The sequence below is a fragment of the Erinaceus europaeus genome, chromosome 20 (genome assembly GCF_950295315.1).
Source record: "Erinaceus europaeus chromosome 20, mEriEur2.1, whole genome shotgun sequence".
In the NCBI taxonomy this organism is placed as follows: Eukaryota; Metazoa; Chordata; class Mammalia; order Eulipotyphla; family Erinaceidae; genus Erinaceus; species Erinaceus europaeus.
Window position 1 is genome coordinate 15,212,147 of NC_080181.1, and position 123,196 is coordinate 15,335,342.

At 41.9% G+C, this 123,196-nt stretch overlaps 4 protein-coding genes and 1 long non-coding RNA gene across 10 annotated transcripts in view; 4 read left to right on the forward strand and 1 right to left on the reverse strand.

The window, feature by feature from the left end:
• Positions 1–11,656, forward strand: part of MPZL2 (myelin protein zero like 2) — an 18,008-nt gene extending 6,352 nt beyond the window's left edge. Inside the window, exons 4-6 of the mRNA XM_007523618.3 lie at positions 842–989; positions 6,866–6,941; positions 9,782–11,656. Coding sequence (XP_007523680.1) covers positions 842–989; positions 6,866–6,929 — 212 coding nt within the window. The 3' untranslated portion in view covers positions 6,930–6,941; positions 9,782–11,656. The remainder of the gene's footprint in view (positions 1–841; positions 990–6,865; positions 6,942–9,781) is intronic.
• Positions 11,657–14,768: 3,112 nt separating this feature from the next.
• On the forward strand, positions 14,769–41,893 carry MPZL3 (myelin protein zero like 3). 3 transcript variants are annotated; one of them, XM_016188401.2, is made up of 6 exons: positions 14,769–14,976; positions 30,951–31,117; positions 35,177–35,387; positions 37,033–37,198; positions 38,750–38,813; positions 41,592–41,893. In XM_016188401.2, the coding sequence occupies exons 1-6, from the start codon at positions 14,784–14,786 to the stop codon at positions 41,616–41,618; spliced, it is 828 nt and encodes a 275-aa protein (XP_016043887.2). In that variant the 5' UTR covers positions 14,769–14,783; the 3' UTR covers positions 41,619–41,893. The 3 variants fall into 3 exon arrangements, with proteins under 3 accessions (XP_016043887.2, XP_060035971.1, XP_060035972.1); XM_060179988.1 differs by lacking the exon at positions 14,769–14,976 and adding an exon at positions 15,161–15,324; XM_060179989.1 differs by lacking the exon at positions 14,769–14,976 and adding an exon at positions 24,988–25,075.
• Positions 30,278–37,137, reverse strand: LOC132534991 (uncharacterized). The gene is made up of 3 exons (XR_009546761.1): positions 37,002–37,137; positions 35,564–35,656; positions 30,278–30,601 (listed from the first exon to the last, which is right to left on the reverse strand). It is a non-coding gene; the product is annotated as an uncharacterized LOC132534991 (long non-coding RNA).
• Positions 41,641–88,573, forward strand: JAML (junction adhesion molecule like). Of its 4 annotated transcripts, XM_060179985.1 has the most exons (11): positions 45,550–45,698; positions 49,069–49,187; positions 53,134–53,196; positions 56,138–56,292; positions 59,878–60,103; positions 70,627–70,739; positions 73,251–73,485; positions 78,374–78,503; positions 81,149–81,200; positions 82,921–83,007; positions 88,080–88,573. In XM_060179985.1, the coding sequence occupies exons 3-11, from the start codon at positions 53,154–53,156 to the stop codon at positions 88,170–88,172; spliced, it is 1,134 nt and encodes a 377-aa protein (XP_060035968.1). In that variant the 5' UTR covers positions 45,550–45,698; positions 49,069–49,187; positions 53,134–53,153; the 3' UTR covers positions 88,173–88,573. The 4 variants fall into 4 exon arrangements, with proteins under 4 accessions (XP_060035967.1, XP_060035968.1, XP_060035966.1 ...); XM_060179984.1 differs by lacking the exons at positions 45,550–45,698; positions 49,069–49,187 and adding an exon at positions 41,641–41,778; XM_060179983.1 differs by lacking the exon at positions 49,069–49,187.
• A 10,811-nt stretch (positions 88,574–99,384) lies between these two features.
• Positions 99,385–112,012, forward strand: SCN2B (sodium voltage-gated channel beta subunit 2). The gene is made up of 4 exons (XM_007523619.3): positions 99,385–99,675; positions 108,226–108,392; positions 108,684–108,894; positions 109,792–112,012. Exons 1-4 carry the CDS (start codon positions 99,606–99,608, stop codon positions 109,989–109,991), a joined length of 648 nt encoding a protein of 215 aa, XP_007523681.1. The 5' UTR covers positions 99,385–99,605; the 3' UTR covers positions 109,992–112,012.
• The last annotated feature ends 11,184 nt before the right edge of the window (positions 112,013–123,196 follow it).

Below are 123,196 nucleotides of genomic sequence, written 5' to 3' on the forward strand. Positions count from 1 at the left end.
TGTCTGTTGGATACTGTCCATATGTCATCCTTTTATATGACATCCTTTATATTTAATATTTAAAAAAAAGTATTATCTTTACTGGGTAGAGACAGCCAGAAATTGAGAAGGAAGGGGGAAATAAAGAAGGAGATAGACAGTATGCAGTAAATTATTGATTTATTTGCCTGTCTTCCTATGAATTCCTTGAAGGTAATGACTTTTTTGTTGTTGTTGTTTGTTTTGTGTTTCCATCACAGTGCCTGGAACACTGTAGAGAATAAACTTATGAATGATGAATGACTGACTGCATGAAGGAGAGAGATAGTTGGCTGAGGGATTTGACTAGGTCAGCAATAACCTTAACTCACTAGGTAGTTCAACCAGCCTAGTGATTTTCAAAAAGTTCGCATGCAGCAGAATTACCTGGAGGACATGTTAAAACAGATTGCTGGGCCCCACCTGCAATTCAGTGGATCTGGGGTGGGGCCTGATTATTTGCATTTCAAGTTCTTAAGTACTGTTCATTTTTCTCCTTAGCTTGAAAACCACTGAAGTAGTCTGTATGGCTGGTTTTCTTAGTGCTATTTAAGAGTTTATGGGCAGAGGGTAGATAGCATAATGATTATGAAAACAGACTCTCATGCCTGAGGCTCCGAAGTCCCAGGTTCAATCTCCTGCACCACCATAAACCAGAACTGAACAGTGCTCTGGTAAAAAAAAAAAAAAAAAAAGTTTACAAGGTACTGTGCTAGAAAAAAGGAAGATCCCACTTAATGATACAAATACTTCCTATTATCTCTTTATATTTCATCATAGTCCTCCTCTTCTTAGAAATTCTAATTTGATCTTTTCCTTCCAGCACGCTTCTCTGAGGTCCATTTCCTGGCTCTAATAATTGGCTCGGCTAGTGCACTGATGATCATAATAGTCATTGCGGTGGTCCTCTTCCAGCATTTCCAGAAAAAACGCTGGGCTGAAAGAGCTCATAAAGTGGTGGAGATAAAATCGTAAGGCTGGGCAGTTCTGGGAAAGTCTTGTAACGCCTTTTTATGCTCACTTTCGATATTTTACCAGTGGGGCTAAAATGATTATTGAACATGTGTTCTTCCATTTGAATAAGTCTTATATATAAATAATCCAGATTCATTGGGCCAATGAATTAGGATGTGAATAACTTTACAGAAGGCTTTTCAATTTTACGTTAAGATTCAATAGTAGGGGACCAGGCGGTGGCGCACCTGGTTAAGTACTCATATTATGGTGCACAAGGACCCAGGTTCAAGCCCCTGGTCCCCACCTGTAGGGGGGAAAGCTTCACAAGTGGTGAAGCAGGGCTGCAGGTGTCTCTCTGTCTCTTTCCCTCTCTATCTCCCCCTCCTCTCTCGATTTTTGGTTGTCTCTATCCAATAAAAAAAAAAATTGAATAGTAGGTGTAGGGGCTGGCGGTCCGTGAACGGACATAGTAAGAAGCACAAGGACCCACGCAAGGATCCTGGTTTGAGCCCTTGGATCTTCATCTGTGTGTATGTGGGGGGAAACTGGGGATTGCTTCACAAGCAGTGAAGCAGGTCTTCAGGTGTCTACCTTTCTCCCTCTCTATCTTCCCCTCCACTCTCAATTTCTCTCTGTCCTATCCAATAAAATGGAAAAAATGGTCACCAGGAGCAGTGGATTCATAGTGTTGGCAACGAGCCCAGCGATAACCTGGGAAGCAAATAATAAAATTAAATAAAAATTAAAAAAAAAAGTGGTCCGGGAGATGGCGAAGTGATAAAGGTTTGGACTCACAAGCATGAGGTCCTCAGTTCGATCCCCGGCAGCATATATGCCAGAGTGATGTCTGGTTCTTTCTCTCTCCTCCTATCTTTCTCATAAGTAAATAAAATCTTAAATTTTTTTTTTTAAAGATTCATTGGTAGAGTGATCCGGGAGGTGGCATAGTGGCTAAGGCACTAGACGCTCAAACATGAGGTCCTGAGTTCAATCCCCAGCAGCACATGTACCAGATTAATGTCTGGTTCTTTCTGTCCTCCTATCTTTCTAATAAATAATCTTAAAAAAATAGATTCAGGGAGTTGGGCGGTAGCGCAGTGGGTTAAGTGCACGTGGTGCAAAGCGCAAGGACCGGCATAAAGATCCCGGTTCAAGCCCCCAGCTCTCCACCTGCAGGGGAGTCGCTTCACAAGCAGTGAAGCAGGTCTGCAGGTGTCTATCTTTCTCTCCCCCTCTGTCTTCCCCTCCTCTCTCCATTTCTCTCTATCCTATCCAACAACGACGACATCAATAACAACAATAATAACTACAACAATAGAACAATAAGGGCAACAAAAGGGAATAAATAAATAAATATAAAAAATTTAAAAAAATAGATTCAATGGTAGACTTTCCTGACTGTGTAGGACTTTATATCACAAGAATATGCTATGTCAAACTTTTCTAGAATGTTCCTTAATGAAGAATATCCCTTTTTTAAAAAATGTATTTTTATTTATTTCATTATTGGATAGAGAAAGAGAGAAATTGAGAGGAGAGGGGGTGATAGCAAGGGAGAAAGACAGAGAGACACCTGAAACCCTGCTTCTCCACTCAGGAAGCTTTCCCCCTGCAGGTGGGGTCCAGGGTCTTGAACCTGGGTCCTTGCACACTATAATGTGTACATTTAACCGGGTGTGCCACCAGGTTATATATATAGAGAGAGACAGCCAGAAATCAAGGAGGGTGGCAGGGAGAGAAACTGAGAGACACCTGCAACACTGCTTCACTTGCAAAGCTTTCCCCATAAGGTGGGGTCCAGGGGCTTGAACCCAGGTCCTTGAGCACTGTGATATGTGCACTCAATCAGGTGCACCACTACTCAGCCCCTGCCTCAATATATTTTTCAGATCAAATCTACATGTTAAATATGGACACATGGTGTGATGATGTGTAACTACCATGTTTCACCATCCTCCAAATAAACTGATACTGTTGTGTGGTCTGGGAGGTGGCACAGTGGATAGGGCTTTGGTCTCTTAAGCATGAGGTCCTAAGTTCAGTCCCCAGCAGCACATGTACCAGAGTGATGTCTAGTTCTTTCTCTCTCCTATCATTTCTCATGAATAAATAAATAAAAAAAATCTAAAAAAAAAAAGAAACTGATACTGTTTAGCTATTACTTCCAAATTTCCCCTCTATCTGCTTCTGACCATCATTTTTTTTTTTTTTTAGATTTACTTATTTGTTTTTTTTTTTTTTTTTTTTTATTAACAAAACCATAGGGTAGGAGGGGTACAACTCCACACAATTCCCACCGCCCAATCTCCATATCCCACCCCCTCCCCCGATAGCTTTCCCATTCTCTATCCCTCTGGGAGATTTACTTATTTGTTAATGCGAGGGAGAGAGAACCAGAGAATCACTCACTCAGGCAAATGTGATGCCAGGGGTTAGACTGGAAACCGCATGCTTGAGAGTCCAAGATTTTATCTACTGCACCAGTTCCCAGGTCCCAGCAATCTTTTTGTTTTTATAGATGTAGCTATTCTAACATTTCACACAAATTTCACATAATGTAACTTTTAACATCTGGCTTTTTTTTTTTGACTCAGTATAATGCTTTCAATCTTCATCCATATTATAGCATGTAGTCATTCCTTTTAGTAGTGGCATACTATACTTTTTAAAATATTTATTTATTCCCTTTTGTTGCCCTTGTTGTTTTATTGTTGTAGTTTTTATTGTTGTTGTTACTGATGTTGTTGTTGGATAGGACAGAGAGAAATGGAGAGAGGAGGCGAAGACAGAGGGGAGGAGAGAAAGACAGACACCTATAGACCTGCTTCACCGCCTGTGAAGCGACTCCCCTGCAGGTGGGGAGCCGGGGGCTTGAACTGGAATCCTTCCGCTGGTCCTTGCGCTTTGCGCCACATGCGCTTAACCCAAGGCGCCACTGCCCGACTCCCGGGCATACTATTTTTTCTTCACTCAATTGATGAACTTTTAAGTTTCTGATTTTCCCCCCCTACCTGACTTACTGCTGGGGTTCAGTGCCTACATGACAAATCTGCCACTCCCCTGGCCTGGTCCTTCCTTCTTTTCTTGCTCTTATTTTTCTTTCCTTCTTTGCCTTGTCTTTCTTTTTTAATAGAGACAGAGAAATTGAGAGGGAGGGGTGAGAAAGAACAGCTGTAGCACTACTTCACCTATCATGAAACTTGCTGCATACAGGTGGGGGCCAAGACCCTGAACCTGGGTCACTGTGCACTGTAATGTGTGTGCTCCATCAGATGAGCCACCATTTGGTCCCTATTTTTTGCTCATTTTTAAGACTATTCTGACCCGGCCTACTATAAATATTCACCTATAAGCTTCTGTGTGAATATATGTCTTCAGTTCTCCTGGGGTTACCTAGAATTCTGTGAAACTACTAGAACATACAGGAACTCTATGTTTGAACTTCCCCCAAAACAACAGCACCATTTTATAACTCTACCAATAATGTATGAGGGTTCCAGTTTATGCGATTTAGAAAAAAAATTATTATTTTTTTTATTGGGCAGGACAGACAGAAAGTGAAGGAGGAGGAGAGATAGAGAGGGAGAGAGGCAGAGAGACACCTGCAGTCCTGCTTCACCACTCGTGAAGCATCTCCCTTGCAGGTGGGGACGGGGGCTTGAACCTGGGACCCTTGTGCATGGTGACATATGCACTCTACCAGGTGTGCCACCACCTAGCCCCTATTCAACCTTTTAGAAAGAAATTTACCTATTTATTATGAGAGAGAGGAGAGTGGTCCAGGAGGTGGCACAGTGATAAAGCTTTGGATTCTCAAGCATGAGGTCCCCAGTTCAATCCCCGGCAGCACACATGCCAGAGTGATATCTGGTTCTTTCTCTCTCCTATCTTTCTCATACAAAAAAAAAAAAAAAAAGAAAAAGAATGAGAGAGAGGGACCAGAGCATCATTTTGGCATATGCAATGCCAGGAATTGAACTCAGGACCTCTTATCTGAAAGTCCAATGCTCCGTCAACTGCAAAAGGCTGCTGATTTATTCATATTCATATTCTAAACAACACTGTTTTCGGTCCTTTTGATTATAGTTGTATACTGGGCGTGAAGTGGTGTATTACTGAGGTTAGAAAGGAGGGGGAAACGGGGAGAGAAAGATAGACACCTGCAGACCTGCGTCACCGCTTGTGAAGTGACCCCCCTGCAGGTGGGGAGCCGGGGGCTGTAACTCAGATCCTTATGCTAGTCCTTAACCTGCTGTGCTACCACCCGACTCAAATTTGCATTTTTTAACAGCTAATGATGTTCAGCATCTTTTTATGAATTTACTGGCTACTGTTCATATATTTAGAGATAGATAAGTCTATTCAAACATTTAGTCCATTTTAAAAATGGGCTTTTAAAAATTTGTTGAATTATAAGAGTTATCTATTACTAAGCAGTATTCATATTGTTTACGTGGATAAATGACTTACAAATTTCCCCCCATTTTATGGGTTGGCTTTTCACTTTATTGATAGTGTGCTTTGAAGCACATACATTTTTGTTTTTGATGTAGTTCAACTTTGTTGCCTCGTTGCCTGTGTTACAGGTGGATGTCTAAGAAACCACTGCTTAGTCCACTGTCATGACAATTTATGCCTGTGCTTTCTGCTAAGAATTTTATAGGTGTAGTTCTTACTTTCAGTCTCAATTTTTGTACAAAGATAAAACAAGTAGGGACCCAAATTCATTCTTTTGTAGTTGCAGCTTTTCAATGGTCCTAGCACCATTTGTTTCTTTTCCTTAAGAAATATTTATTGAAGTAAATAGAACTTATTTTTTATATTTATTTCATTTATTCCCTTTTGTTGCCCTTGTTTTATTGTTTTAGTGATTATTGTTGTTGATGTCATCGTTGTTGGATAGGAACGATAGGACAGAGAGAAATGAAGAGAGGAGGGGAAGAGAGAGAGGGGGAGAGAAAGACAGACACCTGAAGACCTGCTTCACCGCCTGTGAAAGGACTCCTCTACAGGTGGGGAGCCGGGATCCTTATGCTGGTCCATTAACGCTTTGCGCCACGTGCACTTAGCCCGCAGCGCTACCACCTGACTCCCACAAATAGAACTGATTTTAGGAAGCCTTATAAACCCAACTCTGGGGTTCTGACTAGGATAAAAAGATAAGCAATAAATATTACTTCTAGGACAACACAAACCTTTTATTTTTCTTTTAATAATGAGAATTAGAAGTAGGATACTAGGGCAGGGGAAGATAGCCTAATGGTTCTGCAGAGTCTCTCGTGTCTGAGGCCAAAGTCTCAGGTTCAATCCCTTGCACCACCATAAGCCAGAGCTGAGTAGTGCTCTGGTTAAAAAAAAAAAAAGGGAGTCGGGCGGTAGCGTAGTGGGTTAAGCGCACGAGCCACCCAGCTACCCACCTACAGGGGCATCGCTTCACAGGCAGTGAAGCCAGTCTGTAGGTGTCTTATCTTTCTCTCCCTCTGTCTATCTTCCCCTCCTCTCTCCATTTCTCTCTGTCTTATCCAACAGCGACAACAATAATAACTACAACAATAAAACAACTAGGGCAACAAAAGGGAATAAATAAATTTAAAAAAGTGGAATACTAGTGGTAAATGAAAGTATCTCATCTCTGAACTTGTCAAATTATATTTCTTTTTACAAATATTCTGAGATGTGTTTCGGTTTAGATATCCAGGGTCATGTGGAGGTATGAATAGTTGTAGTTAGTAGTTTGGGTACGTAGTGGGTTAGCCCCATGACACTTGGATATATTCTCAGTCTTATATAATTCATCCTAAAATATGAGGGGAGGAATACCTGAAGCTTTGTAGAATTTATTCCCTTTGTCTCTTATTTACCTGACTCTAGTTTTTATTTTTGGTTACAGAAAAGAAGAGGAAAAGCTCAACCAAGAAAAAAGGATTTCTATCTATTTAGAGGACACAGACTAACATTCTTTAATGGTAAGGTCCATCAACATAGATTGATTTTCATTATTATCTTGCCTGTCCCTACTGTGGATATCTCAGATTACATTAAAAGAGCATTAGGTGTATCTTTTATGAAATTAAAATAACTTGATCAGGGATACAAAAGTCTCCTATTAGTATAATGAATGGCTTCCCCATTGAGTGTATTTTGTGCAAAAGATTAGGAAGCTAGACCCTATTACTACAAAACGAAAGAACACTAAGATTAGTTGAGACTCTAAAGTTATGTTTATCACTACTAAGGATAATAACTTAACTTTTTAATTTTTTTGCCTCCAGTTGCTGGGCCTTAGTGCAGCACTTCTAGCGGCCTTTCTTCCTCTCTCTCTTTTTTCCATTTGATAATTAAGAGGAGAGGGATGATAGAGAGGAAGAGAAAGATAGGCACCCGCAGACCTGCTTCACCACTTGTGAAGCATCCTCTCTGCAGGTGGGGAGCCGGAGGTTCAAACTCAGGTCCTTGCACGTGTCCTTCTGCATAGTTCTATGCATGCTTAACTGGGTGGATGTGCCACTGCCCAGCTCCCATAAATTAACTTTAAATATAATATATCTGTATTTTTCTTTATTTCCTCTCAGGACTTCACTGTTTTTGTTTGTTTTCTGTTTTTGATTATATAAATAAGTAATATTGTTTTAAAATGTATATATATGGAATATCTAGGGTTAAAAGATCAGCAATTTGCTTTACAACATTCATCCCCAAAGTACGTAGTTAAGAAGGCAAAAATGCTTTAAAATTAGGTGATGAATTCTATATTTTATTTTCTCACTTTTTCTGTATGTTTGGTTTTATTTATAATGAAAAGGTAGGAGGAGCGAGAGAGAAGGAATGTATGTGTGTGAGTGAATTACAGACCAAGTATCTGTGCAATGTAGAGCCTGTGAATTAAGAGTACTGATTTTGAAAACTATTTTCAAACTATTAAATGTATTAAATTTTTTTAAAAAGATCTATATTTGAAAAGATGTTTTATTTTATTTTAATGAGAAAGAGATACAGAAAGATCAGAGCACTGTTCAGCTCTGGCTTATAGTGGGCCTGGAGACTGAACTTGAGACCTCAGAGTCCCAGGCATCCCGGGAGTACCCATTTATTGGGGAAACTGACGATCCTTCCAAGCCGACTGAATCCACATGGATCCCAGTCACTTTCAAAGCCAGCAACAAGCAGACATCAGGCTCAACCTGACGCTGTTGACTGGCTATGGAAGAAGGGCAAACGCTAGAAGAAGAAAGTCCCAGGCATGAAAGAAAGTCTTTTGCATAACTGTTATGCTATCTCCCCAGCCCTTAAAAAAAGAACTATTTTTAAATAGGGATGTAATCAGGTCCAGGGGTAGATAGCATAATGATTATGCAAAGAGACTCTCATGCCTAAGGCTCCAAAGTCCGAGGTTCAATCCCCTGCACCACAATAAACCAGAGCTGAGCAGTGCTCTGGTTAAAAAAGAGAGAGAGAGATAATCAGGAAATGCAAACTTCTTTTATAAATTAGGAAGAGAACACACACTTTTTTTTTTTTTTTTTTACCTCCAGGGTTATTGCTGGGGCTGGATGCCTGCACTAGGAATCCACTGCTCCTGGCAGCCATTTTTTTCCATTTTGTTGCCATTATTGTCGTTATTGTTATTGTTGCCATTAATGTTGTTGTTGTTGGATAGGTCAGAGAGAAGTGGAGAGAGGAGGGGAGACAAAGATAAACACCTAAAGACCTGCTTCACCGCCTGTGAAGTGACACCCCCCCCCACACACACACACCCCGCTGATGGGGAGTCAAGGGCTTGAACGGGGATCCTTACACCGGTCCTTGTGCTTCGAGCCATGTTCGCCTAACCCATTGTGCTGCCGCCTGACCCCCGAGAACAAACACTTTTAAGAATATTTTTCAGGGGAGTCGGGCTGTAGCGCAGCGGTTTAAGCGCACGTGGCGCAAAGCACAAAGGACCGGCGTAAGGATCCCTGTTCGAGCCCTGGCTCCCCACCTGCAGGGGAGTCCCTTCACAGGCGGTGAAGCAGGTCTGCAGGTGCATATTTTTCTCTCCCCCTGTCTTCCCTTCCTCTCTCCATTTCCTTCTGTCCTATCTAACGATGACATCAATAATAATAACAACAACAACAACAACAAAACAAGGGCAACAAAAGGGAAAGTAAATAAATATTATTTAAAAAAATTATTTTCCATCACTTTTTTTTTCCCACCAGATCACTACTCAACTCTGGCTTTTGGTAGTGTTGGGGATTGAACTCAGGACCTCAGAGATTCAGGCATTAAAGTCTTTTATATAGCCATTATGCTGCTCCCCAGCTCTAGCTGACCCTTAGTTGGCTTTGCTAAAACTATAATATAGTGGTTATGGGAGAAGAGGGTGGTCACAAGAACTTTGGTGACAGGTAGAGTTATTCAGATACATGAGTAAATATGAAACTATACCCCTGAAATCTTAATGATTTTATTTTATTTAAAGTTTTATTCATTTATTTTACTTTTAATGAGAGATACAGAGAGAGACAGAAACAAAGGCCAGAGAACTGCTTAACTTTGGCTTATGGTGGTGCTGGCGATTAAATTTGGGACTGTGGAACCTCAGGCATGAGAATCTTTTGTATTACCACTATGCTATCTCCCCAGCTCTTAATGGTTTTATAAGCAATGTTAATAATAATAAAAATCTTTTAAAATAAAAAAAGAATGATCATTATGCTGTCTCCCCAGACCCTTTTCTTCATAAACTGAGAACAGATCTAGTAACATATATTCATAATGCCAGGTATTTTCGAATGTATTATCCGTTTAATCTCTTGTATTTCAGGAAGCTGAAGAGTTCCAAGAACCTTACAATGAAGAGTTCCAAGAACCTTACAATAAGTTGAAGTTAATGGGAGCTTTCCTTTAGCTTTTCCAGTTGTTACCTGCCTTCCAGCCAGCTCTACGATACATGGCCATCTACATAAGCAACATCCTCTGGAACCAGCCAAGGGCCCTTCTTGAGCAGAGAACACTAGACTCAGATAACAGCCTATCACCAAAGCTTTATTCAATTTTAGAGTGCAAATATTTCTGAGATGTTCACTAGTTTCTGTATGCAAGAAACTACATTTTTTGCCCTTAAACACTCCTCGTGGATTGTGACTTGTGTACACGTACGTCTATTGGCACCAAATGGGATAAAGACCAACTTGTTTAACCTGTTATTTCTTTAGAGCAACACTCTTGCTACTACAGTTAATGTGTTCACTTTATACTTTCAATTAAAAGGCAAGCTAATTCTCCTAGCTGCTTTTAACTGATCAACAGAACATTCTGAAATCAAATGATTAAACAAACAGCAGTTTGATTTTATGACTCTCCTTAAGCACAAAACATATCTTATTTGTTGAACTTCTTCCAATATCCTAGATAATAGTTTTTTTTTTTTTTTTGTCAATCCAAAGTTTACAATAGCATAAGTCTAAATCAGAGCCACTAGAAAAAGCTACATCAGTGCTAGTAGGTTCACAAGTGACATCATCTCAGGACAGATTGCTTGTTGCTTTTTTTTTTCTTTTTTCATTGTAAAATGATCAATGATGGAGAGCCCTCATGAACAATGAGTAATTGCTTAGGTGATTGCGGTCTTACCCCAACTCAGTGATCTATAACAATAGCAACAGCTCTAGTCTATGCCCTGAAGTTATTATACTTGTAGACTGGAATTATTAACCAGTTATAAAGAAGAACTCTGAAATAGTAATTATTAGGAACTTAAAAAATTTAGGACTGGTGAGAAAAATCAACCCTAAATGATTTAGTTTTGTAAAGTGCTATACAAATCTCTGAGAACTGGAAGAGGTTATTTAAATGGACTATTTTATTATTAGTTTTTCACTTTCAGGTACTTGTTTATTTCAGGGGAGGGAAGATTTGCCATGGGGGCAGAGAAAAATCAAAACTAACAGAATGAACCCAACTTTATTCTTGTTTCCCTTAAACCAATAGTAGGTGGAACAAACTTTGGAACTTGGCAGTGGAAATAAGAGTGCTTTCTGTTTAGTTTCTCAGTCTCTTTTCTAACTTAACTTACAGTATCATTTATTTGAAGAATAGAAAACAAAAACAATTGGATTATCCTCCCACACCTCCAATCTTTACAGCTTAGTACTTCAGTTTTCATTGACTGGGATGAAGATGATATTTTAATAAACCAGAATTTTTAGACAGATTATCTGAATGTAAAGACCTTAAACTTTTCTAAATTCCCAATACTTTGAATAACAGTGCAATTTGTATATGAACCTTGATTCTGAAATTCACTCTGTACTAGTCTAATTTTGCCTTTCATATGGCTTAAAAAAGTAAAATTCCAAAACACAATTTGAGAATTAATTAACAGTTGAAGTCTATCTTACCTTTAGTTCAGTTTTAATTCTTTTCATAATTCAACTTTTAAAAATGTAGTAACTGGAAATTTCTTCAAACAATGGCCTGGATGATGTTCCCTAAATATAATGAAGAAGTATTAAAAACTCATGGGAAATCTTTCCAGCAAAACTTGCAGCTTGTGTCTTGACTAAAGATTCCTGGGTTAATATGCTCTGTTCAATATTTCTTCCTAAAGAGAATTTTTGTATTGTAATTTATTTTTATTGTGCTTGAACACTATACTATGTAAATAAACTTGAGTAATAAAGAACTGTCAGGTATATAACTTGATCATATATAAAGTAAATATTTACACAGCAGAAAACAGATGGGTATATATTTTATCTTCACTGACAAATTTTAGTAGAGTTAGCCTAGAAGTCAATAACTATAGGATTGAATTCTACTAGTTTAGATAAACCTATATAGATTTCCACAGAATTTCACATTGAATCAGATACCTGGGGATTTGGCCCAACAAACTCCTTAGTTTGGGGGCTCTTGCAAAGGAACAGTTTCATTTATTCCACTCAGTACTCTTACATGACCTTTATTTTATTTTTTTAAATTTATTATTATTTATTGGATAGAGACAGCCAGAAATTGAGAGGGAAGGGTTGATAGAGAAAAGGGAAAGAAAGACACCTGCAGCCCTGCACTTGTGTAGCTTTCCCCCTGCAGGTGAGGACCGGGGCTTGAACCTGATATATAACTTCTTTTTTTAAAGATTTTACTTATTTATGAGAAGGATAGGAAGAGAGAGAAAGAACCAGACATCACTCTGGCACACGTGCTGCCGGGGATCCAACTCGGGATCTCATGCTTGAGAGTCCAAAATTTCACCACTGCGCCACCTCCCGGACCATGGCCTATAACTTTCTATCAGGTGCACCACTACCCAGCCCCCTTTAGTTTATTTTTGAAGCTTTTATTTATTAGCACAAAACAGGGAGAGAGTAAGAGAGAGAGAATCATATTTTTCTGGCACAAGGGATGCTGAGGAATGGACTTGGGACCACATAGTGCTCTTCCTTTTTTTTATTTGTGATTTTTATTTTTTATTTGTGATTATTTTTATTTGTGATTAATAGTGGGTTACAAGATTGTAAGATTAAAGTGTATAGTTCCACACCACACCCACCACAAAGTTCTGTGTCTGCAGGTTCCCACCTCCAAAAAATAACCACCAAAGTTTTTACAAAGACTTAGAAAGTTTGCTTGCCTTTTTTTTTTCCCCTATAAGTTCATGTGCATCAGTTTTCACATATGAGTGAATCATCCAGTAGTTAGTTGTCTTTCATCTCTACTTATTTTGCTAAGCATAGTTACCTCCAGTTCCATCCATTGTCCCAAAGGACACAAAATACATCTTTTTTGATTGCAGAGTTGTGTTCCATGGAAGTCATTTGCTTAAAAAGTCTTTATTTATAGGGGCAAACTGCAGCGCTGTTCCTGCATATGTGAAGCAGGGGATCAAATCCAAGCTCCAGTCCTCACCCTAATGCAAGTCTTGTGTTTTATTGCTGAGCCACCTCCCTGGCCACTGGATGACTCTTATTAGAGAAAAACACCAGCTTTCAGATTTTTTTTTTTTCTTTTTAATTATTTTTTAAAAACATTTACTTATTTCCTTTAGTTGCCCTTGTTGTTTTATTGTTGTGGTTGCTGTAGGGTAGGACAGAGAGAAATGAAGAGAGGAAGGGAAGACAGATAGGGGGAGAGAAAGATGAGACACCTGCAGACCTGTTTCATCACTTGTGAAGTGATGCCCCTGCAGGTGGGGAGCTGGGGTTTTGAACTGGGATCCTTATGCTGGTCCTTGGGCTTTGCACCACGTGCAGGTAACCTGCTGCGCTACTGCCGGGCTCCCCACACTGTTGCTGTCACTGAGGCTTCACTATTCCGGAGGGGGCAGGGGCGGAGAGACAGAAGGCTTGTGACACAGATTTCAATACCGAAGCTTCTAATAGGGTGGGTTGGGCTCAACCTAGACTGCATGGATGGCAAAGCAGGTGCACTATACAGGTAAGCTATTTTGTTAGTCTTAATATGTATATATTCTTTTTGATCTTTTAGGTTCCTCTGAACTCTAAATTCATAGAACTGTATTTTGGGAGGTTTTTTTTCTTTTTTGTCATTGATGTTAGATAGGACAGAGAAATGGAGAGAAGAGGGGAAGGGGGGGAGAAAGACAGACACCTGCAGACCTGCTTCATTGCTTGGGAAGCGACTCCCCTGTAGGTGGGGAGCCGAGGTCTCAAACAGGGATCCTTACGCCGGACCTTGTGCTTTGCACCACGGGCGCTTATCCCGCTGCGCCACCGCCCGGCCCCCTTGGCAGTGTTCTTCTAGCATTTGCCCTTCTTCCGTAGCCAGTCAACAGCGTCAGGTTGAGCCTGATGTAAAGTTTCGAGACCTCCTTTGAATCTGGAGAGGTGGCAGTCGTTGACTATGTGGGTCATAGTCTGTCTGGAGCCGCAGGGGCAGTTCAGGTCGTCTCTGGCCCCCCAGCGATGGAACATAGCGGCGCACCGGCCATGGCCTGTTCGATAGCGATTGAGGAGGGCCCGATCATAACGTGCTAGGTCAAAGCCGGGTTGACGCTTGCAGGGCCCGATCATAACGTGCTAGGTCAAAGCCGGGTTGACGCTTGCAGGGATCTGTGATGAGGTGTTTGTTCTTTGCCTCAGCTGACTGCCAACTCTGTTTCCAAGAGTCTGGAACAGAGAAGTTCGGTGTAGGCGTAGGGGACCAGATTGGGTGACAAGACGTCAAGCGTTGGACAGGGTGGGCGATGATATCCGCGTAGATTGGCAGGTCCGGTCGAGCGTAGACGTGGGAAATGAACTTAGATGATGCCGCATCCCGACGAATATCTGGCGGGGCGATGTTGCTAAGAAATGGCAGCCATGGAACCGGGGTGAAACGGATGGTTCCAGAAATTATCCTCATGGAGGAATATAATTTGGAATCGACCAAGTGGACATGGGGGCTACGGAACCATACTGGGGCACAGTATTCTGCAGTGGAATAGCATAATGCCAGAGATGATGATAATCTATGAGAAGTAAAACCCAAATCAAACAAACATGAAAACCTGGAACAGATAGGCCCAAGACTTCTTAGTCCTGCATAATTCCATTAAGAAGCCTGAAATCGTTAAAGTCTGTGTCTTACTGGACTTTTTTCTTTTCTTTCTACCAGAACACTGCTCAGCTCTGGCTTATAGCGGTGTGGGGGATTGAACCTGGGACTTGAGAGCCTCAGGCATGAAAGTCTCTTTGCATAACCACTATGCTATACCCCCACCCGTCTTACTGGATTTTTATGCAAAAGGTTATCATCAGCACCTAGGGGAGTGTTTATCAGCGTAAGCAAACTCAGGTGTGATTCTGGAATGACGCCACGTTCCTATGGCAACCAGGGCTCGTCATTTTAGGCCTTCTCTCGCCCTCCCGCCCTTCCGTCACTTCCGGCGTCACCTGTGTGACGGGATCGGTAAACAAGGTGTGCAGCACCTGAGAGCTGTCGGGATGCAGCCGAGCGGAGCGGCCGGGGGCCGTGGTTGCACTCTGCTCCCACTGCTGACTGTCTTATGTTTCCAGGGTGAGTGCGGGCCCACTGCGGTTCCCTATTTCCGGCCGGGCGGTGCGGGGTGGCTAGGAAGCGGTCGCTTTTCCGGTTCCGGGTGGGGGGTCTCCGGAAAGCCCCCACAGAGCCTCTGGGAAAGAAGGAAGTGGGTAGGTGTGGTGTCCTTGTGTCGCCACCCACTGAAAGCAGTTGGGGTCTTGTCTGCTTTCCCCCGAGCCCCTGAGGAGCTGACCCCCGTGTGGGGCTGGGATTGCTTTCTGGCCATGGCGCGCTCGGCAGAGCTGCAGGGCTCCGGTCGTGAGGACACCTGGTGCTGCCTGGCGACGGGCTCATCAGTGGTTGACTTCGCTGTGATTTTTGTGGGCAAGTCAGGGCTGGGGAGACAGCATCATAGTTTTGCAAAAAGCTTCTCATGCCTGACGCACCAAAGATCCCGGGTTCAATCCCCAGCATCACCATAAGCCAGAGCTGAGCAGTGCTCAGATAAGAAAAAAAAAAAAAAAAAAAAAGCAAAGTCCAGTGTTTAATTCGGTTTGTTCCAGGAATTTTTGGAGAAAGAAAATGATGACTGTTGGTAATTCCTTTTTTTAATTGTAGGGACTGTCAGGGTCCATTCCATAAGACGCTTTATCAGACACAAGAGAAGGCATTCTCTGTTTTCATACAAGAGACACTTTGTTGGAAAAGAAGCATTTACTTTAGGGCCAGGTGGTAGTGCATCTGGTGAAGCGCGCACATTACAGTGCACCAGGACCTGGGTTCAAGCCCCTGGTCCCCACCTGCAGGAAGCAAGCTTCACGAGTGGTAAAGCAGGTCTGCAGTTGTCTCTTTCTTTTCCCCTCTCTATCTCCTCCTCCTCTCTCAACTTCTCTTTGTATCTATCCAATAATAAAAATAAGTAATATTTTTTAAGAAGAAAAAAGAAACATTTACTTTTGCATTTATTTTTTAATCTAGCATAGTTCTTCAGGACTTTGTGTCTGTGCTGTTCTGAAGCTCTTGGTGAACTTTCTTTATGCTTTTTTTTTTCCTCCCCAGATAAGAGGGTGAGAGACAGAGAGGCAGACACAGAGAGAAAGAGAGATAACTCAGCACTGCTCCACACCCTCACACCATGAAGCATCCCCTTTGTGTGGTGACCCGGTTCTCCAACTAAGTCTCGCTGCATGGTAAAGTGTACTCTATCAGTTTTCTTAACTTTTTAAAAAAGTTTTTTTTTTTTTTTATTATTTATTAATGAGAAAGGTGGGAGAAGAGAAAGAATCACATCACTGTGGCACATGTGCTGTTGGGGATTGAACTCAGGACCTCATTCTTGAGAGTTCAGTACTTTATCCACGGAGCCACCTCCCGGACCACTCTTAAGAACTTTTTTAATTCAAGAAAACATACCAATCCTGTTGAGATTTTGACCTGTTAATTAATGTCAGTGGTATTCACACTATGACATATTCTTTCTTTCTTTTTTTTTTCTTCCACCAGGGTTATCACTGGGGCTCAACAGCTGCATGTCTTGGATGTTCCCAGTAGGCTGACTGGCTTCCTTCCCCTCCCTTCACCCTTCCCTCCCTTCCTTTCATTCATTCTTTTTTCTTTTTCCTGAGAGAGAGAGAGAGAAAGAGAGAGGGAGAAGAGAAAGAGATGGAGGAGAAATACCTGCAGCAGTGCCCCACCACTCCTGAAGCTTCCCCACAAGGACCAGGGACTTGAGCTATAGTCCTGGTACATGGTAACGTGTGCACACTATCCAGCCCCAATATGACATTCTGTTAAAAGACGGGCTTAAATTTGTTTCATGGAATTTCAGTTTTTTAAATAGAGACAGAGAAATTGAGAAAGAAGGGGAAAATCGAGAGGTGGGAAAGGTAGACATGCAGAACTGCTGCACTGTTTGTGAAGTTTGCCACCCTGCAGATGGGGACTGGGGAGCTTGAACCTGGATCCTTGCACACTGTAGCATGTGCACTCTACCGGGTTTGCCACCATCCAGTTCCTCTTTCCTGGAAATTTAAAATCACCTAAGTTTTTAGGCTAATGTAAAATCACCTTCATTTTAAATATTTATATTTATTTTTGTACTCGGCAGGCTGAGTTTCTCGCTGAGCGAGAGAAACTAATAATTACCTTCATTTTAAAGTACAATTATTTCCTGGAGGGGGGAGAGTTTTCCTGGGAAATCACACATTAGAACTAGCATTAGAGTGAATTGTTAACTTTATAAAATTTCCCCTGAAGTTAGTGGAAGTTTATGAAGGGGACTTTTGATATAAAGATTTTAGTTGTTCTAGATTTGAGCAGGTAAAGCCGGCAAGTTTCAATTTAGTTGGTGACTAATGTTTATGATAATAGCACACTCCCTGAACCCTCCCTGCTGTTTGTGTCATCATAGGTATCCAGTTTTTCAGCTAAACTCTTTTGCAATATAACATTTAGGTTGATCCATGCTCACTCCAAATAATCTGAGTTTCCTCTTTTTTAATTTTTATTTATTTAATATTGGATATAGACAGAAAAATTGAGAGGGAAGGGGGGATAGAGAGAGGGAAAGAGACAGAGACACCTGTAATGCTGCATCACCACTTGCGAAGCTTTCCCCCACTGGCTGGGGACCAGGGGCTTGCACCCCAGTCCTTGCACACTGTAATGCATGCACTTAACCAGGTGCGCCACCACCTGGCCCACTCCCACCACCACCCCCTTTTTTTTTTTTTTTTTTTTTTACCAGAGTACTGCTCTGCTCTGGTTTATGGTGATGTAGGGAATTGAATCTGGGACCTTGGAATCTCAGGCATTTGTTTGTATAATCATTATGCTATCTCCCTCCCCCTTAGTTTCCTCTCTATCTCTTTTACACATAGGAAGCATTAAAATATTGTCTATTTGAATGCTTCCTATTGAGCAAAAAGTTTTAGAAATGATGTTTTCTTAAACTTGATGTCATTTTGTATTCAAAGGCATCAATCAAAGCCAGCAGATCAAAGAAAATTTGGTTTTATGATCTCTAGTTACTGACTAGATTTTTACCTTATAAAAAATAGCTGCTTTATGCTTTATTAAGATACAATTCACTTACTTAGAGTATAAAATTCAGTGTGCCTTTTCTGTATATTCACAGAATCTTGGGATTACTTCAGTTTTAGAACTTTTTCATCACCCCAAAAAAGGAGCTCTATACGCATTCATAGTCATTCTGCTTTCCTCCCAGTCCCTGGCAAATAAATACCAGTTTAGTTTTTATTGCTATGGATTTGCCTTTTCTGCATATTTCACAGAAATGGAATCATATAGTATGTATTCCTTTGTTATTAGCTTATATTGCTTAGCATGTTTTTAAGGTTCATCAACTTTTGGGATGTCTTACTTTTGTTTTGAATCTGCTAGGTAGCAGGCTTTGGTTTCATATCAGTGTTTGCCTTTCTTCTTTAAAGATAGGACCCAGTAAATTATTAGCTTGTTTGAATTCTCCCTGAATTATAAATATGGTCATACCAAATAATTTGTTTAAGTGTGTAGACATAGTAAATTAGTGTGGAGGAGATAGCATAATGGTTATGCAAACAGACTCTCAGGTCTGGGGCTCTGAGGTCCCAGGTTCAATCCCCCACACCACCATAAGCCAGAGTTGAGCAGTGCTCTGGTAAAAAAAAAAAAAATCAAATCTAAGTAAAAACTATATATATGTGTCGTAGATTAGGTGGCCTATATTTTTTACACCTTTTCCATTTAGGTGTGTAATAATATAAGTCAGAAGTTAGCAGACCTTTTTTAATTTTAGTTTTTTAAAAAAGTATTCCCTTTGTTGTCCTTGTTGTTGTCTTATTGTTGTAGTTATTATTGATGTCGTTTTTTTTTTTTTGGATAGGACAGAGAGAAATGGAGAGAGAAGGAGAAGTCAGAGGGGGAGAGAAGCAACTTCCCTGCAGGTAGGGAGCTGGGGCTAGAACCAGTATCCTTATGCTTTGTGCCATGTGCACTTAACCTGCTGCGCTACCGCCCGACTCCCTAATTTTAATTTTTTAATACTCATTTATTGGAGGGTGATGGCCAGAAACTGAGAAGGGAGATAGAGAGGGAGAGACAGAGAGACACCTGCAGCCCTACTTCACCACTCACGAAGCTTTCCCCCTGCAGGTGGGGACAGAGGCTTGAACCTAGGTCCTTGTGCACTGTAACGTGTGCTCAACCGTGTGTGCCACCACTCAGCCCCCCTTTTTTTTCTTTTAAATGCCACTAGAACTATTGCTTGGGCTCGGTGCCTGCATTATGAATCCACTGCTCCTGTTGACCATTTCTTTTTCTTCCTCTTTCTTCTTCCTTTTTTTCTCTCACTCTTTCTATTTTTATTTGATATGAAAGAGGGAAATTAAGAGGGGAGGGGGAGGTAGAGAGAGAGAAAGAAAACCCCTGCAGACCTGATTCACCATTTGTGTAGTGTCCCCCTTGCAGGTGGGGAGTTGGGGCTTGAGCCCAAGTCCTTGTGCACAGTAATGTGTGTACTCAACTGGGTGCACCACTGCCTAGTCCCCAAGGTTAGCAGGTTTGTAGTTTGGTAAATTTGGTTCACAAAATTGGGATTTTTGTCATATTTTTTCCATGAAACATAATTACTTATGTTTACATGTAATTTTTAAGATAATTTTTTGCTTATTATTATGACTTTCTTTTAAAAATTTCTCTATAAAATAAAAATATCAACAAGACAATAGGATAAGGGGTACAATTACACACAGTTCCCACTACTAGAGTTCTGTATCCCATCCCCTCCCCTGAAAGCTTTCCTATTCTTTATCTCTCTGGGAGCATGGACCCAGGATCATTATGGGGTGCAGAAGGTGGAAGGTCTGGCTTCTGTAATTGCTTCCCCGCTGAACATGGGCATTGGCAGGTCGATCCATACTCCCAGCCTGTTTCTATCTTTTCCTAGTGGGGTGGGGGTCTGGAGAGGTGGGATTCCAGGGTACATTGGTGAGGTTGACTGCCCAGGGTAGTCAGGTTGGCGTTATGGGAGCATCTGCAACTTGGTGGCTAAAAAAGCATTAAGATATAAAGCAGGACAAATAGTTTAATAGTCTGGAACATAAAGGCAAGAATATAGCAGGTGAGATTTGGGGTCTCCAATTTGGAGAAAAGCTAGTAGGTCTTTTTTTAGGTATAGTCCTAAAAAGTCCCTAAGGGGCCTGTGGCTTTACTAATTTTTGCCTGAACCCTACAGCTAACATGCAAGTAGACCAAAGGTATTGTCTGGGGAGATGGTGTCAGAGTTGGATATTATGACTATTTCTTTTTCTTTTTTTTTGCCTCCAGGGTTATTGATGGGGCTCAGTGCCTGCACTAGGAATCCACTGCTCCTAGAGGCCATTTTTCCCCATTTTGCTGCCCTTGTTGTTTATCATCATTCTTGTTATTATTGTTGTTGTTATTGATGTCATTGTTGTTGGACAGGACAGGGAGAAATGGAGAGAGGAGGGGAAGACAGAGGGGGGAGAGAAAGACAGATACCTGCAGACCTGCTTTACCGCCTGTGAAGCGACTCCCCTGCAGGTGGGGAGCCGGGGGCTCAAACTGGGATCCTAACTGGTCTTCGTGCTTTGTGCCACGTGCGTTTAACCTGCTGCACTACCGCTCGACTCCCACTGTTTCTTTTTTTAAAAGACAGAGGAAGATGGAGAAAGAACAAAAGCCTCATTATGTGATGCCAGGGATCACACTCAGACCCTCATGGCCTTGAGTTTAACTCTGTAGGCACTGTACCTCCTCTTTGGCTGCTATTATGTTTCTGTAGTTGGCCACTTTTACTTGACAAGAATGTTTTTTTTATTCAAGTGAAAATATAAGTATCCTTAAGCACATTAGACCTAAGATGAAAATTTCTGAGTGAATATAACATTGGACTGGTTCTATTCCTTCCCTTCCCTTCCCTTCCCTTCCCTTCCCTTCCCTTCCCTTCCCTTCCCTTCCCTTCCCTTCCCTTCCCTTCCCTTCCCTTCCCTTCCCTTCCCTTCCCTTCCTTTCCCTTCCTTCCGTCTATCTTGCCTTCTTTTCTTCCTTCCTTTCTCTCTTCCTCTTTCTCTTCCTCCCTCCCTCTTTTCTTCCCTTCCTCCTTCTCTTTCCTTCTTTCATGGAAGAGACAAATTCTTTTAAAACACTTTACATTTCAGCATGCTATATGTTGAGAAAAGTGCATATGTCTTAAATGTATAGCTCTGTAAATTTTCAGAAACTGAGCACCAAATCAGGATGTAAGAACAATACCGGGACTTCTAGATTTCCTCTGTGCTTCTCTTCAGTCTCCACACCAACAGGGACATTCTATGGATATTAATTTACTTTACTATAACTGTACATTTTTGTTATTGTGTAGGACCTCACACATACAAGATTTCACCACTTCTGGCTGTTTTTTTGTCTAAAAACACTGGTGACTGTCCTGTGCCATAGCACCTCATAGCTGTTGCTGGGGCTTGAACCTGTATTGTGTGCATGGTAAGACATGTACCCTACCTCATGAACTATCTCTATGGCCCTGTAACTATACATTTAAGAACCTGCTTACCCTGTGCTTAGATTTCAGGAAAGTGACTTTAAATACTGATAACTTTGTGGCAAAATCATGCTCTTGAATATGGAGTTCAAATACTTTCAAGGCAGAAGTTGGGAAGTAGGGATGTTTATTCATGGTATACCATTTTAGTAACCAAATTTTGTTCTGGAATGAATCTGGTTTTAAGAAATGCACTGGGGGACCAGGTGATAGCGCAGTGGGTTAAGCGCACATGGCCTGAAATCTCAAGGGCCGGTACAAGGATCCCAGTTTGAACCCCAGGCTCCCCACCTGCAGGGAGGTTGCTTCACAAGTGGTGAAGCAGGTTTGCAGGTGTCTATCTTTCTCTCCCCCATCTTTCCGTCCTCTCTCGATTTCTCTCTGTCCTATCCAACAACAATGACAGCAATAACAACAGTAAACAACAAGGGCAACAAAAGGGAAAAAATAGCCCCTCGGAGCAATGGATTTGTAGTACCCAGCAATAACCCTGGAGGCAAAACTTAAAAAAAAAAAAAAAAGAAAGAAAAAGAAATGCACTGGGGGGCGGGAGGTAGCGCAATAGGTTAAGCACACAGTGTGAAGCGCAAGGACTGGCCTAAGGATCCCGGTTCGAGTCCCTGGCTCCCCATCTGCAGGGGAGTTGCTTCACAAGTGGTGAAGTAGGTATACAGGTGTCTAACTTTCTCTTCCCTTCTCTGTTTTCCCCTCCTCTCTCAGTTTTTCTCTGTCCTATCCAACAACATCAACAGTAGTGGCAACAATAACAATAACAAATGGGGAAAAATGGCTGCCAGGAGCAGTGTGGATTGTAGTGCAGGCACTGAGCCCAGTGGTAACCCTATAGGCCAAAAAAAAAAAAAAGAAAGAAAGAAAGAAAGAAAGAAAAATGCACTAGAGACCACGGAAACACATGGGGGGGGTTATTGCCACCAGGCCAGGTTTTTTTTTTTTTTTTTTACCAGAATACTGCATTGTTCAGTGCTGGATTATGGTGGTGCAGGGAATTGAACCTGGCATGTTGGAGTCTCAGGCGTGAGAGTCAGTTTGCATAACCATTATGATATGTAGATCACCCCAGGCCAGGGTATTTGTTGAGGTATCGCACCTGTAGGATTCTATTGTTCCTGGTGTATGCCCCCCTCTTTCTTAGATAGAGGAGAGAGACAGAGAATGAAAGAGACAACATTACTACTCCACCACTTGTGAAACTTCCCCTGTGCAGCCTCTGTGGTGTCCAGGGGCTCGAACTCAGGTCCTTATGCTTGGTAAAGTGTGTGCTGTAGCAGACAAACCATCTCCTGGCCCCACAAGGTTAATTTTTTTTTTTTTTTAAGAAGATTTAATGAAAGGGAGTGAGAAGAATTCCAGTTGTTGAGAGGAAAATAAATAAGGCATGAAAGCATTAATCAACTTTCCTGGCAGGTCTTCTGAAATCGACTTTAGCTGTTTTAGCTTAAATCACAGGTTGACCCCAAACATTATCTCTGGTCAGGATGATGATGTGCTGGAGTCAGCTCATACTGACTTTCAAGAGCTGATTGTATACTTCTTATTCTAACTCAGCATTCAGCTTACCTTTGTAACTTGCAATTAGTTATGGTCTAAGTATCTATCATAGACATTAGCAAACCCTATATATACTTTTTAAAAAACTGTTTATCAGCACACCCCTGGATATAATGATTGATTAAGCCTCTCTGATTACCTCCCAGAGTTGGGAATAGGATTAATTGTAAGTTATTCTTAGTTTGCTCTGCTCCCAACCAATCTATTCATGTACCACCCTTTTTTTTGTTCTCCATTCTCTGCCCCCCCCCCCCAAATAAAAGCTTACCCTATAGACAGAGTCTTCCTGGCTCTCTTCCTCTGACTTTGACATAGGTTTGACCCATGGGAGGTATTGGCAAGAGCTTGGAGGATAGAAAGAGAAAGAAATCAGAATATATTTTCCCTTTCCCTCCATGTTTTAGTATCAACATATTTCTTGCTGCTCTCTCCCTGTCTTTGTGTGATGGTTTATCATGGCTACTTCTCTCTGTGACCACAATTCCTGTCAGATGGCCCATAGAGCTCTTAAATGTCTCTGGTAACAGCATTTCCTTCTTTTGCCTCTTCAGATCTAGGTATGAGTGGTCAAGACTTTGTGCATTTGTTGACTTCGTTGATCCTAAGAAAAGTCCCTTTGAAAAGTGGTTCATGCACTTTTAAAAAATCTGCTAATTATACCTCCTATTTCCTGTTTGGGACATGACAGCATATCTTCCCCAATGCTTATGTGGTACATTGGAACGGGTAACTAAGCAAAGAATATCTAGACATTGTTAGGAACGGAGTTAAAGGGAATGAAACTGGATTGACAATAATCAGAAGCTCTCTACCTTGAGTTTGAGGTCCTGTGGTGGAAAATATATCAAATACTATTTGGACACTAAGGGCTATTAGTGACCAGCTCTACAGTCTACTAGCAGTTATTGAATCTATAAAGGTAGATAGAATTTTCTTTTCTTTTCTTTTTTTTTTTTTTTTTTGCCTCCAGGGTTATTGCTGGGGCTCAGTGCCTGCACCACAAATCTACTGCTCCTGGAGGCCTTTTTTTTTCCCCTTTTGTGGCCTTTGTTTTTGTAGCCTTGTTGTGGTTATTATTGTTGTTGTTGATGTCATTCGTTGTTGGATAGGACAGAGAAATGGAGAGAGGAATGGAAGACAGAGAAGGGGAGAGAAAGACACCTGCAGACCTGCTTCACCACCTGTGAAGCGACTTCCCTTTGCGCCACGTGCACTTAACCAGGGTCTCAAATAAGCTTTACCACCAAGTCACCTACCAGCCCCAATTTATTTATTTTTTAGAGGGAGAGCAAAGCATCATTCTACTGTTCTTGGAGTTCTCCTTGTTGTTGTCATGTAGTGTAAGGAATAAACCTGGAGCTTCATACATGCTCGTGTTCTACAACTGAGTCACCTTGGTCCCTTGAAAGTAACCTTTTCGGGAGTTGGGTGGTAGTGCAGTGGGTTAAGGGGTTAAGCGCAGGTGGCACAAAGTGCAAGGACTGGCATAAGGACCCCGGTTTGAGCCCCAGCTCCCCACCTGCAGGGGAATCGCTTCACAAGCGGTGAAGCAGGTCTGCAGGTGTCTTTCTCTCCTCTCTCCATTTCTGTCTGTTCTATCCAACAATGACAACAGCAATAACTACAACAATAAAAAACAAGGGCAACAAAAAAGAGTAAATAAATAAATATTAAAAAAAAAGAAAATAAACTTTTCAGGTAAGCTTTCATTAGCCAGTCCCTGCTCCCCTACCATGGCAGGTGCACTTATTATTAGCTACTCTCTTCATAATACTCCTCATAGTACTTCATAGCACTATCCATCATAATACTCAGTTTGTAATTAATGCATTTTGTCTTGTGATTATTTGATTAATGTATCAAACTTGTGCTGTGTTGTAAGCTGCATTTATTTTGCTCCTATTTTATTCCAAAATCAGAGGGCAACACTATAAACACACCCTTGAAGAATGAATAAGCGAGAGAATATTGTCATGAAAGCCTTGGAACAGAAAAGGTCAAGGAGTAAGTACTGCTTTAGAAGGATCCAGAAAAACAGGATAGAGAACCTGCCTATTGAAATTTTTGTCCCTTGGATTTGGCAACTTAAAGACATGATGCTTCTGTCCAGAAGTATTAGTGGGGTCTGGAGTGTTTTGTAGAGGTTCAGAAGTGGATTGGATGGGAGGAAATGGAAATGACAGGTGTAGACTATGCGTTCAGGAACTTAGAAAAGAGAGGGTAGTAGTTGGCAATGTAAAGTAATACAGGCCAAGGAGAGATCATTATCATTTTGTGTTTCTTTGCTGTTGTTTGTTTTTAAGGATATGAGAGCCTTATGAGTATTTGGAGGCTGAGAGGAGAGAGAGAGACCACTTTTGAAAAGGAGAGGTTGAAGGTAGTCAAGAGAGTTTTTCTAGGGTGGGGTTAGTTAGCATAATGGGATGGGGGTAGGTAGCATAATGCTTATGCAGAGAAACCCTCATTCTTTTTTTTTTTTAATATTTATTTTATTTATTTATTCCCTTTTGTTGCCCTTGTTGTTTTATTGTTGTAGTTATTATTGTTGTTGTCGTTGTTGGATAGGACAGAGAGAAATGGAGAGAGGAGGGGAAGACAGAGAGGAGGAGAGAAAGATAGACACCTGCAGACCTGCTTCACCGCCTGTGAAGCGACTCCCCTGCAGGTGGGGAGCTGGGGTTCGAACCGGGATCCTTATGCCGGTCCTCGTGCTTTGCGCCACCTGCGCTTAACCTGCTGCGCTACAGCCCGACTCCCTTTTTTAATTTTTTTTTTAATATTTATTTTATTTATTTATTCCCTTTTGTTGCCCTTGTTGTTTTATTGTTGTAGTTATTATTGTTGTTGTCGTTGTTGGATAGGACAGAGAGAAATGGAGAGAGGAGGGGAGAAACCCTCATTCTTGAGGCTCCAAAGTCTCAGGTTCAATCCTCCAGGACTAAAGCCAGAGCTGAGCAGCGTTCTGGTTTAAAAAAAAAAAAATTCTGTTTGAACAAAGAGGGTAGGAATTCAGCACAGAGCAGAAGGGATTGGCCTTGCATAGGAAAAGACATACCATACCTTTCAGATTGAACGTTAGCACGGGTTATGGAACAGGAGGTTACGTGGCTTGGTAGTTTATCAGCTAGCCTGAAGTATTTTTTAAAAGGATTTTTTAAACGTCAACTTTATGTGTTTTTATATTTTTATTTGATAGAGACAGAGAGAAATTGAGGAGGGAGGAGGAGCTAGGGAGAGAGACAGACAGCTGAAACCCTGCTTCACCACTACTGAAGCTTTCCCCCTCCAGATGGGGACCAGGGAGTTGAACCTGGGGCCTTGTGTACTGTAATGTGTGCGCTTAACCAGGTACACCACAAGGCCTCAAGTATTTTGAAGGAGAGTAGGTATTGTCTACTGAGAATGGGCTTGGAGGTTGTGTAGAAATAAAGGAGAATGGCAAAAACTTGAGGAATCAGAATAAGGAGCTGACCAGAGCATCACTTTAGCATATGCAGTGGTGGAAATCGAACCTGGGACTTCATACTGTCAAGCCCTCAATCATCCAGTTGAGCCACCTCTTCATCCTTTTGTTACCTTGTATAATCTTACTAGTTTCTCACAAAGATCCTATTAAGTAGGCCTTGCTATTATTTGTTTACTAAGTGAGGAAATTGAAACCTGAACAAAACAGGTAACTTCGATCGTACACTTACAGGACTAGGAATCAATCCATACTTTATATTCCCTCAATTGTGCTGGAAAAATAGATTACAGGGTAAAGTGTCTGCCTTGCTGTGTGTGACCTTCGTTTAAATTCCAGTATAACACAGGAGGTACTGTGGCACTGTGTTACCTCTCCTTGCTCTTGTCTAAAAGAAAAGAAGGGGTCAGGAGTGGTGAAATTTTGATTGAGCAGGTTGAGACTCAAACAAAACAAACAAAAATATATTTTGATTATATATAGCAATATTAGGATAAAGGAATGTAATACAGGGAGAGTATTAACTTTTCATTTTCACCTTCTAGTTTTTAGAGCCTGGATCTTGAGTGATGGGTAAGGTGTGTTAGAAGTGAGAAATTAAGAAATGTTTTTTCAAGAAGAGGAATGATATTCGCAAAGGTATAGGATGAAAGATAAGTTTAGTAAAGTTAGGGAGGATATTATGGATGAAGCAGGAACAATTCTGATCTTTGGGATAGATCAAGTTCATACTAGAGCTCTGAGCTACATCTTGACCTCCTCCTTTCAAGAGAAATGTGAATAGACTAGATTGTCTAGTAAGGACTAGGAAAATGATTCAAAGTAGGCAGAGTAAAGGCAGTGGAATTGATGACTCATAACTGTGAGGAAAGGCTGAGTGTGTAGGCAGGACTAAAGAGAACAATAATGGCTATAAAATGAACATGCATTGAACGCTTACTCTGGGTTAGGTTTTATCCAGTGTTATCTATATTTTCATTCATGTATTCAAATTTTATCTTTTTCTAAGATAGATATTATTATGCTCACTCAGGTAAGGAATTAAAGAAATAACTTGCTAAAACCATAGGTGACATGGCTGGACTTTATCCTCTGCTGCTACTATAGGGATTTGCTGGTTTTCAGATGACGTGTGGGCTACCTCTCTATTGAATGAAACTTTGCTGCTCTGTTTGCCTTTGGCCTGCCAAAAAAGTCATGGCTTATTGAAGTAAAGAAGGAAGCAGTCAAAACAAACAGCAGGCCTTACTTTCCTGAGAAGGCTACCTTAGCAGACGATCAATTTTAACTCACTGTTCTCAGAAAGTAGAGGGGATTGGTTCTCTCTCTCTCTCTCTCCTTTCCCCTAGAGCACTCAGCTCTGGTTTCTGGTGGTAAGGGAGATTGAATGTAGACTTCTTTGTTGTTGTTATTGGTTGTCTCTTTGGGGGTGTGGTGGAGTGTCAGAGTTGGATTGTGGGGTGACTTTTGGAAAGATTAAGTCTCTAGAGACTTAACAATGATATCTTTTTTTTTTTTTTTTTTTTACATTTCAGAATGTATTATAGTATTATGTTTCCCTCTTCATGGTCTACTTCTTTTTTTTTTAATTATTTTTTCTCCCAAATCATTTGATTGGGGAAATAAAGGTTTACAGCATACTTGTTGGCATGTGGATACAGTTTCTTATTGCCACATGACAGTTATATGTACACCACTTCATACCACCAACCCAAGTCCTTGGGGCCTCACTACAGTGCTAGGTATCTGATATCCTCTTCCGTCCTCCCATTTCCCTCTCATTTAGAATCCTTTGCTTTGCTGCAGTGTACCACACTTAGTCCAAGCTTCATCTTATATTTTCCTTTCCTCTTCTTGCTTCTCAAGTACCATGGCTTCTAATGGATGTGTGATTCATTAACCAGCTTTTGGAAGTGGGGGGCGGGGAGCTGGGTAGAACCATGGAACAGTTTTATTATTGTTTTCCCCTCCTAGGTCCTTGTACTTGTGTAATAGTGTTTCACTGTTCATGTAACCTTACCTGTGTGTGGTGCCCCTGTTGAGTGATGGGGCCTTGAGTCTGAGTCCTCACACATGGAAAATAATGCACTTTTCTTGATTAGCTATCTCCCAGTCCCTTTTAATAAACTTTAAAAAACTTTTCCATTCTTATTTCCTGTTCTCATTTTGTTAATGGTTAAGGCTTCAGGTTATAGCCATGCTGTACTTGGGAGTAAGTTCCCTAGACCCATAGCTGTTACATTCCCAAAATGTATCTATGTCAGGGGAATGTTTTTCTAGTCTCTTTTGGGATGACCCACTTGTTTGTATTTCTTTTTTTTTTTTTTAGATTTTATTTATTTATGGGAAAGATAGGAGGAGAGAGAAAGAACCAGACATCATTCTGGCACATGTGCTGCCGGGGATCGAACCTGGGACCTCATGCTTGAGATTCCAAAGCTCTATCACTGCGTCACCTCCTGGACCACCCACTTGTTTGTATTTACCACAAATGTGAATTTGGAAAAAAGCTGGTATGACCAGGTTTAAATTTATTTTTCTTTTTTTTGTACAGCTCTGCCCATGTGCATGAGTGATTTCTTTACTCTGGGCTGCTTTTTCATTCAGATAGTAAAGCAGAGAGGAGACACAGAGCGAGAAGACTAGAACTTCCTCCAGTACCATAGCACCTCCTATGTGGTGCTGGGGTTTGAACTTGAGTTGTACACGTGAGATATCTTTCCATCCTTAGGTTTAAGTTTTTTGTTTTTCTAGGGCCGGGTATGGTGCACCTGGATGAGTATTCATGCTACAATGCACAAGGACCCAGGTTCAAGCCTCTAGTTAGCCCCTGCAGGAGGAAAGCTTCATGAGTGGTGAAGCAGTGCTGCAGGAGTCTCTCTCTCCCTCTCTGTCTCCCCTTTCCTCTCAATTTCTGGCTGTCTCTATCCAATAAATAAAGATAATATTTTTTCCACCAGGGTTATCACAGAGGCTCTGCCTGTATGTTGAATACACTGCTTTTGGTGGCCATTTTCCCTTCTCTTTCCTTCTTTCTTCCTTCCTTCCTTCCTTCCTTCCTTCCTTCCTTCCTTCCTTCCTTCCTTCCTTTCTTTCTTTTTTATTTAATAAGACATACAGAAGGGAGTCGGGCTGTAGCGCAGCGGGTTAAGCGCAGGCGGCGCAAAGCACAAGGACCGGCATAAGGATCCTGGTTCGAACCCCGGCTCCCCACCTGCAGGGGAGTCACTTCACAGGCGGTGAAGCGGGTCTGCAGGTGTCTATCTTTCTCTCCCCCTCTCTGTCTTCCCCTCCCTCTCTCCATTTCTCTCTGTCCTATCCAACAACGACAACAACAATAATAACTACAACAATAAAACAACAAGGGCAACAAAAGGGAATAAATAAATAAATAAATAAAGACATACAGAAATTGAGAAGGGAGAGGGAGAAAGATAGAGAGACCAAAAGAGAGATACCTGCAGACCTGCTTCATTGCTTGTGAAGCTTCCCCCCCTTGCAGTTGAGGACTGAGTGTGTCTTTTAGAACCTGGATCCTCATGCATTATAATGTGTGCACTCAACCAAGTATATACCACTGCTTGGTTCCCCTCCGGTATAAGATTTTTACCTGAGGATTCAGTCTATGACTTAGTATTATAGTTGATAAAAATGCTATTTATTAATTCAGATATCTACTACTTGTTCTTTTGGATTTTCCTGAGAAGATATGTATGACATTGATTTTTCTTTTTTAATTTTTATTTATAAAATGGAAATATTGACAAGACTATAGGATAAGAAGGGTACATTTCCACACAATGCTCACCCCCAGAGGTCCATATCCAATCCCCTCCCTTGATAGCTTTCCTATTCTTTATCTCTCTGGGAGTATGGACTCAGGGTCATTATGGGATGCAGAAGGTGGAAGGTCTGGCTTCTGTAATTGCTTCTCTGCAGAACATGGTCATTGACAGGTTGATCCATACTCCCAGCCCTAGTGGGGCAGGGATCTGGGAAGGCACATGGTAGGGTCATCTGCCCAGGAAAGTCAGGTAGGCATCATGGTATCATCTGGAACCTGGTGGCTTAGAAAGAGTTAAGATAAAAAGCAGAACAAATTGTTGACTAATCAGTTATTGACTAGTCTTTTCTTGCACCTGACATCTGATATGCAAGTGGACCCAGGTTATTGTCTGGGAGGTGGTGTCATAGTTGGAAAAAGGACTAGAAAGCTGGATCAGGGAAGAGAGTAGCTCCCAAATATGGGGAAAGTATATAAATATTGTTAACTGTAAATCCCATCGGTTTGATCTGCACCGATATTTTTAACGAGAGCTCTAAAAAAATTTGTATAGGATTTCTAAATTGTTCACTCACATCTGTATAGTCTGATCAAATGAATACATTGGAAATGTTTGGGCTCACTTTGATTAGGTGCTTACATCGTCCATTCCTTGGAGATTAAAGTGGATGCCCATGTCCGGGGTTATGTTGGAGAAAAGATCAAATTGAGATGCACCTTCAAGTCATCTTCATCTGTCACTGACAAACTCACCATAGATTGGACGTATCGACCTCCCAGCAGTAGTCGCACAGAATCGGTAAGTGTAGGTTTTTTTTTTTAGATAATTAATTAAATCAAGAAGGAAGGGGGATATAGAGAGGGAGAAAGAAAGAGAGACACCTGCTGCATTGTTTCACCATTCATGAAGATTCCACTTGTAGGAGGGGACTGGGGGCTCGAATCTGGGTGGGTTGTTGCACACTGTAATGTGTGTGCTTAACCTGTTGTACCACTACCTTGCCCTAAGTGTAGACTTCTAAGGAAATTACTTTGGTTAGCAGCTCTGGAGTCTTTTTAATCCAAGTTGCAGGCACATCTTAGGTCTTCTCATTTTAGAACCAAAGATGCCCTTCTGTTTAATAGAAGAAAGTGAACTTCCTACCTCTGTGATATTCATTTGGTCATGTGGGACTTTCCTTTTCTTGTCTAGCCAGGGTCTCACTCATGCATGATTTTGCTACTTTCAGGCTGACTTTTCCATTGAGAAAGGCAGGGAATGAGAGGTGAGTCACGAGCACTGGAGTTTCCCCAGGTGCCATTACATCTCCTATATGGTACTGAAGTGAGGCTTGAACCTGAGTTGTATGCATAGTAAGATACTTGCCTAATGGACTTTTTCTTTTTTGTTGTAAACATTTTGCAAATAAACTATTGGGGAAAAAATGTGTCAGAAGCTCAGGAAAGGTGGTCTCCCACATTTTGCTTCTCGTTTCATTTTTTGCATGCCTTCATTTTCAGATTTAATGTACTAATAAGGGTACTCAAGAACAAATCTATCGGTCCCAGTCAGAGTAGACATCCTTTCTCTTAAAGCTGGTTTCCTGTTGTATGAAGTTGTCTCAGTGGGTGTATCTGTATTTGTACTCTGTAGATTTATCTTGGCATCCTTTCCAAGTGTCTAAACATCTGCATTGATTTATATAGCTCCCTCTGGAGGAAATGACACCTTGTGTTAATGACAGATACTGTTGGTGACAGATGGTCTTACAATCTCAGAAGCTATATATTTTAGTCACACATATAGGACATGTTTATGGTTCAAATGGATGTCTGATTGAAGATTGCCCTGCTATGTAAAAATAATTGATCTGTTGTTTTCACCAGTACACTTAGCTCAAGATAGATTCTATTGTGAATGTGAATTTCATAGCTACATTTAAGATTATATTTTTGAGAATGTTCTCAACTTGCTTATCCTGTTCCTATCAGTAGGAAAAAAAAAAAAAGCTTTCTCTTGGACTTTAATGTATAAGCTTTAAATTTGTTTTAGGAGTCACCCCTGAATGCCACCTAGCTTACTGTGCTGGCTTCTTCAGTGAAGAAAGCTCCACTGTATTGAAGTTCCTTTCTCTTCTGACTTAAAATAGTTCACTTTATCTGAGTGGTCAGGAGAATGTGGCTGACCTTATTTGGCTCTGCTTCCTTGACTAAAAGTAGGACAGAGCAAGCAGTAGGGATCTTCCTAGATCAGAAACTTTAAATGCAAACAGTATTTTGAATATGATGTTGTTCTTTGAAGGGTGATTAGAAAATTGGCAAATTCACCTGAGTTAAAGTTCGTGGACCTTTAAAATCATATAATATGATGTCACAGCTACAAGGTTGATCAGGATTCTGACAGATGAATTAGAAAGAATTTAAGTATCAATTTACATGGAACTTACAGGTTGGATTAATCTTGAAGATACAAAGCAGACTTTGTTCTGTCATCAAGGAGTTTCAGACCTTTTTCTGTTGATGCCAGTAATCAGTGCTAGGCATTCTTTTTATTTTGCTTCCAGGGTTATTGCTGGGTCTTAGTGTCTGCACTACAAATCCACTGCTCCTAGAGGCCATTTTTCCCATTTTGTTGCCCTTGTTGTTGTTACTGTTATTATTGCTGTTGTTGTTGGGTAGGAAAGAAAGAAACTGAGAGAAGAGGGGAAAAAAAGAGATAGACACCTGCAGACCTGCTTCACTTCTTGTGAAGCGACACCCCTGCAGGTCAGGAGCAGAGGACTCGAACTGGGATTCTTACTCTGGTCCTTGTACTTTGTGCCATGTGCACTTAACCTGCTGCGCTACCACCTGCCCTGTCCCCCACTCCCCCCATGCTAGGCATTCTTTACTTCCTCTTTGGAAAAGTCATCACACATACTATTTGTTCTTAATATTCATTTTACATACTAGACTGTAAACTCCATGAGGGCAGAAGCAGTGCCTATTTGCCCCTCTCTTCTCCCCCCACCCCCCCGCGTAGTTACTACACACAGTGTTGAATGAGTACATGAACATATGAGCCAATAAATGGTTCTCAGGGTATTGTCAAATTGGGTAAGTTGAAGATTGTCAAGGCCTGGGTTTTGAAGTGGGGAGATGACCAAGTAAGCAAAGAAGAAGTCTTCAGTATTTCTTAAGAGACAAAGATCATACTATGTGACAGTTCCTGCTCAACCTGCTAACATAATTATGTACTTTTGGTGATGAAGTTTCTGATCACCAATCTGAATCATTTTCTTCCTCCCTCCTTTCCTCCCTCCCTCCCTCCCTTCCTCCCTTCATTTCTTCCTTCCTTTCTAGCATGTTATTGAGGGCTTAATGGTTCACAGTACAGTTGTTGACATATGCATACAAACTCTCATCTCCTCATGATGTCTGCAGAACACTCTCATCCCCAACATAGGTCTATTTCCACCGTCATGTACCAGGACCTCAGCACCCTCTCCACCCCCTTCCCTTCTTTCCCCAGACTCTTCCTTTATTGCAATATAAAGCAGCATTTTTAAAATTCAGCATTTCTTCACTGGTCACTGCTCATGTATTTGACTTGGATTACCAAAAGAGATAACTTGACGGTTTTGAGAATAAGCAATAATCTCCCTTTTCCCACTTAGCTGTGTGCCTTTGAACAACTCTCTGTCTCTCTCTCTCTTTTTCTCTGTTGCTAGCCTTGTTTCCCTTTCTGTAAATTTAGAATAAGTCTATGAGCCACTCATTGTTGTCAGGAGATCCAAATGAGTAAATGTATAGAGGTCATTTGCAAACTACAAAGTGCTATACGAATGTTAGACTGCTTTAGAATGAGGTTTCTCAACTTTTGTAGTTAGCATTCTGGGCCAGAATGTATTTCTTTGTTGTGGGGAGATAGCCTGTACACTGTAGAACTTTTAACAGTATTCAACCCACAAGCTACCACCCCTTCTGCCTCTGCTCCAATTGTGACAACCAAATATGCCTCTAGATAGTTCTCCCTGGAGTGCAAAATCATTTGCAATTGAGAACTATGACTTTAGAATATTAGGGACAAATCAGATGAGGTTTGAAAGTTAGGATCCCAGGATTCTTTTATCAAGCCTTTTCTGAGAAATGTTTTTGATCTATCTTTTAAACTATAGAATGGAGGTGAACAAATCATAAAAAAAATTCAGGGAGTCAGATGGTAGTGCAGTGGGTTAAGCACAGATGGTACAAAGTACACAGACTGGTGTAAGGATCCCAGTTCGATCCCCTGGCTCCCCACCTGCAGGGGAATCGCTTCACAGGTGGTGAAGCAGGTCTGCCGGTGTCTGTCTTTCTCTCCCCCTCTCTGTCTTCCCCTCCTCTCTTGATTTCTCTCTGTCCTATCCAACAATGACAGCAATAAAAACAATAATAACCACAACAACGATAAAACTACCAGGACAACAAAAGGGAAAAAAAATAGCCTCCAGGAGCAGTGGATTCATAGTGCAGGCACCAAGCCCCAGTAATAACCCTGGAGGCAAAAAAAAAAAAAAAATCAACTGAGAAAACCCACTATACATCTATTTTTATTTATTTTATTGTCTTTATTTATTAATAGAGCAGCCAGAAATTGAGAGGAAGAGGGAGATAGGGAGACAGACAGAGAGACAGAGAGACACCTACAGCACTGCTTCATCACTTGTGAAGCTTTCCCACTGCAGGTGGGGATCAGGAGCTTAAACCCAGGTCCTTAACATATTACAACATGTACACTCATCCAGGTATGCTACCACCTGCCCCCGTCTATTTTTATTTTTGACCAACTTAGCTTTATATTTTCATTGTATTTTCCCATATTAACTTTTTTTTTTTCCTCATGATGTTACTTTCTTAGATTTTTCATTATCAGTCATTCCAGTACCCAACCACAGCAGGCACATTTCGGGATCGAGTTTCCTGGGTTGGAGATGTATACAGAGGGGACGCTTCCATAAGCATAAGCAACCCTACCATAAAGGACAATGGGACATTCAGTTGTGCTGTGAAGAATCCCCCAGATGTGCACCATAATATCCCTGTGACAGAGCTAACAGTCACAGAAAGGGGTAAGCTAACTGCCACTAACCTTCCTTTGTGGTGTTCTGTGACCACATGATACTTTCTGCAGAGATCAGTCATAAGCAAAACTATCTAGCCTTATACGCCACTTAGGTGTTGGGACATTCTGCCATCCTAGATGATCTATTTACACAAATTACTTATCTTTATTTTGTGTACTTACTTTTTTCTTTAAATATTGTTATAGTTTCTCCATCAACCTTAATAAATTTTAACTTCAGGTGGCCAGAAATCTTGTGTACTATATAGCAAATACCTGGAAAAAAAAAAGAGAGTTTGTGTGAAATTGAAGTGATTCTGGTTTCCCTAATAGGTTCATAGTCTTAGTGGTATGACAGTGCACAGTGTTTGTTTTTCTTTTTCTTTTTTCTTTTTTTTTTTTGCCTCCAGAGTTATTGCTGGGGCTTGGTGCCTGCACCATGAATCCACTGCTCCTGGAGGCCATTTTTCCCCCTTTTGTTGCCCTTGTTGTTGTAGCCTTGTTGTGCTTATTATTATTGTTGTTGTTCGTTGTTGGATAGGACAGAGAAATGGAGAGAGGAGGGGAAGACGGGGAAAGAAAGACAAACACCTGCAGACCTGCTTCACTGCCTGTGAAGCGACTCCCCTGCAGGTGGGGAGCTGGGGGCTCGAACTGGGATCCTTACGCAGGTCCTTGTGCTTTGCACCACGTGTACTACTGCCTGACTCCCTCTCTTTCTTTTTTCCTTCCTTCCTTCATTCCTTTTTTTTTTTTTTTTTCCCCCTCAGAGCACTACTCAACTCTGGCTTATGGTGGTGTGGGGGATTGCACCTGGGACTTGAGACCCTCAAACATGAGAATCTTTGCATACTATTATGCTGTCTACCTCCTTCTGACATAGTGTTCTTGATGCATCTTGAAAGGATATCCCTCTAATGTTGGGAAGAAAACATTTTATGTTCTAAAGAGCAACAGGTTTCTTTTGGTGTAAAATAGGTTAGATACTAACATTTTTTCTACATCATTTCCTGGTAACTGAGTGGGCATTTTAATCCTCATCCAGACTTAGGAATGGGCTGCCTTATGGTTCATTATATATGACTTATTTCTCAGTTCCATCTTTTCTCTTTCAGCGTATTCTTTCTTGTTTCAGTTTCATATCTTCTTTTTAAAAAATCTTTTATTTTTATATTTATTTATTCTCCCTTTTGTTGCCCATGTTTTTATTATTATTTTTGTTGTTATTGTTGGATAGGACAGGGAGAAATGAAAAGAGGAGGGGAAGACAGAGAGGGGAGAGAAAGAGAGACACCTGCAGACCTGTCATATCTTCTTTTTAAGACAGCAACTTAGTGGATTTCCTGGAAAGAAGATTGAACAGGTGGCTACCAATGTGTTAATATTATCTAGTGGGATGTGGGCACACTTTTAATAGTCTTTGTACTTCTGTGTATTTTAAACTGTCTCCAGTGTTTATTCTTTTTATAGTCAAAAGAAATCTAAGAGAAAATAGAACCAGGGAGGCTTCTCAGTGGTAATGTGCATGTGTGATATTTGGATTCCACCTTTAGTAACTTATTTAAAAGAAATACAAGAGCAAAGTTAAAATCATGTCGGAAGAATACATTTTTTCATGTACCTTTCTTTTGCCTTTTCTCTTCCCTCTTTAGGTTTTGGCACCATGCTTTCCTCTGTGGCTCTTCTTTCCATCCTTGTCTTCATACCCTCAGCTGTGGTAGTTGTTTTATTGTTGGTGAGAATGGGACGGAAATCTGTAGGACTGAAGAAGAGGAGCAAGTCTGCCTATAAGAAGTCATCTATTGAGGTTTCAGATGAGTAAGTCCGGCTAGAGCCCTGGACTGGGCACCCATTTCCTTTCAGAGCCCGGGTTTGTGAAAAGTACTCAGCCCCTGCAGCCAAGACTTCCTTTCTTCAAAGTCAGGCTCAGTTCTGGTGAATTTATTTCTGAAGAGGATATTTCTGCAAAGCAGTCCTAGAAGGGAAGTTGAAAGTGAGGACTGTTGACATTAATTTAGAGAGAGAGATGGAGGGGCTGATAGTCTGACTGGAAAACTGATTGTATAGTGCTTTGGATCTGAGTACATATTCTGAAGTGGATGTCCCATTCCTTAAAATTTTTTTTTCTGTTGTCACCAGGATTTTACTTCTCAAAGCTGACTTTATTCAGATAGAAAGAGACAAAGATGGAGTCGGGCGGTAGTGCAGTGGGTTAAGCGCAGATGGCGCAAAGCGCACAGACCAGCAGAAGGATCCCGGTTGGAGCCCCCAGCTCCCCACCTGCAGGGAAGTCATTTCACAGGTGGTGAAGCAAATCTGCAGGTGTCTATCTTTCTCTCCCCATCTCTGTCTTCCCCTCCTCTGTCCTATCAAAAAAGAAAAAAAGACAATGAAGAAAAAAAAAACCAAAAAGAAAAGAAAGAGAAACAAAGATAGAAACAGAGGGAATAATACCATAGCACCAAAACTTCCTCTAGTGTAGTGGAGACTTGGGTTATGTGTGTAACAAAATAGGAGCACTATTTAGATAATCTATTTTGTTGGTCCTCACCTTTTAAAATTAACAGGATATTCTAACAAGTCAGCTATTCCCACCCTCGCCTTGTTTTTTTGCTCTGAGCTATTGCTTCCTAATGGAAAATTCATGGGCAATACGGGAGATTTAAAAAGTAACTCTGGAGGGTTAAAACAATTTTAATAAGTAAGATCCATTCTTGGTCAGCAGATGTTCTGAAGGGGTTAATTGGATCAAGGTTATGCAAAACATTTATCAAATATCATTTTCCCTATGGTAGTCATTAATCACTATTTTCCCTGGGAACAAATTAAAAAAATAGTAACTAAGGCTTGGAGATAGCTCACCTAGTAGAGTGCACACTTTAGCATGCCCAGGAACCTAGGTTTGAGTCCCCTGACACCACACAGGACTATTACACACAATACCAGAGAATGCTTCATGAATGATAAAGTGGTACTGTGATGTATTGTCTCTACTCTCTCTGAGATTATAAAGGGAAAAAAGTATCAGCTTCAGACATGACTGCTGCTTAGTACATTTCTGAATGAATGTCTGTGACTAGCTTTGATTTATTGAGCACCTTCTAAGTGCCAGGCTCTTGTACATGTTTTACAAGTATTTGCTTTCTGTTTACTCATAGCCACTATCCTTTAAGTGTAGGTGGTAGGTAATACCAGCATTTTATAGATGAGGAAACAGACTCTTGGGGCTTAGGTAATGTGCCTAAACACCCTGCTAGCAAGTGGCAGAACTGGAATGTAAAGCCAGACCTGTCTGACTTCCATACTTATGCTGAACTGCTCTACTCTAAGGATGGTGATGTCTCAGATCTGTTTGTCCTCTTTTTACAGCACCGATCAGGAAGAGGGGAGTGACTGCATGGCAAGACTTTGTGTGCGCTGTGCCGAGTGCCTGGTAAGCCCACACCATTTCTCCTGATCTCTGTTCCTGCTTTGCCTTCAGAGGAGGGGCAGATGCACATCCACAGTGAGATGTGAACAAAAGTCTTAACCTAAAGCATTTTGCTTTCAGGGGACTCCTGCCACTTCTAACTATTATTTTATTTTCTGTCTCATGGGCATAGAGCAGTGTCCTTAGTATAGAGGAGGAGACTGCATTGAGTTGCTAATGGACAGAGAACATTCTGATAAAGAAGTGTCCCATGTCACTGAGGTCATACTAGGAGGACCCTCACCCAGAAGTCCTGAATTTAGCTTTCTTGCTGTGTCTTAGTCCCCCCCCCCCGAGATTTAGAGTGAATTAACTATTGAGATGATGCCTTCATCAATAAGAAATATTCATGTATGTGTGTGTTGGGGGGCAGGCAGTGGCGCACCTGGGTAAGCGCACTAAGTACTATGCTTAAGGGCCTGGGTTTGTGTCCCTGCTCCTCACCTGCAACAGGGATACTTCACAAGCTGTGAAGCAGATCTGCAGGAGTCTTTCTCTCTCCATCCATTTATTTCTGTCCTGTTGATTAAAATGATGGCTAAAAAAAAAACACAACAGACCTTCAGGACCAGTGGATTCATAGTGCTGACACTAAACCCCAGCGACTGGAGGCAAAATACATATATCCATGTGGAAGGTATAAGTCTTGATTTAAATTTCCAAACTCTTTTACCCTTCTTGTTTTGAGAAATTACTTGGACTAATAGGCTTAGTGGACTACCCTATGATTCCAGGAGGTAGAAAGATTCACTGATGTGGTGCAGTTGGAAATAGGTCAGAAGCAGTTTACAAGGGGTTGGGTGGTAGCGCACCGGGTTAAGCGAACATCATGTGAAGCGCAAGGACTGGTGTAAGGATTCCAGTTCAAGCCCCTGGGTCCCCACCTGCAGGGGAGCTGCTTCACAGTGGTAAAGCAGGTCTGCAGGTGTCTGTCTTTCTTTCCCCCTCTGTCTTCCCCTCCTCTCTCCATTTCTCTCTGTCCTATCCAGTAACAACAATAATAGCCACAACAATGTTAAACAACAAGGGCAACAAAAGGGGGGAAAATGGCCTTCAGGAGCAGTGAATTTGTGGTGCAGGCACTGAGCCCCAGCAATAACCCTGGAGGCAAAAATAATAATAAAAAGTGTAGATAACAAACCATGTAGCTATTGTAGAGGAGCATTCCAGCAGAGGAAATGGCAGGGGTAAAGACTCTGAGGAGAAACTAAAATCTGCATGTTTTAGGGACAGTGGGGAGACCAGCATGGCACAAATGAAACAAGGAAGGCAAAGAATTGTATTTGTTGAAGTCAGAAATTGAGAGATGTATCTAATAGAACACTATTGATAAGTGGAAGGATCTTGACACTTTTTTTTTTAAACTTTTTTTCCCCCATTTTGTTGCCTTTGTTGTTGTTATTGTTATTGTTGCCATTGATGTTGTTGTATAGGACAGAGAGAAATCAAGAGAGGAGATAGAGAGGGAGAGAAAGATACTTGCAGACTTACTTCACCACCTGTGAAGCACCCCCCTGCAGGTGGGGAGCCGGGCGCTTGAACCGGGATTCCAGAATCTAGTGAATAGATGGAAATGTGGAAATGTTAGCCATAGATAAAGGCAGGGGGACACATCCATAAGAAAAGTAAGGAAGACCAAATGGTATAAATGTAAGTATGAAAATGGGAGCTTGTGGAAATTACCCCTTGACTACACCACTGTTCTAAGTGCTGAGAGAGATCAAGGTTATCAGCTGAGAATGAGATGAGAAAGATGTACTAGAAATCTGAAGAAAGAGAAGAAGGTACAACATAGTCATCTAGAAGAACAGGAGAAGGAATGGACTAGAGAAATTCAATATTCCATTGTGAGATGACTCACTTGAGGCTAGCAGTAATGTGTTTGAATAATACAAACAAGAATAGTGGCAATAGTAGCTAATCTTGAATAGACACAAAGTTCCAGACATAGTACTAAGTGATTTTTGTACATTGTCTGATTCAGTTCTCATAGCTTGTCTATGAGATTCAAATATTTTTCTTTCCTTAGATATTTGTCTTTATTTTTAAATTTATTTATTTATTTATTTTCCCTTTTGTTGCCCTTGTTTTTTTTTTTATTGTTTTTGTAATTGATGTTGTTGTTAGGACAGAGAGAAATGGAGAGAGGAGGGGAAGACAGAGAGGGGAAGAGAAAGACACCTGCAGGCCTGCTTCACCACCTGTGAAGCAACTCCCCTGCAGATGAGGAGCCGGGGGCTCAAACCGGGATCCTTAAGCCGGTCCTTGCGCTTTGCACCATGTGCACTTAACCCACTGCACTACCACCCGGCTCCCCATGAGGTATATTTTTTTGATCCAGTTTTATAGATAAGGAAACTGAGGCTTAGAGAAGTTAACTAACTACTCAATTCATAAAGCTGGCAAGAAATAGAGCTGGGTTTGAAACTCAGAGTTATACTACCTCCTTACCTAAACTATTAGTTACAATTCTGTAGACCTATACCTTTCAATGTGTGGGGATGTTTTAAAAAAATATTCACCAAGGAAAAGGGAACCTACAGGATTTCAAAGCAGAAGTCAACCCATTAGACACCTAATATATTAAAGTCCTGTGATGCCTCTTGGGTATTTTGGTGCATTGAGTTGGTGCAGTTGTCCTGCTGATGTCCCATTTTAAACACCCTAATGTGTGGTGTGTAGCTAAATTCAGACCTGCATTCTACTCTACGTGAACCACAACTCCTGTTCTTTCCCCTTTAGGATTCAGACTATGAAGAGACATATTGATGAAGGCTGAGTGACACAAGAAGAATCACCTAATGACAGAAAACAGCCTTTTCCACTAGAGCCAAGGTCTCTGGGAGAAGTGGAGTCGGCCTGGACAAGAGTGGTGGAGGAGTCTGAGGTCACCAGTAAAGACTTTGGAAGTCATTTATTTATTGAAGAAGTGTTCCTTTTGTATTTATAAACTGTTCAGTAATTCCCAGAATAGACTCATAATTACCCCATCTGGATAACTTATATTCTCAATTGAATGAAGGAATTCTTTTCCTGAATAGAAAGATCGTTTTTGTTTTGTCTTTGCTCTTGCATATATTACATGATTTCTTCCAATTATTTGAGGGAGAATTCTAAATATTGGCCACATTGCTGATGCCAAACTATTTTTTAATGAACTGGAACTTGTTAATTTCCTGCTATGCAACAACCATAATGTATTTTTGGATAAGTGTTCTTTGTTTTGTGCTCCATTAGCAGTTTCAGCTGTGACTGATAGTATATGCTTATTGATTTAATCATCTCATCTGGGTGACTTGGAGTTAGTAATTCTAATTTTCTTAAAAGTTGGTAGGCCCAGTAGTTAACAGTTTACTGTGACATTACTGTGACATAGTTTTAAGTATATTAAAGTGTCATCAATTTCCAGTAGAGGGGAGAAATAGTAAGAATTTTCTTATGTCTTGTTAGGTGTAACTTTTTCAATTTAAACTTGAGTTTACAGATGTATTACTTTTTAACTTTTCAGATCAGAAGAAAAACTTCAAAAACTTTGTGGTGGGATATATAAAATATTTTAGCAAATATTTGCAATGAAATCCATTTTTAACCTGTGTCATTCTTCAAAAAAATTTTTTTGACCTCTAAAATGTACCAAATAAGAGTTTCTTGCAAAACATTTGCGATAAGGAACTAGGGTTTTACATAACATATACTTCTCCATTTTTTTTTTTTTTTGGTACCTTACATCAGCTTCCCCCATTTTCTTACAGCCTTTTACCTAAAATTTTAATTTACGTGTTTAACATGTTAGGAAGGATTAACACTCATCCTCTGTTCACTTCTTGATTATGAGACCAAAAAATGACTCCTTTTTCCATTCTTTGTTTTCTCAGCAGGATAGGTAAGCTCTTAAAAATGCATTTATTTATTTATTTATTTATTTACACCAGAGATAGAAGGAGAGGGACATCCAGAGCATCACTCTGGTACATGTGATGCTGGGGATCAAACTCAAGACCTCATGTTCCAACACTTTAGTAATCATGTCACTTTCTTTATTGTGTGTGCTTAACCAGGTGCACCACCGCCTGGCCTCACCATGTCACTTTCTGATCCATAGATAGTTGCTTTCTGTGATTTTTCACCAGGCAGCTCTGGAGATTTCTATCTTATAGTACTACACAATGTATATCTTGTAAAAATAAACTTAGAACTTTTGCCAATATGTACTTTAAAAATTTAGGTTGTTCTGTCTCAGAGATGTGGTTTGGCCTCCTTTTTTTAATGTGGCCCATATATTAGGGAATCTGGTTAGTTAACAGATTATGATTTCCCTCTGATCATGTGAGAAAGTAGAAGAGCAACAAGGGGCTGGCAATTTATCTTGTCAGTGGTTAAACCTTGCAGTCATGGCCTACTTGTTAAGTATGTGATTGTCTGGGGCCAATCTAGTGGGGCCGTTTCTGACATCTTAACACAGTAAAAGATAATAGCTTGAGCAATGGGAGTAAATAATTAGGGTTCTAGGAGACTGAAGATAAAGATCTAATTGTGAGGCAGACTTTTTGTGGATCCTCATTTCTATGAGAAAGATAGTCTTATGGGAACCCAGTGAAAACCACATCCCATTAAATGAGGAACCAGTTTTGACTAGGTTTTCTTGTAAATTCCTTTCAAGCATATTATGAGGATTAATCCAGTGTGGTGTGCTTTAGGTAAATGGTGCTGAATGGGTACTCAGTGATGTTATTCTGTAGTCCTGACCATGATTTGAACCAGTTGCCTTGTTTTTTGTTTGCTTGTTGTTGTTGATCTTGTTTTTTCCCCCTGTATTTTAAATGACTGGACAGTAGAGTCCTTCTTGGTGTGAGAGTGAATTGATCAGTTAACTGTTCATGACTTTATTGTTACATCATAGCCAGACAGATGTTAATAGTTTTCTTCTTTCTCCTTTTTTATGAGGCCTGGATTGCAGTTTTTTTTTTTCTTCTTCAAAGAAAAACAAAGATGTTTTTGGATACCTACCTTCTTTAAGGATGGAAGGAAGATTAAAAAAAAATTAACCTACTCTTTTAATATCGTCTAAGGTGCTACTCTCTTCCTTTTTGCTCCTCCATGAGTCCTTATCACACAATATGGCCACAGCCTTTTCTAGAAAGGAATTTTCACTTTGAAAGCTTCAGAAGAAGTAAATAAACCTTTCATATTTTTTCTTTGACACTAAAGTCTTTACCTGTGGTTCCAGTTACCTTATGAGTTACATGTATTGTGTTCTCAATTCTGTTACCAAATGTGAACTGAGACAATAAATGTTCATGTTTCATAGGCTTTGCTACCCCAGATTTCTCAGACTGTTTTCAGCTGCTTCCAATTTAGGCACAGGTGCTTTAAGAGAGAACTTTGCATATACCTGATTTAAAAAAAAAATTTTTTTTTATCCTTTAATTGTGGAGGCCAAATCTGGAATCTGAATGTACTATTGTGCCACTTTCTTCTGGTCCCACAGTGAGACTGTTAGAAGACCTGGAGGGAAAAAGCCAAGACTTATCAGTTAATGCTAGAACTCAAAACTTGACTTCCAGGAGAGGCAGCTCCATTCCTTTCACCAGAGCGTCACTCTATTAGGCTGTTAACTGCTGCATTTTATTTATTTATTTATTTTTTGAAAGAGAGTGTGTGCAATTGGTTCATGTGCACAGACATTGTAATTTTTGAGATCTTTGCCAAATTATAGCTAATAAACTTTTTTGCACTTTCTGGTTACTATTTGGTCTATATCTACAAATAAGATGAGTGCTGTCATGTGAAAGAGTGTGGGATGGCTTGTGGTTTGCAGCCATAAGTTGCCATTCATCTCTGAGCTGTACCCCAGCAGAACCTGCATAGATATAGTGGTGTGCTGGAGCCAGCTCACACAGCAAAACTGACTGTTACATTTTTAGGGATTCTGCAAACCAATTGTTAAATTAGTGGTCTGGAATAGGCCATAATGGGCGGATTTACCTAAATTGCTGGCTTGTTAGAACGCTTATTGGTATCACAGTTCTTAGTCCTTGAGGAGAGTAAGCATTCAGCCACTTTTTGGGTGATACATGACAAGTTTCCCAAACCAAACATACAAATATGTAGGCCAAGTTAGTCCAGCCCAGATTGAAGGTATTCAACCTTGAGCTCTGAGAACATTTGTTAAAGTGATGACTTATGAGCAAAGTACAACTTAAAGTGAAGAATCCTGTGGCATTTACTTAGAATTTCCAAGTCACCAAGAGTTTTTTGGTGGAATAAATCTTTATCTGTATTCTGGAGGTGCTATTACCACACATACAGAAGAAATGGACATTTTTAGGTGGTGAGTTGGAAGATTGGGTATTTATATTTGGAAATGGGTTGGGTGATTGCTTGGCTATTTAAAAGAAAATACTGCTACATATGAAACAGAACAAAATGTTTTCTGTTAGTCTTGAGTTTATTGTGTTTTGCTTGCATGAGTCTGGTTTCTTAGCAATAGTTTGCTGGATGCTAGTCAAGACTTCACTCTCAAAGAATTTATATTCTAGAAAGGGGGACCCTGCCTTTGGGTATAGGATAGGATACTCTCCTCAGTAAACTAAGTTTATTAGCTTTCTTTAGAATCAAAATGTTAATTACTAATTTGAGTAGTGAGCCAGATGACTGAAACAAGAACCTTGATTTTGTGGTTCTTCTTTGTGTCTCTGAGGCCACTTCAGAAGCACGCATGTACTTGATTTGCTGAGTCTAATCTGCAGTGCTGGCAGAGGCCTCCTCAGGAACCTCTTCAGTTCAACTAGGGAACTGCACTATTGTGGGAGATCAGTATACTGCTTCTCCTGGGTCTACTCAGTGTGGGTAAGCAATTACTTTGTCTTTCTTAAGCAGTGATTTGAACTTTTCTCAGAAGAAAGCTATTTCTGAATGGTTTAATTAAAGGCAGTTTTTTTTTTGTTTTTTTTTTTGAATTGTGAGGTCAGTTGGCAGAACTCTCAGCTTCTGCATGAGGACTGCTACAAGGTCACTCAGTGGGCACAGCTTTCCTGCCAATAGAGCAGAGCAACTTGGGTTAAGATCCTCAGTCAAAAGAGGATTAGGATTTGCTCTTAGTAAAGGAATAGATGGTACTGATAATTTGTTTAGCTTTTAATTGCCTGTACTTTAGGCAAAACTTGTGAGCAGCCTTTGAACTCACAGCAGGAGTCATCTTCACTCTTTCTATTCTTCCAGCCCTAGACAGACCAGTGTTTTAATATTGAGAAGTCAAGAATTAAAACCTGCCAAGAAAGCTAGGTTTTGACTGTATTTGTCATACTCTGCATAGAACTGGTCTTAGGAAAGCCCATCTAACCTGATCTGAACAAAGGAGCAAAAGTAGTGACTTTATGGCTTTCTTCAAATAAAGACTGATATAAACTGTTGCAAGGAGCTATATAACCCACCAGTCTGCCTTAAATGGTGCGGAAAGTGGGGGGAATAAGGATGCATTTTTAGAGGTTTGTGCTTCAGAGTGGTTCCATGGACCCAGGCACTTAAAAATATTTGAGGGCCAAGAGTTATATGTAAATTGAACAATCTTAGCATTATAGGCAGAGTAGGCTGTAGAGTAAGGTCAGGCTGTGCAGTTGTCTGCTCAATTTGTCCTTATGAGGGGAAAATATTTCCACTGAGAAACAGCACCCCTTCCTTATTTTGTCTTATAATATTTAGCCACTTGTGCATTTTGTATGGTAATCTCATTGTTACAAGTCTCCTAAAATTTTTTTTCAGCCATATTGTGCCAAGGTTGACACTTACATACTACTAACTATAGGAAAGTTCATGCAGATATAAGCTTCCAGGAATGGTAGAATTATTTGCTATAAGCTACATGGTAAAAGAGGCATGAGCTCAGAGATGATAAACATTTGAGCAACATAGGAGATTGCGTACCACGCACATTTATCTCAAGAATATCTGAGGAGATAAATCAGTATCTGGCCAGAATTTGAAACTTACATAGATTCTATTATTAAGGTACATAAAGTATATCTAAATGTTATAGCTGGTTAAAAAATACTATATTTTTAATGAGAGAGAAAGAGAATTTTGTTGTTCACATATATAAATTTATATATGTATATATTTGGTAGATATTTCTCAATGTTTGCTTTCTATTGGCTTGTCAGAAAAGTCATGACATATTGCATAGAAAAATAAGTCATGACTTTTCTGGCAACCCTATAAGTAGGAAATTTAAACTCAGTATTCTGATAAAGGACTCTTCTAGGTGTTATTGAACTTTGTGACAAGTAGCTGCTGAACTGTCACCCTTTTCTGTTTTGACACTGGAGATGCAGTGCTAACACGACTCTTGGTCTCATGGAGCTTATAGTCTTATGGGGCTAGGGGAGCAAGGCTTTAATCAAATGAGTATAAACAGAGAATTAGGAATTGTTACAGATGCTGTAAAGGAAAGATAAATTTTACTATTCAAACAGTGGTTCTGGAATTTGACCTGGGATTAGTGGTGCAAGAGTGGTTTTCCTGAGGAAATGATGCTTAACTTGAGATCTGAAAGATGAACAGATGTTAGTTAACTAGAAGAGCTTTTAGCCAGGGGTAGCATATTAAGATTGTTGTGACAAATGAATTTCAGAGAAATGTTACTGCTTTGCTGCCTTTTATAGACACAGAGGAGCAGTGTGGTGCAGTGGGGGATAGATTTTGAGACAGTTTCTGGGTTTGGGTCCTTGCTTTGCCACTTGCTGTATGTTCATAGGCAAGTCACTTTCTCCATATGTGCCTTAATTTCTTTACCTGTAAAATGTTATGTTTATTGTGAGGATTATATATGTGAAAAATTATGACAGTATTGATATAATATCAAAAACCTCTGGATTATTGTCCATCTACCAGTTTTCAACATGGTGATATATTAATGAAGGGAGAAATAGCCAATTAGTAAATGTTTGTGATGAGGCTCAAGGAGATTGGATGATTTTCTAAAGATGTTTAAATTAATGGAAAGTCTGACCTGGAAAGAGAATTTTAAAAATTAATGTATATTTTTCTTATTAAATCACTGTCTTGCTATTCATTCACAGAATTCTAATGGAGCATTTAAGTCATCAGGACTCAAAATGGGTATTCATTTGATTGCTTATACATTTCTTAGAATTTGAGTATGATTTGGATGTGTGTCTATGTGACTTGAGTTTGGTGACTAGATTCGGAATCTTTTGGTGGGGAGGTGGTGCTTCTAGTTTCCTATGGATAGAGAAGATCAATGACAGGATATCTAAGTTGATTTCAATTTTCTGGTCAGATTGGCACCTATGAACATATTTTCAGATATACTGTGTACTTTATGAGTGCAGTAGTGCAGACAGATGTAGAATACCCATATAACACCACGTACAATGGTCCTGTCCTTGAGAATGTAGAGTTAGTAAGGTTTCATGTAAGACATGTGAATAAATTACTGCTAGGGGAAATGTATGAGAGCCACTGGCTGAGCAGAGGAGGGAGCACAACCAACCCCGTGGAGAAGAATTCATCTAGAACACAAGAGGGGTCTCATGTCCCCGACAGGATAAATTAAAGCTCTGATATCCTGTAAGTGAAGTCCTTCATGGTCCTCATTCTTTTATGTATGGGGTCAGGTGGGCATCATAGAACAGAAACAGTATTATGACAATATATAGAGAGATCTGTTTTTTTATTATTATCTTTATTTATTTATTGAATAGAAGCAGCCAGGAATTGAGAGTAATGGGGGGATAGAGAGGAAGAGACAGAGAGACACCTGTAGTCCTGCTTTACCACTCATGAAGCTTTCCCCCTACAGGTGGGGACTGGTGGCTTAAACCTGGGTCCTTGCGCATTGTAACACATGTGCTCAACCAGGTGTGCCACCACCTGGCCTCCAAGATCTGTATTTTTATGACACATTAATGGGAAATTTAATATGATTCTTGGTATATCTGACTCACTGTAATTATTATATATATTGTTATAATGGAATTAAAAAATATTGAAGAAGTTTCCAGTTTAGTCTGACTCATCAATTAGCATTCTTATAATGTTAGATTATCAGAACCCAAAAATCTCTTCTAAAGCCACAAACTCTTATCTGACTTTTAGGTTGTAGATAATAGGATTTTGTGCAGTTATGGTTTCTATTTTTCAAAACACTGCTATCTGCATGATCATATTTGATCCTTGCCTTATTATCCCCATGTTATAGGCAAGGAAACTGAAGTCCAGCAAACTGACTTTTCTGCATAAGAGATACATAGGGTAGGACCTCTTTGAGCAGATTGGTCCTGATTTCCCAGATGGAGGATTGTGTTGATTAGAATACAGGTAAGCGGGAGTCAGGCGGTAGCTCAGCGGGTTAAGCGGACGTGGTGTGAAGTTCAGGGACTGGCGTAAGGATCCTGGTTCAAGCCCCCAGCTCCCCAACTGCAGGGGAGTCGCTCCACAGGCGGTGAAACAGGTCTATAGGTATCTATCTTTCTCTCGCTCTCTCTGTCTTCGCCTCCTTTCTCCATTTCTCTCTGTCCTATCCAGCAATGACAACACTAACAACAACAACAATAATAACTACAACAACAGTAAAAACAAGGGCAACAGAAGGGAAAATAAATAAAAATTTAAAAACTAAAAAAAAAAAGAATACAGGTAAGGAATCTTCTAGGAAGTCTTTTGAAAATTTTTATTTGATGGCTAGAAATTGAGGGGGCTAGGAGAGATAGAGGGGGAGAGAGGCACCTGAGCACTTGCTTCACTGCTGGTGAAACATATCCCCTGCAGGTGGGAAGTAGGGGCTCAACCTTGGGTCCTTGCCCATGGTAACATGTGTGCTCAACTGAGTGTATCACCATCCAGCCCCTGGTAATCATTTGTTTAGTAGATTAAAATGGCTTCCATATATGCTGGACTTACCCACCAGAGCCCAGTAGGATACTGTGATGTTAATTTTCTAAATTGAGACACCCCCCCAGACAATTTTCCAGGTAGAGTTCCTGTGACAATATATTAGTAAAATAGGGAATAATGGCTAAGTGATACTGGGAGTATGTGAGAACTCAAGGTTGAATGACTTCTATCTCCTTGGAGACAGGGTTCTTCTATTTCATTAAGAAATAGTGAAATATTGTGTAGAACAGTAAACCCTTTCCCAACAGCTGGTAGATATAGTGAAATTAATACCACAGAGAAAATAGAGACATTTGAAAAATACTTTAATATGAGCTGGGATATTGTGCAGTGGATAAAACATTGAACTCTCTAGCGGGTCAGGTGGTAGTGTAGCGGGTTAAGTGCACATGGCACAAAGCACAAGGACCTGGTTCAAGCCTCTGGCTCCCCACTTGCAGCGGGGTCACTTCACAAGTGGTGAAGCAGGTCTGCAGGTGTCTATTTTTCTCTCCCCCTCTGTCTTCCCCCCTCTTCATTTCTCTCTGTCCTATCCAACAACAATAACAACAATAATAATAACCGCAACAACGATAAAAGAACAAGGGCAACAAAAGGGAAAAAATGAGCTGTCAGGAGCAGTGGGTTCATGGTGCAGACACCGAGCCCCAGTGATAACTCAGGAGGCAAAAACAAACAAACAAACAAAAAACCCCCCCAAAAAAACCATTGAACTCTCAAGCATGAGATCCTGAGTTCCTGGAATCATATGTGCTAGAGTACATTCTTTTTTTTTTTAATTTAATTTTTTATTTATAAAAAGGAACATTGGGGGTTGAGCGATAGCGCAGCAGGCTAAGTGCATGTGGCGCAAAGTACAAGGACCGGTGTAAGGATCCCGGTTTGAGCCCCCTCACCTGCAGGGCAGTCGCTTCACAGGCAGTGAAGCAGGTCTGCAGGTGTCTGTCTTTCTCTTCCCCTCTCTGTTTTCCTCTCCTCTCTCCATTTCTCTCTGTCCGATCCAATAATGAACGACATCAACAATAACAATAATAACCACAACAAGGCTACAACAACAAGGGCAACAAAAGGGGGGAAAATGGCTTCCAGGAGCAGTGGATTCATGGTGCAGGCACTGAGCCCCAGCAATAACCCTGGAGGCAAATAAATAAATAAATAAATAAATAAAAACATTGACTAAACCATAGGACAAGAGGGGTACAATTTCACACAATTCCCACCACCAGAACTCTGTATCCCATCCCCTCCCCTGATAGCTTTCCTAGTCTTCTTTAACCCTCTGGTAGTATGGACCCAAGGTCATTGTGGGATGCAGAAGGTGGAAGGTCTGGCTTCTGTAATTGCTTCCCTGCTGAACATGGGCATTGACAGGTTGATCCATACTCCCAGCCTGTCTTTCTCTTTTCCTTGTGGGGAGGGGCTTTGAGGAGGCGGAGCTCCAGGACACATTGATGGGGTTGTCTGTCCAGGGAAGTCTGGCCAGCATCATGCTAGCATCTGGAACCTGGTGGTTGAAAATAGAGTTAACATAGAAAGCCAAAAAAATTGTTGACCAATCATGGACCTAAAGGCTGGAATAGTGCAGGTGAAGAGTTTGGGGGTTGGCCTCCATTTTATAAATAGCTAGTGGGCATATTTTAGTTAAATTCCAAAGGGCCTGTGGCTATACTAGTGTTTTTCTTTTTCTTTTTTTTTTTCCTGAGCCTGAAATCTGATGTGCAGGTGGATCCTAATTATTTTCTGGGGAGGTGATGTCATGGCTGGCAGAAGGACCAGAAAGCTGGATCAGGGCAGAGAGTAGCTCCCAAATATGGGAAAGGTATTGTTGACTATAAACCCCATCAATTTGATGTGATCTTGGGCCCATACTCAGCTTAGGAGCCTATGTGACCTCTGCAACCCTGTAGGTCTGAGCTCACATTCTGTGGTCATAAGTAGGAGCGTTCTAAACTGCCCCAATATCAGGACCCATTTTCCTCAGGTGTAGCATAGAGTATATTGTCCAGCTTCCCTTCAGAGGATGGAACATTCTCTACCATTGTTGATCCAAGTTGAGGGCAAGGTCCTAGGGGCCCACAAAGGGGTCTATTTTGTTGTTCCTGATAGGAATGACCGATAACAATGGAGAGAGGGATTTATTCAAGGTCTAGGCCCATCATGTCTGTTTGGGAATCTCAGGACTCCCCGAATAGGGCCCCAGCTGATGGGGTTACACTCTTCCCCCTCCCCTCATTTCTCCATCAAATTAATTAATTAAAAAGAATAATAGCTTTGTCCATGCACAGCCCAATTCTTATTCTACTCTACTTGTATATTTTCTTGTGTGCATGTTCTATGTATCATTCATATTTAAATGTGAATTTATTTAAAGAGATAGGTAATTTTTTTATTTAATATTCTGTAATCCCCTGATTTTTTTAAAAAAAATTATTTACAAAATGGAAACACTGACAAGACCATAGTATAAGAGGGCTACAGTTCCACACAGTTCCCACCACCGGAACTCCATATCCCATTCCCTCCCCTGATAGCTTTCCTATTCTTTAACCCTCTGGGAATGTGGACCTAGGGTCATTGTGGGATGCAGAAGGTGGAAGGTCTGGCTTCTGTAATTGCTTCCTCGCTGAACATGGGCATTGACAGGTCAGTCCATACTCCCAGCCTGTCTCTTTCTTTCCCCAGTGGGGTAATTCCCCTGATTTTTTATAAGATTAATTTGTTTCTTCTAGTTAGATACAGAGAAAGAGAGGGGGGTGGAGAGAGGGAACACCACTTAGCACTGTCTTATATTGGTGTTGGAGACTAATTAAACCTGGGACTCTGGGACAGCAGGCATGCAAGTCTGGTGTGCTACTACTGTATAGCTCTCTGTCCCTCTACCTCCATTTTTACTGAGAAGTAATTGATATTACTGTATAAGTTTCAGGTATGCAACATGATGGTTTGATTTACATACATTGTGAAATGATGTTCTGAATAGTTTGTAATTTTTTTGTTAATATGAAATTGCAGGTTGTAGTGTCTAGTTTGATCATCACAAAAGTATCCTGCAAATTATTTGCCTTTTTTCCTCTTGAAAAGCAATTTTCATTTGGTCTTCTTCTATAGCCTGAAGCAGTCCCCAAAAGAGATGTTCCAAACACCCCCTTTGCTTTGTTCTGTCATAGCACTTAACTTGCATTTGGCATTTTCTCCTCCTCCTCCTTTCATCTACCTGCTTCATGTAAACTGCATGTGAGTGGGACCTTTCTTGTTCAGCACTGTATCTCGGTACCACAGAGACTGGCCTGTGGAAGTAACCTCTTAATTGTCTGTTAAATGAATGAACTTCCTTGAGATATCTTTCTGATTTTTTTCCCTTTATCTTAAGATTGAAGTACTGAGAGAAGCATGTTTTGCCCACTGAAACTCATTCTGATGCCAGTGTTACTGGGTAAGTAGAAACCAAGAGATCAAGAGAGGGGTGTTGATTTCTTTTAAGTTTCATCCATTTTTTTTGAAGCCGGTTTTTAATATTTTCATTTTTCTTTGGTTTGTTGAAAATGAAAACCTTGAACTTCATAGTTTTGCTAAAGCAACTGTTTTTGAAGCCACGTAGTAGACTCGTTCTTGGAGAGCATGATCTTCCTCTGTTTCTGTTATAAACAAAATGTCTTTGGTCCTTATGGGTATTCTAGGATCTTCTTTTGTCACAGAAAGAAAATTTCATTCTGGTGCTCCTGTACCTTAAATTCTATTTTTAAAACCACAGTTACTCTCAGGGCAGGAAATGAAATGAGAATCTCAGAATCCTTGAATTGTTTTTTAAAAATATATTATTTATTTATTTACTTATGAGAGGAATAGGAAGGGGGGAGAGAGAGAGAGAAAAGAGGAGAAGAGAGGAGAGGAGAGGAGAGGAGAGGAGAGGAGAGGAGAGGAGAGGAGAGGAACCAGACACCACTCTGGTACATATGCTATGCTACTGGGGATCAAACTCAGGACTTCATGCTTGAGATTCCAATGCTTCATCTACTGCGCCTGCTCCCGTACTACAGAATCCCTTAATTGTTTGGTGCCTTACACCAGTGTTTTTGCAATTCCTTCAATACACTGAGCTTTTTTCCCTTTTTATTATTGGGTAGTTTCTTTTTCCTGGAATCATCCTCCTCTTCTTCTCCTCCTCCTCCTCCTTCTCTTTATTGGGGGATTAATGGTTTACAATCAACAGTATATTTTCTGACTTCTTAGATCAGACTGGAGTCTCCTGTTCAAGACTTACTTAAGTGCCCACAACTGCTATTTATTACTCAGCTTCATCTTTTTCTTTTGGGTCCCCTCTTGTATTTCTCTGTCTCATGGATCGAGCTTTGTAGGAATAAAAATTAAATGCTTTGCTCTCATAGCCTTTTATTTTTCTTTTCATTATTAATTTTTGAACTGTGGAAAGTAGCCTAAACACTGAGTCAGCAAAGAACACAAAGAGTTGCTTTTATTCTAATTCCAAACAACATAGCATATGCAAACATGCACACATGCACATTCACACACACACACACACACACTCACTCACACACTTTTCCTCTCTCTCTCATGGGTACACACATTTGAAAGTCATATGTAGTTGAGATCCCCCCCGCCATGAAAGCACGTTTTAATGACCTCTAGTATCTAGATGTATCCCTAGAGGCCTATAAAAGAGCCTATATGATTTTACCATTTTATCCAAGAAAAAATAATAATCCAACCTCTGGATGTAGTGAATTAGTGGCATCATGGGTTCTGGACTTTATGGAGAAGTTTTTGCAGAATGTCTCATTTTTTAAAACCATTTTTCTTCCTACAAATATTATATTCTGGATATGTTTCTCTTTGCTTTGGTTTCTGCTTTTTCTTTCCTGTAAGCTGTCCTACATGCATTAAGTTAAATTAGCTTCTTGTATCTTATAACAATACAGAAAGTCACTTAGTTCTTCCCTACAAGAAAATTCCAAATTATTTTTTGGAGCTAATTTTGATTTCTTGAAAACAGTTCCTTCCAAAGGTTTAAAGTTCATGTTGTCTATGTTGCCTCCCCACTGTGTGTGCCTGCTGTTGGGCAGGAAGTTAATGCTTTTCTCTCAGAGCAACAGCTTAGATGAAAAGACGGGCACATTTTCTTTTTCTTTTTCTTTTTTTTAAAGATTATTTATTTATTTATTAATGAGAAACATAGGAGAGAGAAAGAGCCAGACATCACTCTGGTACACGTGTTGCTGGGGATTGAACTTAGGACCCCATGCTTGAGAGTTTGGTGCTTTATCCACTGCGCCACCTCCGGACCACAAGACCAGCACATTTTCTGTTAATTCCCATATGCCTTCACTTGGCTGTCCTTTGATGTGATCTGACAAGCCTCTAAATACATCTTTCTTGTTGTCTTTTGGCACAGAGCATATCTTGTGTAAACAGAACTATCCACATAGTAATTTTCTCTTTAAGTGAAAGGAGAAATTGACTTACTATGTACAGATGATGGAATGGTACCATGTGTGCAATCAACCAGAAACCGAAAAGGCAGGGTTGATGGCAAAGCTGAAGGGAGAGAGGCTGGAACTAGAAGAAAGCAGCCACAGGAGGGAAAGCTGTGCTCTGTACTGGCCTAATTATAAGGTTCTGTACCATAGCCATAACCAGCTACTGAATTCAGAGCTAAAGCTATTATGAAGGAATTTAAAAAGGAAGTAGATGAAGAAATACCTGTGAATTGACTTTTTGAATAAGAAACTGCTGGGAAAGAGCAAGAAATAATCTCATTTATTATTTGTGGGAGTCCAAATTTATGGCCTGAAAAGAATGGTTTTTAAATTTTTTAAATCTTTATTTATTGAATAGAGACAGCCAGAAATTGAGAGGAAGGGGAGATAGAGAGGGAGAGAGACAGAGAGATACCTGCAGTCCTGCTTCACCCCTCGTGAAGCTTTCCCCCTGTAGGTGGGGACTGGGTGCTTGAACCTGGGTCCTTGTGCACTGTAACATGCACTCAGTCAGGTGCGCCACCACCCAGCCCCATGAAAAGAATGATTTTAAGGTTTCTCGTTTTTCTTTAGAAAGGTGTTGGGGCCTGGGGTTAAGTCTGGAAAAGTGGAAGGGAGTAGCTAGGAGGAAGGAACCAATTAGCATTTATGCAGTGCAGAGATAGCAGAACCCACCGAACTGAGCCATGTGGGTAACTTGAGAGTATTTCTCTTTACCCCTGGGACAGCCATGCTAGCTCAAATGAGGTTCTCTGAATACTTTGCCTATGTTGGGTCATCTGGGAAGAGAAGGTCTATAGTCCTAGATGACTAATGTTAATTTTTGCTGTTGAGAGTATTTGTCTACATGTTATTTCCTCTTGCATTTGACTTCTACAGATTGTTCTTTGGGCCTGAATGACTTGATTGTCTCCTCTCGTGAGTTAACAGTTCATGCGGGTGATTCAGCCTTGATGGGATGTGTTTTCCAGAGTACAGAAGAGAAACATGTGATCAAAGTTGACTGGATGGTCTCATCAGGAGAACACATCAAGGTAATGGGGAAACACTGTATAGTAGAAACCCCTGGCTAGTAGTGTCAGGGCAGTATAGGAAGAGGGGAAGTCAGCTCATCAGGGCACCAAGAGGTAGTGTTGCAAGAGCTTGGGCTCTGCTGTTTGTTAGAACTGGGCCTCCTGCTAGTTTGTTTTCTTTGTTATGAGCCAGTCAGATTTCTCAACCTCCTGATTTCAGTTTCCCTATAGATGACTGTGCTAATATGAATCCTTCACTTTTAGGTAATTGGAAATGAATGGGAGACATGCAGACAAGCATAGACAGGTGGGGGGGGGGGAGAGAGCAGAGAGCACATTGCTCTAGATAGCCTCTTACAAAATATGTTTCAAGCTATCAGGGGAGGGGATGGGATACAGAGTTCTGGTGGTGGGAACTGTGTGGCATTGTACCCCTCTTATCCTGTGTTTTTTGTCAGTGTTTCCTTTTTATAAATAAAATTTAAAAATATAGGTTTCAGGGGCTGGGTGGTGGTGTACTGATTGAGCACATGTATTACAGTGCGTGAGGACTCAAGCCCCTGGTCCCCACCTGCAGCAGGAGAACTTCATAAGTGGTGAAGCAGTGCTGCAGGTCTCTCTCTCTCTCTTTTTCTTTCTCTCCTTCCTTTCAACTTTTGGCTGTCTCTATCCAATAAATAAGTAAAGACAATAAAATATTTTTAAAATGTGTTGTCACAGTAACAAGGGACAGATTCTTCCAGCATTCTGGTTTCCACTTATGTCCTGGGGAATTATCTCTCCTTCACAGCTGCTTGACGTGTTGGGATAGCAGATGAATTATGACTGAGTGAAGTTTGTTTTCAGTACAGTGCTACTAGCAATAAGACACCAACATTTGCAAATGTACTTCAGAGCACATCATCTTTATAACACTATTCTCTCAGAAGTTTATTACATGTTATAATTTCTAGAGGGATGTGCCCATGGCATAAGTAGAAATAAGAATACTCTAGGATTCCCCCCTGAACCTGGAAATCATTCCTTGTTGATGATGCTACCTGACTTAGGAATGTTGTTATTTTTGGAGCCAAGACAGAAAACAGTGACAGCAGGAGATGGCTTGCAGAAATAATGAGTTGAATCCCCAGAGCAATCTTCAAAGTAATCAGGTGTTACACTGTACCTAAGAGAGTAAGAAACAAAGGTGCACAGCCTATATTTTTCTTGTTGTCTTTATAAAAGATAAGCCACAGACACACCTGGGTAAGTGCATACATTACCATGCACAATGAGCTGGGTTGGAGCTCCCACTCCCCACTTGCAGGGGGATGTTTCATGAATGGTAAAGTAGGTACTGCAGGTGTCTCTCTGTCTCTCTTCCTATCTCCCCCCTCCTTCTCAATTTCTCTCTGTCCTATAAAATAATGGTGAAAAAAAAAAGGAAAAATGATTTCTGGGAATGGTGGATTCATGGTACAGGCACCGAGCCCCCAGTGATAAATCTGGTGGCAATAAACAAACAAATATAAAACCATGATCCCTGCACAGTCACAGTATTGTATAATTGTAATTATTATAATTACTTGGAACTTTATAATTTGTTAAAACTAAGTGTGTACCAAGTTCTTATTTAATAATTCATTATTTAAAATTTTTATTTATTATTATTTTTTTAAGCCAGAGCACTGTTCAGTTCTGGCTTATGGTGTTGCGGGGGATTGAACCTTTTTTTTTTTTTATTTTTATGGAGATGGATACTAGAGCATTGCTCTTTGTAGAACTCTAACTTATGGTGATATAGGAGATTGAATCTGGAAATTCTGCCTCAGGCATGAAAGTCTGGTGTGCGAGCATTGCATATCTCTTTGGCCAACCAAGTACTTTAAAAAGAAGAGACCCATCATTCATTTGTTCCTTTGTTCATTTGTCTGTCCTTCTGTCTGTCTGTATGCCTGTCTATGCCTGGCTGGCTGGCTGGCTGGCTGGCTGTAAAGTTTCATTCTCTTATGAGAGAATCAAGCATTGCTCTGGCATATATGGCACAAGGGATTGAACTCAAGACCCCACACTTGAAGATACTGTGCTCTAGCACTGAGATGCCACATTGACTGCATGTTTTAAAATTTAAACACTTCTAGGGTTAGGAAGAAAGAGAACTCACCAGGCAAGATATATACATTGGCATGCATGCCTCAGGTTCTCTACTTAGCATCATGCTGGACTACTACAGTACCAGGGGAAGAAACTTTGGTACTGAGCTATGTATTCCTCTCTTTCTGTCTGAATAAGTTGACCTTGAATGGTGAAATTGGGTATATATATGAGGTTCTGGACACATACACACATACACATTTTTCTGTGTGGTAATATAGAAAGGTTTGCTTTTAATTTTATTTACAGAGAGAATGAGAGAGAGATGGGGGAGAGAGAGAGATCGAGAGATCATAGATATAGCTCTGCTTCTGGCATTTGCACTACAGAGGACTGAACCTTCCACCGCTGGCACCAAGTATTTATTTATTTATTTATTTATTTTTAATTTTTTATTTAAGAAAGGATTAATGAACAAAACCATAAGGTAGGAGGGGTACAACTCCACACAATTCCCATCACCCAATCTCCATAACCCATCCCCTCCCATGATAGCTTTCCCATTCTCTAGCCCTCTGGGAGCATGGACCCAGGGTCATTGAGGGCTGCAGAAGGTAGAAGGTCTGGCTTCTGTAATTGCTTCCCCGCTGAACATGGGCGTTGACTGGTCGGTCCATACTCCCAGTCTGCCTCTCTCTTTCCCTAGTTAGGTGTGTCTCTGGGGAAGCTGAGCTCCAGGACACATTGGTGGGGTCTTCAATCCAGGGAAGTCTGGCCAGCATCCTGGTGGCATCTGGAACCTGGTGATTGAAAAGAGAGTTAACATACGAAGCCAAACAATTTGTTGAACAATCATGGATCCCAAGCTTGGAATAGTGGAGAGGAAGTGTTAGGGAGGTACTCACTGCAAACTCTAGTGTACTTCTGCTTTCAGGTATATATTTTGCAGTAGTTTATGGATACGTGTGCACATAAGCTCTCTCTCACAGAAACTGGTGTATATCTAGGTTATGGGACTTTGTTAGAAAGTGAACCACCTGAGATGAAATTAGAGTGTACTATAAAAGGAAAGGTATCACCCGAGTAATGAAGTTGAAGGGTTGTCATTCCACACATGAAGTCTCTGGACACAGTCTGAGGTGAAGCATGTTGAGGTGGCAATCGTTGCATTGGTTAGGTTGTGATCGGCGGATGCAATATTATTTGGTATGGTTTGGGAGAGGCATACGGGAAAGTGGGCCCTATCCAATGGTTCCAGGACTGGGGGAAGTAGGGACTCTATAGTGGAGATGTGAGGTTCCTGCTGTCTTAGGGTTCAAAAAGACAATCGATAGTTAATGTTATCATCACATTGTTTGGTAATTGGGTTAACTTTGAAAAGTCCTTTTGTTATGGTTTGCTGTACAGTATCCAGTATCTTGTATATAGCTGTGCTAGGCACCAAGTATTTTTAAAAGAACACGGTCTTTTAAATCCAGACTTCCAGATCTATTGACTTCTTAACCCCGACCCCCATGTTGTGTTTTACTACAGGATGACTATGTGCTGTACTATTATTCTGGTGTCAGCGTGCCTGTGGGGCGCTTCTTGGATCGTGTGAGCTTGGTGGGGAACATTTCACGGAGGGATGGTTCCCTCCTGCTCCAAAATGTGAAAGAGACTGACCAGGGAAACTACACCTGTGAGATCCGCCTGGAAATGGAAAGCATGGTGTTGAAAAAAATAGTGGTGCTACATGTCCTACCAGAGGAGCCCAAAGGTACATTAATTCCTGCTGACTTGGAGAAGGGCACAGGGACAAGCGATAAGTGGGCCAAAGGGGGGAAGGAACTGCTTTTGTTGGACAAATGCTACCTTTCTGCTTAGGGATTTATCACAGATTGAGTTCTCAGTAAATGGTGTTCTTTAAATAAAAATAATGACATTTATTTTAAGCATTTCATCCTCATGAAAACGCTATGAAGGAAGTCTTGTTCTTTTCATTTGACAGGTCAATGAGGTAACTGAAGTTAGAGAAGTTTAAGTCACTTGGCTGTCTGGGCCACGTTTTTATTGAATGGTGTAATAATACGTGAACTTCTCTCTAATAACAGAGTTCATGGACTTTATACCCTGAGACTTCCCACTAGTTAATCACATTGGTGTCCCATCCATATTTTATATGTAACTATTTTAAATGCTCTGGAATAGGGCATAAAATAATTATAAGCAAATTTTAACTTTTTTTGTACCTTGTTTTCCAGTTTGTAGGTAGAGTGAGCAGCTTTAGTAGGTTAATTAAAATTATTAATAATTCATTAATAACACTTTGTCATGTGTGCAACCCAGTTTCAGTGTTTTGTTCTCTTTTATTCTGCCTCTCTACCAAAAGAAGAACAGAGAAAAGAAGAAATAACAAATAACAAGTTTACTAGTGATTTATAGAATTATAATATTATAGGGGTTCCATACAATACCCACCACCTTCCCAGCAATAACCATCATAGCTCTCTCAAAGTCTTAGAAATATGTTGGCTACTTTTTTTTATTTTGCAAGTTCAGGTGTTTCAATTCTCTATATTCCACATATGAACAAAAATATCCAGTAGTTGTCTTCCAGTTCATTGCTTACTTCCCTAAGCATAATTATATCCAGTTCCATCCATCTTCTCCTAGAGGATACAGTATCATCTTTTTAATTGTAGAGTAATATTTCATGCAGTTGATATCCTATAACTTTTTTAAAAAATTTATTTCTTTATTGGGGAATTAATGTTTTACATTCAACAGTAAATACAATAGTTTGTACATGAATAACATTCCCCAGTTTCCCATTTAACAATACGACCCCCACTATGTCATTTATCATCCTTCATGGATCTGTATTCTCCCCTCCCACCCATCCCAGAGTCTTTTACTTTGGTGCAATATGCCAATTCCATTTCAGGTTCTACTTGTGTTTTCTTTTCTGATCTTGTATTTCAACTTCTGCCTGAGAGTGAGATCATCCCATATTCATCCTTCTGTTTCTGACTTATTTCACTCAACATGATTTTTTCAAGGTCCATCCAAGATCGGCTGAAAACGGTGAAGTCACCGTTTTTTACAGCTGAGTAGTATTCCATTGTGTATATACACCACAACTTGCTTAGCCACTCATCTGTTGCTGGACACCTGGGTTGCTTCCAGGTTTTGGCTATTACAAATTGTGCTGCCAAGAACATATGTGTACACAGATCTTTTTGGATGGATGTGTTGGGTTCCTTAGGATATAACCCCTGGAGAGGAATTGCAGGGTCATAGGGTAGGTCAATTTCTAGCCTTCTAAGAGTTTTCCAGACTGTTCTCCATAGAGGTTGGACCAATTGACATTCCCACCAGCAGTGCAGGAGGGTTCCTTTGACCCCACACCCTCTCCAGCATTTGCTGTTGTTATCTTTTCTGATGTATGACATTCTCACAGGAGTGAAGTGATATCTCATTGTTGTCTTGATTTGCATTTCTCTGACAATCAGAGACTTGGAGCATTTTTTCATGTGTTTCTCGGCCTTTTGGATCTCTTCTGTGGTGAATATTCTGTCCAAGTCCTCCCCCCATTTTTGGATGGGGTTGTCTTGTTGTTGAGTCTGGCAAGCTCTTTATATATGTTGTTTATTAAATTTTTGTCTGATGTATGACATGTAAAGATCTTCTCCCATTCTGTGAGGGGTCTCTTGGTTTGGGTAGTGGTTTCTTATGCTGTGAAGAAGCTTTTTAATTTGATGTAGTCCCATAGGTTTATGCTTGCCTTAGTCTTCTTTGTAATTGGATTCGTTTCATTGAAAATGTCTTTAAAATTTATGCAGAAAAGAGTTCTGCCAATATTTTCCTCTAAGTATTTGATAGTTTGTGGTCTAACATCCAAGTCCTTGATCCACTTGGAATTTACTTTTGTATTCGGTGAAATATAGTGATTCAGTTTCATTCTTCTGCATGTTTCAACCCATTGTTTCCAACACCATTTGTTGAAGAGATTCTGCTTTCCCCATTGAATAGTCTGGGCACCTTTGTCAAAGATTAGATGTCCATAGGTGTGGGGCCTCATTTCTGGGCTCTCAATTCTATTCCACTGGTCAGTGTGTCTATTCCTGTTCCAGTACCAAGCAGTTTGAGATCTGGGAGTATGATGCCTCCAGTTCTGTTCTTTTTTCTCAAGATTGTTTTGGCAATTCTAGGTCTTTTCTGGTTCCAGATAAACATTTGTAGCATTTGTTCTATTCTCCTAAAAAATGTGCTTGGGATCTTGATGGGGATAGCATTAAATTTCTAGATGGCTCTGGGTAATATATTCATTTTGATGATGTTAATTCTTCCAACCCATGAACATGGAATATCTTTCCACTTCTTTGTGTCTTTTTCAATTTCTTTGAGTAGTGACTCATAATTTTCAGTATACAAGTCTTTCACTTCTTTGGTTAGGTTTACTCCTAGATATTTTATAGTTTTTGTTGCTATAGTAAAAGGAATTGATTTCTGGATTTCAAGTTCTTCTAGCTTAGTGTTTGCATAGAGGAATGCCACTGACTTTTGAATGTTAATTTTGTAGCCTGACACCTTACTGTATTTCCTGATGATTTCCAAAAGTTTCTTGCTGGATTCCTTAGGTTTTTCTGTGTATACTATCATGTCATCTGCAAACAGGGAGAGTTTGACTTCTTCTCTTCCAATCTGTACCCCTTTAATTCCTTGGTCCTGCCTGATTGCTATGGCAAGAACTCCCAACACTATGTTAAATAGTAATGGTGATAGGGGGCAGTCCTGTCTAGTACCTGATCTGAGGGAAAATGCTTCCAGTTTTTCACCATTGAGTATGATGTTGGCTGTAGGTTTGCTATATATAGACTCCACTATCTTGAGGAATTTTCCATCTATTCCCATTTTTTGTAGTGTTTTGATCATAAAGGGATGTTGTATTTTGTCAAAGGCTTTCTCTGAATCTATTGATATGACCATGTGGTTTTTGTTCTTGCTTTTGTTGATGTGGTGGATCACATTGATTGATTTACATATATTAAACCAACCTTGCATGCCTAGGATAAACCCCACTTGGTCATGATGAACAATCTTTTTGATATACTGCTGTATCCGGTTGGCTAGAATTTTGTTCAATATTTTCGCATCTATGTTCATCAGAGATATTGGTCTGTAGTTTTCTTTTTTGGTTGTGTCCCTGTCTGCTTTTGGTATCAGGATGATGTTGGCTTCATAGAAGCTGGCAGGAAGTATTCCAGTGTCTTCAATCTTCTGGAAGACTTTTAAAAGTAGAGGTATTAGTTCTTCTTTGAAAGTTTTGTAGAATTCATTTGTAAAACCATCTGGTCCAGGACTTTTATTTTTGGGGATATTTTTGATAACTGTTTCTATTTCATTAGCTGTGGTGGGCCTGTTCATGTTATCCACTTCCTCTTAGTTTTGGAAGTTGGTAGGTATCTAGGAAATCGTCCATTTCTTCCAGGTTCTCTAGCTTGGTGGCATATAGTTGTTCATAGAAGCCTCGCATGATATGTTGAATTTCTGCAGTGTCTGTTGTGATATCTCCTCTTTCATTTACTATCTGATTTATTTGGGTCTTCTCCCTTTTTTGTTTTTTGAGTCTGGCTAAAGGTTTGTCGATTTTGTTCACTCTTTCGAAGAACCAACATTTACTTTCATTGATCTTTTGTATGGTTTTCCTATTCTCAATGTTATTTATTTCTGCCCTAACTTTAGTGATTTCTGTCCTTCTGGTTTCTTTAGGGTTCCTTTGTTGTTCTTCTTCTAGGTCTTTAAGATGTGCAATCAGGCTGTTTATTTGTGCTTTTTCTTGTTTCCTAATGTGTGCTTGTATAGCTATTAACTTCCCTCTTAGGACTGCTTATCTGTGTCCCCAATATTTTGATAGCTTGTGTCTTCATTTTCATTGAAGTCTCGAAACATTTATTTTCTTCCTTGATTTCCTCTTTGACCCAGAAGTTGTTAAGAAGTGTACTGTTGAGCTTCCACATTTTGGGACTGTTACTAATCTTTTGTTGATTGTTAAGTGTTAGTTTAATTCCACTGTGGTCTGAGAAGATGCTTGGGATGATTTCAATGCTCTTGAATTGGCTGATGCTGTCTTTGTGGCCTAATATATGGTCTGTCCTTGAGCATGACCCATGTGGATTTGAGTAAAATGTATATTCCAGTTTCTTGGGATGAATGACTCTGAAAATGTCCAATCATTCTTGTTTATCTATCTCTTCATTTAGCTCCCTTATGTCTTTATTGATTTTCTTCCTGGATGATCTGTCAAGTTGAGAGAGTGGGGTGTTGAAGTCCCCTACTATGATTGTGTTACTGTTAATATATTGCTGTAGCTCTTTCAGTAGAAGTTTGATGTATTTAGATGGCTTCTCATTGGGTGCATAGATGTTAATAATTGTTAAGTCCTCTTGATTGACTGATCCTCTGAGCATTAAGTAGTGTCCATTCCTATCTTTTTTAATCTTATCTATTTTAAAGTCTATCATGTCAGAGATGAGAATAGCTGCTCCTGCCCTTTATTGTGGGCCATTGGCTTGTATGATAGTTTTCCATCCTTTTACTTTGTGTCTGTGTTTGTCTTGTTGAGTTAGGTGGGTTTCCTGTAGACAGCATATTGTTGGGTTGTGTTTTCTGATCCATCTTCCTACTCTGTGTCTTTTAATAGGTGAATTCAGGCCATTGACATTTATTGATATCAAAGATTGAAGATATTTTAACGCCATTCTTGTAGAGTTTTAGAGTGTTTTGATATATGTCCTATTTGTGGTGGTCTGGTTGTTTATAGAAGACCTTTCAGAACTTCTTTCAGGGCAGGCTTGGTGATGGTTGATTCCTTCAACTGTTGCTTGTCTGAGAAGGTTTTGATGCCTCCATCTAGTCTGAATGACAGTCTAGCAGGATATAGTATTCTTGGTTGAAAGCCTTTCTCATTGAGCACTCGATAGATATCTTGCCATTCTCTTCTGGCCTGTAGTGTTTGTATGGAGAAGTCTGCTGCTAATCTATGGGTTTTCCATTGTAGGTGACTCTTTGTTTTTCTCTTGAAGCCTTGAGGATCCTTTCTTTATCCTTATTCCTTTCCATTCTAAGTATGATATGTCTTGGTGTCTTTAGGTCTGGGTTAATTCTGTTTGGGACCCTCTGGGCTTCTTGAATTTTTATGTCTTTGATGTCGTCTAGACTAGAGAAGTTTTCAGCTGCTATGGCCTGGAAAATGCTTTCTTCCTCTCCTCTTTCTTCCGCTGGTATGCCAATAATGCATATAGTGTTTCTTTTGAAGTCATCCCATAGGACTCTGTTGTTGTTTTCAGCATCTCTTAATCTCTTACTTCTTTTTTAGTTGTCTCTAATTCATCCTCAATCTTGCTAATTCTGTCTTCAGCCTCATAGATTCTATTCTCTCTGCCCTCTACTGTTTTCTGGAGATTATCTATTTTGTTGCCCTGCTCTGATACTGTTTTAGCTTGTTCAGCTAGTTGCATTCTTAGCTCAGCGATTTCAGCTTTCAGCTCTCTAATAACCATGAGATAATTAGTATTTTCTTCCATATTCTCATTTGTTGTTCCTGCATTTCTGATTACAATTTTTTCAAATTCTTTACTCACTCCTGTTATTATTTCCTTAGCTAATGTTTGGATGTTGAACTCGTAATTTTGTGCTTCACCCTCTGGAGGACTTTCAGCTGGACTCTTGTCCTGGTTCGATTCTCCAATATTTTTTCTTGTTGTTTTAACCATTTTATATATTATGTTATGTGTTCCCTTTATCAGTACTTTTCAAATTATTGATCACTATTGCCTGGATTGTCTTGTGTCTAAGTAAGTTAATTAAAGGGTTCACAGTGGTGGAAGTTAACAGTGATTTCAATCCCTGAGTTGGAGCTCAGTAGTTTAAAAGCCTCTTTCTTTTTTTTTTCCTTCCCTGTAGGCTATGGGAGCCTGAGGGCTTTTAAACTATCAATAGGCTTCTTAGCTTAATCACTGACTCCTGACCAAGAGATAAAGCAGGGTGTGGCAGAGATAAACCAGTGGTTATGCAAAGAGACTTTCACAGCCCCTCAGCTATGCCACTGAGGTATAGGTCTTCTGAGTTTCCTGGTTAGATCTCTGTCCCCTGGTGTCCCTCCCTGTTGCTGCTCCAGATTCTGAGGGTAGTAGCAATGGAGACTCAGAGTTGCACTTGGTGAGTCTCTGGGGAGTCCTCTCCTCCCTTAAGCTCTCCCCTTGTTGGTGGAGCACACTGGAGGTGGTGTCTCAACTGCTGAACTGCTGAACTGTTAGCAGTCACTTAATCTCTCCTTAGGCCCCTCTCTCCTCTCTGTCACCAGCCACGCGTGTTTGTACTCACGGGTGATTTACTGGGTTCCTGTGGTCATTCTAGTCCTGTCTTGTTTCGGTCCCGGGTGGTCTCCTTTGGTATTCCTAGTTGATCCGGGAGAGGAGAGGAGAGGAGAGGAGAGGAGAGGAGAGGAGAGGAGAGGAGAGGAGAGGAGAGGAGAGAAAGCGATCTGCTGCTCGTAGCTCCGCCTCCGGAAGTCAAATCCGATATCCTATAACTTTTTAATTTAATTTTTTATTTATAAAAAGGAAACATTGACTAAACCATAGGATAAGAGGGGTACAACTTCTCATAATTCCCACCACCAGAACTCTGTATCCCATCCCCTCCCCTGATAGCTTTCCTATTCTTCTTTAATCCTCTGGAAGTATGGACCCAAGGCCATTGTGAGATGCAGAAGGTGGAAGGTCTGGCTTCTATAATTGCTTCCCCCCTGAACATAGGCATTGACAGGTTGATCCATACTCCTAATCTGTCTTTCTCTTTCCCTAGTGGGGAAGGACTCTGGGGAAGTGGAGTGCCAGAACACATTGGTGGAGTTGTCTGTCCAGGGAAGTCTGGTTAGCATCATGCTAGCATCTGGAACCTGGTGGTTGAAAATAGAGTTAACATAGAAAGCCAAACAAATTGTTGACCAATCATGGACCTAAACGCTGGAATAGTGCAGATGAAGAGTTGGGGGGGGCTCCATTTTGTAGATAGCTAGTAGGCATATTTTAGTTAAATTCCAAAGGCCCTGTGGCTATACTAGTGTTTTTTGTTGTTGTTATTGTTGTTGTTTTCCTGCATCTGAAATCTGATATGCAGGTGGATCCTAATTATTGTCTGGGGAGGTGATGTCATGGCTGGCAGAAGTATAGTTTTTTTCATCCAGTCAAATAGATTATTATTTTTTTATTTGATAGTACAGAGAAAAATTGAGAGGATAGGGGAAGATAGAAAGAGAAGGATAGAAACCTAGAGGGGCTGGGAAGTAGCACACATGATATAAAGGGCAAGGACTGGTGCAAGGATCCCTGTTTGAGCCCCCAGCTTCCCACCTGTGGGGGAGGGGGAATCAGTTCACAAGTCATGAAGCAGGTATACAGGTATCTGTCTTTCTATCCCCGTCTATCTTCCCCATCTCTCTCAGTTTCCCTCTGTCCTACCCAATGAAATGGGGGAAAAAAGGCCTCCGGGGCAGTGGATTCATAGTGCAGGCGCCAAACTCTAGTGATAACCCTTGAGGCAAAAAGAAAAAAAAAAGATAGACACTGTAGCCCTGCTACAGTGCCCTGCTACTTTGCTGTTCATGAAGCTTCCTTGCTGCAAGTCAGGAGTAGGAGCTCAAACCCAGGTCTTTGTGCATGGTAATAGGTGTGCTCAATTGGGTGCACCACCACCTAGCCTGTAGATTAAAATTTAAAGATACGTTTACCTAGTTTTTAAAAGTTTAGTTATATTCATGAGTGTAAGAGACAACTGTTTAACTCTGACATATGGTGGTGCCAGGAGTTGAATCTGAGTCTTCTGGAACCTCAAACATGAGAGTCTGGTGTGCTATCACTGGCATTATTGCCCTGACTTATATTTACTAATTTTGTGAGAGGAGAAGGAGGAAAAGGAAGAAGAGGTGATAGAAGGAGATGGAAGGAAGGAAGGGAGGAAGGAGCCAGAATACTAATTTACCGTATGTGGGTCTAGGGATTGAACTGAGGGCCTTCATAGCTGCTAGATTGATGGTTTGAAATGCTCTGCAGTGTCCTCAAGGCTGAAGGAGCCTCATAGGCTACTCAGTATGATAACAAGTCAGGGGGTCTACAATAGAAGTCCTTTTCCTTTGTCCTGTTTTAGTCATTGGGCTGTCAGGTAAGATTTTGTTTGAAGAAACAATTTTACTGTTTTCAAAAGTTTAAATGTGAGTTAAGTAGTCACGTTCTTAAATAGTATGAGATATAAGGAAAGCTTGCAGTCTAGCTAGACTTTGGACCCTCTTTGCCCACTAGTTTTGTTCTGCTCTTTGAATGAGCACCTTTGGAATACCCTGCCCTCCCCTTGGTGACATTTATTACATCTGTTCACTTGTTTCTTGCCTTCCTCCTGGGCTTATGTTTGTGCCCTGACCAGCCCTGGGCTATACTCAGCACAGAGCAAATGACCATAAATATTTGTTGAGTGAATAAAATTCCTGAATTAGCCTCAGTTTGAATTTGGCTTCTAAAAAAAAAAAATGAATTGCAGGAGGTGGCCTGTAGCTATATTTTTTTCAAGTGAATTTTTTTCTTTTGATTCCAAACCTGTGGTTCTCTAGCAAGAACAAATGCTGCATGTGCTTCCCCAAGGATTAACTTTAGGTTCCTTCTTTCTGCTTTGTCCTGTAATGCCATAGTCAAACACAAAAGATACAAATCTAAAAGAGCTAAATGGCAAACAATTTGGATGTGAAAGTTGGTTTACACACTGCTTGTTTTTTCATGAATTTTACTTAATGCTCTTTTATTTATTTATTTTTTTAAGTTATCTTTAGTTATTTGTTGGATAAGAGACAGTCAGAAATCAAGAGGGGAGGGGAGGATAAGGAGAGAGACAGAGAGACACCTGCAGCCCGGCTTCACCACTCACAAAACTTTCCCCCTGCAGGTGGGGACCAGGAGCTTGAACCTGGGTCCTTGCGCATTGTAACATGTGCACTCAACCAGGTGCACTACTACCCAATCTCTTACTTAATGCTCTTTTATAAAACATTCGTTTACTTTTAAAAGAGAGAGAGAGAGAAACACGACTGTTCCTTCTGACATACGACAATGCTAGGGGCTGAATTCAGCCCCAAGACATGCAAGTTATGACCTCTTATGGATTGAGCTATCTCCTGGTTACCACTAATACTCTTTTGAAAGAACCCTACCCAGATAAGACCTAGATTTATGACTCCCTAAATACCATCCTGCCTCTTTTTTCTTAATTGAGTTTATGACTGATTTGTGTAGAATATTGCTGAAACAATCTTTTAATTGTTTTCATTTTAAGGGATCCTTTGAAATAACTTATGCAGCACACATCTGATGGGGTCAGCTGCTTAAACAGAGAAGCAAAAGAGGGATCATTGATGGCAGAGAACCTAGTGGGGGTTGTATTTTTATGTGGAAAAACTGGGAAATGTTATGCATGCTTAAACTATTGTATTTACTGTTGACTGTAAAATATTAATCCAATAAAGAAATGAAAATAAATAAATAAATAAACCAGAACAAAAAAGGAGGAGCATAGAAGTTAGAAAGTCAGGAAGGAAGAGGGGAAAGAGGACCAGGTGGAAGAATGGCAGCAAGGGTTAAAACAGAAAGAAAAGAGAAGAGGAGCACTGTTTATTGTCTTGGTCTAATTAGCAAGGAGTCCTGTGACCTGTACTGTAGCCAAAACTAAATACTTACTAAGCAAGTCTTAAGACAGCCTGCAAAAGGAGAGCCGGTGGGTTATATATAAGAATGAAATTTATATGACATTCTACTTCCTATTCTTCACAGATGTGTGTAGCTAAATTGATAAATAGAAAGTGGGGTACTTCTACAATTTCTACACTTTCTTTAGTATAAAATTAAAGTGAAATTGGTACTCATGGGAGAAATTCTGAAAAAAGGGGAGGAGAAGGGAATTAAAAGGGAGCACAAAAAGTATATTGTAGTCTGAAGCTAGCAGGATCCTTCTGATTTGATGTATGTTGATAGCTAGAATGTATTCTCTAACCTTGGAGTGTTCTGCTGGTTTGAGCAGGACATCTTGAGTATTTTGTCCACACAGGATCATCTGAATTTATGTGGAGAGAATGTGTGTTAAACTTGGCAGTGTTTTACTTCTGAGCATCTTCCACTAACCATGATCTCTTCTAGAAGTTCTTTAGTTTTATAGATTATGCCTTGGGTTTGACTAGATTCTTTATTCTATCCCCAGAACTTGTGGTCCATGTTGGTGATTCAACTCAGATGAGATGTGTTTTCCACAGCACAGAAGAGAGACACATTACCAAGGTAGACTGGATGTTCTTGTCAGAAGAGCATCCAAAGGTAAGGGGGAGGAACCATCCCTATGAGATAGAAGCCACTGGCCAACAGTGTTGGGACAACATGGGGAGAGGAGAAATCTGAGCATCAAGTGCATCTAAGAAATCAAGTGCACTGTGGTTGTACAGCAAGGGTTTGTTTAGAATTTGGAGTTTGTCAGAACAAGGCCTTTTTTTGTTTTCAGTTTGATCAATTTGCTGTACAACCTTTTGCTGGTGGGAAAAATAACGAAGATAAGAAGAAAAAGAGGATTATTGTATCATGTCAACTCTGAAGCAATCAATAAAAACGTTGTTTTCCCTAGACCAGTAGATCTCCATTATGACATGCTGATAAATTTATGTCAAGGTGTGTTATGAGGAATTTCCTAGCTAACTTGTTAACAAAAATTAAGATGCAAAGATTATTGAAAAGTAACTTGTCATGTTCCAAGTCATTCCTATAAAAGAATTCATTTGTGCTCACTTGATTTACTGTATGCTGTCTAGTGGGTCAGAAAGTGTGGCATCATGGAGGGGCTTGGATACATATATATATATATATATATATATATATATATATATATATATATAAAACATATATATCTTCTCCCCAGGTTCACCTGTGGGAGCTTGTCATACATTTAAATGTCATCCACCATGTGAGTCACAGCAGAAAATAGGATGAGAGTTGACATTTTGAGTTGCTAATTTGAGTCACAAGAGACAGTAACTTAGGGGCCAGGCCTTTTAATTTGTGTTTTTGTAATTATACTCATTTCCTGTACTTAAAAGATTTTAAGAGGCAATAATAGCTACCTTTATAAATGATGTAAGAACTTTATTCAAGTATTAATTTAACAGATATTTACATGTATTTGTTTCTTTTTAAAAAGATTTATTCTATTTTTTACTTTTGTTCTTCAAATTATTGGGAAAGAGAATGGTTTATAGTACAGATGTTTGGGTACAGTTTCTCATCTCCCTGTGATAGTTATCTATAAATTATTTGATTTTTGAGAAGATTTATTTCAATTCTTGGTTTTTTAAAAAAATTTTTTAAAGTATTTATTTTCCCTTTTGTTGCTCTTGTTTTATTGTTGTAGTTATTGTTGTTATTGATGTCGTTGTAGTTGGATAGGACAGAGAGAAATGGAGAGAGGAGGGGAAGACAGAGAGGGAGAAAGAAAGATAGACACCTGCAGACCTGCTTCACTGCCTGTGAAGCGACTCCCCTGCAGGTGGGGAGCCGGGGGCTCAAACTAGGATCCTTACGCAGGTCCTTGCGCTCTGCGCCACGTGCGCTTAACCCGCTGCGCTACTGCCCAACTCCCAAGAAGATTTATTTCATATGAGATATAGAAAGATTCATGAGAGAGAGGGAGAGAGAGAAAGAGGAAGAGTCAGAGCACCACTCTGGAACATTGCAGTGTCAGGGGTAGAACTGAACACTTTAGGAGTGAAAATCTTGTGCTCTATCTGCTTAACTATTTCCTCAGTTATAACACACACACACACACACACACACACACAATTTAACTTTGAGTTTTGCAGTTAAAGTCCCTGCCCAGTCTTATAATCAAGATGGAGGAATAATGAGCAATATAATATATAATAGGCTAGGTGATAGTTAAGAGCTATCATGAACAAACAACAAAGCAGGGTATTGTGGTTGTTACTTTATGTAGTTGGGCAGGGAGGCCTCATAAAAAAGATGACATATAAGCAGAGATCTGAAGCATGTGTATCTGGGGGTTCTAGCCACAGGGACAGCAAAAACAAAACAAAAACCCTGCAGACCTGCTCCATCGCTGGTGAGACCCCGGGGGCTGGAACCCTGATCCATGCATGGGTCCTTGCAATTTGTACTAGGTGCACTTAACTGGATGCACCACTGCCCAGCCCCTGAATCATTGTATTTAAAGGTAGAGGTTACAGAATTAGAAGTGGGTTGTTCAAGAAGGAGAGATGACTGGGGAGGTGGCTTGGTGGTAGAGTACAAGCCTTGCATGCATAAGACCTTCAATTCCATCCTTGGGAGGGGGAGAGCGAGCAAGAGAGCATAAAACCTTAGATACAATCCTGGGGTGTGGGGCACGGGAACAAGCAAGAGAGCGAGCAATTGAGATTTCTGGCCTGAGCAGTTGTAAGAAGGCATGGCCATTTACCCAAATGGGACAGACCAAAAGGAACTAGTTTGGAGGGAAAAAATTTGAAATTCAGTATCAGACATGCTTCAGGTGTCAGAAGTTGAACTGGAAATGTCATAAAAAGCAAAAGAATGTGAAAATTCCTCACCCTCACTTTCATCATCCCTCTCTTCAGATGAAACAGTGGATCAGTACGTCCCAGTTTGGTGATATCTTACCACCATACATAGCTGTATACATGTATATATAAATGGCTGGTTCTTCCTCATGAACCTTCTATTGCCTGCACCCCCAGGGCCTTGTGAAACCTGGGATCCCTTCTCTACCTACCCTGCACTTTCTAGTCTCTGTCTTTGTTAACCTCATGTTTTGACTTTCTCTTCTAGGAGGAAGTTGTATTGCGCTATTACTTCAAACACACCAGAACTGGGTACCCCCAGAACTGGGGCCATTTCCAGAAACGTGTAAACTTGGTGGGGGACACATCCCGCAATGATGGCTCCATCATGCTCCGAGGGGTGAAGGAGTCAGACAGAGGAAGCTATAGCTGCACTATCCACATGGGAGACCTGACATTTAGGAAAACCTTTGTGCTGGATGTGATCAAGAGCAACCCCCCACGTATGTAACATTGTGTTGAGAGACCACCTAGCTAGTAGTCATGGCTAGGGCTGGGGTGAGGCCAGACAGGCTTTTAGGAGGCAAAAGTGGAGATGCTGAGCCTGTGCTTACACGACCCTGAGAAGGGTACCCCTTCACTTTGTAGTCCAAAGCATTTTGCTTGTCTCATCTTCATGCTGCTAGGCCAGAGGAAAAGAAGTAGCTAGATGACTGGTGGAACCATGTATGAGGCATCTGATTCCATCTGGTGCTACATGTACCAGAGTGGTGCTCTGGCTTCTCTTTCATGTGAACTGTATCTCATAGAATAAATCTTTTTTAAAGGAGCTAATGTGTAGTGAGCACCAGCCTTCTTCCAGACTTCACTTGTTGCCAATGTAATCTACCAATTTAAAGATAAAGAAGTGATGTGGGAGGCAGTGCAGCAGGTAGAGTATAGTATTCTGCAAATGTGAGGTCCTGAGTTTGATCCCTGTCATTGCATATATTGCATATATTAGAGTATTCTCATTCTCTCTTCTTCCCTTTTCCCCTCACAAATACATCTTTTTAAAAATAGGTCTAGTAGCATAGTAGGTTAAGTGCACATGATGTGAAGTGCAAGGATAGGCATAAAGATCCCTGTTTGAGCCCCCAGCTCCCCACATGCTGGGGAGATCACTTCACAGGCAGTGAAGCAGGTATGCAGGTATCTATCTTTTTTCTTTCTTTCTTTCTTCCTTTCTTTCTTTTTAGGGAAAGAGGCTGGGAGTATGGATCGACCTATCAATGCACATGGTTCAGAGGAGAAGCAATTACAGAAGCCAGACCTTCTACCTTCTGCACCCCATAATGAACCTGGGTCCATACTCCCAGACGGTTAGAGAATAGGTATCTATCTTTTTCTTTCCCCTTCTCTGTCTCCCCTCCTCTCTTGATTTCTCTCTGTCCTACCCAACAACAGCAACAGCAATAACAATAATAGCAACAACTAGGGCAACAAAAATGGGAAAAAAAAGACCTCCAGGATGCAGGCACTGAGCCCCAGTGATAACCCTGGAGACAAAAAAAAAAAAAAAAAGCCTAAAGGTAAAGAAATGCATAGATAAATTGGAGTTGATGTCTAAAGTCATTTTCACTAGCTTTGAGAGGGACACTGAATGCTTTATAGTGGAAGGTACACTGATCTTGACTTGGAGAGGGACAGCAAAGAACCGAAAAAAACAGGAGCCAAAATTGAAGTATTTTCTGGTCAAAGATTCTGTATTCTGGTAAACACTGTACCGTAAGGCCAGTAGTACATAGGAAAATAAAGGCTTGATTGTATTGAAGGAGAGAAGTTGATAAGTTAGAAGTTAAACCACAACCCATTTAGCAGTCAGGATGTGGCCTGTGGACTTTGTCTAGCTAGGGCCTCTAGTTGGCTATAGTTAACTGTGGTTGGGAGGTACTGGAAGGAGGATAGAACATATCTTGAGACCTTTAGTCAGAGACTTAAGTCTCTGGTGTTACTTATTAATAGCAAAATGGTTCTTGATGAGGAGATAAATAGAATAGATGGATTTTTAATTTTGTAAGTGTATGTGTTAACTCATGCATGTATGATTTTACTGCTTTTCATTCAGATTAGAGAGACAGAGGAAGAAACATCAAAGTACCAGAGTTTCCCCCAGTGCATACAACCTCCCATGTAGTGCTGGGTCTCAAACCTGGGCCGAGTTCATAGCAATACAGGTTCCCTCTTTGGTGAGCTCTACTTCACAGAAAAAACATATCATAGTAGAAGCTCATTCGTACACATGAAGTGACCCTCCCCCCCACAGGTGAGGAGTGAGGGCTTGAACCCAGGCCTTTGTGCATGGTAACATGTGTGCTTAACTGGCTGTTAACCCCAAATTATATATAAATATATATATTAATTTTTTAAATTTTATTTATTTATTTTTCCTTTTGTTGCCCTTTTTTGTTATTATAGTTATTATTGTTGTTGTTATTGATGTCGTTGTTAGATAGGGTAGAGAGAAATAGAGAGAGGAGGGGAAGACAGAGAGGGCGAGAGAAAGATAGACACCTGCTGACCTGCTTCACTGCCTGTGAAGCAACTCCCCTGCAGCTGGGGTTCCAGGGGCTCGAACTGGGATTACTCTGGTCCTTGCACCTTGCTGTTTGTATAACCATTATGCTGTCTCCCCCTGCCCCCCCCCACTACTTTCATTCTCATGCAGCTATCAGTGTCATCTTTCTTTCTTTTTAAAAAAGTTTTTTTTTTTACAAGATCAGAAAAGAAAACACAAGTAGAACCTGAAGGAATTGGCATATTGCACCAAAGTAAAAGACTCTGGGGTGGGTGGGGAGAATACAGGTCCAAGAAGGATTCAGAGGACCTAGTGGGGGTTGTATTGTTATATGGGAAACTGGGGAATGTTATGCATGTACAAACTATTGTACTTACTGTTGAATGTAAAACATTAATTCCCCCCCCCAAAAAAAAATCAGAAAGAAAAAAGAAAAGTGTTCCCAGACAGCAAAAAAAAAAAAAAATTTTTTTTTTAATTTTTATTTGTTTATTAGATAGAGACAACTAGAAACTGAGAGGGAAGCGGGTGATAGAGAGGGAGAGAGACAGAGAGGCACCTGCAGCCCTGCTTCACCACTCATGAATCTTTCCCCTTAAAGATAGGGGGATAAGGGATTGAACCCAGGACCTTGCACTTTCTTTTTTTTAAGGTTTTTTTTTAGTATTTTCTTATTCCCTTTTTGTTGCCCTTTTTAAAAAAATTTTATTTCTTTATTGGGGAATTAATGTTTTACATTCAACAGTAAATACAATAGTTTGTACATGCATAACATTCTCCAGTTTGCCATTTAACAATACAACCCCCACTATGTCATTTATCATCCTTCATGGACCTGTTGCCCTTGTTTTATTGTTGTAGTTATTATTGTTGTTGTTATTGCTGTTGTTGTCATTGGGTAGGACAGAGAGATATGGAGAGAGGAGAGGAAGACACCTTCCTTCACTGGCTTCACTGCTTGTGAAGCGACTCCCTTGCAGGTGGGGATCCTGGGTCTTGAACCCAGATCCTTACGCCAGTCCTTGTGCTTTGTGCCATCTGTGCTTAACCCACTGCACTACCACCCGACTCCCTATGACCTTACACTTTCTAACATGTGCAGTAAACCAGGTGTACCATCACCTGGCCCTTCAGTGCCATCTTTCTAAATCTCAAAATTGAGTTCTCCCTTCACTGCTTATATTTCTGTGGTTTTGCCATCACCTACAGAAAAAACAAAAAGTGCTAGACTTCTGGTTGATATGGTCAAAATCCTTCTTGACTTAGCCCGTTATCTCTCTTATCATTCCCACACACACTCAAATGCAATCTTTGATGGGCTGAGGCTCTTCAAATGCAATCTTTGAATCCACTCCTGTGAACTATTTCTAGTTTCTAAAAGCACTAACTAATTAGGTCTCCAGATCTTATACATAATGACCCCTCAGTCTCCCTATACCATTTACCTGTCTTTTTAAGACTCAGCACGCTCTGCTTTAAGCTTTATAACTTTTTGTTGGCTGGCAATTTCATCTTCTGCTCCCATAGAATTGGCTCCTCTTTCTTTGTGCTTCTCTGTATTCTTATGAACTTCTATTCTAGCACCTGTAGCCATAGAGGTGTGTGTGTCTATGTGTGTGTGTGTGTGTGTGTGTGTGTGTGTGTGTGTGTACATATTTATCCCCTCCTTGAAGCTAAGGACCTTGAATTATTGGTCTCTTGCACTCAAGAGTTATGTGATGTATGTGTTTCAAGTGAACTTGGGAAATGAATGAGGGATACCATATAGGAGGAAGTGCCTCTGAAAGTGTAACTGGTATAACTATGGGGCTTAGAGTTGGTGCATAGATCCTTTTGCAAACATTTCCCCTTTATAAGATCAGTAGTCTCTAAACTTATCTATTATTTTTATGCCATTTGGCAAACCACATTTAAAGACAGAATTTTTTCCCCTTATGCTTTCTCCTCCTTTATTTGGTCAAGTCAAAATTTCCTTAAGATAGTAACAACTTTTGCTGATAAAAAGCTAAGGCTCAGACCTAATACATAGCAGAATAAATGTGAATGTTTATCTTTCAGTATTCTTCCGTATATCATGTTGCTTCTTTATCCTTCCTGAGCAATTACTATCATTGTCATTCTTCTTCTAGCCAGAATACTTAGTATGAAAAGGAACTCCCAAGTATGGTCTTACTCTCTTTTTGTTACCCACCTTAATCTACATTTCAGACTTTAGCAAGGGTGTCAGACTTAGGTTCTCAGTGTTATGGGGACAATTGGAGTTCAGTGTACAACACAGGGTACACTCTGGCCTTCTCTCCCCACTTCCTGATCTGGATACTACTACTTGCTATAGAACTGGTGAGATAACTTAGCCTGCTAGAGAACCAGCTTGAATAGTTGAGGCCCCAGAGACTGAAGTTTAGTTCTCAGCACCAAGTTATTTTAGAACTTCTGTTCTCTTTCTGTTTCCTTCTTTTCTCTATCATAATAAATTAAAAAATCTTTAAAAAAAGATTAGTGTTTCAAGGACTGGCATAAGGATCCCGGTTCGAGCCCCGGCTCCCCACCTGCAGGGAAGTCGCTTCACAGGCGGTGAAGCAGGTTTGCAGGTGTCTGTCTTTCTCTCCTCCTCTCTGTCTTTCCCTCCTCTCTCCATTTCTCTCTGTCCTATCCAACAACAACAACAACAACAATAATAACTACAACAATAAAACAACAAGGGCAACAAAGGGAATAAAATAAATATTAAAAAAAAAGATTAGTGTTTAAAGAAAGAAATAACTGGTGAGACTCTTATCCCTGTTCTGGAATATTGAAGTCTTGAATTGCTTTTCTTCTTTCCCAAACATTAGCAACCTCTGCTCCCATATCTGGAATCCTAGCTGGAAATCATCTGGTGACCATTGTAGGGATTGTCTGTGCTACCATCGTCCTTCTTCCTGTTCTGATATTGATTGTGAAGAGGACCCATGGGAATAAAAGGTACAAGGCTGCTTTCTTGCTTGAGTTGGAAAGCTAGAGGTGCTTCTTTTAGCTGGGGTTGCAGAGAGCAACAGGGTCCTTGCTGTGCCATTCTCATTGAAAAGTAGTGTTTTCAAATAGAATCATCTAGAGTAGTCATCATACAAGATGTCATTTATACAGCCACCCTGCCCCCATCTCATCACTGTTCTACTGAAAGGCTTTGCACATCCTCACACCAAGCTCATTCACTTTGACAATGCATGAAGGTTACCAGTTCTTTTGCAAACAGTGGTCTTATAGAGTATATAGTTACTAGTATAAATCTTATGTAAGAACCTTGATGTGAGACTTGGTTTTTGCTTTATCCACACTATACAGCTCATATAGAAACTAAGATCTTGCAGCAGGGAAATGCCTTAGTATGTGTCTGAGATCCTGAATTTGATCCCCAGCATCACATTTACTAGAATGATACTCCCCCCCCCCCGACAAAACAATTCTTTTCTTTTTTTCTAAAGAAACTAAGATTTGAAGGTTTGACAGTGACTTTACTTAAAGGGACACATTCTAAATATCAGAGGCTGTTTTTGAATAGATTTTCTGTTTTAAGTTTTTAAAGCCATTTTTTTTATTTGTGATTAATAGTGGCTTATGAGATTTTAAGATTACAGGATATAGTTCCACACCATACCAACCACCAAAGTTCTGTGCCTCAACAATCCCCATGATAACTATCAGAGTTATGACAAAGTCTTAGAAGCAAATAACTTATTTAAAGATTTGAATGTCTTTAGCTACTATCCTAATATTTCAGAATGCTCTGCCATGGGGAGTAGTGTTTCACTGGCCATGTTTACTGATGTAATACACCAGGACTAATGAATTCTCTTGTTGAATAGTGTCAATGGGAAAGGGTTCCCTTTAAGACTAAGGAATTCTGACTTTTGAGTCTCCTCAAAAGTATATTATGTATATTACAGAATCTAATTGTGCCTGCTACTTTTGCAGTTCCAATCCCCAGGAACTCTTATGATTTTATTTATTTATTTATTTATTTATTTTGCCTTCAGGGTTATTGCTGGGGCTTGGTGCCTGCACTATGAGTCTACTGCTCCTGGAGGCCATTTTTCCCATTTTGTTGCCCTTGTTATTGTTGTTGTCATTGCTGCTGTTGTTGTTGGATAGGACAGAGAGAAATCAAGAGAGGAGGGTAAAGCATAAGGGGAAAGAAAGATAGACATCTGCATACCTGCTTCACCGTTGATGAAGTGACCCCCACCTGCAGGTGGGGACCTGGGGGCTTGAACCGGGGTCCTTACTCTGGTTCTTGTGCTTCTTGCCATGTGTGCTTGTGCTACCACCTGGCCCCCTAAGATTTGTTGTTGAACTTGGTTGACTTCTCTGAGTGCCTTTGTCTGGATATGCAGACAGCACTGAACAAAGAGCTAGAGAACCTGAGCTCCATATCAGCTCCCTGTACACCCCTTTACTGGACCGCAGTTGTCTGTAAATGAAGGACAGTACTTCCCATCTACTAACTTATTCTAAAGAAGTAATTAGTCAACAACTGTACAGTAAACTAGTAATCCCTCAATAAAAAAAGAAACAATTAGACTGATATTCTGAGATTAGTGCATAAGTATGGTTACCATAGATAGTATTGATTATAATAAAAAGTTGGAATATGAAGAAGTGTATTACAGAATACATATGGAAATGCATATTGAATACATATAAGAATACAGAACACACAGTGTGATCTCATGTTTATAAAATGGAAAATTACATAATGTATATTTAGGCAACATATATGCCAAGTATATTTTTGAGTGTACCTATGTTTGCATAGTCATTTGGAATTATTAATATTCTAAAATATTAAGTGGTATTTGGGATAAAAGTGGATCCTTTGAGGGGCTGGGAGTTTATGGAATTTCAACTTCCAGCTGTGTAATCTTTATTTAAATTATTTTGCAGTTAGAACATATAATTGGAACATACTACTTTATAATCAGAAAACACATAAACATACTTACTTTGACACAAAAATATATTTTTTTCTATTAGCTTTAGGCTTTATTATTTTTTTAAAGGTATACCTTAGGCTTCAATAGAAAAAAGAAAGCATATTTTGGTGGCAATGAAGGAGGCAAATGGTCAAGAGATCAAAGATCAACTGCTTGAAAGGGACCAGGGCTCACAGCTTGGAGTGTTTGAAGAATTCTGCTTGGTCTCTTCCCTTTGAATAGATTTCTTACTGAGCTTGTGCTGCCCCCTACTGATGCAATTACATTGACCTACTCCTTGGAAATGATGGTCTTGTCCCTTGTTCCCTCTCTGTTCATTAACTTACGTGATTATAGTGGACAGAAAGTTGTTAGAGTGATTACAGAGAAATTAAAGCTGTTTTTAAGTTCATAATGGATCCAGAATGCTTTCGTTAAAGAGGTGCACTCTCAGATTTCTGGGTGAGCTAGGCAGTACTGGCTGTTGCATATAGAGGAAAGAGTTTCTCTCCTGAGCTCTCTATGGAGCTCAGAGGGTGGGCATGGGGTGAGTGTATGTGGGTGTCCTCATGTTTATACAATGTATATACTGTATATTCATCCCCTTGAATATACAGTGCTGGCTGGTAAATTTAATGTACTTTATATTGCTTGCAGCTCATCAACATCAACAAAAAGCTTAGAGAACACACAGAAGGCTCAGCCAGAGGTAAGAGGACTTTATCATTTTGCTGCTATGCCCATAAGGGCAAGGTGGCTAGGCTCCCAGATCCTGGGAGTGTGGCTACCACTCTTCTGTGACCTCTGTCTTAATACTTGATATGTCTTAATAAGGAGGCTAGTCTCTGGACAGAGCAGGGGCTCAGGGAATCTACATCCCTGAAGTAGGAACCCCCAGGAGTAGTTGGGAGTGCCAGGAGCATGCATTTTAACAGGGCAGCACATCTGAGGCCACTGGTATTTGAGTCAGAAAGGCCAGATTCAGGCCTAGATCTGCTGCCTCTTTGCACCTCCTCCATTTTGTCGTAAGTTGAGTGTGTAGAAGGACTTATTTGACCTGTTGTAATGTTCAAATCACATGATGATATGGAAGTTTTTTGTAACCTATGAGGCACTTTGCAAATACAAGGGGGTATGCATGTTCAAGGGTTAAGTGAAGAAGTTAATGATTAAGACTAAATATTTGGGGGCCTTTAGAAAGTGGACTGAGAACTCTTTTATATTAGTTTGCAGTGGAACTTCAAATAATTGCTGCTGAAGAATGAAATGGCTCCATTTCCCTCAACTCCTTTTGCTATTAAAAAAAAACAACTTGTAAGAGTCTCTTTTAAAAATTTTTTTGCCTCTAGGCTTATTGTTGGGGCTCAGCACCTACACCATGAATCCACTGCTCCTAGAAGCTATTTTTTCCCCTTTTGTTGCCCTTGTTTTTTTTTTTTTTTTTTTTTTGGTGTGGTCAGGTGGTTATTATTATTGCTTTCATTGATGTCATTGTTGTTGGATAGGACAGAGAGAAATCAAGAAAGGAGGGGAAGACAGAGAGGGGGAGAGAAAGATAGACACTTGCAGACCTGCTTTACAGCTTGTGAAGCAAGCCCCTGCAGATGGGGAGCTGGGGGCTCGAACCTGGATCCTTACGTGGGTCCTTGCACTTAACCCGTTGCACTACTGCGGCTACAGACAGACTATGACCCACATAGTCAACAACTGCCACCTCTCCAGATTCAAAGGAGGTCTCGAAACTTTACATCAGGCTCAACCTGACGCTGTTGACTGGCTACGGAAGAAGGGCAAACGCTAGAAGAAGAAACTACTGCCTACCCCCAGGAGTAGGCAGTAGTTTTTTAATAGCTGCCTTTCCTTCTTTGGGCTGTTTGTGATCCACACAGGCTTTTCTCACAGTGTAGTACAGGGGCCCCCTAAAACCCAAATATTTGTTGCTAGATGATACTGCCTTCTCAAACAGTAATGGAAATGGGGACCACATAATGCTACTTCACAGGTTTATTGAGTGTTGTCCCTGCCATGTAAGTCCTCCATGATAGGGAACAGTAATTACTGATGATTAATGCCACCCTTCTAGGAGTCTAATTATAAGGAAATGTTCACAGAATATAAATACTTTGGCAAGATAAGGACCCCCTGCTGTTGTCTAAATGCCCATTCAAACAAGCATGTTTGCCCTTTGAAACAAAGAGCTTAGTTCTTAAGTCAGTGCTCTTCACTGATGAGTTAATTATTTTAATTTTTGAGACAGATGAGGAGGACTGAATTATGGTTATTAATGATGATTCTCTAGCTCTCAGTAACCCTTGCAGTAACCTGATTGCAGTAGTTTATGTCCTATAAATAGTAGTAAATGACTTTTGCTCTGCTATGTAAGATTTGTTGAGTGTTTAGGAATGTTTATACCATCTTTCTCCCTCTAGAAACACATTTACTCTCCCATAACTACACGGCAGGTGATTGAGGAAGAAGAATCAAGTGGAAAGTCAGAGGCCACATACATGACCATGGTGAGTGAGGATGAGTCTGGGCCCAACTGAATGAGGTGTCTATTGATGGGACGAGTTGGGAATGACACAGGAAACTTGTGGGTGGAATGTGGCTAGGTCAGCTGTGGAAATCACTAGGGAAATCTGAGACACTGCAGTTCTGCTAGATAGAACAATCATATTAAATTTGCTTTCATACCTACTCATAAGTATTCTGGGTCACTACCTCAAATCCCTCTCTCCATTGTTACTGGTCATCTCTATCAGGAACAACAAAATAGATCCTTTTGTGGGCCCCCCATAGGACCTTGCCCTCAACTTGGATCAACAATGGTAGAGAATGTTCCATCCTTCAAAGGGAAGATGAACAACATACTCTATGCTACACCTGAGAAAGATAGGTCGATATTGGGGGCAGCTTGGAATGTTCCTACTCATGATCACAGAATGTGAGCTCAGATCTACAGGGTTGCAGAGGTCACATAGGCTCCTAAGCTGAAAATGGGCCCCAGACCACATCAAATAGATGGGGTTTACAGTCAACAATATTTATACCCCTTTCCCATATTAGGGAGCTACTTTCTTCCCTGATCCAGCTTTCTGTTCTTTTTCCAATCATGACATCATCTTCCCAGACAATAACTTGGATCCACCTGCATATCAGATTTTAGGCTCAAGGGCAAAAAAAAAATAAGGAAAATGAAAAAAAAAACAAAAACCTAGTATAGCCACAGACCCTTTGGAATTTAACTAAAATATGCCTACTAGCTATCTACAAAATAGAGGACCCCCAACTCTTCATCTACACTATTCCAGCCTTTAGGTCCATGATTGGTCAACAATTTTTTTGGCTTTCTATGTTAACTCTCTTTTCAGCCACCAGGTTCCAGATGTTAGCATGATGCTGACCAGACTTCCGTGGACAGACAACCCCACCAATGTGTCCTGGAGCTCCGCTTCCCTAGAGCCCCACCCTACTAGGGAAAGAGAGGTAGGCTGGGAGCATGGATCAACCTGTTAACACTCATGTTCAGCAGGGAAGCAATTACAGAAGCCAGACCTTCCACCTTCTGCATCCCACAATGACCTTGGGTCCATACTCCCAGAGGGTTAAAGAAGAATAAAAAAACTATCAGGGGAGGGATGGGATACAGAGTTCTGGCGGTGGGAATTGTGTGAAGCTGTACCCCTCTTATCCTATGGTTTTGTCAATGTTTCCTTTTATATATAATTTTTTTATAAAGTATTATGGGTCACTGAGGCTAGAGATAACTGGTTTTAGTTTAAGTGGCAAAAGGAGGCCATTTCATTAAGTGTTAGGCAAAATGTCTCAGTTCATCAGTACAGTACTGGTTGAACACAACCTCATCTGGGTGCTATAGGATACCTGAGCAAGCGCTGCGTTGCAAGGGATTATTTTCCTTCCTAGCAAAAGATCACTTCTATGTGGCAGGGGAGGTGGCTCAGTGGTGAAACATAGGATTTATTTGCATGAGGTCTCAATTTCAGTTCCTGGCAAGGCATAAGCTGAAGTTTTGATCCAGGTTTCTCTTTCTCTGACTTTTTTTTTTAATTAGTGATTTAATAATGATTAACAAAATTATAAGAAAACAGGGTACAGTTCCCACCACCAGAGTTTTGTGTCCTATCCCCTCCATTGCAAGCGTCCCTATTCTTTATTTCTCTGGGAGTATGGACAAACGATCTTTATGGTGTGCAGAAGATAAAGGGTCTGGCTTGTGTAATTGCTTCTCTGCTAAACATGAACATTGGCAGGTTGATCCATACCCCCACCCTCTTTCTATATTTCCCTAGTTGGGTAGGGCTGTAGGTAGGTGAAGTTCCAGGACACATTGGTGAAGTCATCTACCTAGGGAAGTCAGGTTGGCATCATGGTAGCATCTGCAACTTGATGGTTGAAAGGCAGTAAGGTAAAACAAGATTAATTGTTTAATAAACAGGAACCCAAAGATAAGAATAGAGCAGATGAAACTAGGAGTCTTTGCATGGGCTCATGGTTTTAGTAATTTTTGCCTGAGTCCAATTGCTAACATGCAGGTAGACTAAAAATATTGTCTGGGAAGATGGTGTCAGAGCTGAGAATAGGCCTAGAAATCTGGCTTAGGATAGAGAGTAGCTCCCAAATATGAGGAAAGTATCTTAATACCACTAATTATAAACCCCATCAGTTTGGCCTAGGACCCATATCCATATTTAGCACAGGGGCTAAATATGTAAGCTTTGTATCCCTGTCAGCCTGAGCTTGCAGTCCATGGTCATAGCTAGGAACATTCTAGGCTGCACTCATTTCAGGACCAGTTCTCCTTGAGTGGCATAGTAGGTTGACCCAGCCTCCCTTTGGAAAGTGGGGTAGTCCCTACCATTGCTGTTCTACATTAAAGGCAAGGCCCTGTAGAGGCCCACAAGAGGGCTTATGATGATGTTCCTGATGGAAATGACCAGTGATAGTGATCTCTCTGACTTTTTAAAAAATAGAGACAGAGAAAGAATGAAAGAGACAACACCAAAATTTCTTTCAATGCAGTGGGTGCAAGGCTTGAATCTGGGTTGTGCATATGACAAAGTAGCTCACTATCCAAGTGAGCTATTTTGCTGACCCTGCCGCACCGCTGACTTTTTTTTTTTGAGAGAGAGAGAGAGAGATACCCCAAAGCACTGCTCAGCTGTGGCTTATGGTTGGTACGGGGGGATTGAACCTGGGACTTTGGAGCCTCAGGAACTGGAGTCTGTTTGCATAACTATTATGATATCTCCCCCATCCCCTCTTTGACTTTTGAATCTCAGAAGATAAACAAATTTAAAATAAACAAAATGGTTCCTTCCAAAGTAATAAATGAAAGTAATAAATTCAAAAAAAGTAATAAATTCTGTGACTATACCTTGACAATCTAGCAGCCAGGCAAGCTGCATGCTGAATTTCATATTATAAGTTGTCTGGTTCCTGCTTTCTTTTAGCTCAACTTCCAGGGAAGTATAACACCTAGCAGAGGCACCTGATATGTAGTGAGCAGGAGTAAGAACAAGGAGAGTGAGGTGACAGTGGACACAGTGCTATTTATGGACTAATTATAGGTACCTGGACCATGAAAGGAACAGTGTTCTGCTAGCCTTCTGAAGTCTAGCCTCATCTGTGGGGAGATGCTGCTTGTGTTTGTTCCTGCTGCCCTAACACCCAGGACACATGACTCTCAGATGATTGCAGCAGGGGAAAGTTCTGCCAGAGAACTGTTAGATCGGAGACCTGGCCTGATTCCACCCACTGGAGCAGCAGCTCCATTCCCAGGTTGTACTGAAGGAAGTAATTTTTCTCCTTCTGTCCCTTGACCATTATTGTCATGTAATGCCTCTTAAAGAGGTGCTATTATGACTGCTGAGCCTGTCCCACCTGAGGAACACTGCTTGCAGAGATTTTGGGAGGAGAGATGACATAAACTGCCTCTCCTGGGTTCAGTGTGGAATGCCTATGATTTAACCTGAAGAAAATAGTACTCTGTTCTGTTGAAATGGATCCAGTCAAACAAATGTGGTAAGAGGCCAAGGCCAACTTAAATGCCATCAGTGACTTGTCAAGTTAATTTAAAACAAGTTAATTTAGGTGCCAAATTAAACAACTCTGTGGTAAATTCTGACCTGTAGGCCACTTAATACATTAAAAAAGAAATAACATAATCATATACTGATGAAAAACAACAGAAATAACATTTAAAAATATTGATTAATAGTAGGTTACAAGATTGTAGAATTACAGTGTATAGTTCCACATCACTAAAGTTCTGTGTCCCCATCCTCCTACCTCCCAAAGAGAACCACCATAGTTTTTCCAGGTCTTAGAGACAGTGTGTTGGATTCTCTCAAAAACACTATTTTTTAATGTGGCTTAGGGGAATGAACTGGGGAGCTTATATTTGTGCAATACCATTGAGATATCTACCCAGCCCATTTCTTTCTATTCTGTATCCTTGTGGTGGAAGAGAGGAGGAGGGAGAGGAGGGAGATAGGCAGGCAGGCAGGCAGGCAGGCATAGGACTGAGAGGGAGAGGCATGAATATACCTTTCCACTATCCATGGTACTCCCAATGTACTCTTGTCCAGTTGTACTTCCATCTGATCCTATGTGCCCAGCATTGAACCGGCGCCTCCTATGGTGAGGCATGTGCTCTAGCAATTGAGATAACTCCCAGTCCTACTTATGATAAAAATACATATATTTATGGGAGCCAGGTGGTGGTAGCACAGCCGGTTAAGCGCACAGTGACACAAAGTGCAAGGACCAGAGTAAGGATCCCAGTTCAAGCCCCCGGTTCCCCACCTGCAGGGGAGTCCCTTCACAGGCGGTGAAGCAGGTTTGCAGGTCTATCTTTCTCTTCCCCTCCCTGTCTTCCCCTCCTCTCTCTATTTCTCTCTGCCCTAGCCAACAGTGATGACAGTAATAACTACAACAATAAAACAACAAGGGCAACAAAAGGGAAAATAAATAAATATTGAAATTAAAAAAATAAAAACTATATATTTATTTTTATGATAGATTAGATAGCACACTTTGTCATATTTAGTATTGTAGTTTAAATGGGGCCCCACTTATATGTAGCTAGCATTCTACCCACTTCCCAATTTGCTACTTGTTTGAGGCCTTGGATACAGAGATGTCACCTGAGAGGGAGTAACATAGAATATTACCATTACTATTACTACTACTACCACCACCACCACCACCACCACCAGTCAAATTGATTACACCAAGCAGAACACCCTTCCTGAGTGTATGGCACAGCAGTTAGGACCACAAGTTTTGGAGTTAGACAGATCCAAGTCTAAATCCTGACCGTGTGACTTACAAGCTAGATGAGCTTGGGCAGATACCTTGATATTTCATCATGTACCTCAGTTTCCTCATCCTTAAAATGGCACTGTGTCCCTCCAGGATCAAAGGAGATGGTACTTGTGAAATATACAACTGGACCAGTTCCATGGAAATGACTCAGTGAATAGTTGCTATTTTTTGAATAATAATTATTATGGTTGAAATCCTTCTTACTAATGTCCTTTGTTTCTTTCCCTTCTATTCCCTGCAGCATCCAGTCAGGCCTTCCCTGAGGTCAACACCAAATAACCCACCTGAAAAGTGGTCAGCTGGGATAATGATCAAAGCAGAGTCAGCATACTGAGAGGGAAGAAGAGCTGCCTCCTCCCCAATGCCAGAGACTATCTCACCCTTGAATCCTGCACCACTGGACTGCTTAGTTCAGCTCCTCCTATTTGTCTTCCAGCGTCATTTCTTGGTCACAGGTCTAAAGATGGAGGGTTCAGAGTCTGGGAGCAAGACAGGACAGCTCCAGAGGAGCAGAGCCTGGTTGGGGTGTGGTATGTGTGCAGAGCATGGGCTTAGTCCTTCTAGATGAGGGACATTGGCCTTGGGGGACCTGTCTGGACTTCTACAGCACCTCTAACTCTCCATTGGGTCAGTCCCTCTGCTTAGGTGGTGTTTCAGGGAAGAATCCCTGAAGTCAAAATCAGCCCAAATGATTCTGTTGGCAAATCATCACTAAATAAATGTGGTTTGTGGAAATCATCCTGTTCTTATATCCTAGCTGGAGGCCAAGTGGAGATTTGGTGAGGAATTCAGTCAGGAACTCTTACAACAGCTGGTATTCCTGGCAGAAGCTATATGTAACTCAACACAGGGTGATAGGACTCGTCTTTGTTCTTTTTTTTTTTTAATTAAAAAAATGTATTTATAAAAAGGAAACACTGACAAAACCATAGGATAATTGGAGTACAACTCCACACAATTCCCACCACCAGAACTCAGAACTCTGTATCCCATCCCCTCCCTTGATAGCTTTCCTATTCTTTAACCCTCTGGGAGCATGGACCCAAAGTCATTGTGGGATGCAGAAGGTGGAAGGTCTGGCTTCTGTAACTGCTTCCCTGCTGAACATGGGCATTGACAGGTTGATTCATACTCCCAGCCTGCCTGCCTCTCTCTTTCCCTATTGGGGCAGGGTTCTGAGGAATCAGAGCTCCAGGACACATTGGTGGGATTGTCTGTCCAGGGAAGTCTGGTCAGCATCATGCTAGCATCTGGAACCTGGTGGCTGAAAAGAGAGTTAACATAGAAAGCCAAACAAGTTGTTGACGAATCATGAACCTAAAGGCTGGAGTAGTGCAGATGAAGAGTTGGTTAGGTCTCCGTTCTGTGGATAGCTAGTAGGCATATTTTAGTTATATTCCAAAGGGCCTGTGGCTATTGATCTTTGTTCTGTGAAAGGTTTTTTTTTGGGGGGGGGGATAATGATATTAAGTGGGTTGGAGAAGGGATATGAATATCACTCTCAGATTTAACCCTTTGCTTATTTTTAAAAAAGGTTTTTGTTATTTACTGCCTGTAAGATAGAGATTTTTCTCACAAGAGAACCTCAGAAAGAACCCAGAAAACTACTCTGAAACATGTAGTATCAGGGAGCAGATTGGGAAACTCAGGTATACAAGCTCTGAGCTCAGCCAGCTGGATCAGTTATTTTTCCTGGCTGCACTCCAGTGCATCTTAGTTCTGGACGGATCTCATATCCTGAATGTCTGTTTGCTGGCCTCATCGGAGGTGTCCTGATTAGAAATTCTTGGGTAGAGCATGGACATCTGTTTTTTCAGAAGTGACACTAGTGGGTTGGTAAAGTGGACAGATACTGATTTTTAACTGTTGGTCTGAAATGTAAAATTCCTGAACTTCAGTTGCCATTATAATATTTGATAAGATTTTTTTTTTTTCCTCCAGATTTATTGCTGGGGCTTGGTGCCTACACTACGAATCCACTACTCCTGGAGACCATGTTTTCCCATTTTTGTTGCCCTTATTGTTGTATTTATTGTTACTATTGTCATTGTTGTTGTTGTTGTTGGATAGGACAGAGAGAAATGGGAGAGGAGGGGAAGACAGAGAGGGGAAGAGAAAGATAGACACCTGCAGACCTGCTTCACCGATTGTGAAGTGACCCCCTTGCAGGTGGGGAGCCGGAGGCTGGAACTGGGATTCTTACACCTGCTCCTTGCACTTTGTGTGCATTTAACTCACTGCACTACCACCAGGCCCCCCACAGTTAGCTTCTTTTAACTTGTTCCCCCTACACATAATTGGATGTAAGGGCAATCTGGCTGTGATATATGTCACCCCATTGATTTATTGATTGACAGGCTTGATTCAGCTGATCTGTCTGACTAGGCGGATGTTCCCTTCCTCCCTCACCATCCTATGTGAGTCCCTCCCTCCTGAAGTTGAGCACTTAGTTGAAAAGGACAACCTTTCCCTGAATAGAGACAGACTGATCTTGGTATACGAATAGCTGTGCTCCCCTGCTAGAACCTCCAAGCTCTTAAGGTCCCCTACATATAAAATGGAAACTCATAGGATTTATTCTGAGGACTAAATAAGATCATTTAGAGATCAAAGCCTGGTCTGACCCTTTTATCTCCTTTATATGTGTTTTCTCTGGTTGGATTTTTAAAAACTTTTTATTTATAAAAAGGAAACATTGACAAAACCGTAGGATAAGAAGGGTACAACTCTACACAATTCTCACCACCAGAACTCTGTATCCCATTTCCTCCCCCTGATAGCTTTCCTATTCTTTAACCCTCTGGCAGTATGGACCCAAGGTCATTGTGGGATGCAGAAGATAGAAGGTCTGGCTTCTGTAATTGCTTCCCTGCTGAACATGGGCATTGACAGGTCGATTCATACTCCCAGCCTGCCTGCCTCTCTCTTTCCCTATTGGGGCGGGGTTCTGGGGAATCAGAGCTCCAGGACATATTGGTGGGGTTGTCTGTCTAGGGAAGTCTGGTCAGCATCATGCTAGCATCTGGAACCTGGTGGTTTACAAGAGAGTTAACATAGAAAGCCAAACAAATTGTTGACCAATCATGGACCTAAAGGCTGGAATAAGGCAGATGAAGAGTTGGGGGATACTCTATTTTGTAGATAGCTAGTAGGCATATTTTAGTTAAATTCCAAAGGGTCTGTGGCTATACTAATTTTTTGTTTATTTGTTTTTGTTTTTCCTTTTTCTTTTTGCCCCTGAGCCTGAAATCTGATATGCCAGTGGATCCAAGTTATTGTCTGGGGAGATGATATCATGGCTGGAAAAAGGACCAGAAAGCTGGCTCAGGGAAGAGAGTAGCTCCCTAATATGGGAAAGGGGTATAAATATTGTTGACTGTAAACCTCATCGATTTGATGTGATTTTGGGGCACATAATTAGCTTAGGAGCCTGTGTGACCTCTGCATCCCTCTAGATCTGAGCTCACATTCTGTGGTCATAAGTAAGAACATTCCATGTTGCCCTGATATCGACCCATCTTCCTCAGGTGTAGCATAGAGTATGTTGTCCATCATCTCTTTGGAGGATGGAACATTCTCTACTGTTGTTGATCCAAGTTGAGGGCAAGGTCCTATGGGGGCCCACAAAGGAGTCTATTTTGTTGTTCCTGCTAGAAATGACCAGTAATAGTGGAGAGAGGGAATTACTCGAGTTCTAGGCCCATCCAGTCTGTTTGGAAATCTCAGGACTCCCTGATGAGGCCCCAGCTGATGGAATGGCCTGATAGTAACTAAAGAGTCATCGTTAAAGTATGCCAGTCTCTTGCCCTTATCCAGCTTTTGCAGTTCTTGCTTTGATAAGGTTAGCTTTGGTGTGAGTGAGAGAACTGTAATAGGAAGTAGGTGAGGAGGGTATCTAAGTCTAAGTAGACACTATTTCATTATGAACTTGATACTGACTCACTACAGACTGTTGTATATTTTTGCTTTCAGGTATATATTTTGCCTGGATTTATGGATGCATGTAAACATATGCTCTATCTTATGGGACCTGGCCTGTATCTAGGTTTTGGGACATTGTTAGGAAGTGAACCTCTTGAATGGAATTAGAGAATACCGTGAAAGGAAAGGTCTCACTCAAGTAATGAGGGTGAAGGGTTGACATCCCATGCCTGACATCTCTGTACACAGTCTGAAGTGAGGCATGCTGAGGTGGTACTTGTTGCATTGATTAGGTTGGGATCGTCGGATGCAGTATCATTTGGTATGACTTGAGAGAAGCATGCAGGAAAGTGAGCCCCACCCTAAGGTTCCAGGACTGGGGGAAATATAGGCTCTATAGAAGAAGTGGGAGGTTCATGCTGTCTAAGGGTTTAAGAAGACAATAGATAGTTATTGCTGTAATCACAATGTTTGGCAATTGGGTTAACTGTGAAAAATCCCTTTGTTTGGATTTGTTGTATCATACACATCATCACCATATTTTATGTCCTTTGACATTTTTTGTATATAGCTATGCCACCGGTTGCTTCTGTTCTCCCTGGACTAAGCTTTTAAGAGAGTCAACATATCAAAGACTCAGCCTGTGTATTAAAAAGACACAGGTTGGATTTATTTTATGGTAATTCAGTCCTCATCTCTTGCTATTTTTTATCATTTGGGGAAGAAACTCTTTAACTCTAAAATGTTAGGATGCTGAGCTTGGGAAAAGATTCTGTATAGTTTCCATGGGTGAATTCTTAAGGGCAGGGATGCTTTTGGAGACTGAGTGAATTGTGTCTCTTTCCAGTAGAAACTTTAGTGAAATGTTTGGTTATTTAAATTTTCAGAACTTTAAGTTCCCAGAACATGATGGTCCTGTATTGTAAGACTTGTAGAAACACACAGGCCTTTGCCAACATAAAGAAGCTTAAGGTTTGTAGTGAGTGGAGCTCTGCCCACTAGGGATCTTCTTTAAGAGGCTGCAGCCTTCTGTCAGTCCTCTAGACTTCGATTTCCAGTTGTCACCCTACTCTTTTTTCCTTCTATTATCCAGTCTTCATCTTTTGGCTAATCACTGTGCTTGCATGACTATGATAGCAGTTTCCTTTTATAGCACAGTAGATCTGTGTGCATCTGTGTGTGCAATTGGAAGGAAATTATGTTTCCACTGAATTAACTTAATTACTGAGAACCAAAGAACCTTTGGTTGTAATTTTATCCAGCATAGAACAGTTACCCTCTTACAAATAATAAGCAGAATTTCTCAGGACAACTGCTCTGTCCTGACCAGCTGGTCTGGAAATGTGGTCTGGGAGATCAGGCAATCCATTACCACTTCTGTAAAACCTAATTCTCAAAATCTCTCAACTTTATAAAAAAATAAATAAATAAAGGAACTTAGAACTTTTGTTTTTTTCCCAGAAAGCCAAATCTTGTTTCACAGATTATATAAGCAACAGTGACTTACTTTTTTTCCAGATTGGTTATTTATTGCCTTTTGTGTTCTGGTGCCATCTTATCTATTCATCCACATCTTCTATTTTTTTTTGTTTCATGACAGGAACTGTCTACTCCATATCATTTTGTTTGTTTTTAAGTTTTTTTAAAAATTTTTATTGATAGGACAGAGAGAAATTAAAAGGGAGAGGAGAGATACCTGCAACACTGATTCACTGCTCATAAAGCTTACTCTTGTAGGTATCAGTGATTTGAACCTGGATCTTCGTGCATAGTAACATGTGCACTCAATTAGGTGAGCCACTGCCAAGCCCCAGTCTTTCCTACTTTGAATTCTCTGTTCTTGGTGTTTCCCTGCCTGGAATCCTGTTTCCTTTTTGCCTATCCAAATTTACATTCCTTCAAGACCCTGCTTGAGTCCTTCCTTGTGTGGGTGAACTATTTCTTTCTAGATTTTTATCTTAGCAGATTTTATTCCCAGTGGTCTTTTAATTGTGGGTTATTTTCTCTGGGGCCTTCAGCTCTCAGGGATCCTGTTTTTTTTTTTTTTTTTTCCATATGAGGATTGCAGTATATGAGTCTTTGTGGAGATAACCCTTTCCTGGAATTTCTAGGTTGTAGAGTAGAATAGCTTGTGCAGGAATTGTTCTACATGCCTTGGCTGGGTAAGGGCAGGACAGTGGAGTTTCTATCTTTTTTTCCAGATATGAAAGAGACATTTGTTCATTTTCATTTGCCCTGGGAACAGAAGAGGCCTATTGCAAACCCAGAAGAGTAAGACACAATCTCTGATCCTATAGAACTATAGTCTATATGGGAAGATAAGATGTAGAAATTAAAAAATGACAGCTCTATTAGGTTCATGTAAGTGTGGAGACCCAAGAAATACCAGAAATACCTTTGTTCCTACTCCCTGTATATGGGACTACCCTTAGCATGATCTGTTTGGACTTTTTAAAACTTAATTAATTTTTATCAGAGCACTGCCCAGCTCTTGCTTATGGTAGTATTAGGGATTGAATCTGAGACCTCAAAACCTTAGGCACAGACAGCTCTTTGCATAACCATTATGCAATCTCCCCAACTCAGATCTATTGGAATTTTATACACTCATCTCCTATTTTCAGTGCAAGCTCTCAAAGGCTGTACTGTATCTCATTCATTTCTGGGTCTCCAGCTTCTAGGGTTGTATCTGACACATGAGTAATATTAAACAGGTATTTGAATATGCTGAATGAGGGACTTGATAAAGGGTCAGTATACCTAATGTCACAGAAACACACATAACAGTGTATGTAGGAAATAAGTTACCGGTAGGCTTCTTTGACACCGGCTTTTAAAATGATTTATCTCATGAGAAGGAGAACCCTGTGCAAGTGTAGCTGTGCTTTAGCACAACTGGTTCTGAGGATTGAACCTGGGGCCCTACACATTCAAGTCTTATGAGGTACCAGCTGAGCAGCCTCCTTGGCTATTGAAGATTTCTGGTGAAAGATAAAATGCTTGCTTAACAGGCAAGAATGGGAGGAAGTTCCCAGAAGAGGCAGTCTTCTGAGAAGGCATGGATGAAGATGTGAATGAGGATGGAAGCAGATAGCATAATGGTTATGTAAAGAGAATGACATGCCTGAGGCTCCAAAGTCCCAGGTTCAATCCCCCACACCACCGTTAGCCAGAGTTGAGCAGTGCTCTGGTAAAAAACAAAACAAAACAAAACAAAAAAAACCCTGTGTGAGTTAAGAGAAATCTCAGCTAGTTTGGAATGACTTAAGAACGCATGGGGCAGAGGAGAGAGGGGAGTGCAAAATGTCACTATCTTGTGCAGGAACAGGCTGTTGACTGCTCTACAGAGCACCCAGAGATCAGGTTTTTGTTTACCGGTCTCTTCTCCCTAAGCCCCCAAACCTGCCTTCTCATAATCCTTTGCTCAGAGAATGGAAAAACTTAATATTTGTTGAAGGCAATGCTTCTTAAACTTTAATGTGTTTAAACTTTAATGTGTTTTTGTTGCCCTTTTTTATTATTGTTGTAGTAATTATTGTTGTTATTGATGGCATTGTTGTTAGGACAGAGAGAAATGGAGAGAGGAGGGGGAGAGAAAGATAGACACCTGCAGACTTCCTTCACCACCTGTGAAGCAACACCCCTGCAGGTGGGGAACCGGGGACTTGAACCAGGATCCTTACTCTGGTCCTTGCGTGACTTTGCATTTCTAAGAAATTCCCAGCTAATGCTCATGATGCTTGTCTAAGGGCCACTTTTGAGAAATGAAGCCATTTGACCATGGGAAGGAAGAACTTTCCTCAAACTGAGAAGGTAACTTGCATCTAAGAAGCAGTTGCATACATGAAATTAATGCAGAAATTTATTAAGGGTAAATTACCTGCAAGGGGTCTCAGCACTGGAGGTGGTGTACAGGCTCTCTGTCCAAGAGAAGACAGACAGACACACACACACACACACACACACACACTCTCCTCTCTTGTAGTGGGCTTCTTCTGAGATAAAATGAGATCAAGTGAGTTCAGTGTGGTATGGTGTAGATTGTAGTGGGCTTCTTATACCCCACTGAAAGAATGTCTTAGTTTAATATTCAACTAAATATTAAACTAAGAATAGGTTAATAATAAGGTTTGTCTAAGAATATCGATGCATAAAGTCCTAGAAACATGTTATATGCTTCTTAGTTCTATCAAAATTAATGATTATGCTTGTGGCTTCATTAATGTGCATGTTTCACTAATCATTATAGTACATATGACTTCATTCCTGGACTAGAATTGCTGACCTAGGATGGTGCAAAATAAAGATGGAGTCACTGCTCCCAGAATCTTTAGGGTAATGTGAAGGTATCCTCAAGTAGGCCTTCCAAAGGCAAAAGCCACTTTTTTTTTTTTTTTTTTTTTTTTGGCTTTTTATATGACATTGTTTCTTCCAGCAGAATAGGCAGTTGACTGTTGTCTAATAAAATCTTCAGTGGGGGCCCCCAAAATCTTTATGAGTGGAACACATGCCTTTCATGTGGTCTGGATTAGGATGGTGATTTAATGTCTCCCTTTCTCAAAAAAGTGTCTCAGGTATTGCATGTGGGAGATCCTGGGTTCATTTTGACACTCCATTAAAAAATCTTCAGTGATAAATGGCATAAAGTAGAAATGTCAAAAGCTGGACTTCAGCCCCCCAAACTCCCCCCCCCAACAACCCATCCTCATTACAGGTGTCTTCATTCTGCAAATGCCTCTTTTGAGTTTCTGTTTCCAGGACTTTCATTGGCTCCTTGGAAAGGCTTGCTCTTTGAGACTGTCTGGACATCCAGAGACTGGAGTGAGTCATGGCTGTGGTGATGGTGGTGGTGGTGGTGGCGGTGGCAGTGGCAGTGACAGTGATGGTGATCTGCAGCAGTTTCCACCTTGGCTCTCCCTATCAGAGTCCCCTTACTCCTCCTAGTCTAGTGCATTCTGACCTTTTGTCTTGGAGGGTTGAATTGGACAAAAATTGTTATTGAATTAGAAGCTGTATATTTGATTTCTCTTAGCTAAATTCTGGGTGGAGGCAGAACTTCTGGATCCAATTCTTACGTCAAGTGATTCTCAGATAGAAGCTTCTCTATCTATCTACCCAGCATGAGGCTAAGTGAATTGGACAAGTAGTTTCCTATAGCTTCCAGACCTCACAGGCACTTTCAACAGCACTTTCAAAAAGGAAGAGGCCGGCTACATCAAACCAAAACTCTCTGGCTGATATGTGCCTGCTGCAGCATGGGTAACTGTGCTGCTGACTGGGCCAGCCTAAGAGCAGAAAAGCCCAGGCTGGGCTTGTGCTAGTTCATCCTACCAGGCTCACCCTGAGGGAGGCCTGGGATAAGGACAGCTGGACACAGGCTGTGGTGTGGGGCCTCATCCAAGGCTGCCCCTCTTTTCTGTACCTGGCTTTCTTTCCTAGGGGCTGCATGCTCTGTGCATGAGCCAGTCATAGACAGACTCTAGAGCAGTGACAGGCCTTTTGGAACAATCTGTGTAAAATCTGGGGTAGGAGAACCACAGAGCCTCCTACCTGTTCTCCAAGCTCTGGTCCATTTCTCTTCCCACCAGTACAGAATCTCTTTAGGGATCATGGCTGAATCATTGCTTTCATACAATGTCCAACTTTCCAAACTCACCCAAATTCCTATCACCTGTTAATTGAGTGTCTGTTCTGAGCTAGCCTCTCATTAGTTCCTCCATGTCTTCCTTTTGATACCTTTTGTATCCTCTCCAGAGCCCCATGGCTTCATCTGTTCTCTAGTCTTATCTTCTCTGGGCCTCTCTAAACAACCCAAGTGCCTTCAATTCTTGGAGTCAAAGTGGAATGCTGGAAAACCCCAGTGTTTTACACAGACCTCAGTCCTATTCCTGGCTCTCCTCTTGACTACCTCATGTAAACTTGCATGAGTTAAGACCTATGCATCTCTGTTTCTTTGTTTGCAATTAAAAAAAAATTATTTATGTAAGGCTACAGTTAAATTGCATGGTGCCAGGGTATAGAGTGAATACTTCAGCTGTCACCTGTCACAAGTGTACTTGGTTGCTGCATGAGGACTTGTGTTTATATCTCCTCAGAAAAGTGGGGGTCACCTTCTTTGACTAGGATCACATCAGCATTCTTGCCCCCAAGTTCTTCTACTTATTATATTAGCCTGTTTTTTCCTTTCTCTTTCAAAGGATCCACAAGAGTAGAGAGAACTGAATTAGAGCCAGGAGAACTTTGTACCCTCAATGGTTTTAGTACTCAGCAACAATGTCCAGCTTTGTGTCAACTACTCCCCATCTCTACCAATCACCACCTCCCAATATCTTCAGACCAATTCCACTCATATCATATCACTTAGAAACACTTGCCTGAATAAGTAACAGATAAAGATGTCAAATAGCCATGGGAACATAGTGGGTGGGAACAACTTGGAGTCCCCTTCCCTAGTCCAGCAAGTAGAAGAGCCAAGTCTTCTCTTTGCATAAACTTACAGCCAGGACTTTGTATCATGTGAAGAAGTTATACAGAAGTTTATGAAACTGTCCTTCCCATCCCCTGCCTATCACCCAAAGAAGCCAGCCAGAGGAGACCTAGACAGTGGATACCTTGTCTTTTGAGTTTCTAAGATAGACTTTTAAAAGAACATTTATTTTTGCCAACTACCTGCCCCCCTAAGATTGACTTATTTTTGAGTGAGAGAGACCAAAAACACTGCTCAGTTCTGGCATATGGTGATGGGGATCAAACCTGCACCCTCAGGCATCTAAGTTCTATACTCTAACGCGATATCACCCTTCCCAAGATACATTCTTTCGAAACCTAGATACTGATTACAATCCCAATATTTTCTTTCTTTTGCACAAAGACAGTGTAAACATTATTTAGGTTAAGATACTTTTGAAAGCTGAGTTGAAACTTCATACACAAGAATGTGTGTTTATGTGTGTGTGTGTGTGTGTGTGTGTGTGTGTGTGTGTGTGTGTGTAAATGATTCAGTCTTTCTTTGGAGCACACAGCTTATTTATTCTATGACAAGGTATACATGCTGGAACTCAAATCCACAGGAGTTGGGACAGTTTACACAGAGTGAAGCCTGTTAGATTCTTATTTTTATTATGTAATCAATCCCTTGTCTAATTATTGAGACCTTTTATTTCAGTCCATAATCACAGTATTTTTTTCATATCCCACCACAATTTGGATTAAGATTGCCCAAAGACTTACATTACATTCAGCTGCAAGATTTTTTGTTTGTGTTTTTACACCAGCTTACATTGGTGTGTTTTGTTTTCAGTGACAATGTTAGAAAAATGAGGAAGTAATTAGTTCCTGAAAGTTTCTCCTGCTCACTTCCCTCTGTTTCCAAATAACAACACAAAAATAAGCATCTCCTTTTTAGGTTGTTTTTAAATGGTAAAAAGCCCTCCCCCCCCGAAAGTAAGTGGATTTCTCTATAAGCTTTCAAAATTCAGATATCATGTAAAGGAAGAGGGTGAAAAATTGCTTTTATTTTAAGGCTAAAAATTGGTAAAGCTGTTCTTTACAGAAAGACTTTTTTATGCCCTCCCACCTGCTTTTTGAAATCCACCAACCACAAAATTTACTCCATCTCCCTTTTTTTCTCTCTCTTACACACTCCCTCTCTCTTTTTAGCAGCAACATACAAGCCGGCCATATTAGAGAGATGGAAATAAAGCTTCCTTAATGTTCTATGTGTCTTTGAAGTATATTTGTGCTTTTTTTTTCTTTTCCTTTTGTTTAGCATTTAACCATTCCTTTCTTGTAGCCCTCTAATCACCCTCTCCCATACCCCACCTGACTAACATCTCATTCTCTGAAAATGCACAGGGCTGCTTGGCTACCTCGCCCTGCCTTCAGTCTCACGGGGCTCAGTCTCTTTTTCTCTTTGGGTAAGTCAGATTGCACATCTGCATGCTCCTGAGGGTGCAGAGGTCCAGCTACAATAGGGGGTAGGGGGAGCAAGGTACCAGTAAGCCGAAGTTGCTAGAGCTTCCCTTAGGAAGTGCCCTCGGGAAGGAAGATGCTGGGGATGGGGGACGTGTTGCTGGGGACTGCAAAATGTTGGGACTACCTTGTTACAGAAATGTTTGACCAGGGGATCTGGTGTCCCTTGGGGTGATGTCAAGGAGACAACTTTGGATTTCCCTGAAGTTGATCTGTATCTGGGGTGGGGAGTAGAGGGCAGAGGGAGCTGCAGTGTTTTCATGGAATTGCCTTTTTTAAGCTGCTAAAATTTGTGGGGTCCTGGGACTTAAGTCTCCCTTGATGGACTTCTTTTGTGATCCTTGCTCCTTGAAGTCTTGTGGCTTTAGGATATCTGGGGAGAGTCAGGGAAGGAGGGACAGGGAGGGACAGAAAGCTGAGTCTGGGAGCCTGTCCCACTGATTTTTTTTTTTTTTTTTTTTTTGGAGATGTACTGGAATGAAGGGTAGGGTGGGGTGGGGTGGTGTGTGAGAGGAGATGGGATGTAGAACTGAGGAGTGATCTCTGGGTTGGGAAGGGACCTGGTCACCTTAAGAGACCAGGCATGGATGAGTTGAGAAGCCTCTCTGGCTTGGGCCAGATGGAGGGGATGAGGGATCAGGATAAGATCAGGAAAAATAGGAACCCAAGGGCTGGGTGAGGTTGTGGCCCTTTTTAAATCCATGTCTCAGCCAACCTCACAGAATGTCTTGTCAAGTAGTCCAGATGTTAGTTTCATATTTGACCATTCATGGCCTTTCTGATGGGTGGGTGGGGGGGTGTTGAGAGTTATTGGCAAGCTTATTTTATCATAGTTTCATTCTCATTCCTAAACTTACTCATTGCTAGTGAGGTAGTTGGACTCACATCCAAGGATTGCCTGTAAGAATACTGTTGATTTCTTTCTGGCACACTGTGGTGAGTACTAGGAAGAAGTGTTAAATGAAGAGCACAGAGGTCCTGGCAGTCATCATGATAAGGTTTTCTAGTTTTGGGGCATGTTAACAATAGAGCAAAAATACTACAGAAACGTGGGCAGGAGGAAGTATGAGTCTTAGCATCAGATGGGGGCGTAAAGCCACCTTTGTCATTTACATCCTGACCATAGGCAAGTTACTCCACCCTTCTGAGTTTCAGATTCTTCCTGAGTAAGCTGGAGAATAAAAATGCCTATTCTCTGGGGTTTTTGTGAGTCTGACACGCAGCAGGTGCTCAAGTATATGGATGCATTATGAACTCCTTTTAGGAGTATAGGAACTGTGATTCTTGTCATTTTATGTTTGTATGAGGTAGATTTTCTTATTATCCTCATGTTACAAATAAGTAAACAGATGTAGAGAAGTTAAGTAATTTACCCAGTTAGATCACCTGACTAAGATGAGTTGAAATTTGAACCGGATTGACTTCAGCATGTTCTTGTGCTTAACTCGGCTGCTCCCTATACTCCAGAAATAGCATTGCAGTAGTCACAGTAATGGATCAAAGGCTCTCAGGTATTGGTAAGAAAAGGAGTCCTAGATGAGTGACCTGTGTGTATGGAGCCAGGATAGAGGGCAGATATTCTCCTTAAGGAATAAGGGGGCATCCCTTGGGAGGAGGACAGTCTGCCATAAGTGAGAAAAAGAAGGGAGTGTAGCTGAGACAGAGTTTGGGGTGAAGAGGTCAGGACATGGGTTTGTGAGGTGGCACAGGGAAGAAGCTTATGTCTCTCTGCTAACCCAAAAAATAGGGACTTGAACTTGATTGGTGCCATGTTACTGAACTCCATGTCTGAGATGGATATTGGAGCTTTTGGTGGCTATAGTAACATCTGTTTCCAGGATGAGAGATGCCACACATGAAGAGTGAGGGGACTGTGCCAGGGACTGGTGCGGGGGGGAGGGGGGGAGGATGACACTGTTGGGATTGGCAAGGGGAACAAGACCAGCTGAGCACATAGCAGTACATGAAGTTAGTTGTTAGTAAGGAACAATCCATGTGACTGGTTTCCCTAGAGATTTTCTCAAGACCGTTAGCTCTGCGGTCACTAGCCTGGTTCCCAAGTCTGAGTCATTTTTACAAATTGGAGCCTAGTCTACATGCAAGTTCACTTCATCTATCTGCTGCTGGGGGTAGGGCCCAGACACAGAGGGGAAATGCCTTTCCTTCTTTTCACAAACTTTTATCGAGTTTCTCTGCATGTCTCACATTGTTCTGGAGTGGGGGACATCAAGATGAGTAAGAATCAGATCCTCAGCACATTCAGGGACACACAGACACATCAGCCAATAATCACAGTGCAGGATCACATTATTGTAATAACAGATTTACTTAAGTTTTGTCTGGGGCTGACTACATGCCAGGCATTGTTCTGAGCTTCATTTTTTGAAACTAAAATACTATAAAAGATTTATTTAGTGCAAGAGAAAGAGCCAGAGCATCGCTGTGGCATATTCAACACCTGGAATTGAACTCAGGACTTCACGTGTGCAAGTCCTTCACTCTACTGCTGAACTACCACCCATGCCACCTGCTGTGAGCTTTGTGTAGTAGTGAGACATTTAATCTTTTTTTTTTTTTTTGACATTTAATCTTCACAACAGCCCTAGGATGTAGGCTTTGCTGTTGGTCTCCCACTTTATAGTTACGGGAATTTGAGATGCAGAAAGATTAACTATCTGCCTTAAATCAAATGAGGGTTCCATGGCCCAGTGTTGGTCACTGTGCTATTCTACCTCCTGGTTACACAGACACATGAGCATGGTGGGTAGGAGAGGAGTCAGACCTGGGAAGTGGTCACTGAGACTATGCTGCTTTTGCTGGGATCTGTGTGGTTATGTAAGAGCACTCCAGTTGCAAAACAGAGAAGGAGTTTCCCAATAGGAAGCAAAAAAAGTGCAAAGGAATGAAAAATGGTGGTACTTTCAGGAAAGGAAGGAACGCTGGGTCTACTGGAATGCAGGAGAGGAGCCTGGCTCTGCCCCTCACCCAAAGTAAGATGAGCCAGGCTGGTCCTAGAGGGCAAAGGACTTGGAAGCTATGCCTTGGATCCTGGACTCGGTCTTGAAAATCACAGGGAACTAGGGCAAGTGTGGAGGTGAGAAAAGATCAGGACAGGCTGCCCAGGAATAGGCTGGGCTACAGGAGGGTTCAGATGCAGGACTGTAAGAGACAGGGGCTCCTTGTGACTATCATCTGGTCCAGAACTCAATGTGCACCAGAAGGCTAGGGGGAGGGCAGTTTCTCTGCTTAGACACATGCACTTAAATAAGGGTAAAGTAAGTCTACCTTATAAACTGAGGTAGTGTTGGAAAGCGAAACAAAGCACAGCCCAGTGGTTGGCAGGGCATAGGCACATTTTCATAGTCTGTGCAAGGTGAACTGGCTAGGGCATGAGGATGAGCAGCCAGATATGCCTTGGAGCAAGTTGTGGGGAGGGCAAGCTCAACACTGCTGATGTGTGGGGGGCTAAGATCCAAAGCCATATCTATTCTGTATCCCTGTGAGTCAGAAATCAAGAGACCCAGGACCCAATCCTGACCCCAAATAGAGAAAATAGGAAGACTAGGCTCCTCTTGTATGTCTGCCTCTGGACAGCCTGCTAAGAGCTGTGGGTCCTCAGTTACAGGGGTGACCCTGCAGGTAGACAGCAGGGGACCTGACCCTCTCTCACCCAACCTTGAACTCTTAACCCTCTATCTGGAACCTGGCAACCTGGATTCAAGTCTAACATTGTCACTGTTTCTGAGCTTACTTTAATTACTTAACTTATTTTTACTCAACTTCCTTGTCTGGAAAGTGGAGATGGTAATGGGCTTGTTGTGGTTATCAAGTAGGTTAATATTCATGGCACATAATGAGCTTTGTTGTTTTAAAAAGTCCTACTGTCATCCTTATTGTGGATTCTGCTACTTTCCTAAAGCAACAGACTTCATCACAGAGACCAGGATTTTGCTGACAATTCTGACCTCATTGTGAATGTTGTCTTCATCTTTAATGAGGGCCCGGGGCCTAGATGGGTGAAAAACTCAAGGCACTCATGTGTCCCTACCCTCTCTCATGGCTCTTGATTTCCTGACAAAACAATGGGGCTGGATTTCTCATACCTGAGTTTCCTCCTGGGCTTGGTTTCCTCTCCTTTGGTGTCCCTTTCCCCTCTATGACCACTAGAGGGCACATTTGTTCCTCCTACAGGGGCTGAAGCTGTAGGATTGTGGGGAACGGAACCTGCATTGCACCTCTCTGGGTTCTTACCACTCTGAAAAAGGCCCCTTGTTTCCCACAGCTCTGCCCTCTCACAAGCAGAGTGCTAACTCTTCAAGCTGGAGGGAGGTGCCTAATCGGGTTCAAGTTGTAATCAGACTGATGTTGTAGACTGTCTGTGGTCAGAGGCCAATGGCCAGGGATGGATGGGTCATTTAGACCCACAGTAGTTTCTTGGTGTCACTTCTGGTGGAAATTTCTGTGGACCCTGGGGGGTGGGGTGGGGTGGGGTGGAAGGCCTTTCTAAGGGAAGGGATATTCAAAGAAGCAATACCTTCCTGGAATATGAGGTAAGCTCAGGACAAGGCGTCACTAGCCTCCTTCCCTGGAAAATCCTTAGCAGGGCCAGGTGATGGTGCACCTAGTTGAGAGCACATATTATGATACACAAGGACCCGGGTCCCCACCTGCAGGGGGAAAGCTTTGTGAATAGTGAAGTAGTGGGTGTTGGGCGGTAGCACAGCCGGTTAAGTGCACATGGCAAGGACCAGGGCAAGGATCCTGGTTCAAGCCCCCAGCTCCCCACCTGCAGGGGAGTTGCTTCACAGGTAGTGAAGCAGATCTGCAGGTGTCTCTCTCTCCCCCTGTCTTCCCCTCCTCTCTACATTTCTCTCTGTCCTATCCAGCAATTACGACATCAACAACAACAACAATAACTACAGCAACAATAAAAAATAACAGTGAAGTAGGGCTGTAGGTGCCTCTCTGTCTCTCTCCTTCTCTATCTCCCCTTTCTCGATTTCTGGCTGTCTCTATTTAATAATTAAAGATAATAAAAATAAATTAATTTAAAAAAGAGAATCATTAGCCTTGGTGGAGTACAGGTGGTGCTGGTATCTTCTGCCCTCCTCCTCTGCTGCCACTGAGCTAGGTGTTTTCATTACTGAAACTGTGCTTGCCACCCTGCCCTCCCCAGGCTGGATTTCCCTAACAAGTACTGAAGGTCACAGCTGGATGTCTTGGCCATGAAGGGGGCAGGGCAATGCCCTCTCATATGTTGCTCTGTTGCTGACCTCCAGTGCCAGCAGTTCAGAGCATCTCTCCTCTTCCTCTTAAAGGTTTATCTACATGACTTTTATTTTTAAAGTTAGAAATCAGGGTGCTGGGTGGTGGTGCACCTGGTTAAGCGCATGTATAACAATGTACAAGGACTTGAGTTTGAGCCCCTTGTCCCCACGTGCAGGGGGAAAGCTTTACAAGTGGTGAAGCAGGGCTGCAGGTGTCTCTCTGTCTCTCTCCCTCTCTATTACCCCCTTCCCTCTTGATTTTTGGCTGTCTCTATCCAATAAAGATAATAAAATAAAATTAAAAAATCAAACATTGATTTCCCTGAAAATATTTTTAGCATACTTGTGGTTCATAAAATTCCCCTCAAATCTAGGACTTGCTAATGAATTTTAATTGGCTGCTGCAATGACTTTTTAAAAAAATAATAATTTTATTGGGGAAATAATGGCTGCATCTCATGTTCTTAATTCCTGCATATCTAGTAGTAAAACAATGAATCTAGATCTACGATTCCCGAGGTTCCCCCTTCTGGCTTCCTCCAGGTTGGGGATCTCCATCTTCCTCTATCTGCAGTACAGACCTGGTAACTGATCCTGGAGATGGGCCAAAAGGACTCTGCTTCTAGGCTGCATGAGGGAGGCAGCCAGGCAGGCAAGAAGGCAGGCTAGTTGCTGCTTCTAGGGTGGGGTCCTCTGCAGCTTTCAAGCTCAATTTGAAAAACAAAAGCACTGTGGGGATTCTCTGGGGGTATTCCCCAGGGCTGAACTAGATGTCCTCTGTTGGGGAGACTCCCCCAGAAGTTCTTCCTATTTAGGCTATAGGATTTGAGCAGAATTAGGAATACAAGAACTTGCATTTGCAGTGCATTTAAAGCAGGCAGATGCATGCTCACTGTCCTTTTTCTAGTTCAACTTCTTTAATTGGGGGAATAACCCCGAGAGGTAGATGCCATTTGTGTTTTTATAGAGGAGACTCAGGTTTAGAAGGGTAAAAGGAGCATGACTGATGGATGGGTGGTTGGTAGAGCTGGGATAGAACCTCAGTCTTACCTGATCTCCTTGTCTTTGCTTTTCTCACACTGGCAGCCATAGTTCTTGCCTCCTAGCTGCCCCAGTCTACTAGTAGTTTCTTTTTTCCCCACTTAAAAAAAAAAAAAAAACTGAGAGGGAGAGAGAGAGAGAGACCAGAACACTACTGCATCACTTTATGTGGTGCTGGGGATGGAACTCAGGGCCTCATACACCCAAGGCATTCACTGTACCAATGAGCAACCTCCCTGGCCTACTTATTAGTGGTTTCTTTCTTTCTTTCTTTCTTTCTTTCTTTCTTTCTTTCTTTCTTTCTTTCTTTCTTTTTCTTTTTTCTATCTTTCTTTCTTTCTCTCTTCCTTCCTTCCTTCCTTTCTTTCTTTCTTTCTTTCTTTCTTTTTATCATCTCTTTTTAAATTTATTTATAAAATGTAAACACTGACAAGACCATAGGATAAGAGGGGTACAATTCCCACCACCAGAGCTCTGTATCGCATCCCCTCCCCTGATAGCTTTCCTATTCTTTATCCCCCTAGGAATATGGACCCAGGGTCATTGTGGGATGCAGAAGGTGGAAGTTCTGGCTTCTGTAATTGCTTCCCCGCTGAAAATGGGCATTGACAGGTCGATCCATACTCCCAGCCTGCCTCTCTCTTTCCCTAGTGGGGCAAAGCTCTGAGGAAGTAGGGCTTCAGGACACATTGGTGGGGCCATCTGTTCAGGGAAGTCCAGTTGGCATCATGGTATCATCTGGAACCTGGTAGCTGAAAAAAAGAGTTAACATATAGAGCCATACAAATTGTTGATTAATCATGAACCTAAAGGCTGCAATATTGCAGATGAAGATTTGGGGTATCCATTTTGGAAAAAGCTAGTAGGTCTATTTTAGGTATAATCCAGAGGACCCATAACTTTATTAGTTTTTGCCTGAGCCTGACATCTGATATACAGGTGAACCCAAGTTATTGTCTGGGGAGATGATGTCAAGACTGGAAAAGGGGCTAGAAAGCTGGATCCGGGAAGAGAGTAGCTCCCAAATATGGGAAAAGTGTATAAATATTATTGACTGTAAACCCATTGATTTGATCTGGGGCCCATATTCAGCATAGGAGCCTATGTAGGTCCAAACTTGCATTCTGTGGTCATCAGTAGGAACATTCCGAGTTGCCATTAGTGGTTTCTTTTCTTTTTTTAATACTTATTTTTTTTTTTTTAGATATTCCTTTATTTCCTTTTTTTGCCCTTGTTATTATTGTTGTCATTGTTGTTGGATAGCACAGAGAGAAATGGAATGAGGAGGGGAAGACAGAGAAGGGAGAGAAAGAAGCTTGCAGACCTGCTTTACTGCTTGTGAAGCAACTCCCATGCAGGTAGGGAGGCGGGGGCTTGAACCAGGATCCTTACACTGGTCCTTGGATTTTGTGCCACCTGCGCTTAACCCGCTGCGCTACTGCCTGACTCCCCATTAGTGGTTTCTTATCTTGCTCAGAAGAATATAATTCTTACTCTGTGTTTGGGCCCACAAGTCCTCATCTTACTGAATTCTTAGAGATGAGGGCTCACCATTTATCACTTTGATCACTGTACCATTGAGTCTCAGATGCACCAAGCTTCTTCTGGGGTATCTTTTTGCTGCTACTACTTGTCTGCCCTCTCTTGTGCCCACCAGAAGCTTGAGATGAGCTAGACTAGACTGTTTGCTTGACTTTGGCCTTGGGGTATGGAGAGAGAAAGGCCTTTTGAATCTCTGTTCTTAAGTCTGCCTGCCCCCAATTAACTTTAGGGAGTGCTTTAGCTTTAGCTGGGAGGACTTTGTATCAGCATATAGTTGCTTGGAAGTAGTAGGGAAAAAGGGAGAGACTGAGGCTAGCATAGTGAAAGCCCTTGTTCACAGTCTTTAGTTAATAAAAGACAATGGTGAAACTGGGACAGGATGGCCAGATTTCCCTCAGTGGTCCTGGAAAAGGTGTGGGTGTCTTGTCTGTCCCTGGCTTGACTGATTTGGTTTCTCTCTATCCTAGCCTTGCTCAGACTGACTTATCTCTGTTATATGCTTTATTGGTCCTACTCCAGACTCATTTCAGCTACTGGGGATCCAGCCTGTTGTTCCACTGCTCCCTCACCCCACCCCACCCCATTCCCATGCAGAAGACTCGTCCTCTCCCTGGAAATCTCACCTGCTTCTGTTTCTGTCCTCAGTGCCACCAGGGCGGAGCATGGAAGTCACAGTCCCTACCACTCTCAATGTCCTCAATGGCTCAGATACACGCCTGACCTGCACCTTCAACTCCTGCTACACAGTGAATTATAAACAGTTCTCCATGAATTGGACCTACCAGGCATGCAGTAACTGCTCTGAGGAGATGGTGAGTCTTGGATGGGGGATAAGGGAGTAGACGGAGAGCTCCTAGTGAGAAGCCCACTTTCTCCACTGTCCACTCCTTTAGATCCAGGCCCTAGAAGAGCCTGGCAGGTCTGCCTGCCCCAGTGGACTTTGGCAGAAGATGTGTAATCACACTTGGGTGGTTTGTAACAGTTGGAAAAGGGGTCTCCTTTCCAGAAAGGACTGCCTCTCTTCCAGGTAAAAGGTATGCCATACACCTCCAGCCCACTTCTACCCCACCCCCACCCCACATCTGACCTCCCTTCTCTCTTAGTTCTTCCAGTTCCGCTTGAAGATCATTAACCTGAAGTTGGAGCGGTTCCGAGACCGAGTGGAGTTCTCAGGGAACCCTAGCAAATATGATGTGTCTGTAACACTGAAAAATGTGCAACTGGAGGATGAGGGCACCTACAACTGCTATATCAAGAACCCGCCAGACCGCAACCGTGGCCATGGCAAGATCACCCTCAAGGTCCTCTTGGAAGGTGAGGGGCATGTGTGTGTCAGGCAAATGGGGAGTGGGCCCCTCACCTTTCCCACTGACTGTTTAGGAGAGACAGTGCCCTCTGAGGGGTGGCAGCAATGGCTTGTATTGCACTGCATGCAAAACATCAGTACGTCCCTCCCCCCAGCCCTTAAGGGTCTAGGACCATGTCTCAAATAGTCTTTATCCTGATATATCTGTCATGACCTAGATCTTATTCATGACAGCAACTTTCATTTATTAGGTACTTACTATGTCTCAGTTGTAGGGCTAGAATCCAATTTTTATCCTAAAATTTTATCCTAAATTTTATCCTAAAATCCTATAGGGAAGAGGGGTTGGAGAGATATATAGTGGTAGCACACAAGACTTGCACATAAGAGGTCCCGAGTTTTATCTCTTCACCACCGATAGCCAGTGTTAAGCAGTGCTCTGGCCAAAAAATAAAAGAAGGGACTAGGGATGTAGCTCAGTGGTAGAGTGTATGCCTTGTATGTGTATAAAGACCTATGTATATTATCCCGGTACTAAAACAAACACCTCCCCCCCCCAAAGGAAAAAAAAAGCCCTCTAAGAAAGATGCTGTTATTATCCCTATTTTACAAATAAGGAAACTAAAGCTTAGAGAGGATAAAGACTACCTAGAGTCACACAATTAATAAATCAAAAATTAGGGTTCAAATCTGATTCTGTTTGAATTTAAAGTCCATACTGTCTCCTGGAGAACTATGGGAGAAGGATGCTGAAAGGTCAATGGGTCTATCTTTGACTTTAACTAAGGTCTTTTCCCTGGAGGAGAGCACAGTCAGGGCCACTCCTCCATATTGCAGGGGACAGAGGAGGGATCCCTATTTTCCAGTCTTGGTGCTTAGCAAATTTGCCTTCTTTCCATCTCCAGAGCCCCCTGAACGGGATTCCACAGTGGCAGTGATCGTGGGTGCCTCCGTGGGGGGCTTCTTGGCTGTGGTCATCTTGGTGCTGATGGTAGTGAAGTGCGTGAGGAGGAAAAAAGAGCAGAAACTGAGCACGGATGACCTGAAGACAGAGGAGGAGGGCAAGACGGATGGAGAGGGCAACGCAGAGGATGGCACCAAGTAGGGGCAGCTGGCTCATGGCCCCTCATGTTCTATTTCCCTCTCACCCTCTGCCCCCAAAGTGTTCCCCAACCTGCCTTCTCTCAGTGTGCTTCTCTTGAACCAGGACCCCAGGGCTCTCCTGGGAACTCCTGAACCCCTCATATTGTGTCCCCAACCCTACACCAAGAATGATCCACCTCTCTTTCATTTGGGAAACCCACCACAGCATCTGGGATGTATGAGCCCTGAGGGAGGGAGAAGTGGGCTCAAAACTGCCAGCTCTTGAGAGGAGGCCTAGGTGGGGACCCAGAGAGAAAGGGGGAGGGTGGGCAATGTTGAGGAGGAGTTCAGCTGTCCAGCCTGCCCAATGCTAGATCTAGTGATGACTTTAGAGAAGAGCTAGGGTGGGGGTAGATAGCATAATGGTTATGCAAAGAGACTCTCATGCCTGAGGCTCCAAAGGCCCAGGTTCAACACCCTAAACCACCATAAACCAGAGCTGAGAAGTGCTCTGCTAAGAGAGAGAGAAGAGCTATGGGTGAGAGTGGGGACTTCGTGTGCCAACCCAAGATGGCCTCCTTGCTGGTATTGTCCTGGGAAGCTCTGTCTGGGGGTGGAGATGGGCTCCTATGACTTGGGGTGTGTGTGTGTGTGTAGATATTTTAAGGGAATAGCTGTGCATTGAAGGAAAACCAGGGTAGGAGGCAAACTGGAGATAGGCCTATCCCAGGAGCTCAGTTCACCCTCTTTTTAGAAGCCTGGTAGTGCTTTGTTGACTACTGATCCCTTAAGGCTTTTGGTGAGAATAACACCAGAACAGCAGTTGTGTTGGATCATGGTGGGTTGAGTTCTAGCTCAGTTTCATCTTCTACCATAGTTATACAACAACCCGAGATGAGTTTCAAACTCAACTAAACAGCCCAAGAACTAGAGGTTTCCTTTTAAAATGGAGTTTCTTTCAGGCTGACTTCTTCAACAAGATGGCTGCCATGGTCCTGGGCCAGGAGCATCCACAGGATGGAGATGGCAGGCAGGACCACATTTGAGACCTTGGTTTAGACTTCCCCAGTTCAGAGGGGGTTTGAGCCCTTGGCGGCCTTGGAAATCCTGTGGCCATGTCACATTAGGAGCCAATACCCCCCTCTCCTGCCCTACACTTCCCTCCTCCATTGGGAAGAAAGAAGGGTTTGTGGGGAGTCAACTTTCACTGCCATTTAATCACCCAAAGGGAATAATTTAAGTTTCAAGAGAGGGAGGGGGACAGAAACAGAGAGAAACTCCTCACTTAAGACAGTATGACCTTGAGAGACCCTCACTGCTGCCACAGATGGGGACATAGGGTCAAACTGACTGGAACCCAGGGTCACACTGTCTCTTCTGGCTCCCCTGTTTCCAGTTTGAGTCACTAGATTTCCCAATGGAAGGGACCTAGGAGGTGAGGGAAAGAGAGAAGACCTCATCTTCTAGGAGTTGGGCCCCTGCAGGTTGGAAGGGGAAGGTTGGAAGGGATGGAGTGATGGGGAGGGCAGAAATCCTTTTATGCCCCTTTTGGCCTCGGGATGGCCCTTTGCACCATTTCCCAGTTTTTTCAGAAGCTCAGTTACTGCCCTGGCTCAGAGATTCTGTGCTTAGGTAGGGTCTGAGTCTGGGGGAAGGGAGAGAAGACTGACAGTCTCAGGGACCACACTCTGCCTCTGCCTATCAGATGGCCAATTTGGGGAGAAAGAAAGAGCATCCAGGAGCTTCAGTTTCCTTCATTTCTGTTCAACATCCATTTATTGAACAGCTGCTATGTGCCAGGCTGGTGCAGGTGCCAGGGCGCACACAAAGCCATAACACAGTTGGTGACTGCCAAGACAACATTGTGGGGACCAAGATGAATTAATTTTTGGTGCATCTAATTCCATCTCTGCAACTACCACTTCTAGGGCTGGAGTGGCAGAAGAAGGAGGCTCAGGAATCTGGGCCCTGCTAGGAAGGGAAGAGGGAAAGTATAATAGGGAAAATTGTGAGAGGCGAGAGAGAGAGAGAGAGAGAGAGAGAGAGAGAGAGAGAGAGAGAGGGAGTGGGGATGTGCCACCTGGAGCCCTTGAGTTAGCTCCAGGGTGGGGTAGGTCCAGCCCTTCTGGAAATCCCATCCCACCAGGCGCAGTCCCTAACTGCCAGTCAACACACTGCCACTGGAGGTGGGTAAAGCCACCAGGATGCTTGGAGCCCCAGTCACTGCCCATCCCCCCAGTCAACCAGCAGTCAGGGGAGATGTAGGTGGTGGGTACCTCATTCCATCTGAGAACCATGATTCACTACTATGGCTTGCAGAGTTCAAATTTTAGCCACCTCCTGTGAGCTCTATACTCCTGGAGGAGTGAGAATCTGTGCAACGCTGGGAACTTTTCCTTTTCCAGGACTTAATAACATTTAGGAGAATCCTTTGCAAAGACCAAACCCCCCCCCCCCGGCAGTTTGTTCTTAGAAGTCCTCACTCTGTTAAGTTCAGGGTTCCTGGATCCCTTCCTTGTTCTGTCCTTAACCTAGTAGGAGGGCTCTAGACAGATGAGGATGGGCCAGGAGCCACCTGTACCCCAGTGCCTGCCCTCATGTGCACTGTATTTTTGAGCCTCTTAAAATCTTCTCCTGAGGCTTTTCAGTTGCTCTTTGAGGGCAACAAAGTTGAAAATGAAATAGGGCTTCTGTGAGTAGAGGTGGGGCACTAGTGAGATGTTTCCAAAGTAGCCATTTCTCTACCTGCTTTCTACTTCCTACCAGCAAGCTGCCCTTCTGCACTGTGGGATCCACACCCCACTTCTGGCTGCATGTTCTCAGCACTGTGCTCCCTGCTGTTTCTCTACTGTCCTCCTCTGCCCTTGGGGAACCCCCTCTCTCTTCCTCCTGAATAAGGGCCACTGTAAAGAGAAATGGGTTGGCTGTCACAGGATTTAGCTTCTAAGATCAAAGTACACATTTTCAGGACTGAAATGCCTTGAGGTGCCTTGGAACTGGCTTTGGAAATAGCTATCTGCCTCCCTAGTTAAGGTCTAATCACAGTTCTTCCTGAATTCATCAAAAGGAAATATGGCTTGGATCAATATTTCTCCCTGTGAGTCCCCTCAGGGAGGCTGGGATAGCATATGTGTACAAGGTCGGATTTAGTGGATGGTCAATTAAAGCTACTGACCAGGTCCAAAAAGAGAATCCTAGGTCAGAGGAATGATTTGTTGAGGTCAGAATGGGTGACAACTCAAGCAATTTCTTCCCTTCTTATGTCTTAAGGATAGACAGCCTGTGTCTCTTGCTGTGCCTCTCGCTGGTGTCTTCCTTTGCTGAAGCTTGTTGATGCATTTGTACATAGTCTATATATATAGATATATTATATATATAAATACTAAACATCTCACTATACCCACCTCAAAGTTGCACTTTGTGTGTGGGGGTGGGAGACAATCATTTCTCAGTGTTTTGAATTGATTGACCAAAGGCAAGTAACAGAATGTCCTAACTGCTCTGTGTGCACTTGGAGGGGAAAGCCAAGTACTTAAGCACTTTCTAGATCTCGTGCACGAATGTAAATGGAAGAGGAGGTAGAAGGAGAAACCTCAGTGGTCCTCGGTGACTCAGCTGCTGTATTGTGTCTGCTTTGGGGAGTAGACTGAATGTCTTTTGGAGTGTATTTTATTGCTTGGATCCATTGATGACAATAAACAGACTGTCTCCCCTGAACATCCCTCAAGTGTTACTTTTTTCAGGGGTTCAGTGTGGGGTTCATTAAAAGCTTACAGAAACTCTGACAGAGCTCCCTAAAGCTCCTTTCCTGGTTTTTATTACTATTTAATGAATTCTGTCATAGTTTTTAAAATTTTATTTGTATTTTAGTGAGAGATACAGAAATATATATATATATATATATATATATATATATATAGAGAGAGAGAGAGAGAGAGAGAGAGAGAGAGAGAGAGAGAGAGAGAGGGACCAAGACCAGAACGCTGCTCAAGTCTGGCTTATGATGGTGCTGGGGATTAAATTTAGGACCTCGGAGTCTCAGGCACCAAAGTCATTTGCACAACCACTATGCTGTCTCCCCAGCCCTTTTTCCTGGTTATTGACATTGCCAGATCCTGGTCAATAATGAGGTTATTCTTCTCCACATATAGTGACAGATGTTCCCTATTCCCCCTGCCTCCTTTTTGTCTTCCCAGAATCCTGAGTGCCTATGCCCACCTTAGAAGCATCCTGGGACTAGGTAGCTGAACACTTATTTCTTGGAGCATGCTTAGTTATTTCTGGGACAGTGACAACTCTTTAAGCTCATAAAGCTAACTTCTACTCATGTCACCTTTCCACGGACATAGACTACACTTTTTGCCCCACTTCTAAGCTGTGTCTGACTAGGCATCACATTTGCCTGCTGTAGACTGAGAAAACTATATAGATGTCTGAAGTTGATTACTGTCCTGGTGCAACTTCACAGATTAGGGTGGCCAGGGGAAGGGTCAGGCTAATCATGTCCCAGCTATGGACTAGATCAAGGGTGATGCTAGCCTATGGATTCTACTATTCTAGTCATAGGCTTCCCCCCCCTTTCCTATTCTTATGTTGCTCTTGGTATTCCTTCCCTCACCCCCTAGACACACACACACACACACACACACACACACACACACACACACATACACACCTTATCTAGGAGAGTTACCTGGTAAGAAAAGCCTCAACTTTCTGGATGTCAAAGAAAACCTGAAGTCATTGGCTTCTACTTTTTTCCTAGCTTCTTTGTCCTTTCTGTTAGCTGTTTAGGGAACCAGAGATCACTGGCTATGGCTATAGCCAGCTGCATTTTAGAACATGCCAGCCCAATCTGAACACTGGTAGTCTTAATATCTGTAAGTATTACAGCTACTCCCTGAGAGATAAGCTCAGGAGGAGGTGGCAGCATTAAATGGAGGTGAGTGGTATTTAGCAGAACTAAAGTTATCCTTTATTATTATTTAGCAGAACTAAAGTGATTCTTTTTTCTAAACTTTTTTTAAAAATTTTTTTGGATTTTTTTTTCTTTTTTCTTTATTTATTTCCTTTTGTTGCCCTTGTTGTCTTATTGTTGTAGTTATTATTGATGTTTTTGTTGTTGTTGGATAGGACAGAGAGAAATGGAGAGAGGAAGGGAAGACAGAGAGGGGAAGAGAAAGACAGATACCTGCAGACCTGCTTCACCACTTGTGAAGTGATTCCCCTGCAGGTGGGGAGCCGGGGGCTTGAACCGGGATCCTTATGCCGGTACTTGCACTTAGCGCCACGTGCGCTTAACCCGCTGCGCTATCACCCGACTCCCACTAAAGTGATTCTTTATTATTATTTAGCAGAACTAAAGTTATCTTTATTATTATTTAGCAGAACTAAAGTTACATATAAATAATATAAATATCATTGTTTAGCAGAACTAAAGTTACATTGACTTAAAAGGACATCTGCCCACAAGCCACTGATCCTTGCAAAGGAAGTTGCTTTTCTACTTAACAAACAAGGAAACCGAAGCAAGAGAGGTGGACTGAGCAGCAGAAGGTACCAGTCTTCTGGCCGACTACTCCAGGGGTGGTGACCAGATGCTGGCAGTCACATAGGCCAGCAGCATCTTCCTCATCTTAAAGCATTTGGCCCAGATACTTGGGAAGATAAGCTGGACTTGGCTTCTGGGAGGACTGTCTTTGGCTCAGGCAAACAGATGTTCTCTGCCTCAGCTGCTTGGGGGCTGTTGGGAAAGTTACTATTGTAGAGTGAGCTGTTTACAGGGGGGAAGGGTTGAGGGATTAGTGATCAGGACTGGCACCAGCCTCCTGCACACCTTAATGGAATGGAGGTGATCACACCACATGTGAGGGCTTTTAAATCCCACTTCCCTTACTTCGCACTGGAACCCTTACAGCCCTGCTCACATCCTACGTCTGGTATGTGTAGAGATCCTGGAGATGACCCGCAGCTAACTTCGAAATGCCTATGGAAGGTAAGGACAAAAATATTTGTAAGTAGAGGCAAATCCTTCTAAAGACCCCTGCTATGCCATCCTCTGCTCTTGACCTTGGAGCTCTATGCAAAAAAGCTTTGACTTTCCTCCTTCTGGGATTCTGAAAACCTGATATTGGTGTCTCCCTAGGGTGGATCTTTAGGGCCAAAGGGAATGGGCTGAAGGGTAGGGATGGGTGGGGTCCCACAAGACTCCCCAGTCACAACTCCTAACTATCCAGTAGAGGAAACTGAAGACCAGTACAGGGAAATGACTTCTTTAATGAGTTAGGGACAAAGACCAGATCTCATATCTAGCACCACAGCCTATAGCTAACCCAGGGTCCTGCCTATCCCATGGGCCCCCTAATTGAAATACTGGGTTGTTGGAAAAGTCATGATATATATGTATTTTAATATTTATTTATTTCCTTCTTGTTGCCCTTGTTGTTTTTATTGCTGTTGTAGTTATTGTTGTTGTTACTGATGTCGTCATTGTTGGATAGGACAGAGAGAAATGGAGAGAGGAGGGGAAGATAGAGAGGGAGAGAGAAAGACACCTGCAAACCTGCTTCACCACTTGTGAAGTGACTCCCCTGCAGGAGGGGAGCTGAGGGCTGGAACCAGGATCCTTATGCCGGTCCTTGCACTTTGCTTTGCAACACGATCGATCGCTTAACCCACTGTGCTACCGCCGGACTCCCTTTTTTTATGCAAAAATGTGTCATGCCTTTTCCTTTTTTTAAATTATATTTATTTATTTATTTAGATAGAGACAGCTAGAAATTGAGAGGGAAGGGGGTGATAAAGAGGGAGAGAGACAGAGAGACACCTGCAGCACTGCTTCACCACTTGTGAAGCTTTCCCCCTGCAGGTGGGGGTCAGGGGCTCAAACCTGGGTCCTTGAGCACTGTAACATGTGCGCTCAACCAGGTGCGCCACCACCCGGCCCCTGTCATGCCTTTTCCAACAACCCAATAGATCGTGTCTACACTCTAGCCTGTAAGATCTCAGTATTTTAAAAAAATTATTAATTTTGGAGATGTCATAGATCAAATGTAGGACTTCACAAATGCATAGCATGCATTCTACCACTGAGCTCCATGTCCAGCCCCAGGATTCAGTTTTGAAATCTGAGGCTCAGAGAATAAAAGTGATTTTTTTTTTTCCCTAAAGGTACATGGTTGTTTAAGGATAGAGGCTGTATGGAACCCAGATCTCTCTCCCCCTGGTAAAGGTATCTTCTTTATTTGACCTGACATTCATGGACAAGAAAATCCATACCTTCCAACTCAATTTCTCCCAGTCTCTTTCCCCACACTCTAGCAGCATGTCTTGCCTTATATAGGGTCCCCTCTCTTAGGTCATGTGACTGTTGTCTTGCTAAAAAAAACCCTCCAGGAGTGAGAAGACTGGACTGTTGTCTGGGGTTGTGGGCTGGGCATTTGGATACACAGGGATGTCATGCCCCCACAGAGTTTCATAGATCCTCCACCAGCACTTTGGGGACTCAAAAAGTGGGTGCTGGGAGAGACTCTATAATTTCTGCTCTGAAATTTCCAGTAGCATAGCTCCCACCCACCTCTCAGCTACAACCCCCCTCTGGTGCCTCATGGTTGAGCACCCCAGAGGACTTGAAGAGGAAGTCTTACTGAGAGCTATAATCCTTAACTATGACAACTTGGTCTTAACACAGACTAGCATAGCCTTGGAGCCCTTCCTCTGTGGGACAGAAGAGGCCTCTGATTAGATAAAGGAGAGACAATGGGGGTGGAGGTGATGGGACAGAAGGTGTGTGTGTGGGAGTCGGGCTATAGCACAGCGGGTTAAGTGCATGTGGCGCAAAGCGCAAGGACCGGATCAAGGATCCCAGTTTGAGCCCCGGCTCTCCACCTGCAAGGGGGTCACTTCACAGTGGTGAAGCAGGTCTGCAGGTGTCTATCTTTCTCTCCCCCTCTCTGTCTTCCCCTCCTCTCTCCATTTCTCTCTGTACTATCCAACAACGACAACAATAAAACAACAAGGGCAACAAAAGGGAATAAATAAATAAAATAAATATTTTAAATAAATAAATAAATAAAAAAGAAGTGTGTGTGTGTGTGTGTGTGTGTGTGTGTGTGTGTGTGTGTGTGTAGGGTAGTCCCATAAGGCAGTTTCTCCTTTTTTCTGGGATTAATGACCTTGAGACTCCAGAATACACTAGGGAAGAGGATGAGTGAATATTCAGTTTAGCTACTCAGGATTTCACAAGAGGGCCTTGTTCTTACAGCCCTCACCAAGTCTCCTTTCCCCAACCACAGCTGCCCCTGCTTTTCAACTGGAACAATTCCCCTGTAAATAGGTGGCACAATGACTAGGCGCTGCTGACATTAGTAGTGCCTCCTGTGGACAAAAGGGCAGATGAGGAAGATGGCTTCACCTAGGAGGGGAAGTGTATAATGGCATCTTTGGGCCAGTACAGCAGCTTGGGCTGTCACCACCGGGAGGGGGATTGGGTTTGTCCCATTCTGCCCTCAGATGAAACATTAGGGCTGGCAAACAGAGACAGATATTGATCCAGAGTTGAGCAGAGTGTTAAGTTTCTCTGAGGTAATGAGACCTCTATCCGGGAAAGTATTCAAGTGTAGCTTATGGGTATTGTTGAGAAGATTTATCTATAAAGAAATAGTTTCAGGTGCTTTCTAAGTTTGCTGACAAAGGGCCCCCTGAAGTCCTCTTTTTTTTTTAGGATCCTGAGGCTAGCAGTGGCTAAGACTGGGGTCTTAGCCAGCTCTCTCAGGATTACAGGGGATGGAGACTTCCATCTCCCTGTTCCAGGAGAAGGTGATACTACTCCCAGGGGTGAGAAAGCACCTCCCCCCAAGCTGAGAGTTGGATCCCTGTCTACCTTCCTTCCTTGACCCAGTCCTGCTCCTAAGACTGTGGGGATGTTTGGGAATAAGAGGTAGGAGGCTAGAACTCTGGAAAGGACTCTTGGACACACTACTTAAAAGAAACCTGAACAGAAGCTGGCAGAAAAATATAAAAGTAACGAGACAGGAATGGGGGAGTTGGCTGCCAAGTTGACTGTCCTCAGGACCCCAAGATGAGTGGAGATGAGTGAGGAGGTGCCATGGCCTTTTCTGGGGAGGAGCACCCGGGGAACTCTCTTACCTAAACATAAGTATTACATACATAGGCAAATTCCTGTCCCTCTACCTTCTTACTCAGTTACTCTTTCCCTAGGACATGTGTGTACCCAGGGGCCCCTTTATCTGATTGTTCTTTACTCCATTTGCCAATGACTAGGAGTGGAGGGTAAGCCCCTATTTATAATGAATAAGAAACTAGTGGAAATTTGGAGATAGGCATCTTTAGAAAACTTCTCTCCAAAGATGAAGTCAAGTCTAAGCTGTGTCCTTGGGCCTCCTGCCAGGGGAAGCTGCCCAGGTCCTTCCAGTTGGTACTGTAGATAAAGATGATGCAGGCAGAGTTAGATAGCATAATGGTTATGCAAAGAGACTCTCAGGTCTGAGGCTCCAAGTTCCCAGGTTCAATCTCCCAAACTACCATGAACCAAAGCCGAGCAGTGCACTGGTTAAAAATAAGTAAATAAATAACACAAAAAACAAAGGGTAACTATTATTTATTTAAAAAAATAAATAAAAAGACGAAGGTGATGCTTCCCTTACTTTTCTCCATTAGCCCTACTTGGCTGAGCCTTCAGCTTGCCATCCTACCCCGTTAGCATGCTCACACCATGGGCACTCTCCACTGGAGCCCACCCTGTTGGAAAGGGCTGTTGGACAGGCTATTTCTCGCCAGCTGGGAAGGAGTTAGAGGGGATGAGAACCAGATTCCTAAGAATTACTACTGTTTACTGAGTATCTACTCTTCTTTTGGCATTGAGCTAGGTATTCTGCATATAGAGGTTAGTTTAATCCTCAGGACAACATCCCAAATATACATTCTTTTCTTACTTAAGGAGACCAAGGTTCTTCTGTACTATGTACACACAAGGCTACACAGCTAGAAAATAGAGTGGAGTGATGGTAAAGGCATCGCTGGAGTAACCACTGAGCTAAAGGCAGCCTAGGCATGGTACTTTGAGAAGGGGCCAAGGGCTGACCTCCTGTAGCCCCAAACTTGGGAATGGATAAGAGAAAGGGGACTCCAAGTAAACCATGGGAGGTAGGCATAAATAGGTTGGAAGCCAACACTTCTCAAGACCCCTGCTGCTGACCTTGTGGCTCCCTACGGATGGCTCCAGCCTCAGTGGCCCAACTTGATTCCTCTGGGTTTTTGAAAACCTATGGGTTGGGTGTCTCCTGGCTCCTTCTCTTCTGCCTGTTACACTCCAGCTTCTCCAAGTTATTCTTCCCTCCAAGAAGATCTTCCTCTGTCCCATGCCGCTTCCTCTGCTCTTGGTCTTTTGTCTGGTGCCCTCCCCGCCCCCCATTTTTGTTCTTGACATGCTTTTCTCCTACTCCATGTTTCCCTCAGCCACTGTTCCCATACTCAGTGTCTATAGGTGATCACACTTTTAGAGAGTGGTGCCAACACCCCATGCATTCTGGTTTGGTTAGTCTGTCTCAGTGCCCAGTCCATGGACCGCAGCAAGTCTGGGGTTCTTAGAGCCAGTCTCACAGGCATCCAGACTGCAGTGAATGACAGGCATTCCCAATGTCTCCAGCTCCCAGAACTCCAAGCTCCTCTCTTTGCTTGATAGGAATGCAGGGGGTATGGTAGCCCTGTTTGTTGAGAAGTAGCACAGCTCTAAGGTGCTGGAAGAGGTGGCTGCAAAGTTGCCCATGGGCTTCCTGTGCCACCCCAGTGTGATCAAGAAGAAAGAGATACCTGCGACTCACCCCATCTCTGAGCGGCAGCGAGGGCAGCAGGCGACGGTTCCAGGAGCATACACCCCTTTCCAGCTTGGACTGTCCGGTGAGCACCTCCCTGGGCAGGAGATTTCAGCTCCCTCCACCCTTGTTCTCTTCCTCCTCATGAGCTCATCTGTCTGGGACTCCCCCCCTGCCACCCCTATTTGCCTATATGAGTATTTGAACAGAATCTGGCAGAAAATATAAAAGGAACAAGACAGGAATGGGGGAGTTGGCTGCCAAGTTGACTGTCCCCAGGACCCCTAGAAAGTGGAGATGAGTGAGGAGGTGCTATGGTCTTTTCTGGGGAGGAGGGCGCAGGAAGAGTTTTACTCCCGGAGTTTTACTGGTGGGAGGTAGCCTGGGGATGCCGTGAGGATGAGGTACCCAGTGCCAGTTCCTTGCTGGACTGCTGAGCCACGTGCCTGTGGGTTGGTTTGATACACGCTGTTCTGTTAACCCCCTCGGCACCTGCCAGATTTCAGTGGAGGCTGTGTATATGCTTGGGGGTCAGTAGGTGCTCTGAGCTGGGAGGAAGGCATGGGGAGCAAGGAGAAACTGGAGGCAGACCTAGATGGGGCTTTAGAAGCAGGCTTCCAAAAGTTTGTAAAGGAAGCCTCCACATAAACCCAGCCTGAAATGTAAAAGGATTTGGGAGCATTTAACTTTAAGTGATTGCATGCAGAGAACCCACTGTTCTAAAACCAGGCTTGTCATCAGAGAGCAGCTCAAAGAAGGCAAGGCAGCCTGGGAGAAGAGCTGTGAAATTGGGGGTGTGTGTATCTCTATAGAGCCCCAAGTTCTGGAGCTCTAAGAGCCAAATCAGCATTGCCAGCCAGCATAGCTGCTGCATTGCCTTCAGTGCTGCAATAGAACCAAGGGGGGGGGGGGTCTGATGGGGTGAGGGAGGGGGCAGGAGGCTACAGGCAAAGGCAATATGGGAGCCTGAGTGGGAGAGGCTCCTTGCTATGCTCCCACTTCCTAGGAGGAACTCCTTTCAAAATAGGTCTGGAGATGTCATTGCAGCTCCCCCTTTCCCTTTATTCTGAACTGGGGTCTTAGCCAGCTCTTTCAGGATTACAGGGGATGGAGACTTCCATCTCCCTGTTCCAGGAGAAGGTGATACTACTCCCAGGGGTGAGAAAGCACCTCCCCCCAAGCTGAGAGTTGGATCCCTGCCTACCTTCCTTCCTTGACCCAGTCCTGCTCCTAAGACTATGGGGATGTTTGGGAATAAGGGGTAGGAGGCTAGAACTCTGGAAAGGACTCTTGGACACACTACTTAAAAGAAACCTGAACAGAAGCTGGCAGAAAAATATAAAAGTAACGAGACAGGGATGGGGGAGTTGGCTGCCAAGTTGACTGTCCCCAGGACCCCAAGATCAGTGGAGATGAGTGAGGAGGTGCCATGGCCTGTTCTGGGGAGGAGCACCCAGGGAAGCAACCAATCTTTCCCCCATCAAATGTAGATCATGTCTCCTCCAACCTGAGAAGGAACAGCTCTCTGACAGCAGCTTGGCCCAGGGGCCCACCCGTCTCTGCATCACTGAAAACCTGCACTTCCAGGTATTTCCCAGGCATGCCATCCAACATCTAAGTGTGTAGCAGCAAGATTTAGGCCCGTGGACCACAAATGGGAACTTCTAGAGGGAAGAGGAGCCCATTCCTTCCCATACCCACCCGGAGGCTAGAACATCTTGTGTTGGGTGATGGGGGCTAAAATGGGTTCTTCAAGAGTCAATTTTTAAAGGGGGAGAGAAGGAACTCTGGCCTATTGGAGCCCTCTCCCTTCACGCCCTCAGGTCAGTGGACTTGGATTTAGAGGATTTTTCAGGGAAGTGCTTTATAAATGTGAAAATCCACTGGCCACTAATGCATTTCTCAAGCACTTTTTCTGTGGGAGCCCTCTCCTGTTGTTTTATAGGGAAGCTGGGAGTGTAGAGGAAGGGAAGCAGACAAGGGGGAAGTTCTAATCTAGCCCTAGCAGTCACTTTCCCTGTGACCTTGGCCACTGCTCTGCCTCTCTGGGCCTGCTTTTTTCTTCACGAGGTGGAGGGCTTCCTAAGGACCGATCCTTCCAGTTCCAAGAATCCATGTGCACAGATGCAGCAATGAAGGAGGAGGCATGAGGAAACTGGCACCTTGCTGTCACTAGGATCCAAGGATATCCAGGGACTCTGGCACCTCCCCTCCCCCTCCTCTGGGCAGGGGTCACTTTCCTTCTCTTTTGGCTCACCTCAGCTCCTGCTCTGAGAAATATGATCCTGCTGTAAAAATAACGTGCTTGGTATGGATGCCTGCCCTGGTGATTTAGTACTGGACCTCCTGGGGGAGGAGAGGCTTAGCCTTTTGGGATTACAGACCATTTTCAGTG

Excerpts from the sequence above, each read along its gene's own strand:
- MPZL3 (XM_016188401.2), top strand. The coding sequence starts at position 14,784 with ATGGCAACCAGGGCTCGTCATTTTAGGCCTTCTCTCGCCCTCCCGCCC. Across the intron at positions 35,388-37,032 it reads GCTAACAGTCACAGAAAGGG|GTTTTGGCACCATGCTTTCC; the intron begins GTAAGCTAACTG and ends TTCCCTCTTTAG. Across the intron at positions 38,814-41,591 it reads TGCGCTGTGCCGAGTGCCTG|GATTCAGACTATGAAGAGAC; the intron begins GTAAGCCCACAC and ends TTTCCCCTTTAG.
- JAML (XM_060179984.1), top strand. The coding sequence starts at position 53,154 with ATGTTTTGCCCACTGAAACTCATTCTGATGCCAGTGTTACTGG. Across the intron at positions 70,740-73,250 it reads TGTCAGAAGAGCATCCAAAG|GAGGAAGTTGTATTGCGCTA; the intron begins GTAAGGGGGAGG and ends TTTCTCTTCTAG. Across the intron at positions 83,008-88,079 it reads AGGCCACATACATGACCATG|CATCCAGTCAGGCCTTCCCT; the intron begins GTGAGTGAGGAT and ends TATTCCCTGCAG.
- SCN2B (XM_007523619.3), top strand. The coding sequence starts at position 99,606 with ATGCACAGGGCTGCTTGGCTACCTCGCCCTGCCTTCAGTCTCACGGGG. Across the intron at positions 99,676-108,225 it reads CAGTCTCTTTTTCTCTTTGG|TGCCACCAGGGCGGAGCATG; the intron begins GTAAGTCAGATT and ends TTCTGTCCTCAG. Across the intron at positions 108,895-109,791 it reads CCTCAAGGTCCTCTTGGAAG|AGCCCCCTGAACGGGATTCC; the intron begins GTGAGGGGCATG and ends TTCCATCTCCAG.